The following is a 141,659-nucleotide window of genomic DNA, read 5'->3' on the forward strand; positions in this document are numbered from 1 at the left end:
TCACACTGCTGTCAGCAAAGAAATGTCACAGGCAGCTGAGAAGGGCTGAGGTCGCAGGTATTTCTTGCCTTGGGGTTTAGATTTGAAATTACTGCCTTGACCTTGATCTCAGCTCTCCTGGTGTCCCCTCTCCTTAGTTCTTTGTTTAGCTTTAGTTTAATCCCCCAAAGATCACACATTTCAATCATACAATTAGAAATAATACTATTAGTGATAGGAGACAAAGATTTAACTTGGGAGCTTTCTTTCCTCTGGATTTTGAGTCTGTTTCTGCAGTTTTTCTCTGCAGTTTCCTGAGCTAGAAATGTGTTTTCATGGAGAGTCTTGCATAATCACGTGATTCTGGGAGCTGGACACCAACCTCTGGGAGCCCTGCTGTGGAACTGGAGATCAAATGCATAATAAATAAATGTAATTTTGGTAGTTCTTGTTATTACAGCTTAGTTTAAGAAAATCACATGGGTTTTCAACATATATATACATACACTTGCCTATGTATGCATACATCCTGACCACACATCTCTCTGCCAAATACTATGTAAAATGTCACAAGCTCAGCACACATTGCTCAGCCCATGTCCTTAGAGAACAGAGCAGCCCTGGGATGGGGATTGATCCCATCTGTACAGAGCTGTGCCCCACTCCTGGGACATGGCCAGCCAGGAGCCCCACACACACACTGCCACAGGGAACTGGTATTATTGCACATTTTGGAAAGCCTCAAAAGTTGGTATCAAACAGGTGGCCAAATAAGAGAAGGGAAGCTCATGCTGACATGCTGGGAGGTCGCTTTCCTGAGAGAGGGGCCAGGGTGAGGAGGCTTGCAGGTCTCATGGGGAAAGCAGAAATCACCAGCAAGTCAGAGTGATAGAGAGGCTGTGGAGGTCTGTGAGACCCACATGAGTTCATCAGATGTGTTTCTACATCCATTTTCTGCTTAAGATTGCCTTTGCCACAGAAGTATCAACCTCAGTCCCCTTCCCCGGTATCATCCCCGCATCATCCCACACCACCATGTGTGTGAATCTTATTAAAACTGGATGCCTGATGAGAGCTCAGCCCCCAGCCAGTGCCAGGCACAAGGCACAGCCTGGGCAAACGCCAGCCCAGCCCCAGGATAAATTGTGTCTCTCCAATTGTGCTGGCAGTGAGAGGGTCCCCAGGAGGGGCTGTGAGCACAAGGATCTTCCCCAGCCCCTGCAGCTCATCCTCTGCTGGTTCAGCCTGCAGCACTGGAGCTGTGCACCAAAGCCCTCTGGGGCTGGCTGCTCTGATGTGGGACATCGGGGCAACGTGCTGCTGAGCCTTGGAATTCCTGCTGGGGTGGGAAATTCCCTCAGGAGCAGAGTGCTCGGCAGCGTGTTCATCCCTTTGTCACAGAGCATAAAGCAAAACAGGCCAGTTGTTGATTTGTGTTCACTGCAGCTCTGGGCTCTCCCCGGTCCCCTTCAGATCCATGTTGTGGCTGTCATGCTTTTCTTGTTCAAACAGTAAAAGTTAATGATGCTCTTTCATCCCCACCTTGCAGGGGGCTGGCTGCAGCCTGCCTTGCACAGGGAGCAGCCGGGCTGTCTGTGCAGTGGTGGGCTCCTGCTGTCCCCTGCCGGGCATCCCCTGCACGGCTTCACTGCTGCCCCAGGTTTGGAGACTGCAGAGGGCATGATTTCCTGGTAGAGTAAAGGAAGAGGTGGCACAATTCAGATTTTCTCTTTAGCTCTGCTGGTTATGTGACTTCAGGCAGCCTCTCCCTGGCTCAGGAGCAGAGGGAGGTCTGCCAGGCTTGCCTCAGGATGCTGTCAGTACATTCAGACTGATTTGGAAAGCAGTGGACCACTGGGGATACAAGGCAGAGTGAAATTCTTGCCGACTGCAGGAAGATATTCATACCCAGTGAAGCCACAGCTGCAATTCGTTGGTGCTTCCAATCAACGGGGTCCATCTGCCATCAGCCTGCTGTTGTGACAGTCCATTCCCTTTCCATGGCAGGTGACCTGGTGGAAAGAGGGCAGGTGGCACCCAGCATCACTGCAAAGGCTCTGGGCAGCTGCTTGCTGGCTCCCCGTCCTCTGGTGGACAAGGGAGAGCACTGGTGTCTGTCTGTCTTAGCTGGACACTCTGGTGGGAGCACCTCAGCTGCTGCTGCTCAGAGAGAGGACCAAGGCTGCTGAGCCAAGGCTACCTGACATGGTGGCTATAGCTGAGGGCTGAGGAGAGAAGAGGAGATGAAATATCGGAAACAGATTTCCAGAACATTGTCCAAGGCAGTTTGGGAACTGTTTTTATACTTTGGGCAAGCTAAGTTAAGCGTGTTCCCAGAGGTTTCTTCCAGAGCATTGTTTGTGGTACCCTATGCCACGGGATAGGATCTCCACTATCTGCAGCACTCTTGCAGCATCACCATTTTGCAGAGACACACATGAGGTGAGTGTGCTGCTCCCCTACATCCTCACTGGGGCAGTCAATCTGGATGCTGCCCTATGTCCTTGGTCACAGAAGAATGGCCACCATGGTTGTGCCACAGCAAACCTGACTTGAGCAAAGTGTGAATAGGGAGAGATGAAGACAGAGACTAACACAACCGTGAAGCCATAAACCTGAGATAAAATCCTCTCAAATCAACCCATACATCATGGGAAGCAGACTCTAAATGTGAATCCTGGCTGGCAGCCAAAGTGCAAATGGTAAGTCTCTGTGCAAGAGAAGTGGTTTAATGTCTGTGGGGACCACTGCTGTTACATGTCCCAGAACAGCTTGTGCTGGCGCATAGGTTTTGCAATGTTGGTTACAGGCTATTAAACCCCTCTAAGCTCAGAAGTTGTCAGTCCTCTTCTGGCTGCATAAAGTCATTCCTAAAAATCTCACTAAAGCACACCTTTATTAAGGGTATCATCTCCCCACTTGACAGAGGCAGAAGGAGAGGGGGCCCTTCTACCAAGAAAAATCAAGTTCATGTGAGGTTGCTTTGTAGGAGCACTAGCCAAAAAAATCCTAAATGGAAGGAAGGAGTTGCCAAATGGGTGTGGATACAAATGAATCCTGAGGATACCAGCTCATTTCATGCTACCCTGCTGGGCACTAGAGTGAGAGAAACCCTTAGTGCACCCAGGGAGAGCAGGTGAAGGCCTTGTGCTGCCCCAGGCCAAGGGTCTCCCCACATGGGGGACAAGGACCCTCAAGAAGGCTAATATAGGCCCACTCAGAGGATGGAGGCTGGGCAGTAGGCAAAGGAACATGGGAGGGGAGATGGAAGGTTTAAATTGTTAACGTATTAATCTGCTTTTTCCGAATAGATTTCATTCCTCCATGATCACCACCACTGGCACCCATACATTTACATTTATTTAAAACCCTGGGGCATGTTGCTTTCCAAAAAGGAAACATTGCTGTCAAGGGCACTTAGGAAAGTCATTTACTTTCTGGGTGAGAGTTTAGTGAAGTTTATTTATGCCAGAGTAAGAGCCCAGCATGCTGCACTGGTCGTGTTGGCCTAGGGGACCCCCACCTTGGGAGGAGGCAGCAGGTTGTTGCCTTGAGCAGTGCTGGGTGCTGCTGAAGGATGGGCAGTCATAGCTCAAGGTTGCATTGTTTTTTGCATCTCTTCAAGCCTAAACTTAGGCTCTAAGTGATTCTGAAAAACTCTTATGTCTTCCTTTCCTCTATTTGCTTTTAAACTACTTTTCTCTTTACACATTTGTAACAAGACACCTTCAATACATCGATGTTAAAAAAAGAACATGACATCAAGGAAAAAAGCATCCACACTGTTTGCACAACCTTAAAGAAGCTGCACAACTTATACAGCTTGGGAATCCCTGAGATTTACTCAATTGGTTAGAGCATGGTGCTAGTAACACTAAGATTGTGGGCTCAATCCACATATGGGCCATTTACCTAAGAGTTGGACTCAATGACCCTTGTGGATCCCTTCCAGCTCAGAATATTCTGTGAATCTGTATTCCATAAACTCTGGGGCCTTTAAGCTGTTTTGGTGATTACTGAAGGCAGAGGGTGCTCCTGGAGCCTACAGCAAAGCACCATTAGGGGGCATGGGGATCACCCAGGCAATGCCCTGCCATAACAGGCAGGGCAGCAGGTACCCCAGCTGGGTTTTTCCTCAGCCTTCCTGCGACCTTCCCTGTTGGCTGCCTCTGATTTCCACTTTCTTGAAAAGGAAGGCTCACCAGTTGTGGAAAAACATTTGAAGTGGTGCAAGAGGATAAGAGGAAATGGGAATGCTCAAAGTGTGACAGTGCCACAAAGCAAAGACATGAGTTGGGATTGCACCATTCAGCATTGCCCCTCAGGATGGTCTGGAAACCCTTCTCCTGTGGGCCTTCCCATTTTTCACATGGAAAACGTGCACTGTGCCCAAACCTTGTCAGGATTGCCTGCTGCAAAATCTCTGCCACTCACAACCTTGTGAATGTTGAAAAAAACAGTATCAGCAGTTATTTACAGAATCGTGTACCCATTTCATAAGCTCAGGCATTTGGCTGCCCTGGGAAAATACCAGTTTGAAATATAGACCAAGAACCAACAGAAGATAAGTTGTCACTGTTCTTGGGACTGTCACTCTCTACCACTAGGACAAGCCAGTACAACATATACTAGCCAGAAGAGGAGGTGAAATATCAGAAACACATTTCCAGAACAAAGGAAAACTTTGTGGTGTCAGGCAGGTGAGAAGGGATCACAGGGCAACAGGTTCAGCTGGTTGCTCCCTCCCTGTGGGGCTGTCTGTGTGTGAGTTGAGTGTGATTCACCCAGTCCCTTGCCCACAGCATCTTCCCAGGCAGCACAGCAAGGGTAGGGGCTGTAGTGACTCTCCTGACGCCAGCTGCAGCACAAGGTGAGCTCAATAACTTGTGAACCCAGAGCCCTGCAGGTACCACACATCCGTGCTGCCCACTGGGACTGTGCTGTGCTCACAGGACCCTCATGCTGGGGCTGCCATGCCAGGGCTGCCATGCTGCTGCCCACACCACCTCTTCTCTGAGTGGCAGGAGGTGGGGATTGGTGGTGACCTCCAGTGAGGTGTACCCTTTTAAAGCTCAAAGGAGTGTGGGGCTGGGGTCCAGAACAGCAAGTGTTTTCTTGTCTTGTCCTTCAGACATACATAGGGCTGCCCCTCTCCTGAGGCAGTGTGTCCTGCAGGGACCAGCCAAGGACCCCCAGGCTGTCTACCAAATCCAAGGCAAAGAGGTCAGAGTAGATGTGCAGCTCATTCCATATGTTTATGACACTTGTGAGACCCTGGTGCTGTTCAAATGGCTCTGGTGGCTACAAAGCGAAAACACCTTTCACTGGGGTTCCCAGAAAAAGAAAATCAGATCTCCCTTGCTATGGCTGTCCCAAGTCTGTGGGACCCCTCTGAATACGTTTGATCTTTTGATTTTGTTCCTGTGATTGCACATCAGCACAGACACTTCCCAAGCTGTACTGGTTGGAACCTGGATGGTGAGCAGCAGCCATGGCCAGGGGCTCAGCTGCAGGAGGCAGTGGGCCTGGGGTGCCCCTCGTGACTTGCCAGAAACGTGCTGCTCTCTTGCCAAGAGCAAACGTGGTCATCCTCACAAATGGTTAACCTGCCGGGAGCTGCACAGCACTAATGACTTCACATCCATTTAATCAGCTTGGGCTTCCAGAGCCTCCACCTCAGGAGCAGGGAAGGCCGTGCACCCATGCACTTGGGGTACAAATGCTCCCAAAGCTGCACCCCTGCCTTAGCAATCATTAATCACCCCAGGCTGAGAAGGAGCAAGCGGCAAGCAGGAAAACGCCGGGTGTCCACAGCCCCCTCGGGAGCAGCAGGAAGCAGCGCTGACTGGTTCCCTGGGGTGGCAGCTCATTCTCTGACCACCCTCCCCTGGGAGGCCCTGTGGAGGTGGCCAGTCCTGCACGCACTGCCCTTTCCTTCAGGAAGGTCACTCGGTCCAGGGAACGAGAGGCTCTGCCTGTTTCTGGGAGCTGCTGGGCTACACGTCAGGTGGGGGCTCTGCAGAGGAGTTTCTGCCTGGCTGTACCTTGGTCTTCACCCCTCCACCATGCAGCACAAGGCGTTCTGGAGTGCCCTGGAGTACACCTGCCGATTGCTGGGCATCTCCACCGCAGCAGGTAAGAGCCAGTTCTCTTTGTCTTGGGCACTAAAAGGCACTGAGTGGGTGCCCGGAGCTCCAGGCTGCCTCCCTGCCTTTGGCCAGCTCCAGCCATGGCCCCATCCTCTGAGGGGGACTAGGAAACTTGCTTTTGCTTTGGGACCCAGGGTGGGAGAGTGCTGGGTGCCTGGCCAGGCTCTTTCCAAATGCTGTGGGAGGCACAGTGAGACATCAGAAAGGAAGAGCCAACATTCAGAGGGAGAGCTAAAGCATGCACATCCCCCCAAAAAAGAAGAAAACTAAACTGTGTTCTTTTAAGACAGACATAGGGCATAGGCAAGATGTGAATGAGACTGAAAAGCAAAATACTCATGGCTGTGCAAAACTGTCGGGCTACACTGTGGGATGTGAAGATGAAGGAGGAGCTCCTAGTAGTGTGCACAGTGAGATGTCCTGTGCCAGGCAGGATGAAGAGGTTCTGTCCCAGCCATCATGGCATAGTTACTACAAAAGCACTGCTCTGCCTCTCCAGCAGCCTGTCAGGGAGCAGCTCAGAGCATTTCAGGTTATAGCTACAGTACAAACACCATAAATTCACCCACCTCGTATGTGGTGAGTTGCATCCTCTCCCCTGCTGCCAGGGGCTGCTTTGGACCAGGGTGTTCTGGGTTTGGTGACACCCCCAAGTTCTTGGTTTCAGTTGAAATGCAGATGTTATGAGCCAGGTGTCAGATACAGTTCACTTGGGAGGATGGAACACCATCTCACATGGAGCATCTCTAGATGGGAATCAGCTAAAGCAGAGGGCTCAAGAGTTGACTCTGGAACTGCTGCTGACTAGCTGTTATGGGACAGGACAGGCAGCACTCTCTGCCTCAGTTTCCCCTCCAGTAAAGCAGAGATCAAAGGGTCTGATTTGTCTAAAGGCTGGAGGAGTGAACCAGAGGTTCCTGGTGAGAGGTGACTTGAGGTGGTGCCTGTGGTTCCTGTTTCAGAACCCCAGGGATTTCAGAGTCAGTGACTGCAGAGTAAGTCACTGCAGGCCCTCCTACCTTTGTATTTCCTTTATCAGTTGCAGACAGTCATGAAGAGACACTTTGCTCAAACCAGGGACAAAGTAGAAAGCACACAGGTCAGCTGAAACATGCACTGGTTCCCAAGGACACAGCTGGGATGATGGAGGCTCTGGAATGTGTTTTAAAGGACTGATACTGATAAGAGGCAGAGATTTGAGTCTCTGAGTTTGTATAAACTCCCAGTAGATAAGTGCATGTCATGATGATACTGCAACAATGGGAGATGGGACACAGCTTTAATCAGAAAATGCAGATCTCTTCATCCCCTTGGACTCCCATGAGCCTCACACTGGTCATATTCTCACTTAAAACTCCAAGGAAACTCACAGAGACCTTCCTGGGAGAAAATGTGAGCTTGTTGTCATGAGAAAACTAAAGCTAAAACAACAAAATTGAGAGTAGTTTACAATGTAGAAATGTGTTAGTGGAATATCATCTTTCTCTCCTGTGTGGGTTTTTTTTTTTTTTCATCATTTTGCAGCATCTGCACATCTTTAATTTTTCTTTAAATGAGAGCTGCAGTTATCTGTCTGCTTAGCATCACAGAGCATAGAGAGCTGCACTACAACTCGCTGTGCTTTTCCATGGCGCTGGTGCATTCCCAGTATCACCTGACTTTCCCAAAAGGCCCGTGAAGAATGGGATGTGCCAGTGTTTTATTCCTCTGTGTGTTTCAATGGGGTAAGAAATCAGCTTGATGCAGTGTTTAGTGCTTGATGAGGTGTGTGAGGCTTTTGAATGAAATGGAAACCATGCTGACGAAATCCCCACGGGTTTTGTTTGAAAAAATCCCATGAAATGGAGAGTGCATCAGCCTCACTAATTGATGCTGAGAAAGCCTGGCCAGCTCCTTATGCTGCTAGTAAATACAAGTTACCCACATTATATAAACCTCCCCTTCCCCCAGGATCTTGGAGTGTAATAGCTCTCTGTAATGGTGAGGCCACAGGGCTTCCTATGTATCACAAAAAGGCTAACTTGTCTTAATGCAAGTTAGCAAAGAGTCGTCAAACAGCCCTGTGGTTTGCTGCAGTGTTTGCAGCATCTCTAGTTCAGTGATTCTAGGCCTTGTGATTTTTTCACCTAGGAAAGAGTTCCTACTTATTTCTTAATTCTCATGCTTTCAACCATTTAATTCCTAATCATGTGCCTCTAGCCACATGGTTTGGACAAGATCCAAATCAAGGCAGTGACTAGTCCAAACAAACACCTCGGAACAGCTCTTTTCTTCTTGCAGATTCTTCATCCAAACAGCTTTGTGGATAAAGCAGAAGCTGTGCAAAAGTAGGAAATCTCCCCATCCAGAGTAGAGGCTTGAGCTAACAGCCAAGCAGTAGAATTCTGCATTCATCCACAGGCAATGAATGAATGAATGAATGAGAATGAATGAACTCCTCATTTGTAGGGAAGATTATAAAGAATGGTCCTCGGTCACAAGATAGTAAAAGACAGTACTTTGCATGTAGGATTACACAGCTCTTGCAGCTTCATGGCCCTCTGATGAGACTGATTTCAGGGCTGGAAAGGCAGTGTAGAAGGGTAGCAATTGGCCCCCTTTTGTTCCCTTGGCTGACAGGGGCCAGCAGCTGCAGGAGACACAAGGAAAACAGAGAGGGATTTCTTTCAGCCCAGATAGGAAACCTGACCCTTGGCATTGACCTACACTGCAGTCTCGATGGACACTGATCTGTGTCCTTGTTTGGGGGCCTGGTGGGTTTCTCTGGATGGGGCAAACCACAGCTCAGAGAAATGGATCCAACCTGCACCCAAGCCTTGGCCAGTGTGCATGGGACAGGACCAGTGGTGAACTTCCTGAGCATCAGTGGAAGGATGGAGACATCAGGTGCAAACAGGACACTGTCCAAGGCAGTGGTGTGGCTATGAAACCTGGGCTTCATTCAGCTCCACACTGCTGACACTTGAGCCCTGGGAACTGGCACGTACTGACCAACTTGCTGCAGCTGGTGTGAGGCATTACATTTCTGCTCCATTTTAGAAATAATCTTGAAGGGAACTGGAGGATGTTGAGAGAAACTTTCCATCCCTTGAAGCTATTGGCCAATCCATCAAAGATTTTAGCCTTTCTAATACTCTTAATCCCCCTAAAACTGACTCCCTGGTGCTCTGTACTGGCTGAGGCACTGAGAGCAAGTTCATTCCCTGTTTTTAATCTGCCTGCTCCCATTATATGTTTTTCTGTTTGGCTAGCAAAGGATCCTGATGCTATGGCTACAGCCCTCCATGAAGGCAGCTGGCACAGTTCCCCTGCTCTGCAGCCACGTGTTGGGTGCAGCAGGCCTGGGCAAGCAGGGAGGGCCAGGGAGTGGGGCTGGCAGGCACTGAGGGGATCCAGGCAGAGAAGGATGGGGCAGTGGGGCCTGTGGCAGCTGAGATGTGGCAGTATAGCAGAGGGTGGAAGGGTCACAGAAACCTGCTGCTCACCTCCCCCAGCTGTCCAAGGCCAGCTGGTATTCCCAGAGCACCTTCCCCCAGCCCACACAGTGGCAAGGCTGCTGTAATAGGGTTGTAGCTGGGATGGGTTTCAGGGCTGCGTGTCAAGGGCAGCACTCAGCTCTGACTCTTCTGGACTGGTGTGTCAGCATGAATCACTGGTGCTGGCAGTCCTAACATGCTGCCCTGCGTGAGAGAAGCTGCCTTTCTAGCCCTTGGGGAAATGGGGACATCTATCCTGGGAGCTGGGAACTAACCCAAGGGAACTGGGGATGAACCCTATAGTCAGCATCTTTCCTACCTTGTCTTTCTAGTGCTGATTGGTGTGGGCGTAGAAACTCTGCAGCGAGGACAGTTCAAAAGTCTGGCTTTCTATCTGCTGTGAGTATTTTTGCACTTGAAATCAGACTTGGCAGGGGTGACCCCTCCATCCTATGTAGCACCAAACTAGACTGCAACAGCAGCAGGGAACAGTGTCCAAGGCTTTGGATATTTCATATCTCCATATTGAAGTCAGAAAAGTAAGCCATTTCTGTTAGAAAAAGAGATGCTACTGCAGACTCAGGCAGGCCAGAGGTGGCACTGGCTGCAAGCTGAGTCTCCAGGGGCAGAAGGTCCATGAGTTTTCCTTCACAAACCAGATGAGCAGAGGATGTTCAGACCCCAGCACACAGACTGTGTTGAGAACTGGATAGTAAATTCTGGCCCCATGTGCCCTTTCTGCCCACCTGGAGAACGCAGTCAAACACAGCCCTTCTCCCCTGACAGCTCCACCTTTCAGTTTTTCAGGGGTTGCAGTTACTGTCTGTGAAGGCTTCTTCTTTATCAGTTTGTTCCTGGAGATGTGCGTCACGTGAGTAGACCCTGCCCACTACTCTCCAGCCACAGTGGGACCTCCCAAAGGCACCTTGCCCCTTACGGGCAACACCAGATATGGGGGAGCTGCAAGTGCCAGACCAAAGATCCTGCCCCTAATGCCAAGGCAAGTGCACTCAGACAGGGAGGTGGTAAATGGGTCCATGTGCACAGCCATTTAAACTTGTGTTTTAACCCAGGCTTGTGCCCCAATTTCCTGAGCATCAGCCCAACAAACCCTGGTCTTCAGCATCTGCTTAACACAGTGTGTAGGCACAAGGTACCAGGGTTGAAGGAAGAGCCAGATCCCCAGGGTGAGCTTCAGCTCTCTTGAGAGACAGCGCAGAAGTTAAAATGTAGACAATCCTATGTTCTTTTCAGAGGCTGAGCACTGCTGCTGTCTTCTAGCATAAACTCAAAAGTCCTCACAGCCTAGAGGCAACACCTTACTCCAAATAACAGGCAATTGATTAGTGAAACATTGAGATGCTGGCCTCTGGCAAATGCTCTTCTCCCAACAGGAGATGTCCAGACTTTGCTTACCTTCCCTGAAAACATACCCAGCTCCTTGCCAAACCAGAGTGAGGATCTGAACATCTAGATGGGTCATGGTTAGGACCAAATCTTCTGAGCATATGGTTAGTGCCTCATCCCACAAGGACCTCTCTTTCTCTCCCCAGACACAAGCCTGAATCCCTGGCACAGGCATTCTGGAAGCGAGCCAGATGTCCAGGGAGCTTCCAGAAATTCCTGGGGTACACACTACTCTCGGTGGCATGCTTCCTGCATCCCGTCCTTGTCTGGCATGTCACCATCCCTGGTGAGAAGCTTGGCTGGGGAGTAGTGCAGATGGAAGAGGAGTATGGTCTATCAAGGGGGGGAGGTGGGAATGTGCAGTGAGCTGGCCTGGTGGCCAATGGCACTGGGCTAGCCAAACCAAGCACTGCTTGGCAAGGTCTTCCCACTTGCCAGAGCCCTCAGCCAACAAAGTCTTGTCCCCAGGGTCCATGCTGGTGCTCACTGCCCTGGCCTACTTCCTGCTGAGCAAGAGGAGGAAGAGCCCAGGGCACAAAGACACACATCCCCAGGCAGGTCAGTACGTGGACCCTTCAGCCACCGAAGCAGCTCCAACCATCATTGGTGACACTGAGCAGACCTACACCTTCCACGGGGCCCAGAGGGAGCAGCACTGCTCCCTTCTGGGCCATATGAAGAGCATCCTGAAGGGCAGCAAGGACAGGAGCTCAGCCCTGGAAACCCCAGTCCAATCAGCAGCAGTGCCAGTCCCTCGCAAGCAGGTGCACTTTCAGGAGAAGGTGGTGCAGATCATCCCGTCCGTCAGCGAGAGCTTGGAGGATGTGGAGAGTGAGGCTGAGGAGACCACGTCGGACACAACACCCATCCTCACCCCACCTGATGCCCCCATCATCATCGCCCCTCTGAGCCCTACCAGCCTCTTTTGAGCCCTCAGCAGGAATGAGGACAGGACAGACCTGCTACCCTGGAAAAGATGCTCCAGCAGCCAAAGGAGAGATGGCCCTTTTTGCCTTTGGTACTTTTGGGGTGACAACTGTGCCACCCCCTTGTTCAGGGCCTGGCTGCACTCCCTGGTCCCAGGCATTGTGGAGGCCCAGGGCACAGGCTGTGGTTCAGCCAGGGGGGTGCTGGCACAGGGAGGTTTCTGTCCCCACAGCCTCACCCATGTCACCCCCTGCTCAGCAGGACACACCCCTGCAGTGCTCCTGCCTGACATCACAGCCATGCTGTGTGCCTCCCTGCTGGCAGCAACAGGCAGCAGGACAGGAGACTTCTGTGCCCCAGGGCAGCCTCTGCTGGGGCACTTGTGGACACAAGTGGGGCCTCTGGCCCTCACTGCACATTGCAGAGCTCAGGGCTGGGCTGCATTCAGCACAGGGCACTGCAGCCAGCAGGTTCCCTCAGAGCACCTGCACCCGCTGCAGCAGCTCAAGAGATGCAAAATGTATTTCGGAGATGGGCTGAGACCAAGCACACCCCTGGCATTAGCACCTGCTTAGTACCTCCCCAGGCACTCTCTGAGCCCAGCAGGGAAATCATCTCTGGCCTTGGGGACACCTAAGCAGGAGCAGAGGCCTTCCAGGTGTCCCCTGCTTGGAGAGCCCCCTTGAATTAGAAGAACTTTGGGATGATATGGCAGCCCAGGTCCTGAGGTTCAGCCCCACGCTGGCACAGCAGACTGTGTGTAACTCCAATGTGTGTAATTACGGCCCTCAGATGGCAAAGGCAATAATAAAATTACCATACTGTCCCATCAGTTTCTTCCATGCCAGCTCTTTCCTGAACCCCTTAACCCTGGCTTAATCCTGGCATATTTTCTGCCTTTTGAGGACCATTCAGTCATAATCAAGCATTTCCCTCCTATTCAGCTCCCACCTGAGGACATGTGGGAAGAGCTCAGGTGGGTTCTTTGGACATGGACAAGAAGCTGTTGCTGCTGTTGGGATGAAAAGCTATAACTGCACTGGGCACAGACACACAGCACTGGGGGGAAGTGATGGTAATTAGAGAAGGTTCCTGGGACTTGCTAGACTATTCATAAAGTAGAAGCCTGTTAGCTGGCTGTTTTTCTTGTAAATACATTATTTCTTCTATTTATTGCCTCTTCCAAGAGGCAACCACCATGTTCATTTAGGAAAGCACTGCAGGTCAAAGTGTAATCAGAAGGCAATTGAGATAAGAAATCAGTGCTACTTTTTAATAAACTCTTTTTAAGTGACTTCTAATTTGTGATATGGATGAGGAAGACAATGAAAGATATTGACTCACAATATTTGACTGCCTGTGTTTAATAATGAAACTGTTGACAGGAGCAGTTTATGAAGGCTTACACACATTTTTCAGTCCTACATTGAGACACAGACAAAAACGTTTTGTTGCATCACCAACATTTCAAATACTAGCTGGTATTAATCTGCTCTAAACATGATACATGAATTAGAGACCTCCTGTTCCTGGCTGCAGAAATTAACCTTCCACTCTGTCATAGTGTGCTGGAGGAAGAGTCACGTACACATGTGCCTTTAGGGTGGATTTGCACCTGTAAAAATATCTTCAGAAGATTGCACCCAGTTAACACTGCACAGCTGATAGCAGCAAGCCCAGGATCCAACCACAGCTTCACCCTCAACCTGGTGTATTCATCACATTAGGAGATAAAAAAATAAAGCTATTTTCTTCTAAAGCTGCTGACAAACACCTGCACCAACCAAGGTCCCAACCCAGCCATGCTAACAGGATATTTACCCACCCTGGCCTACTCTGCCCAAAAAGGCAGAGCTGGCTTCCCAGCTTGACCACACATCTGCTCTGCAATTAGAGCCATTTTCATTAGCAAAGTCAGCTTTCTTCATCATCCAAGGTTCTTCTTTGAACATTGCATAATTAATTGCACACAGGGAGATAAACTTCATTGAGAAGGCACTGCTCCCAATATCTCAAGCAATCTGCTGACAAGAGAAAGACTGTACTACTCTAGACTCTTTTCTAGCTTTCAGCAAAGCTCCTGGGCAGGAACAGATGTTCTGTTACAAATTTCATACTTCAGCCCTTACTCAATCAGCCAGCCCCATGATTTTTACCTGTTGGGAAGTAGGGCCAATTGGCAAGGGGCAAAACAACGTGGTGACAGCAGCTTTGGCACTTTGAAGTGTGTAGGGAGCTAATTTCACTGTTCTGTGAAGTGCTTAAAATGCATTTGCAGTTGTTAGTCTGCACAATTAGGTTCCCATTTTTAGGCTCATCTTTTAAAATTCTGTTGTAGGTTTCCCTTCAGAACCAAGACTGAAGGAAGCTACAGGTGAGGTGTGTTTTCAGGCTTCGTGGAGCCAGCACTGGACCTGGTTGCTTTTCTTGCATGCTCCCTCATGTTGGCCTGGTTCTTCCCCAACCCCACAACTAGTTGGTTAAGGAGTTAAAGGCTGGGGAAAAAAAGCTTTTTGTCTTTTCTGTGCTATTAAATTGCCCATTCAGTGAAGGTCCATGGCTGGCTCACCCTGGAGCCTGCCAAGAGCCTGCATCCATGCTGGGGAAGTGGCTGCTCCTTCAGAGGCAGACAAGCTGCACCTCAAACAGCACCTGAACTGCTTCCCTGGTTCTCCCTGCTGAGGAACCCATTTGAACATCCCCCTCTCTGCTCCTCACCACCCATCCCACCCCTGGTGCCATTTCCAGTGCCATCAGCATACAGACCTGTTAGCCCAGAGGAACAATCATTAGGAAAAAGAAAGCAGGTGCCTATCTTCTTGGGTAATCAGCCAAATAAGTTCAGGGAAGGCCAGCCACAAATGAAGGGGATGTGGGATAAAAGAACCTCTTTCAGAGTCAGCAGGCTGTTAGAGCTGCTCAACTGCTTAAAGAAACAAATCCTCAGGCTTTCTTTAAAACCCAGTGCAGAGGAAATGTTCAGCCTCAGGGGGTGTCAGATGACTTTGCAGAGGCCTCAGAGATTATTCACTCAAGTGTGCACTTCTCTGTTGGCCGACTCCCTACATCTAGTTGTGTGAGCCATTCCAGGGGCTACTGAAAACACCAGAGATGCTGTAGAGGGCTGTGGGGGGTCTGTATGAGAAAAACTCTCATATATGCATGGTAATTGCAGGCAAAGTGAAAGAGGGAGAACTTGATGCTATTAACTTTTAACTTTGCAGTGCACTGTATCTGAATATGAGCTGCCTGAACTGTAAGTCCACACACCACTACATGAACTCTGCTATGTAATTTTTGCCTGCATTGCAAAAATTCATGACTTGGCTGGTCCATTGAGATTAATCCATGGAGTTAGAGTGCATAAAGCTATAAACTCCTGTGGAGTCGCATACTGAAAGGAAATGAGATGAATCATCCAAAAGAAATACATGTGTAAGGTAAAACTCTGTGAGGTAATCCTGGCAGAAATTGTTTCCTTCAACATTTCCACCATAGATTCCTCTGCATCAGGAAAAATTTGCCTGCTTTACATGTGAATTGGAAACACTCTACAATACTACTTGACAGCCCCCATCAAAATGTAGTGAGCTGGTATGCTGCAAGCAGTTACTACATTTTAAGTTTGATATGCAGGAAAACCAGATTTTGGTGCAAGCTTCACTTACAACTCCTCTTTTCTTCCAATGCACGAGTAGTTTTTGCAGACCACTGGAGAAAGGCACATTACCTGCCCCACCACAGTGCTCCCACCTCACAGCAGTGGTAGTCTGGATAGTCACCCTCCTTACTCCCTAAATCCCCACAGGGACTCTGGTCTCCCATTTCTCTGAGTGCTGCTTCATATTTGAAACATGGAAATTAATGTTTTACCCAAACAACAGCAGTGTTAGGAAAATAAGTTGCACTTGGAGAGAAAATTTTCAGTTTCTGCAGTGTCAGTAATTAAAATCAAAAATTGCCTGCTTGAGCCTGTAACCACAACACTCACAGCAGCAAACACCAGTAACAGCATCAGTGGCATTGGTGGCTTCTGATTCAGCACTGAGTCATTTCCACATGCAGGAGAGGGCCTGTCTCCACTCAGTTCCAAATGCTGCTACTAACACAACTGCAACTCTGCCACTTCAGCCCTGCACCTTCACCCATCCCAGTCAGGAGCTTCTCCCATGTGCTGGGACAGAAATGCAGTTTCTGTTTTGGCTGGCCTCCCATTTTGTGTTGTGAGGGAAGTTACAGAAACTGAAACTGGATCCCAAACCTGCCTGGGATTGCTTGGAGCTGTCAGCTCCCTTTTTGCTTTATGTCTGCTTGGCATGATGCAAAAGCAGGAATATGGTTTCCAGCCACCATATATCAGCTGACATACCACTAGAAATTACTGCATAGGTTATATCCTAATGAATGTTTAAGGTACCTCTTGGATTCTAATTCTCAATTATTCACTCAGCATGTGACTTTATTGAGTCTTGTTTTGAGGCTCTAGGCAAACACCAGGAACCAACCCAAGTCTTTGGATCACAGACTAATGAGGGAATCCATATGTCAGACAGGGAAAAAAAAACAGTAAGTAAAAAGTTGAAAAATGGAAAGAGTAATGTTTATTAGCATATTTTCCTCATCACATCCTGGGCTTCCTACAGCTCAGGAGGAAGTTGTGAACAGCACCTTAACACTAATCCCTGTCCCACTCTCATCTCTTCCTTCTGCCCAGCCACTTCTTCACCCCAAACTTTTCCTCTCCAGAGCACTATTTAAAATGAAATATTGTCTCGATTCCATCACACTAAACAAAATTACATGCACTGTGATGTGATGGTACAGTTCCTTCGTGCCCCTCCCTCTCTGAAACTTCTCTATAAGTGTAGCTGTGTTTGATACACACCCAGCTGCTTGTCAGCCCCCAGCCCCTGCTGGCACCCAGCTCCCCCACTGCCCCCACACTGCCTGCAGAGACACACTTGCAGCTACAGTTTTGGATGAGGCTTTCAGCACTGCAGAGGGGGCTCGCATCTTCCAAACCTAGAAGGAAAGAAGGAAGCAGATCTTTGGAATGTGCCCAGAAAAGAGAGACTATATGGCAGCCCTAGCTAACTTGTTATGTTTTTCCAGGGTTTTTTTGGCAAACCTCACCTTCCAACCCTTGATGCCTGCCGGTGCAGTATGGAAAAAAAAAAAAAAAAAAAAAAAAAAAAAAAAAAAAAAAAAAAAAAGGCCCTATGCTTAAAAAATAGCATTTGTCCCGTTAAAAAATGCAATTTAGGTTTTTTTTTCAGTAATTTTTTTGCTAGACTGCATTACTTCCTTCAATAGCATGAGAAAGCAGAAGAACACCGACAGGTTTTAGTGTTTGCAGAACTGAGGAGAAGAAACTCTTCTACACTGGCTACTCTCTAAGCTACACTCAAGTAAAATTCTCTGGAGGAATTTGTTAAAATTATAGGACTTTTGAATTTGATGTAGTAGCACTCCATTTCTCCCTTTCAAGGTGGGGAGACTTGCTGTGGGATCTTTATTACTTCTTTTACTTTTGTGCCTTTTGAGAAGACAGTCGCCAGTCTTTTCTGCATATATAACTTTGCAGCAGCATGGCAAGGAAGCTTGATCTGAGAAGTTCTTGGGGAATTGGATCTGAGAAGGAAATGGTACCCTTTAGCGGCACCTTTCCCTCAAAAACCCAGGCCAAGGCAGAAAAGTGAACTCCATTTTATTAATCTCTAATTAATTATTATTCCATCTCAGCATCAATTTCTTATGCAAGCATCTGCAAATTCAGAAGAAATCATCAGCTGCAGAAATGGAAATTCAGTGTCTTCTCCAGCATAGATATGTTACATGTCTCACATTGGGGCTACAGGTTGTGACAGTGTAAAAAATATGACAGTCTTACTGTCAACATCTCTCATTGAAGTGCCCTAAGAAGGAAATTGCAAACAAGTTCTTGCTGACTGTTTTGGAAATGGAGAAGGCTCTGCTTTTGTCATTAACTTTCCTGGCTCTTATCCAGTACTAAAATACTGCATTTCTGCTATAATCATTTTATCAAGCTCGTTGTTTCATGTTTTCTTCACTTCCAACTGGTAGTCACAGACACAAACATTTCCTTATTCAAGTGGATTCCTTCTAAATCAAAATTCCATGTCTTGTTTTCTACTTACATAGCACTTTCAGCCACAGAAAAGCTGGCACAAAGTGGCTAAATATTTTTTGCTTTATGTCCCACAGCTACAATTAAGAATACCCCAAACCTATTGATTTCAGCACTGCTCATCCTGAAACGATGCCACAGATATGAATTACTCCATCAACACTGTGTATCTAGACAGGGCACCATGAGATCATGGGAGACAAACTACCAGACAAGGTAAAGTAAAAAAATACCACATGGAATATATTGCCATGGAAATGCTCATGCAGCCACTGTGCTGGTTCTGCCCTTAAGCAATGTCCTGTGTGCCATTCTGGGCAAACTCTCTTCTTTCTTGCTGCTCGCTTATACCTGTGAAAACTCTTGTGTCACGTGTGAAATACTCATGCAGCCACTCTGGACTTCACAGAGCTTCCATGCACAAGCTGAGCCTTGTTACTCAATGCTTTTATTGAGAAAGTAATTATTGAAATAACTGCTCTACAACCAGCTAACTCTGTAAAACAATTAAAAACAAAAGTGTAAGAAAAATCAAGCTGAGCAATTTCTTAAACCTTTTCTATAGGATTGTAACCCACATGTTACTGGCATTCAGATCAGCCATTCAGATAAGTGTTTTTTCTTTTCTAATAAGATTTTACATCTCAGTCAAGCACAGTCAAAATTACAAGCTGAATGGAATTCGGTCAAAGCTAACCTCAAGTAGAAAACAAGCAATGATAATATTTAATCACTTTCACTTAAAGTAATTAGAAATTACAAGTTAAATCATATTTCTGAAAACATTCATCTTTTTTACAATGATTTTAATGATGTAGTTTCTAAGATGAAAGATAATTTTATTAATAGTATTTTGCCCCTTTGTTCTATCCTTTTAAGGAAAAGCTGGACATCTATGAAAAGCTTTCTTGTGAAGATGAGTAGGTGTGTACATGGCTCCATACCTGTGCAGAACAGCTGCTAAGAAATGAAGCCAAGTAGAATTTGTGTTTTAATATACTGTGGCTTATATTTCATTTGATCTATTTAATCATGGTTTAAATCTGATTTATTCAAAGTATTTATGAGAAACTTTACAGACCTCTGGATTCACAAGTCTATAAACTTACTCTGCCCTGGATGAATCACTCATAAATGGATGTGTACGAAGAGCAGGAGAGGGAAAATGGAGATCTCTTTTTCCTTCCTCCTGACCAGAAGTATAACAACATGCAGTTGCATTTGCTGAAATTGCCACATACATTAGAAAATTGCTGTCTCTTTCCCCTTCAAAGTCTAGAAGGCAGGCTCAAAAAATGCAAATATACAGCAAACATAAGCAAACATGGATTCATGATGCCCTGTGTAACTTTTCCATCAGCTTTTTGATTCTGAGATGTCTTGACCACTGTGCAGTGCTCTGCTGTTGCAGCATTGCTGTGTGGTTTTGTGTCAGGAGCAGCAGGACAGTGTGCCTCACCTCCCTGTGCAGAGGGAGGTCAGTGCTTGGGACAATGAGCTGTGGCAGCCAGGGTGTGTGTGGGAATGGCTGGTCCTTGCAGCACCACTGCTGGAGCTAATCAGCTTTTCCTCAGCTCATCCGGGAGATACCACACCTTTCCATGCTATGATTGTATTTACCAGGTTAATCTTAAATGACCACCCCTTATCTATTACTAATAAACAAGACAATGTGTATTGCCTAATAAGAGCCTGCTCTTACATTTTGTGTCACTTTGGTAAATCCACATTGCTTTGATGGGAAATATCAAGGTGATGGTCTCCAATTACATGCAATAACACTGTTTCTGACTGTGATTTCTCAGACAACTGCATGTGTGCACACTGAGTAGCTGATGCATCGTGCATTTGATTTTTCAAAGGCAGCAAACCCTGGGGTTCACATGCTAACAGAGCTGATCTCTGCAGCATGGTTATACATACATCCTGTGTTGGACAGATCTCTGCAAGACAAAGTCTGTTGCAGGTAAGAAAATATACCATGGCTAGAAAAGTCATGATGATGTAAAGTAGCCTCACCACCAGACTAAATACTAAAACCAAATATATCAGTAATATAAAAAACAAACAAAGAAAGAAAGAAACAAACAAAAACCCTCTAATCTCCACAATATCAAAGAACTGGATAAAATACTGTGAGATTATCTATCAAGTATACTTAAGTCCAAGGATAATATCAAACCAGGTATAATCATGCTAATAATAGGCTTGTCACAGTTATGAAAAACCACAATATAAATGATAATGATGTTATAAATTAATTAATTTACTAAGATTTTATTGAAAGGTTGGTTGGCATTTCCATAAAGATTGTTATTCCTGGAGTTACGTGAGGATATCAGACACAGTTTCTATTCAAAGGGATGCCTCTGTCACAGAGAAAAATCCTGAAATCGGGGAGCACCTGCTGATCCTGGAGAGTTTGTTTGTGGCTTTGAATGCACAAAACTGACTAGTCAGCATCACCTGGGAAAGGGAAAGTGTTTAGAATTCCTCACATAAATGACCACTTCTTTTATTTTTTTTTTCCCCTATAATGTTCAGTTACATACAGTGTAAATTTTGCAGACCATTGATGTTCAGGATTTTAAACAACTTGTGCCTATCGGTCATCACAAATGGAAAATTTCTTCTACACCTGAAATTCTGGCTGTTGCTTTGCATAAACCAAGTGAAGCTTACCTGAAAATCCAGTCTTCGTATTTACTTATAGTTTTGTAAATAAAGCAATCTTTAGCAGATTAAGATAAAACACAGTCCAGATATGATCAAGCAAGAAACTGGTTCAGCCAAAATGAATACATGCAAAGTCTGAGTCAAATCCCAGAGGCAGGCAAGGCTCTCAAAGGCATCTGAAATGGTACTAAAGCCCACTGGTTACTTGCTGATGGATCCAGGATCTGATTACTGGTGTGTTGAGTAAACCTTTCTTTTGCTACTTTCCACCCTTTGTCCAGTGTCCCACAGGTAACAGTGACCAAGGATTGAAGAAAAAGAAAAAAAGCAGGGAGCTTAGTGAAATTCTGTGATTCTGCAAAAAATGTGCTCACCAAAATTCTCTCTGAGGTGAACTGCCATGTGAGGGACAAAGTAGCCCTTGTGAGCAGAGGATTGCATGAGCACACCCTGTGTGCATGTACACCCTGTATTTATGATTTTACCCACTGGTAGCTGACGGCTGGTGTACCTCGTAGAGAAGTCAGTTTGCCGTAAGCAATTATCTAGCCCTGGCTTTGATTCTCTAATAAATAAAATCCAAGGCTGTAATTCTCTGCAGTCTCAAGTGAAAATTACAGACCAGTGGTCACAGGAGCCATCTCAGAGCTGACCTGCCCCTCTCTGCTCCCCCTCCCTGGCGCCAGCGGCAGCATTGCGTGTGGAAGGCATCACGTGTGGGGAAGGCATCATTTGGAACATCTGCTGATTTTAGCAATCCTGCAGTGGGGATGGCAAGGCTGTCTCTTTCCACAGAGCATCCCAATGCCCCTCCTCAATGTCCCTTACTAGAACTTGATATGGAGATGTGGTTCACTTCTGCACCATCTGGAAGAACTTCCAGGGTGCTGAGCATGCCAGGTGAGAACTCACAGTACAAAAAATGGCAATGATACTTTCCACATACAGGCCAAGATCCTTGGAGACTGGAAACTCCGTTTTTGGGTGGATCCATTTTCTCTGAACTGGTCTAATTTCAGTTCCTCACTTGTTAGAAGTGAACCATGCACAGCCATGCAGAAAACAGAGGCACTAACTTCAGGGTGCCTCCTAATCCAATGCCCTCTGTGGAAACAAAATTTGGCACTGTACATTGCCCGTAAGTTTAGGGGTGAGTCTGATTGCAGAGGGTCCATAATATCAGAATAATTCATTTATTAAAAGTACTTGTGCATGTCTTCATTATTTGAAAATTATACTAGTCTAAAAAAAATTCTGTTTTGCAATGGCACAATCCATTTTTAAAATGTGGAGATGAGCAATCCAGCAGGAGGGTAGAAGCATACAGTGATTTTATTCAAAGGCTTAAGGGAGAATGGTTCAGGTGCCTTCCTAAAGGAATAATGTTCAGGGGATTGCTGTCTGGGTGTTTGTCTCATGTTCTCTGGTTTTCAGCATAGTCCTCCACAAAATAATTAAGGCTTTGTTGTTTGATAACAAAAAGTTGACTAACTAGAAGAGAAGGATTGCAAATGTCCTGATCAGTAAACACTCCAGCATGATTAGGAAATTAGAAGAGGAAGAAGAAGAGCAAGATAGATACCCTGAATATTTGACTGGAGCCTGCAATCAACTGTAAGGTACAAACTGACAGGAAACCAGGGTAGCTTCATCTAGTTCTTAAGGAACGATTTATTAAACAAAAAATAATTCTGAGAGGATTGAATTAAATTTTTTACAGCATTGCTAACTGTAAGAATTTACCTGCCTGTTAAAATGTTTAAATGTTTCTTTCAGATATTTTCTTTTTTCTCAAGGTAAAAAAATGGGGCATTTTTATCTCCAGTAATCCATTTTCTAAAGTCTCTTGCAGTACCATTTGTAATTAGGACATGATTAATGATTTACATGAAAAAAAATCTGGCATGCCTTAGGGCACAAAGGGGAGGATTCAGCCACAATTTTCATATTCATATTCGAATATTCATTCATATTGGCAGGATTGCAGCTTAGAAGCTGTTCAGACAAGTAGCAGAGACAGTCTGTGCACAAAATCCTCCTCATTGGAGGTTCCAACTGAAGCACAGGAAAGAAACAAAAGCCCTGGAGGTCAGAATTACTTGAGAAGATCCAATAACAGTGATGAGTGGCCCAATGTCCCAGTTGTTAGACACGGACACCACACACTTATTTCAAGATGTCAGGTTGACCTGAACAAGACTGTGGATACAACCAGTGCTGATTTGATTTTTCTGGGCACTGCTGCAGCAGGGAGATGTCAGCCCAGCCTTGCCAGCTGAGGGACAGGGCACAGTGCAAGGGGTACAGACCCTAAAAGTGATGCTGCCAGGGCCAGGTCTCAGGTGGTAGCCCTGTGTGCTGCTCTATAGGGCTGCTGCCAGCTCAGACCAGAATCAGCCTGAGGATCACTGCACCACAACTCTTTAGACAGTGAAGACCTGACTAGTTGTCCTGTTGGTTTTCAAAAGGAAAATACAAATTACCAGCTTTTCAGACCTGTTCTCCTCTAATATCGGAACCTCTCCCCTCCAGATTGACAGTCCCACTAGCAGAGGGCACACAGTGTCCTCATACCTTGGGAACTGACTATTATTTAGGTGGCCACTACTATCTGCTCCAGGGCAGAGAAACAGCAACAAAACCCCTCTGCAAAGGGATCTTCCTGCCTCAAGACCCTTCACAAAATGCTTCCCAAGCAAAGAGATCATCCTGATCATCAAAAAGACATGCTTTTATTTTGGGATGGTAAGAATTATGCCCTTTTCTGCTATTGTTTGTCTTAATGAAAGGAAACTCCCTTGTTTACTGAAAACTTTTGGTGTCTAGTGCACCATTCAGTGGAGCAGAGCCTGAAACAGGTCCATAAGTTTCATTTGTCCTCTGTGCAATGTTGTGGAACTATGTGTTGGCACTAACATTTTAGAAGTTAACTTCCTTCACGTAGCAAGAGTATGAAACATTTTGTTGACATAAGTAAAATAGAACATGTAGGTTCTTCATTTGGTTTGGAAAGTATCACTTTGGGGTCAGCAGGCAAATTTTGTCTTTATAAGGGAAAGCTTCCATTGGAAACACAGACTATATTTGATAAGCAGCTTTGCTATTTAAAGTGCGTTTCTATAGCTAAGGTTAAAATACTTTGATCATGTTCCTTTTCCCTTACAAAAGATCAAAACAGTATTCTACATCCTAAGCACAAAGTAATCATCTTAATTTTATAATTACTGCATACTTCATTTTTCATTGTTTACATTTACAATATGTACACATTATTTCATGTGGGGCAATTAATGTTGATGCTCAGAGCAAACCATTAGTTTGTATTGGTAACTGTATCTTAATTTTTTAAAGAAAAAGGATCAGATCTATGAGTCAGCAAAACCTTTGCTGTTTAAAAAGAAATTCCTACTATGTATAAAGGTACAAATGAAAAATAAGTGCTTTACAATTTGGAAAGACAGGTCTATGACTGTCTAACCTGCTGCCATAGCAGAAGTTAGGGGGAAGTTGATTTTAATGTGTGAAATGAGCAAACCATGATGGAGATGATTAGTAATGGAATTCATATTTGATGAGAGTTTTCCAGCAGAAAGAAGGCAAGCAGAAAAGTGTTCATGAGAAGAGAGACAGGGATGCCAGCCCACTCTGGGATGCTCAGCTCCCACTCAACCCAGTTACAGGTGTGCAAAAATCCCAGTTTGAATGAAGGACAAAGGTTTTGTGCTGCTGTCTCTAATCTCCCCAGCACAGTCCCTCTTTCCAGTGCAAACAATTTACCTTAATTCTTAGGATTAAGAAAAACTGAAGCCCCTCTGCCCAAAGTCCCTTTGACCCTAAAAACAGCTTGGTAGGTCCTGCTGATGGCAGCACAAAGCTGACCAGAGACGTTTTCTGTGACTTACCAGTGCTCAGTGTCCCCCGCTGAGCAGGAGAGTGCTGCACACAGGGCAAGGCCTGCACACTGCTCATACTGGTCCCAGCACTTCTGCCAGAGGATTTCAATTCACACACAGTTTCATTTAGCAACAAGTGCAAGACAAGCATATGTAATTTTCAGCTTTCCTCACATGTAGGCAGATGTGTAAATTCCTTTCTTCTCTATTTACAGTCAATATAATTAATACCTTGTCATCACGGAGGTGACAAGATACTGTTCTATACATTACTACAAAATTACCAGAATTTATTAAAATAAATTGTCTTCAGATTGCCAGGCAAAACAATTTGAACAATGTGAAGCTCATAAATTGCAACACAGACTTCTTCTTCATCCACCCTCAGAGGTGAAGAAATCCTGGCTTGGATACATGTCACAAACTTCAGCATCAGCCAGAAAGCATTGTGGGAATAATTGCTCTTTTCGCAAGTTATCCCTTGGATAACTGAATAGACAGGCTGGTGCCGATCTTTTGATGTGCAAACTTCCCCTTCTATAGGTGACTGGCACTTGAGCAGGAGGGCAATGCTGCCTGGGACATTTCCAGACAAGGCATCAGCAGTGTGAGCAGCACAGCCAGGCATGCAGCCCTCTCTGTCCCCCATGAGCCCTTCCTTTTGACACTTCTTACTTTACCTTTGTCACACGAAAGATTCATAATTATCTAAGCGCCAATGCAGAGCTACCTCACTCATGACTTACAAATACTGTGCCACTCAGCCCAGTTGCTGGTCCCCAGACAAGTCCATTGACCTTGATGATGACCACCAGAAATATTTTTGCAGGCCTGACAGAGCTGAGAAGAATCTCTCACCCAAGCAGTGCATGTTCTCGCTAGTGCTTTATGCTTCTGCACTTCTGTCTGTGTGTATGGACTCCACTGGGAGCAGTACCTTTGCTGTTTGGAGCTGTAGGGTCTTTTACTGAATAGGGAGGGTCTGCCTTCACCCTCAAAATGTGCCTGTGCTAGGAGCCAACAGCACTCCAGCTGTGGCAACAGCATGGGCTGGGTGGCTGAGGGCAGTTGCTGCATGCTGCTGGGAATCAGGTATTATCCCAGGGCCTCAGTGGAGAGCACACTATTAGACCCTGTGCTTAGTTCTCAGTGTTTTTCTCACTCTCAGGAAGCAACTGTTTACACCATTATGAGATGAAATGTTTTTTAAAGCCATATGAATGCACAAGGGGATCCTTCTGTTTTTGCTGCTGTGTGTTCCCTTGGAGACTCCTGGATGGCAACTTCCACGAAAACAAGTCTGTTCTCAATAATGCCTCCCCTTAAAGGCCCTCCTTAACATACCTAAAATAGCCAAACATTTCTGATAACTACGTTCACTAGCTGCATGAAGAAGCCAAAAGGACATATTTGATCCATGATGAACTGCTATATTCAGCTGTATAAAAATATCTTCCATTCCTAAGTAATTTCTAGAGCCAGGTCTAATTTCTGCAGCAGGAGGGAATGAGAAGAGCAAAGAGTTTACAGAAAACACGAAAATTCTGGAGATTATATTCTGTACATTGATAGGGGTTTTATCCATAAAAAGCACTGGAAAGAGTTGGGGCTTCATAAACTGAGCATGTAGTGAACAGTTTATATAAACGCACTTACATAAACAAGGGCACCTAGACTGGCCAGTTTAAGGTTCATTTATGTATGACCACACTTGTAAAGATGCAGCCACAACTCTGACAGCAACTTCTCAACCTTTAAGCATTTCCAGTGAATTCCACACGTGATTATAGTGTGAGTAACTTCCACTGAAACCTGACAATCTACAACAGAGTGTGCCTGTCTGTTTTTTTAAAGAAATCTGCTCAACACTCCTCCCAGTTCACCTTCTTTACCAATCTCAAACACTCACTTCAAACACGGACTGCCTGCAATGACTTTATACTTATGCTATTTATTGCAATATTTTTTTTATTGGAGCATTGTTTTGCACTAAAGAATGAAGCTGGCTTTGTTCACAGTGTGTTAATAGCACATCTTAATGACTTAGAATAGCATGAGACACTCAAAGGCAAGTACACATTTAAATAGTTCACTCATGAAATCCTTGTCGAGCTTCAAAAGACACTGAGACTAAGAAAGTGGAAACCTGCTTTTCTTACAGGAAAGACGAAAGAACTTGGAGTATATGAAGGAAATAGTGAGAAGGTTCAAAAAAACATCCCATCCCTTGTGTAGAATCAATATTTGAAAACACTCCATGTTCTAAACCAGATCTTTGAAAATCATTTCCTCTCCTAATTCACTGCCAGAAACTGAACTCAGATGTTTCTATTTCTCTTTGAAGGCCTGATAACAAGTCTTGTAGGAACAGGTCTTCTCATGAGATTTTCTTTCATATTTCTTTCTGATCTATAAATATTAAAGAAAATAACTTCTGAGGATATATTGAATATTTCTGATCCTAACCACAGGCAGAACTGCAAGAAGAAAGCATGCAAGCTATAATATAAATAAAACTATCAAATCCTGCTCAAAACCTTGATGAATGTTCATCTCAATGTTTAAGGTGATCTATTCTATATGGACGAATAATATTTGTTAGACAGAACATTTGAAGGAATAAAAACTGGGAACCAAACAAGAAAGAATAATTAGTTTCAAGACTCAAAAATGCCTGTAACAACATGCAGAATGAAAAACCCACCAGCTTTATACACAAGTGACAAAAATCCCAGAAGATCCTCACTGATACTTCTGCAAAGCTTGTCTTGCTGTGGTGAGGACACCACTCATGGTGGAACACGGCTGCAATGGGCTTGTCCTCCACAAAAAGAAGAGACTTAAAAAGGTGACTGTCCTGAATGCCTTGAATAGGACCTGTCTGGACTCTATTCAGGCTGACCTAATTTCTACTGCTGAACAATTCTGACCCACTCAGAGTATGTTTGACACCACTGACACGTGTGCCCATCTCAGCAATGTTTTCTTAGTCCATACAGATTCCAGAAAAGCCTTCTATTTTCATCACTATTAATTTAGGGAATATCCATTAAATTTTATGGCCATTTAAGAGGTGAAATATAAATGGAGAAAATCTCCTGAAACCACTCTGCAATAGGGTAGAATTATGGAACGGCAACAAAAAACATTAAAAAAAATAAAAGAAAAATATGTGCAGTAACATCTGTAGAGGTATCAGGGTTCCATCCTTCCTTTCCAGATAACATGAGAGGCTGGAATTGGTAGGTTGTTAGTAAAAGAGAAAATTGTTGCAGGTCTGTTGACAATTTCATTAGGTATGATAAGGTATATCTACGATTATATTTGTTTTCAAAATTCCTAATCCTGCTCTGCCACTCTACAGAGGCTGGTATTCTCCTTAAAAATCCAGCCATCTGTGATAGTAGAAGAGCTGTGGTGTTTAAGGGGCTGAAAAGCATGAGGTTTGAGAATAAAAGGAGTCACCCCTCTCTGGTGCTGCATCAGGGAAAAGCTGAAGTGAAGGAATGAGTAGGGGGAAAGAAACAGAGGCTTATTGTCAAGTTGCTGCATGATTGGGGGAAAAAACAGTGCCTGACCATCCTCTCACTGCCAGCACTGCTTCCAAACAGCCAGGAACTGAGTTTTCATTCTTCTGCAGCCACAGCTGCTCGGCCAAACACATGACTTGGGACACAAGGTCAGTAATGCTTTGATTTATTTATGATCCAAAACTGATGGAGGCTTCATGGGAGCTGCAAAAGATGGTATGAAACCTGAGCTTGAGGAGCTGCTTTATTGTTTGGGAACAAAAGTATTCGTTGTGTTGTTTTGCTTGTAAGCAGGTGAAAGAATGGCTATTTCTTGCAAGATTCTTTTTGACTAAAGAAATTCAGGCCTGGCTCATCTAGCCTGAAATTAGGCAACTCTGGGATATCTGAAGAGGTATGGGAAGATGGCAAGTAGGAGAATCAGAAAATGATGATTTTAACCAAAAAAAGGATGCTAGCTCAGTAAAACAAAAGTTTCTAAATGTCTCTTTTTCTACAAAAGGAGCTAAATATTTCCCACACACAGCTTGTACCAAAACGTAGGGCTAGGGCTAGGAAGTCAGTGTATAAATTGTTGTTCTGTGAGAAGAAAAAAAAATTCTATTCATATTACTTGAGGGGAAAATAGTTCAAAAGTTTTTGTGGTTAGGGAAACAATAAATGCAATAGATTTTTTGGCTGAATCAATCTGACTGAAAGATCAATCACTGGGACAAGTTTAGGTGTGGCCTCTGGGGAGTTATAAAGTGTAGAGACGATGCTAATACATACACTGCATTTTCTTTGAGCCAAGAGTATGTAGGTCTTCACAGACAGTGGAGCTGCTATGTGTGCATCTAAGCAGGACAGCTACCTCCCAGGTTTTAATTGTTCCTTTTCTTGCTTAACAAAACTGGATGTGCCTGCACTCAGTCCCTACCTAGCATTAAATTTAGCAAAGTGTTCTTTTCCTTTATTCATCCTCATCCCATGGAGTGGATAAATTTTTTCCTTAGGCAGGTTTGTATAAATTTTGCAACTATAAAGAACTGCTTTATTTAGGTTCCAAAGTTTTTAATTAAATTATAAATATTCAAAATTTTTTTTACTTGCAATTGTTTTTACTTTTTCCCACTAACTATCCATCCCACAATTTGGTTATCTCAACTTTGGAAGCTTCACTGTGACGGTGATTAATTTACTTACAAGTTACCCAATAACTCTGTGTTTGACAGAGTTGGCCAGAAATGTTTCCAAATTCACCTACAGATCAAATGCATGGTGTGGGAATGCAAGTGACCTACTTCTTAGACAAATGGGTGAAATTCATTTCTCCAGAAGCTTGGCTCCTTTTCTTGGATTCATTGATACTTCTGCCTTGATCAAGAGGAACATCCTAGCCCAAACCTTAGCAGAGAGCCCAGGTTGCTGCCCAACACCCTCAGAGAGGTGTCTGAAGTTAGTTTTGTTCCACTTAATTAACAAGTAGGGAGTAGCAGGCTGGCCCTGTACATTATTAAACAGCACTTGCCTCATCAGAAAAGTACAGAACCTGTCTGAATTGCAAGGGCAGAAAAGAACTAGTGACAGATTATTATATTGGATTTTGCAGGGAGAAGATATGGCTGTTTGTTGCTGTGACATATTTGTTTCAGGGAGTTACTTATTCCGAAGAACTGAGAAGAATGAAGAGAGCTGTGGATCCTGAAGCCTTTATGAGTATTGTAAGTTGGTTGATGGAGTGACCTGAGGGTGGATACTGTGCATGACTTAGAGCAGAGGGGTTTCTAAGAGTTAGAAATAACAGGATAGATAGGCTGCCTTTATTTAACCTGTCCTCTCGAGTCATTGCACATACTACTGTTTTCTCTTCTATTCTCTTCTACCTGCATGTGTAACAGTCCATCATCTCTCTGACAGAAATTAAAGCAAATAGTAAATATCTCCAGACTTAATTTCCTTTTAAATATCAGTTACCAGCTTGCTATTGGTGGCACTATCTGCCTGTCTGAAAGAATGACTATCTGGAATGTCAGCATTTCATCAGCAATGAAGCCTATAAACAACTAGTGGTGACCAGCAGAGACCAGAAATGTCCAGCTTTCCAGAAAAACACCTCTTTCCAAGCAAGCTTGCTCAGGTCTTTTCTCGTTTTTTTAAATCTTGGAAGTTCCATCCTTCATGTCAAAATACATTGAGTAATTTTCTGAGTACAAGTTATAAAACCCAATCCTCTTTTGTAACAAAACAGATGGAATGTTACAGGTCAAAAGTAATATTTACTTCTGAGCTTAAGATGGGCTATGCTAGTGATTTTCCTTGCCACTATGCAAATGACTGATTTTTTTTTTCCACAATGTAGTCAGTCAGTGCTTGCTGCATCTATGCTGTTCACCAAAGCATAGTTGTGAAGCTGTCTGGATTTCTCTGAAGGTAGTTTAAATAAGCTGGTTCCAGGCTGTATCAAAGCAAATCAGAAGCGTTGATTCCAGACAGCTCCTTGTGTCAGCCACATGCCTCATCTCAGCTCATAAAGTCCTGCTATGAGCTTATAGGGATTCTTATATCACCAGAATGCAAGGGCTTGTGATGATTGTGTGGCAGGAGTGTAATACAGGTTTTTATATGACATATTTTAACTGGGTAGTAAACTTGTAGATATAATATAAAGAAAAAAGAATATTTGTTATTGCTTTAGGGTTACATACATTCAGATGCTTAATGTATGTAGGTTAAATCCCCAGCTGTACCTGCTTTCTAACATATCTTCATTGTGACTACCTTATAATATAAGCACTGGACTTGTGCAAACAAAGGCCTTTGTACCTTCTCTCCTAGAATGAGCTCATCACTTACAAAGGGTACCCCAGCGAGGAGTATGAAGTGATGACAGAAGATGGTTATACCATTACCCTTAACAGAATCCCTTATGGTATTCAGAATCAAGGAAGCTCAGGTACAGTTATTTAATATGACAAAACACCAGCCTAGATAGGGCATAGTCTCAAAAGAGATAACTTGTATTTTTGAAGTATTCACCAAAGCTTGTATATATGAGTGAAATTTTAGTGGAGAGTTCTGGCTGCCCTGAACAACCTGCAAGATCTATGGAATTAATGTCAAGCACACCTATTTATAATAAAAATCCACCATAATATGAAGCTTATGCTTCCTAGTAAGAGTTGATGAGTAGAACTTTAAAAAAATTAAATAAAGCATAAAGGTTGCCTAATCAGCCTGATTTGCAGAAGCTCTCTCAGCTTCTAATTTTTCTTTGCTTTTGCTTACACCTGGTTAGTATAAAAGTCCGATTCATATTTTGGGTAAAGGAAACCTCTGAAAACAATCCCACACCTTCATCTCTGCATCAGCATTGAGAGTCTCAAGATGATGTGTCTGAGCTGTACAAATAATGACCAGAGAGTGCCAAGTTAGTTTGCTCTGATATCCGACAGGTCTTTCCATAAATTCTTTCAGAACCTTAGCAGCTGTCTCTAACAGAAAGAGGGGTTTTGTTGGTTTGGTATTTTTTGTATTTTTTAATTTGTTGATTCAGGAAAAAATCCCAGTATTGAACATGAGACAATAAGAGTCTCTGAACAACCAGGAAATTAAAAGATAAAAACAATTATAAACTATTTCGGTTTTGCTTTATTTTTCAGCTTCAAGACCTGTTGTGTTTCTCCAGCATGGATTATTGGGAGATGCTAGTAACTGGGTCACAAACCTGCCCAACAACAGCTTGGGCTTCCTATTAGCTGATGCTGGATTTGACGTTTGGATGGGAAATAGCAGAGGAAATCGCTGGTCAAGAAAACATCAAAAATATTCCATTGACCAAGATGAATTCTGGGCTTTTAGGTAGACAGAATCACTGAAGGGGATATCCATTTCCCATCCTTGCATATTTATTTCAGCTGGCTAAATCAGGGTTTACATATGTTACTTTTTAATAAGCAATCTTTACATTTGCTTTTGTTGAGGTGCCCCTATAAAGCATGTGAACTGTAATAGTAATGGAGACAACCTGAATTACTGCTTGAACAGGTTCTTCAAACTAGAGGCAATGAAGCAGAACCACTCACAGGAACCTGCACAGGCCATCTCCAAGCCATTCCTCAACCCAGGAGCCAGTTTTGGAACCTACTTAGAAACACTAGTCTGTGTAATACAATAACCCAAAATATCTTGAGTAGTATCTTCCATATCCAGTGCCAGAAAAACAAAGAACTTAGAACAATTGAATGGTTCACTAAATCAGGCAGACTGTTTCTTTGCTGACAAGCTATTAATAAAAATGTGAATTCAATTTAAAGTCTGGTTTTTAATTTATGCATGTCTCTCTTTCAATCTCCTGCCTGCAGTTTTGATGAGATGGCAAAGTTTGATCTTCCAGCAGCGATAAATTTCATTTTGGAGAAAACAGGACAGGAAAAGTTGTACTATATTGGCTATTCACAAGGTACTACTATTGGTAAGTTACACACAAGAGAGGAATTCTTCCAGAAAACAGGAGTAAAATGTGATTTAAATACTGAGTAAGTGAATGTACCTGAAGTTTTCATCAACTCTTTGTAGTTATAAAATACTGTGTTAGGATAAGGAATTTTCAACATGTAGGCATTTAAAATTTATTATAAAAGTAATTAAGCATAATGGATCAAATGCACTGCTGCTGGAAATGTGTAAACTAAAAATTTTACTGGAAATTGTTGTGTGTGGGCCATGTTTCTATCCAAGATGCAAGTGTGTGCCCAACAGCAGCTGGTCAATTCACCATAATAAAAACAGGAAAATGAGAATACGGAGAGAGAAGTTGGCCAGTTTGGACCAGATGTACACAGGAAAAAAGAAAATAAAAAATTGGACTGACCAGAAGAAAAATGACTTTTCCTCCCAATAGTATAAGAAATACATGAATGTACATCAGAAGTGTGCATCTATGTTTAATCACGTCTGGAAGAAAGCTGCAAAATATAGAAAGAAGTTTCTCTGAATAGGGAAAAATCCCTACAAGCTGGTAACTTATGGAGAAGAGGGATTTCATATAAATATAGGCTGTATCATAGTCTCTGAACAAGTAACAAGGTTGCTTATAAATTGACAGTGCAGAATATCATATATTAATACTAAAAACAATCTAATGTGAAAATCACGGGGGGTTAACTCCTCTTTTTTTTTTTTTTTCAGGTTTCATTGCATTTTCAACAATGCCGGAGCTGGCTCAAAAAATCAAACTCTACTTTGCATTGGCACCTGTCACTGCTATTAAGTATGCTAAAGGGCCAGCAACAAAACTCCTCTACCTTCCTGAGAAAATGCTCAGGGTGTGTGGTATCTTGGTTTCCACTCTTTAACCATATACTTGTTTGTTCAGCTCTTAAAATGGATAAATAGAAAGTATAGGGCCTTGTGAAACTCTATTTGCTCGTGGGCAGGTTTACCTTGTGGTGAGGCCTTCGAAAGTTCAGACAGGGCAATAAGAAAAGTTTTCAGTCTGAGGCAACAGCACAGCATGGGGACAGGTCACCCAGAAGGGCACAAAGATGCAGATCCTCAAAGATTTCCAAGATTCTTCCAGGCAAAGCCACAACAGACACAAACGCTTAAACTGTGAATTGGAGTTAACATTTAACATATCTCTTCATTACAAGTGATGCAACCCAGATTGAGTAATGCCCAAGCAGGCTGATGCAATGGAAAACCAAGTAATTTCTCACTTGTTTGTGGGAACATCATCTAAGAAATAGGGAAAAGGCGAGTAATAACCACTGATATTGCTGGAGAAGTGTTTACATTGGTAATCAATGTTACCTTTGTATTTCACAGGGTATGCTTGGCAACAGAGAATTCCTTCCCCACACTGAGTGTCTAACAAAGATAATAGCCCCTGTCTGCAGCCACCGAGCTTTTGCCAAGCTTTGTAGAAGTGTCTTCTTCAATCTGGGTGGCTGTAACCTGAAAAACATTGATGCGGTACGTATAACTTTTACCAGCTGTACTGGAAGATAAAGCTTATGCTCCCCAAATTCACCTTCTATCCTTTAAAGTGAATCCTGAATTTCTATTAGTATCACACTGCAGGGAGCAGTCCCCACTACTGGACAGCAGTCTCTGCTGATTGCCCTGTCTCTAGCAGGGAGCCACTGCCTCTCCCCTCACAAGAGCACTTGGCACAGTTCTACAGCTGACAGCTGCTCAGAGCCCCCCAGAATTCTTCATTTGCCTTCTGACAGACCTCACCCAAGGCACCATATTATGGGCCATACTGTGGCTACTGGTCTCATCAGAGATACTTCACATGCCAGCACAGTGAAAAAGAAGAAATAAAAAGCCTACCTGCTTCATGTTTTCTCTTTGCAACACAGAAAGGAGCAAGCACACTCTTTGTCCTCATTTTCCAAGCTTTGGATCATCAGGGTAGGAGAGTATTAGGACATACCTGGGCGCCTCATATTGTGTCCAGCTGGAGGTCAGATCACCTGGGAGTCAAAATTTTGCTCCAGCATTTTTCAAAAAATGCCTCAGAAAGTGTTCACTGAGGAAGGATCACATAGCAGCTTCTTAAGAAATCCCTGCAGTGCTAAGGTCTGTTTTGTTTCAAATGTTTATGCATTCATCAGGAAACTGCATTTCCCTTTGCTGTTCTGTCCAACAGTGACCTCTCTCACACAGAATCTGATACAGAATTTTGAAAAACACCACACAGATTGGCATCTAAATTGCTGGCTTTCTTCATTCCTTCTCACCCGTAGATTCTTTTAGATTTGCTCTTTCAGTCCTACTCCTAATCTGACACACTATCACATGTGAAGTAAGTCTGAGGGAATCTCCAATCATGCCACTCCAAATTCTGTTGGTCTTATTGATACGTGACACTGCTGTGGCATATGTTTTGATGTACATCTGCATAGAAGGGAAGAAGAGAATGCTCACTGAATATTCTCTTTCAGAACCGAATCAATGTGTATATTGCCCAAACCTCTGCTGGAACTTCTGTGCAGAACATAATCCACTGGAGTCAGGTATGAGCAAACTACTAAAAGACAAAATGGGTACTCACCTCAAGCTGAATAGAGAGGTACAGATATAACCAGCTGTGAATCCATTGCCAACCCCTTGGAAACACATGCAACTTGTGGGTTGCAACTGAAACCTGAGTTCAGAACACTGTTTTTCATTTCTCCTTCTTTTGCCAGCAGGATAGAAATGCCCTATGATATAGGTGCATCTGAAGCCAACAATGAAGAGCTGCATTTGAGTAAAAATACATAGGCTGGAAGCCATGTGTGCAGGTGTCCAACTGTAGGTCATCACTCTTCTTATTGTGTATCCAGTACCTTTTATAAATTATGTCCACAGTCCTTTAGGGAGTTTGCCTTAAGAAATTAGTTGTGTTTCCATCGTAGTGTCAAGAAATGAGCAGGATTGAGGCTGCCACATAAATTGTCACATTTTACTATTGCAACTCTTGTAGTTTTTCTCTCACTTTCAAGGCTGTCAGTGTCTGGACAGCGATAGAACCATAAATAATAAGCATTTTATTTAGTAGAATGTTTATATCCCTTACCAACAAGGTACTGCCATAGTACCTCTTCAGCAGCAGTGTTGATGGGAGATGCCTTTCTGTCTTTGGGCTCCCACTCTGAGGATCCAAAGAGGTCCTTGCAGGAGGCTCTGCAGCCAGGCAGGTTTCCTGGCAGCACCACGGGCTCTGGAGCAGGGCAGGAAGAAGCTGCGAGCACACAGATTTTGCAGGAGTGTTTGTGCCCTTTTCAGCAAAGCAAACACACAGATATGTTTGGGTGACTTCTGCACAGACCCTAACTCAAAATAAAATTATACTTTTAGCTGTAAATTTGCATTATATAGTAGGTTAGAATAAGTTGCATTTGTAACCATTACCTAGACCTGTACAAAAAAGGATTACAAAAGCAAAGTGGAGGGAGTTCTGCAAATTGATTCAGATGTAATTCAGCATCTAAGCATGGACTACAAGCACAAACATGCAGAAGTAATACTCCTAAGTCTTTGTTGTTGTTATTATTATTACAACTAAAGGAGATAACTGAATTTCAAAACTAAGATTTTGGTGAGAGTGTCTCTTGGAGTAGTAACAATCCATGCTGTAGGTAAAGCCAAGAAGGAGAAGAACTAAAAATGGCAATTTCTGTAATCAAAATAGAGTGGGAAGAGAAAGCATAAGGTGGAGCCACTCAGAGAGATTAGTGCTGGCAACACGACTATAAGAATAGGGCAAGGCAGTAGCACTGAGATGAACTTGCTGACAGAAGTTGTTAACAGCAATTTTACAACCTTGAACCAATTGCCTGCGAGGACATTCTTGGGTCTGTCTGCAGAAGATCAGAACTTCTTTCATTAAAGCAAAAACATTTGGTTCCTTTTCACTTTTTGACACTTTTGATTAATTTACTTTTGGCTCTTCCATAGCTCTTAGAAGGACTTCTGTTGGGGCTTTAGAATGGAATCAGAGACTCATCAGGGAAAGAACACACAAACTTCCCAAATTATGGTTTATAACTACTCTTCTCTTGTTCATCCTCTTAGGAGGCCCGCTCAGGGAAGTTCCAAGCTTATGACTGGGGCAGTTCAAAGAATATGGAAAAATACCAACAGGTATGTTTTGGTGAAGCAACCTTGGACAGCACAGAAACACGCAGGAAGAGAGCAAGGATGTAGTAGGAGAGACATTTTCAGAACATAAGTAAATGAAAATATTATTGCTTTTCAGTTTGAGAGTCAACAGAGAATGCATGCAAGCACTAGTGACAGTAATAAATTCATACATTTTAAAAGAACGAGAGAGAGAGAGAGGAAGAGAAAAACTTTTCAATTAAATTATCAATAGGAATAAGAGGAAATAAGGGCAGAAAAAATAGAAAATTAATCTTGAAAAATAAGACTGCACAGAAAATAACAAAAATATCTTGCCTACTAGTGTAACTGAAACAGATGACAACATTAGGAATAGGAAAACTGGAAAACAAACCGTTACCCCTAGATCCTGGCAGCCTGAGACAAAAGGACTTTGCCCTCAAGCAGACCCTGAGGAACACCTTTTCCATTCAAGACTCTAATCCCATCCTTGACCCTCTCATCCTTTAGGTCTCTACAGCAGCATGTCATTACAAGTTACATGTTTTAATGATGACTTGCATGAAATACAGCTTCCTTTGGTTTGCCTTGAATTTACTTGCTCCTGGAAAGTCACAGAATGCCTTCTAGGTTTTGTGTTTGGGATTATTACTTCCAGTGCTCTTTCTTCATACCATTTGCAGTTGTATAAACCTGTCTCCTGCCTTTGCTCTGACGTCTATTTTCCAAACAGGAGCAGTCCTAAGCTGCTTTCCCTCTCCTCCTACAGAAGCCATTCCATAATCCTTTTCATCTTTGTCACATGTTGTTCATCTAGCCCATGTCTTCTGGGACTGAGCAGGACTTCAAAAGGACCATGATGAGGGTTTATACAGAGGCATGCTGACATCTCTATCTAGTTTCAGGCTCCTGCCTCAAGATTCCCATTTGAGAGGGCAAAGACCCAACAATAACTCTTTGCCAACTCAGGAGATGTTTTATGTTTGGCTGTGCTATCAAAGTAATTCCCATTAACTGTTATTGAGTAATCCCTGTGAGCACAAACAGAAAAGGCAAATAAAGGAACTTCATCTTTGGTTTAGATGCCTCTACTTCAATCAGTGAGAGAAGAAAGCCCCAAATGAATGTTTAAAGTTGCTGTGCTCTCCTGGACATTCATTCCTGCATTGTTTTCCAGATTATTCCTCCTCTCTACAATGTGGAAGAGATGACTGTACCAACTGCAGTATGGACTGGGGGACAAGACCTGCTCGCAGATCCCAAGGATGCAGCCATTTTATTGTCTAAAATTAAGAAGCTTATCTATCACAAGAAGATTCCTGAATGGGCACACCTGGATTTCATCTGGGGATTGGATGCACCTTTGCACGTGTACAATGAAATTATTGACCTGATGCAGAAGTATCCTTAACACACAAACCAGAAGCCTTACCTGACTCGTTCAACAACATTTAGATTCCATGGGTACAAAAACCCCCTTCTGTTGCATCTGGAGTCAGGGAAAGGGGTCCTTCTGCACACTACATGTCACTCCATTGCCTTTTGCATCCTAATAGTACACTTCATGTTTTCTGGCAACCTTATGGATCTGTAATACTTTTTCAATTGATGCATCTTCAATTCTGCAATAACTACACTCTGCTAACAGAGGACAGAGTTTGCTTCCAGCCTATTCTCTTCTCTTGACTATAACACTAATGAAAGCACTTCCTTTCTCTGGATACATTTTGTGATCTCTAAATGTTTTCCATTCTTCATATTATTGCTCAGTTTATTGGGCTGGCAGTTATTTAAAGGTATAGTATAATCAGAATCTTTTTCCAACAGTTGTGGTATTGTATAATTTTATTATTAAACAAGATTATTAAACAAGAAAGTGCATTAATACAAAAGATCACCTCAATCCTGGAAAGAAGATGTTTGTCTTTGTTTGAAACAGGAATGCTCCCTCTTTTCATGAGGAAGAGCAAGGGATACAGGGTAGACCCAGTAGAAAACAGTAACCAGTATCATGGTTCAAGCATGCACCTGGAAGCTGGGAAACTTGGCTTCAAGATCCACCCTGAGAAAGAGAAATCCTTTCTGACTTAACCTTAATCACTTTGGCAATGGCAGCACTTGCATGGGACCATTTATTTTCAAAGTTACACCCTGAACCCAGCAGAAACCTTACACCTCCTCTTTCACGTGTAAGCTACTGGCTATCACAGAGCTGAAATGATCTAACCTTTGCCAAGGCTCTGAGCAGCCTCTTTGGAGTTTAAACACTAAAATGAAAACTACTCAAACATTGCTAGAAAGAATCCATTATCTTCACCCCATGTACATTTAAGGCACTCTGACCATTACTCGAAAGAGCTGCTTTCAAGACAGTGTTAAAGAATTATTCATCCTATTAGTATCCTGAGGTAATTATGACTCTACCAATCTTGTTTCAAATAGGTAGTTACTGCACAAAACCCTTCAGTTGAAGGGTAACCTCTGTGGTTATTAGGTTACAGCATTATAGGTCACCATTCCTCCAAAACAAAGTGCTATTAGCTTCACTGTGAAAAGAAACACAGTGCATTTAGGGGTTTCCTTTCAGCCTGACACCTTCATTCTCCTTTTTAATAAAATGTTAATGTGGGCCAAGTCTGGGATGATGGCCAGCACAGTGCAGCTGTTGCACTGGGACAGTTCACTGGTGACACTGCATGACCAAAGGACCAGTGTCTCACTCTGAGTAGTGGTTCATTAGCCAAACAAATTGACCAAGGCTGTTACCACTTCTACATCTTTCCCTTCCAAGAGAAACAACAGGCCTTTTTTTGCCTCCTGAGCCCACTGCTGAAGGCTGTCCTGTTTCCTTCTGTTTCACAGATGTAACTAGAGTTTGATCCAAACAAAACAGTTCCCCTCCAGACAAGGACATTCCTTCCATCAAATACAAATTCCTGGAGACAAATACCCTTCATAGAGTCAACCTTTTAACTAACTCACTGCTTGCAGGGAAAATGTATGAGGACATGAGACCTACTTTATAATTTTTCAATGCTTTCCATGCTAAATGCAATAACATCATATCTGAGAGTAGGCAGAGCATTCCACACAGTCACCTAGAAAAGGGATTGCAATTGTGCAGCTATCTTGCAACTTGGGACACCATAGAGGAGGCAGAGAGTTGAATTTTCTGGAAAATCAGGAAAAGTAGGTTGAGCAAATAGCATTGGACACATCATGGGGACTGTTGGTCCCACCTTAGGACATGAGAAGGGATGAGATGTTGCTAAAGTCCTTCTGAGTGATCAATTTATGGTTTGATGATAGTTATCATCACTTACAGATATCAGAGAAGTCAAATTATAATGCTTTTCACTGAGAAATTATCAAACTATCTTTCTCACTATTCCAAGCAATGTTCTTTACTTTGTATGTAAAGCAGAACTGTAACTGTGCCTGTCACCAACATCCTGTTGTTTCACTCCTTTCCCTCCCCCAGTAGTCGAAGGCATCATACTATTTGCCATGGTGTTCCCAAGAGAACATCCCTCTTATTTGGTGTTCTAAATGCTCATCAGTCCATGATGAAACTCAAGTTCTTCTGGAGACACTTGTAAGTTATTTGGCTGAGCAGGCTGATCTTCATGTAGGACGATTCTACTTAGTTTATAGCCCAAGGACACAGAACAAGTCCTTCTGCCCATGGTCATCCAGCCAATCTCAGTGAGGACTGATCCCTCAGGCTGACTACAGCTAATTCAGCTGCTAAGCAAAGATCTCCAGATACTGTGTTTTCAGAGGTGGTGAAAATGGCTTAGGATAAACAAGAACCTATGCTTGTTCCCTCACTGGAAAAAAGGTTACATGGGGTGTGCAAGCCTCCTTTGGCACTGGAATGTGATTAATGCAGAATAAGGTGGGTTTCATGAGTTGTGCTGCTCACTGGAAAACAGATTTAGGTCAGTCTGCAACGTTAAAGTTGACATACACCAAAAGAAAAGCAATAGCAGAGACAGTGTTCTTGAGACACTGTGTTGAGAAAAGTTGGACACTTCCTCCTTTTCATCTTAAAAGAATTACTTTTGAAGCCACCCCTCAGTTGGGCAACAGATCGAGGTCAGCCACAATCCCAGTTAACTGCAACACCCAGGTCCCAGCTAAACCTACTAACCACTGTTTTATAGGTAGTCTCTACACTGTCCTGCTCCATGCTGCATTTTGGGGTGGTGAATTAAACCTGATCATCTTTTTCATCACAAAGATTTCCTCATTCCTGAAATATTTCCAAATCAGCACTTAAACACGCTCTGCAATACGTGCTGCCAACTCATGTCACTCACAGCTGCTTCCCTGAAGTGCTCACTCTGTTTTGACTTCCTTTTATCGGCGCAGGTTCCTGCCAGTGAATCAGTCTGCTGCTGGAGACGAACCAGTGCCCGTGGCAGAGGACAGAAGGAAGGCAAAGCAGAGGTAAGTTACTTGTACATACATGCTCATGGTCTCTTTCTCTGTTTCCTGTCTCCATAAAGATGTGCTGCCTTGCTTTTGTGCAGTTGGTTGTAAAAATAAGCAGTGTTTTTCCTCTTTCATCTGTAAGCCTATTGCTATGCACAGAAGTGCTTCTCTGCTTAAACTAGAAGACAAAGAAGTTTGACCTGCACAAAAGGGAGAAAAAGAGCAACTATTTGATTTTTTCCTACTTGTTTTCTTCCCACCGTGAACAAGGGAATGAATGTGCAAGTATTGCAATGATGTATAATCTGGACCTCCTGTTCCTTCCACACAATGCACATGTATGTTTCGTTAGTGAGTAAAGCAGTAAATTCTCATGCACGCTTAGTCACAGTTGCTCTTCTGGTTGGTGTGCCTATGCCTTACAGCTTCTATGAAGTAAATGTTAGACTGCTTAAGGCATAAGGATAGAAAGACAAATTTCAGAATGGCTTGGGTCTCAACTTCTCTAAATCTTAGAAGTGCTTAGAGGAACTTTCAAGGGCGTTTCTCTCTCTGATCTTTTTTCCATTTAAGCATATTTTTTATGATAGTTTACCATGCCCAATAGTTATTTATGACTTCATCTCACTAGATGAGAACAGTTGTTTTCATCTCCTGTCTCTATTCCTAGAGTTTAAAGGAGCAGTGTCCTGCCAAGATTAATGGTACTTGGCCCCCTGCATCTGAGCAAAAGGTGAATAACTGGAAGTCCGTAAGCTGTGCCAGCTAAGCCAGGTGATCACAGAGTGCACTGAGAAAAGTTTACCTCAACAAAAGAAATAATTAAGCCTCTGCATTGCCTCAACTAATCTTAATAGTGATTTGAAAACAAGCTGAGATATTAGCAGAACTTTTTTTTGGTCAAATTGAGATTCCCAGTGAAGGGAGAGGCAGGCATATACATACTCCAGAGCAGACTAAAACAGCAGAAAGCAAAACAGTGTTGCACTGCCTGAGTATATAGTTGTGAGGCTTCCTGTGTTGACCCAAAAAAAAAAAAAAAAAAAAAAAAAAAAAGGTATTTGATATACAAGGGGAATCTAATGAAGTGTGTTTTGATGCCAAATTTAAAGTTTTGGATGTTTCCAAATGCTGCCTCATTTCAACTGTTTGATGACTCACGAAGTTTGACTTCTTTAAATTTATTCAGTCAAATTTAAAGGTTAAATTGAAGGTCACTAAAAGTCAAAACATATTTTCCTTGCTTATCTCTCTCTCATCCCACAAATTCTGTTCTTCTTCCCCATTACTTCATGGGAAATACTTCCTTATTTTCTCTCGATCTTCGTATTGAATATTCCTGAGTACAAATAAACTTCATAGAGCACCATATCTCATCATAGCAGATGTCTTATGCTAGAAGCAGACTCAAGAAACATGTGGCTACATATGAACCTCTGTTCATCATTGAAAATTGCATTCTCCATGTCTAATGCCTTGTTCCCAAAAGACATGTCTCCTGAGCCTGCTTAACTTCCTAACAAAACCTGTAAGACAGGAAGGTCTCCCATGAAATTCCCTCACAAACCCTATGACTACTGTGAAGTTACATGGACTCTGAAATGCTGACAATCTCTCTCCTGCTGGCTGCTGCTGAACATAACAGCAGCTACCTTTTCCTGCCTTCCCCCAGCAAGAGCAGCCTCTTCCCCCCTCTGGAGCAGCCCTGCCCTGACACACAGTCCTCAGGAACTTCCGTAACTCCATCACTGTACAGGCTTGTATCTAATGCTGGATTTGGCAGATGTTAAACAATTATATCAAAAGTCAGTTACAGGATGGACAGGAGGGTGGAACTAGTACAATCACACCACAGTCACAGAAAAGTGTCCTCTTCTTCTGAGGAAGCCCAGCCTGCAGGAGCAGTGGTGTCCCCAGCCATTACTGGCGAGACATTCTCACAGAACTCTGTGATGAGCTGAAGCCTTACACTGCATTAAGTCCCATGGGTCCTACTGTTGAACATTTGGGTCTCCTGCCTGATCTTTATGGTCTTTATACACATGCAGAACGAATACTACTCTTCACAGGCATCATTCTCTCCTCGCACATTAAAGTACAGCATAAAACAAAAATTTGATGTATGATGTGGCTTTTCCTGAATATGTAAGCACAGTACTGAGCTTTATGGATCAATCTTCTTTGTGCATTTCTTCAGAAAGAAGAAGAAAGGAGCACTGAATTTGTGAGCTCTTGCCCTCCACACAGTTTTAACCTATAATCCCACAGTAACTATCTGGGTCACAGAATCTGTTTTTTTTTCTAAGGGATGTTTGTGTCAAAATTTTCTTGTTGAAAAAAAAGTCTGGGAAGCCCAGAGAGAGTAGTGTTCCTGCTCTCATTGACCTGGGTTCTAGAAAATAAAGACTAAAACCTGGAAGCGTATCTATTTTAAATGGAGTTGATACAGACTGGTACTAGATCTACTGCACTCTGCAATTTCTGTTCAGAAATGTTAATCTGGAAATTATCCCAGGAAATCATCCTGGGAAAGGGCAAGGTCTCACTTCCCCATGACAAATACAAGATTTGCAATAGTGGACAACCATTTCTAATCGGTAATGGAGACAGGCCCTTGGCAGCACAAAGGCAGCCTCAGAATCTATAGCTCACTCCCCATGGCTGCTTGCCTGGTGGCCCAAAGGCAAGGCTGACTAGGAACTGACTCATGGGGATTTTGAGGAACCCCATATGATCACCTGGTTTGCTCCATAGTCTCTGATTTCAAACAGAACTCGATCATGTTCTGGGGCACTTCTGCCTATGGAGAAAGCACAAACTGCACTGAATATGCAAGCATGTTGCCTGAGGTCCATTCAATCTCCTCACAGAGTGCCTGAATTACTTCTGGCCCCTCCATGAGCCTCATTATCTGGTCCCTCACCCCAGCACACCACTGACAGACACAAGAATAGCATTCAGTCCCAGAAGAAGAGAAGGTAGGTTTAAAGAGAGCTCATCCTGAACCACTTTCACCTCATTCCTGAGGAGACAGGAAACAAACAGTGTTTTCTTTTCCCTTCACCTCTCCTGCTGGTAGAAGGGTAGAGACAGATAAAGGCAGACAAGCTGGGTGATGGTCGTATCAAGTGCTCATGCTTCTTTGTTAAGCTTCTGCTAGGCTCGTGCCAAGACCTGGCCCTGTCTACCAACCCCAGTTCCCTTGTAATCTGCAGAGAACACAGACATATTCTTGCATGGTATCCCCAGGTGCTTTCCTCTCCTGTTCTGCAATGCTACCTGTTAAACAGGGTGAGCTGTAGACAGCCTGTCCTCACACAGGAGTTTTTTCTGGCAGCCCTTGGGGAATAGACCTTGGGAAACCTTCAGGACACTCTCCTCTTGGCTCTTCCTGTGGAATTCCACACCACTCTTTTCCTAATACAAACTGCATGTGCTCTTCCACACAGCCCCAAGATGTGGTGCCTCCTCGTGCTGCTCTGCTCCCAAGGAATTGCCTTTTCAGCAGGATTCACAGCAGCCTTCACTCCAGGTGCTGACACAAACCGCTGCAAGAAGAGCCGCGACCCCGAATGCTTCATGAATGTTGTAAGTTGGGTCACCTTCTTCCCCTTTGTGAGGCTTCTCTTCCAGTTGCATAACTAACAGTCCTTATCAGAAAAGCTAAGAACAGCCCTTTCTGCATCTCCTGTTTTCCCAGCCTGCTGTTTCCAAAACCACTGTCTTAGTGTCTCTCCCACAATGAGGGTTGGCTCTGAACATGCCAGGGACAGATGTGCCCCTTGCACATTGCATGAGGACAGACACGTAGTACTGCAGTGGGCACTGCAGACTGCTACCTTTGCTTCCAAGGCTAGGCAACTCTCCAGAACCTCCCAAGGGGCACTGGAGATCCAGACTATGTAATTTTGATCCTCGTGGCCATAGTCAGCCTTGGATTGTGGACAGAGCACAGACTACATGCTCCAGACCATACCAAAGTGAACAACAGACTTTTCTGCCCACATTTAGGGTGAAGCCCAGTAGACATATGATAAATGTGGAGCTGTGTCATGGCTCATGATACCTGTTTGCAGTCAGCTTTCTCAACACATGTTGGTATTTCAGGCTACTGCATAAGGAGAGGAGTGCAAACCTGGCTAGAGAACAAAGAATCTTTCAGCACTAGATTGGAAAAACCTTGATTCTCCTACACAAACAATCTGGGCTGCCACAGAGAATTCTTTTACAGTGGAGGCAAAGGCTGGTTTCTAAACTCAAGTGAAGCAAATCACTGCCCTTCCATAGCAAACTACTCGGAACAGTGGCTCAGATTCCCACAATGCAAACTAATCAAAGATGCCTTACCCTGAGTCGCCAAAGATTTCCTCAGAGTACATGCAAAAGTAGGTAGTCCCTTTAGCTCCTTTGACAAGATCTCCACCCTTGTTTGCTTTGCCTGCATGGCTTGCCTAACAACATTTTGGCAAGAAAGGATTATTTACGGATCATCCCCACAGCTATTGGGACTCTCTTATACAGATACGGTTACGTATTTAATCTGCAGGAAGGTACAATCTGCATAAGCCTTGCATAACGTGACAAGCTACCTCTCAGAAGAGTGTCGGTCCCATATTAGGGGCTAAATACCAACCACCATCTAAGCAGGTCTGAAGAGGACTTTGCTTCATCTTTTTACAAGACTTGCAATGTTTATTCTCAGCCATGGTCTCTGTGGCCAGGACCTTGCACATCCCATATCTGCCCTGCTCATCTTGGTTAGGCTCCAGAACAGGACAACTGGCACATTTACAAACTCTCCTTTGGCTTCCCACAGAGTGAAATTATCAGATATCATGGATTCCCCAGCGAGGAATATGAAGTTACAACGGAGGACGGATACATTCTGGCTGTTTACAGAATTCCTGCTGGGAGGAATGACCAAAATACAGGTGGGACACAGTTGCAGGACACAAGGAAGGTCTGAGAACCAACTCTTACTCTAGATGAGGAAAGATTCCTCATCTTTCCCCTTTTCACCTGCAATGGCATGTTCCATACCTTTCCATCTCCACCAGAGCACCCAGTCAGAAGTATGACTTGAATACTGAACCCATCTAAGTCCACACATCCAGTATCTCTCTCCTTTTTTTAGACTTTCCTAATAATTTTGTTACATCCAAGGGTTGGAGGGTTTTTTTCCTCAAGTGGCAGGTAGTCTGGTAAACAGGATTTGGGAAGGTTTTCCCTTAACAACCTAAATAATATATATATAAAATATATATTGCCTGACACCAAAGCCTCTGAGGTTAGGCACATTAATGATTCCCAGGCCCTTGAAGGACAGAGATATCCTTTAAGAAGGAGGAAAGAAATCAGGTTGCCAGTGAAAAGCAAATGTATTTTATCAGTTTCAGCACATTTTCTGAATTGAATAAAAATTTCTAGCTGGAATTGGAGGTACCCTGGGTACTGCTACTTTGATTATTGGTCCTTGTTTATACTATAGAATGATTTATTTGGATGCCTTCCCCTAACTGGATCTCCTTTGGAGATCAGTGGGACCAGGCTGACTCTCAAAGTAAGGCTAGCCATGTTAGATCAGGGGCCTCGCAGCCCTGCTCAGTGGTTACCAAAGCATGGATTTCCTTCTTTGGATTACTTTTTTTTTCCTCTTCCATACACTGTTACACCTTCAGCAGTTTTCAGCTTTGGGTAGATGGTTTCAGCATAGGGGCTGTAAGCTGGCTGTTCAGTGCAAGAGGAGGCAGGACAGGCCTCCTCAGTAAATTTTTACTTGCCAGACTTGTCATAAAATGGTTATGAAATGTCATTAAATGGTTCCTGCTTGCATAGAAAAAATCCTTCTGGTTTCTCAAACCAATATCTATGTATAGTTCTCCTGGGAGCTTCTAGAAGAAGGAAATCTCTCACAAACTGAACTCTGCACTCCAATATTAAATATATATTAATAGCTGTTCCAATAAAAGAATATTTTAATCTTTTTCAGGGCAAAAGCCTGCAGTGTTCCTACAACATGCTTTTCTTGGAGATGCTACTCACTGGATTTCCAACCTGCCCAACAACAGCTTGGGCTTCCTCCTTGCAGATGCTGGCTACGATGTCTGGCTGGGAAACAGCAGGGGGAACACCTGGTCCTTAAAACACAAGACCCTTAAGCCATGCCAGAAGGAGTTCTGGCAGTTCAGGTACTCAGTAGAGAGAGAAAGACTCAACATAGAACTTCAAGGGGACTAGATAGCTTCATGCTCATGGCTTTTACCTAAATCAGCATCAGATCAGGATGATCACCAACCCAGGAGAGCAAAGAACCAGACAAAGATGGATATTCAATACTACTGAGTTGGGAGCATTGGCTGGGGAAGAAATTTCAGAGACTGGGAAATGAAACAGGATGCTGAGGAAAAGGGAGTGTGTACTGTGAGAGGGAGAGCAAGAACCTCAGCTGGAACATGCTGTGCAGCCTTGTCTAGAAATCTGATCTCTCACAGTTGAATTCAACCAAGAAAAAATGTGGTTTGTAACCCATGCAGGTGAAAGCTCTGATTAAATCCAGTTCCCCAAGGGCTGCTGAAACTGCACCATCCACACAGAGCCCAAGGCACCAGGCAGCCAGGCTGCACAGCTGCACCCTCTGCCCACTTCCCCAGCTCAAGCAAGGATGCAGCAAATGTGCAACCTCCTCCTTCAATGGGTCCTGCTTGGTGCAGTGATCAAAACTGACAGTCAGTGACTCACACTGTGATAGTCAAATTGTCTTCCAGCTTTTTGTGTTTCTCCCCTCAGCTTTGATGAAATGGGCAAATATGATATTCCAGCAGAGCTGAACTTCATAATGAATAAAACCGGACAGAAGAATGTTTACTATATTGGTCACTCCGAAGGGTCAGCTGCAGGTAAAGTCAGGAGAATTATTAACAATGATTCATGTTGCTATTTGATCAGTAGGTGACTCTCCCCACTGATTCTGTTGTTTTTCTTGTTTGTAGAGAGTTAGAAAAACATAGAGATTTTTCTACATAGAGATTTGGTAAATATGCAAAACTTTTTAAAAATCATCTTTAGTTACCCTTAGGAAGGAAATAAACTTAATGGAAGATACAGTGATAGTTCAACTTTTTAAATAATTACAGACATACTACTGGTCATTTACTGGGTACTTTTGGCACTGCTATAGGGGTTTGTGTTTTTTTCCTCAGTAATGGGAATTTACATGAAGTTCTTTTGTGTTAAGACAGACAATCAGAATCATAGAATATCCTGAGCTGGAAGGGACATAGGATCATTGGAGACCAACTCCTGGCCCTACCCAGGCCAGCCCCAATATTCACCATGTGCCTGAGAGGATTGTTCAAACACTTCTTGAACTCTGGCAGAATTGGTGCTGTGACCACTGCCCTGGGAACCCTGCTTTTGTGAACAGGATGGAAATACTAAAAAGATAAAACAGCCCACATAATACATAAGTTAAACAAATACAATTATTTAAATTAAATTTCTTGAAGGCAAGGGAAAATAACCTCAACATTACTAACATAACATATGTTATAACATAACATATGTCAATCTTATGATTTAAATGGTAGTTCTTGAACTGGCTATAACTGGCCACATGGCAATTTAAAAACATAATCAGGAAAGCAAAAATATTAATAGTTTGTTTTCTCTTAGGTCCAGCCTTTGCTGTTAGTCATTCCATGGCCTCTAAATGCAGCTGACTTTCTTTTAGCATCAGTTGAAAGTTCTTGATCATTGTGGTTTGTGTGTAAGATCCATGAATGAAAATTGATTAGAAAGGAGCCACTGCCAGTTATTAGTGTAAACAACCCAGAAAAAAGAAGGAAGTGTGGAAAAATCATATATTGTCACAAATTCTGACCTTTTCATTCTTTGCCTCTCAGAAATGTATTTAAAGATCCTCATGGCAAAACAAACTAAGCATCCAGGCTTTCTTCATCTGCCTGTGATGCAAGCAATCACTTGAAAACACTCAAAGCTCCCAGTATTTAGCTAATTATTCTATAATCTCATGAAAGCATAAACATGCATAGATCTTTAGAGACTCTAATTTGAAAAACTCATTTTTAATGAGAATTTCATGATGTTCCCTCAAAACCTCACTGACATGTTGCCTACAAAAATGGTTCTGATAAAGATGATACCCAGACATGCTTTAATCCTTGAAATGAATTTTGCCTCCCAAATAAAATTAGTTTCAGGACTTCGCTTCAACACTTTCCTTAAGTAAAACATGCAGCACAAACACAAACAACTGACAATGGGCTGCAAATCTACTGTGGTGTCTTGTTTGCTACCTGCTGTTTATGTATTTAATTTGACTGTGGAGGAGATCTTCTCCAACTCAGGCTGTCTCTTCTGTGTTTGCAGGCTTTATAGCATTTTATACATACCCTGAGCTGGCTAAAAAGGTGAAAGCGTTCTTTGCTCTGGGCCCAGTAACTGTATGCCCACATGCTACAAGCCCTCTGATTCAGATCTTGAAACTTCCTTTACCAGTGCTCAAGGTATGTCATTTTTCCTTCTAAGAAGTCCAGTGCCTGACTAATCCTCCCAGGGTTCCCTCAGCCTGGGATCAAGTGTTCCCAAACAAGTGACATGCTAACACTGAGCTTGGGATGAACTGAGTGCTCTCGACAAAACCCTTCCCAAACCCTGTGGTGAAAATAATTAGGATATAGAGCCTGTAGGAGCAGCTCCCAGTGAAGTAGGAGACTTGTGAAACTCTGTCCTGTTTTAGGATTTCTGCTGTTTAACTAAAATTTTGCTGGTCTCATGAAGGAAGAGCTAAACCAGAACTGCAATAACAGACAGGACAATCTCTAGGACTTTAAAAATGAGTAGGCATTAAGGTCAGCACGCTAGAAATGGAAGGATAGCTTCCTCAAGGACTACTGATAGTAATATGAAGGAGGAAGAATAAATGATGTGCTGTGGGGAAGAGGGTGTTTTAAGGGGTACCTTGAGGGTAAGCTCCTCCAGCACTCCTTGAATACTGCATTATGAAGGCTGGGCTATTAGCAACAATTTTCTGCATAAAATTCTTCTGTAACAAGAAAAAAAAGGTGTTGCACTTTTCTTTCCCTCAGTTAATATTTGGCTGCAAAGGAGTTGCACACCAGATCGAGTTTCTGAAAGGACCCGTGACACAGTTCTGCACAAGCCTGGATAAGTTTTGTACCCATGTTCTCTGTTACATAGCTGGAGGCAGTGTGAAAAATATCAACATGGTAAGTATGTTCAAGAACTCCTCCTCAGAGCAGAACTAAAGGGATTTTGGGAGTTGCACTCATGCACTAAATCCTTCCCAGTTATCATCATGCGTGTCAGCGTCCATGAACCACAGTGTGGCTCTCAGAAGACTGAGGGAGTGCCAGGACACTGTGTACTGCCTACAGTGGCAACATGGCTGGGGCTAGTGATGGGTGGCACCAACAGCCAGGCACATTCTAATGCCAGAAAGAAAGAACTGAGCTCAAACTGGAGCTGTATTGCATGTCAGGAGGTACTCTCCCTTGGGGCTAAGCCAACAAGAATTTTGTCACACACAAATGTTCTTTAAAAAGACACAATGAGTGATGGAGTCAGACTTTTTGGTAATACAGTTGCCAGTTTCCTTCCTTAATATACAGACACTGAGGTCCTCTGAACACTGAAACAGCTAAAAGACAGGAATAAAGCCTCTTCTTCTTCCCAATTTTCAGACTATTTGCACCAAAACTTGGTCCCAAAGAACTACTATAAGAGGCATTTTCCTGCATTTGTTGACATTAGAACTGAGCCCAACAGCTCAATCCACAATGTGTAGAGATACAGAAAGCCCTTCCACTGTGCTGAGGAGTGCAGCACACCTGCAGTGGGATTCATAAACGCTTGTGCATCAGTCAGAGGGGACAGGAGAGACAGCAGTTTTTCCTCTGCTTGCAAATATGTGGATGCTGTGGTGCCAACCCCCTTCAGAGTGGCCAAAGTATGCAGAAGCTGGCCTGTATAATGTTTATTACTGCAGTGTCTGTAACAACTGGGCCCATTTTTTCATCTATAATCCTTTTTAAAAGCACATATAGGAAAGCAGTTAGACCCAGAGGCTCAATGCAAAATCAATTGCAGCTTTTGAATTGCAGAGCTAAACCATTAAGGATATCTCCTGCCTTGCTTGAGTCACTAATGTGGTTCTCAGAGCAAGATATCAGCTGAGGAAGAATCCAGGGCAATAGAATTGGGACATCTCCTTAACAGAACTATAAAAAATATTTTGTAAGCTGGCTTCTTTAATATTAGAAACTCATTTTCTTCACAGTTTTATTCTGTCACAGCACTGGATTTCTGTCTTTATAAAATTTCTGCTTTCTCTCCAGAGTCGAGTAGATGTGTACGTAGGACATTCCCCAGCTGGAACATCGGCACAGAACGTTTTTCACTGGCGACAGGTATAACTGTGCACTGACATGTAAATCATCCCTCACTACTGCTTTTTATGTAACTGGCAGCCTACAGGGAAATCCAGAGGCTTTGGATTTGGGAAACTGACCATCATACCTTCTCACCTACTGCTGTGAGCACATGCACATTTAATATAGCCTAGAATATAGATGTGCTCCTGAAGACAGAGTCCTACAGTCAGTCCCACAGGATGCAACGAGCCAGGAAATGGACACGAACCAGGAACAGCTGGTGACTCTATGGTCTATTTTGCCACCCTCTAACAAAATCAAGTGGATGCAAAGCAAACACAGATACAGGAAGGCAGAACAGCAAAGACAATGGACCAGGCAGATTTTTAGCTCATACTTAGCTGCTTAAATCATAGAGGAAGCAAAGGTTTTCTAAACTGACAGATACTGGGTTTCTCTCACCCTTTATTTCACACTCCTCACAAGTTGTCGTGTCGCAATATCGGATACACAAAGGACAAGGCAGACAGCAGAAGGTCAGGCAGGAAAGTTCTATTTTAATATTTCTGACTCTATTTATATACACGTTTTACAGAAGGCAAAATACTGGCTACACAGGTTGCCACTTCTTCAACCTCTTAAGTGAACATCACCATTAATCATATTTCTCCTCCTAGAGGAGACAATATGTAAACAAAGTAAATAATTTTAAATATATACATAGTTTACATGAAGCTGTGTGAGAATCTCCACTACAAAATTGCAAACACTCACAAGGCAAGAAAACTTAGGGCTACAGACATGTTTGTGTAAAAAATTAAATTACCATATCAAATAACTCCAGGTATTCACTCACCAGTCCTGCAAGGCATATTTCACAAGATTTGTTACATGACCAGACCTGACACATTATAGACATTCAGGTTCTCTTTCCATGTGGCAGCTGAACCCAACTCTGCATGACAAACAGAGACCCTGAGTTCAGTTACCTAAGGTAATAAAACAAAATTTTAAGTAACAAAACACACTGAGGGTAGAAGATATGGGTCAGGACAGAAAGTTAGCAAGAGAAAAGGCAAGGATGCCACTTACCCTGTGATCTATCCTGAGTACCCTGGAAGTCTGCAACCAGAGGAAGGTGTGGGAGGTGTGGGAGAAACTACAGTCCACTACCTGGGCCTTGGGTTAGCTCACAGGCAGGAATATGCCTCCTGGACTCTACTCCTTCATCTCTCATCTCTTTAGTTTTTCTCTTCTTTTAACAGCTAACACATACAGATCAATTTCAAGCTTATGACTTTGGCTCTAAGGAAAACCTGAAGAAATATAACCAGGTGAGGCAATATGCTTCCTTCAGAAGTTATCACTGGGTCTTGGTAAAACTAGTAATAGAAAAATTCGAATTTTAGCACCTGTGGGTACTAACAAGGGAGAGAGTGCTCTCAGATAATGTTTCAGCTGAATCACATGCAAGTGTAAAAGTCTATTCACAAACAAGGCAGAGATAGACCCTTACAGACAATCAACAAAAGTTAATTTTGCCTCCCCTACTGATGCTGGGATGTGCTCAATGATATGTCAACTTACATGTCATTCCAAAAAAGAATAAGAACCACACCTGCGTCCTAGGGCTGTGTGGGTACAGAGCTCTTCACTTGCCTAAAAATCCTCAAAGCCTACCTGTTGTTTAAGAGGGTACGCGGATCTCACAGCTACAGTGACCTCTCCAGTGGACTGGCAACCACCTCACTTTTAACCAGCTCTTTTGACTTGCAGTGTCCTGTGCTGTACCAAAATGCTGTTTTTCACAAACAGAAAGGCTCCAGAGCAACAATCAGTCACTTCTATCTCACACACTCAGAAATTTTCTAGGGTGAAAGCATCAATCACCAAATATTTCCTTTCTACTTTCATTCCAAGCGTGAAAACTAAGAAAAAAAGCTATACTGTGTGCACCCCAAAAAACTTACAGATCTCCTCCCCCCGAATACACACAGGAAAAATCTCCACATTTCTTGACTGATGAATACTGACATTGTTCTTTCCATGCCCACACCTCTGAAGGGCACAAGCAGGCCCCAAACTGCAAAACAACCCTTAGCCATGCTTTATAGAAAGAACAGGTATAGGACAGGTCACTCATAGACAGGGAATGGGGTTAGGGAAATGAACAATAAGAGGGTTTACTGGAGGCAGTGCAGAAGCAAAAGACAAAGGTGTTTGCACAGAAATCTTGCTCTAAATACATTCTGATCCAGCAGCGTTCACTCAGGTCTCCTCCCTGTCTTACAGACTGCTCCTCCTGTGTACAAGATAGAGGAGATAAAGACACCAGTTGCTGTTTGGAGTGGTGGACAGGACACATTTGCAGATCCAAAGGACATGGCAAAGCTACTTTCTCGGATCACCAATCTCATTTATCATGAACATTTTCCTACATGGGGACATCTTGATTTCATCTGGGGTCTTGATGCAACTGAGAAAATGTACATGAAAATCATTGAACTACTAAAAAAATATTTTTGAAACCACAAGCAGAGTGTTGATTGTAAAAACCTTCAAAATCTCTATTTGGCAATAAGGGTGGTATCTGAGGAAGGGGTAAACATGCAGGCACACATAATGGATACTTCTAGAGGTATTTACTTGTTCTTATTTATTTCTTGCTTTCCTTATAATTTGAGTTTTTCCATGGTGTTACAGTGACGGCTGTCTTCCTGAGAATTCTGGGTTATATAAGAATGAAAGCTGAAAACATATATTTTAATACATACTGCAGGGATCACTGAATTTCAACAGTTTTAATTTCTACAAGACTAACTTTCCTAAGCCAAATTTCTGTTTTCCTCATATCTTATTTACCCAATTTAGGCATTCTCATGCCCATTTTTTTCTCTTCCTATGGAGACCCAAAAGTGTTATTTGATCATTTCTCTATTGAAATTAACAAAATTTTCAATTAATTTATTGATCCCCTTGACAGAGAATCTTTTTTTTTCCCTCCTCAAATTACCCTTTAATGTCAACACAAGCAAGAGGTCTTCAAGAACAAGAAACTGAGCAGACAATAGATGACTAAAAAACATCAAGGAATCCAACCTCAGAAAAAATCGTAGAAGTATTTGTCTGCCCTCCATGCCTACCAATCACCCAAATGTTTGTTCACACACCCTGAACCCCTCAAAGTTCCAAAGACCACAGGTGGCAACTGTGGAATAGGCAAATGTAGACCCATCCAGCAAGGTGCACTCCAGGCAATACAGCTTCCACCTGATGAATTATTCTTCACACTGCCAATGAAGCTGTTGCAAACACTCTTGAGCTGTCAGCATTCACATTTACACAGCTCTGTGTCTGGGCCATTCATCATTCAAGCAGTTCCTAAAACATGGGAAAGCAGTTGGATGTTTTCCCTTTGTGGCCATTAGCCCTAAGAGAGGGTGTCTTCAAAATCCATGCAAGTGCCTCCCTTCTTCTCACCTACAAGCTGATCTGGAATGTCTGTCTCCCCAGATTGCTCACAAAATGTTCATTATTACAGGCTCCAACAAGGAGCTTTGTTTCATTGGCTTGCAGCCTCAAGTTCATCTTTTCCAGCCAAGACCTTTTGTAGCCAGAGTTGACATCCAATGCAATAGTACACTGAAAAATATATCTGTCTTTGCAACACAGGAAAAGTACACTAACTTGTCCATGCACCTGCTGTAGCACCCATTAGCAACGCTGTACTGCACTTCTCATAGCTTACAGAAAAAGGCCAGAATTGTCAACAAAAATAAAGACCCATTAGACCAAGGAGGCACAACACAGCAGCGTATGAAAGGAGTTTCCCTTTTATTGCTGCATTATTAAATCACAAAGCACTGGGCCACTGCTTATTACTGCAGGTTCACTTCTGCCTTCACCTATGCAAGAGAAGACTCATGGATATATTATTATTATGATTGGTTTTATCCCCTGCTCTATGCAGCACTCTGTACAGCATTCTATCCTGTCCAGTCCCATGGGAATGATACATCTGGTTTCCATCAACAGCATTTCATTTATTGACTCTTTTTTTCCCCTTTAGTACACTGTTTATATTGGAAAGGTAGTCAGGAGACCTGTTTCTCTACTGAGCCAAACATATTTTCTTTACTATTTCTTAATGCATTAAAATGATCTGGGAATTGATTTTCTTTATAGTCTCCAGCAAGACATTGAATCTCTTTTCACTGTTTCTTAGATGAAAAAATAGAAGATAGTCCTACCCTTGTAGCAACACAGTGAGAATTAGGGTGTGTGAAAATTGTAGGAAGGATGGAAGCAGGAAGAGCTCAACTGAGATGTTTTCCTAGCCCATCCCATTGTAGGAAGAGAAATACTAAGAAGAAGGATACCAGACCTTTTATAACTGCTGTAGCATATTGTTTAGCTCCCCTATGGAACAAGTAACCCACACTTTAAAAGGATATTTTATTTTTGCACTGGCTGCCAACCATCATATACAATGCTTAGGCTTCCAGATATTTTACAGCTAGCTGCTTTCAAAATCCATAGTCTGCAGAACTCAAGTAATAAAACTGATGAACCAGATGGGAAGGGCAATATTTTGAACACTATTGTAGTAATTCATGTCTTATTAAAATAAAATGAACTTCTTTCAGCCCACTCACGGCCTTGAGGTACTGACAAATCTCACACAAAATTGTCCAAGTCTGCAGCAAGGAATGGGTGGATTGGGCTGAGATTTTTATCAAGTATCACCCCCATCCTCTGCTGGAATTCTGCTGTTGTGAAAGGTGGACTGCCAGATGAGGTAATTTTCTGCATGTTTGAGAGTCCTTGATGGCTAAGAATCTCTTCTTATCATGCTTTCAATGTTGTGGAACTGTAATCTTCTTGCTATATCCAAAGGAGTCTCCCCATCCTGAAAGAAACACACGAAATACATTGCAATATGATAGATCTGGGTAAAGTACAAAAAGATTTCCTAACTTTGCCACCTGTGTAAAGTCTCCCATCCTTACACAGAATATTTTAGATCTGCTCTAAAATAAATGTTTCAGGACATGCTGGGCCTAATACTGCTCTGGCTGAGGAAAGGAACGGAGACCTCCCCTGCACTAGGGAAAGCCTTTCCTGGGAGTAATATCCAAATGTATGGAGCTCAGCTAAGATTTGATTTCAAGAGCAACATAGGTAATACACTGCCCATCTCAACTCACTAATGTGGATACTCCCAGGTCAATATTGATTTGGGCAACACTTGAGCTGTTCTGGTGACAGAAGCAGCTTGACTTGGCCTCTCAGAAGAGGGGTGCTCAACAGCACAAAAACCACCTAGGAAGATTTTTATCCCTGCCCTGCAGACTGCACCTTAGGAGCAACTATAGAGTAGCTCTGAGCTAAGAAGAGCAACATAAGCCTGAACTAAGAGATGTGCTAAGCCAGGGGACATGCAGGCAGAGTTTATCAGTAGAAATCCAGCAGTGAAGGATTCATACTTTAAAGTTGCTCTTGCCAACAAAGGCAATGGAGCAAATGTTTCATCCCAAACAGAAAACAAATTGGCTGCCAGGAAACTGTGCACCCTTTTCCAGCTAACGCCTACAATGTGCTCACTGGTTGACTATCATGATAAGCAAATTCATTTATCAACTTCACCTTCTTACCTGATTCTTTACAGAAGTGTCTGCCTGAGCTTCAAGCAGTAGAGGAATGACTGCCTGGTTTCTCATTTCACAAGCATAGTGAAGGGCTGTGCTGCCAGACTGAAGGGAAACAGAAGCAGATTAATTTTATTTCTATGACTTCTTTAGTAGACCTTAGGTAAGTAGGACTGCCTGTAGTCTTATCAGCTTCCCCCTAACAGCTGGATGCAAAACACACATACCATTTCCTGTCACAATACACTACACAGTAAAACAAATACATTACCATGAGAAAAACAGGAACAAAAAATTTTAATTCCTTCCCTGGGATGCAACTTCTAAAACAGGTTTGATACATCAGCAGGAAGACAATAATTCCAGAGGATCACATAAGCTTGATCTCAGAAACTGCATCTTAAACAATATTGTTTGCTTACATTTCAGTGTTTTAGAATTTCATTGCTGATAAAATTGGTGTTTCTCCTTTTCTGCCTTAGAGGAGAGGAACTCTTTACCTCACCCAAGTAGGCTAGTGGATACATAATTCTGTATATGGCAGATCAGCACACTCTGAAGACCAAGAGAAGACTAGAGGGTCTTGTCCTGTAACCCACAAATCTGTTCCAGTTAAAAATCTTATAAATGCTGATAAATTCAGATGCTTCTATCACTAGAATCTTTACAGGATTGGGTATTTAATACATAAGTACCTCAAGCCCAGCTTGCCTGGATTCTCTTACGAGGGCTTTGCTCAGAAAGGGAGGATTAGTTGATCAGTGAGGAATTATTTCTGTATACCCTATAAATCTATTGCCTAAGTGTCAAGCAGAAACACTGAGTCCTCCTGGTACCTCAGTCAGTTCAGTCCCTGATGTTCCTACTCCAATGATGTTTCTAGAAGGTTCTGTAGCCTGTTTTTAGTGTTGTTTCCTGCATGTGAGCCACATTTGCTTTTGTATAAACCCACTTACAGAGTCTGTAGCATTCACATCGACTCCAGCTCTAAGCAACATCTTGACCAGGTGCTCATTCTGTTTTGTCTTTGAGACCTGTTTGGTGCAAGGGAAAGAGCAACACAGTAAAACAGTTCATCTGCATACAGTCTTAGGTATATTTGTGCTAAATACTGTGGTTTTTTTCAAAAGGATGCATGGTTTCTGGAAATATCAGACTGATGCAGTAAAGCAAATCTGTCCTTTCACCAGCTACAGTCACAGCAAAATCCCTGCTCCTTCTGTTGTACACATTCAGGCTTGCTTTAAGAAAGCAGCCCATATTCTGTAGAGGTTCCTGGCCTGAAACACTGCCATGAAAAATGTGTTCAAGGGGAAGACACAGAGTCATTCTTCTTCCATCCAGACTCACCATGAGAAGGTAACCAATGAGCATAACTGGCATGAGGATTATGATGAGCACATAGTCAAGGAAGGTAAACCGTTTTCTCACAGCGTAATGGAGGCAGGTGCGGTCCTTCTAAACACAAAGTAACTGGCATTAGTTCCAGAGTCAGTGGTCTCACTTTGTTTAATATTGACAAGAGTAAATTCCACAAGCTTTCTTTTAGACTATCTCATAGAAAATCTCCTGTGATTTTCAAGCAGAAATAGACACACGCATCAAGTAGAAGCACATTTAACACATAGAGGGTCATGGAAATCAGACTACACAATGCAAGGAGGAGGTGGGATCCAAAGGATTCAATATATGTGTTGGCAAACTTGGACGTGGCTGCAGAAATTAAAAAGAAGGAGTGGGTATCTCGTGTGGCTATTGCTGCCACACAGCAAGGTAAGTCAGCAGGAGGAATCACCACAGCCTCCCTTCTTATGGAGATGCTGGCTATTGAAGCAAGGACATGTGAGACTTTAGGACATCACTTTTGGGACATCAGAGAAAAACAGGAAAGTAGCAATGACCACCACTCACTCCTATTGAGAACAGAGTTTAAAAAAATCTTTGACTACTGAATATACCAAACAACTAAAAGGCAGGTCTGTAAAGTTTTGTGCTACAGTGTTAAACTTGTTACAGGTTGCCAAAATAGAGGTGAGCACAGGGCCCAAAAATAAGAAAAGAAGCCTTTTTTCCACCTGTTTCTCCACATATCCTCAGTAGGAAACAAACTTGAGGTTTGTCTGTGCTTGCCAATGTCCCCACTGACACTCCAAGAATCTGAAAGAACAGCCCCAAAAAAGAAGAGTCAGTGGCCGCTTACCTTATTTCTGAGGTTGACATCAGCATGTTTTCTAAGAAGGTAGTTAACTATCCTGTTGTTTCCTTGTCTACATGCACAAATTAAGGGGGTGTCTCCACTGAAGATGTCCTGGACATTCAGATAGTTGCTGTTCTGCTCCAGAAGGAGATGGACTTTATTGAAATCGTTGTTATAAGCTGCCTGACAGATGGGCTGAAGTGAGAAGACAACATTCATCAGCACGTGTTTCACTGAGATATCCATACTTCCCATTCTGGCTTATGAATCACACACCCTAAAATATTGACAGAGCCTGTAGTTCTTGGTGCCTTCCAGAAGATGGTGGTAGGAGACACTCCTGTAGCTGCTACACAGCTCTCAGCCCCAGAGTCACACCCTTTGCACAGTGGAGTGCATTTTCTGTTCCTTTTGGATGCTTTATCTATAACCCAGGAAATAAATCCTGTTTCTTTACAGCCATTAGGAGAAAAAAACCCACAAAACCGGCTTCCATTCTCACAGGAGTTGGTCACTGCATTAAGCTGCAAGCAGGGACAAGCCCAGGTGCCCGAGTTCACATCAGTCAGGATGAGCAGTGCTGAACAGAAGGAACGACTCCTGACTCATCCCTTCCCAGTAAAGAACCACACTTCAGGCAAAAGGTGAAAAACCAAGCCCTCACCAATTTTTTTCTTTTTCTAGACCCTGAAATACCTAAAAAAAAGCATGCCAGTGTGCCCACAGGTCAGATCCTACTTGGCTTTTGAGAACTGCTTGCTGGTCAGCTTTTCAGTCAGTATTTCTACACATCCTTGACCTAAACTGCAATTTCTTCCCTCTCCAGTGGCAAGACTTCAGACAAAGGAGAAGCTGAGAATGGCAGGAGTACTACCAGTTTCTAACAGCCTAATACAGGCAGAAACTAACATTTAGAGGTGGGGCAGACTGGTAGCATTTGAGTTCTCCAGTCAAAAACAGAATAAGTCTTTCTTTTCTTTGATACTGAGGGTTTTACCCAACATTTTCCAAAATAGAAATTTTCTTTAAATATTGTCTGCAGTTTTTCCTCTCTGTTCTCCTTTTTTTCCACGTCCTAAATACTCTACATGAAAAATATCTAGTCCTGAGCTCTGAGCTCTTTCCTCACTCCTCCAGTTAGCTCCCTCTCATCTGTCTTCCCCTCTTTCCCCATGCCCTCCTGCCTAAAAATATTCATCTTATTTACACTTTTTCAGCCTTTGATCTACAACAAAACTTTTCAAACTTTGATCTACAACACAGGTTTATCTCCAGCATAATTACTGCTTAGTTTTCTGGACATCTGCATAAGAGAAGTGATTTTTTTCTAAAGAAAGCATTTACATGCTCACCAGACCTTGCACCACTTCTTGTTTTGTTTTTATGTCAGACAAAAATCTACGAAGAACACAGGCCACATTTTAAATTTGCACATCTGTCTGTATTTGTATAGAAGTCTACATTTGGTGTTTTGCACCAGAAGCAGAACCGTTTTAATGATTTTGAGGAGAAAAGCCTCTTTTAAAACCTCTTGCTGTGATTTGCACACAAATGCCATCTAAAAGATCAGTTTTCTCTAGAACCTTGCTCTCTGTCATGTTGGTGTCTAGTACTATATCTTCATGTCCAGGAAAGTGAAGATCATGTGGAGTCTGTCTGCACCTATGATTTCCCTACTTGTTTTTAGGTATTGCTTTGCTTATTCAAAGATGCAGGAGATTTGCTCTTTGGTTGAATATCTGTTCAAATCCCAGTAATTTACCAGAAAAATTTGCTCCTTTTTAGGCTGGTTTTGCTCATTTAGCAGCTCAAGGTTATGCTTTTTTGCTTTTCTTTCTGTACTGCCTCCAAGACTTTTACTTGCCAGGCAGTAAAACCCAAGGCATTTCTGACTGATACTCTCATTGATCCATGGGATGTTTTTCTAAACCTTAAACTACTGCTGGACTCAGTTCTAGAGCCATGAACAATGTTGGCACACAGACCACTCCCTAAGAGACCACATCATTTGGGGCTGAAGTCATGCACAGAGACACAAGTCACACGTGCTCTCTCACCTACTGAAACCAGCTGTCCTCAGAAAACATCCAGGGTACAGAGAACGTAAGAAGGAGTTCTCATCCATTCCAACAGCTAATACCTGGGTAACTGATGTATTTAAAGTATCTTTTGAGTCAGTATTATTCCCCTGGAATGGGGGTTCTTTGAAGAATTTATACCCTCTGCATTAACAGGTTCCATTCATGTTTAAAGAAACAAACAACAAAGTAACACAATTTTTTTCCCCATGTATGGGATTTTTCTGAGGCCCACTCTGCTGGTTTGTATTCTTGAAAATAACTTTTAGTCAAAGAAAGGTGAAAAGTCCCACAGGCCAAACTTGTAATATACCTCCCAAGTTGGCAAACATGACTCCATGGCTAGAAGAGCAAACATACTAGAAAAATATTTAATTAAAGGAACAAAGCAGTACCAACATCTATAAGTTCATGATATTAATATCAATAGCAATAAGGATTCAGAAAAAATGTGTTAGGAAAGTATAAAGATAAGAAAAATTACAAGTAGGTGCCAGTCACTCATTTGTCCAAGAAAGGCAAATGCTGTATTTGTGTCTCTCAGAGAAAGAGATTTTATAGAAGACAGTTTACTGGGATTGTGTATAGAGTTCTTGTCATTTGAGTCCTAAAATGAGTTCAGATCATGGCAGGAGCATGAAACATCTCTACAACAGAGGAATATGAAGAACCTGAAGAAAGGTTGATTTGCTTAACTGGGCTAGGGAGAGACAGCACTGTCAGTGTTCCAAAATAAATAAAAGGGTCAGTGTTAAAGAAGAGTAATTAATTTCAAGGAACACAGTGAAAAAGGTGATACAAGAAATTTAGCATGGAAATTAGAAAGAGATTTATATTCATAAGCAGAGTAAAGTAACAAAACAGGCTTCCAGTAGCAACAGATTGGACACAAACCTGCCTGGCCCCAGGCTGGGGTTTGAGCATGTGCCAGCATTTCTGTGGTTGTGAAGCCTCAGCCACAAATCTCTTTTCCACCTCTCATTTTTTGGGGGGTTTGGCACTCTGGCAACCCTATCTAAAGGAGGAGTAACTGTGCTTAAGACTGTTTTAAACTATTCCCCAAAGTTTACTGATGAGACAATAATAGAAATTCTTACAGATAGAGAGAACCTATCTGGAGGATCAGCAGGAAGGCCAAGTAAGGAGTTAGAGCAGTGTTACCTACAAACAGTAGGTCCCATGCAAAACCCAAGAAAATATATTTCCTTTAAGTCTATAGAAAAGCCTGGAGGATAAGAGACTGGAAAATCTCACTCAGTTTTCTACAGTGTTAGAAGATTGCCTCAGTAGTGATACAGCTGAACAATCATTTCATATTTGTGTTATGGTTATTACTGTTGACTGTGTTATTTTTATCCACCCATCATGCACAAGAGAGAAATAAATGTACGGGATAGTACTCAGAATACCTGAGCATCACATGCACGGTACAAGCCATACCCAAAGAATCCAAAGTTCATGTCCTGGGCTCATGCTCAGTGTGATGAGGAGCAGGACTATGAGAGCAGAAGTCTGATGGCAGTGGAGGACAGCCAGGAGAGGCCCTGCAGCTTCCCTTTTTCCCAGAGATGCATTGGCAACTGGAGCACAGACATGTCTATGGAGTCTCCTTCAGGGATGTGTGAGAAGAAAAGTGCTCCCACAACAACAAATTCTGAAGCAAGCACCAGTGGGAACTGAGTTGTCAGCTTCTGGAGGAGTAGTTTGTGTCCAAGACACAGAGTGGCTACTCTTGCCCACACCACAGCATTTATAAATCCCAGTGTCCTGACCACCCCAGAGAACTCACAACAGACCTGGCTCACCTCCATAAAGCAGCAGGGCAGAGCCAGCACTGCCACAACAAACACTGCACCCAGTACAGACACGGGCTCAGGTCTGAAGGGAGGGGGGCAGGATCCACAATTCCAGCTTAGGCAGAGAGGAGGAGAGGGTCTCTCTGAAGGATCTGGCAGCAAAGCCCCTCACTCATGCTCTCATTCACACTTCTGCAGCACTGCCCAGCATCTAGACAAGGTGCAGGGATGAACTTGGCACTGCGACTTTGCACAAAATGTACAATGGAAGGGAAGGAAAAAACCAGAATCACAACACCAAACACTCCTTTAATCATCACCAGAGGTGCCTTTTCCCACCCATAGTGTCAGGGCTAATCATGAACTAGAGCATAGTCTGCCCAGCTGAAAAAAAAAAAAAAAAAAGCAGTGGGCAGACACTGGAAAATAGAAAGTAGAGTTTGAAGATTAGATATGCCAATGATTGATTGTTTAAAATCTATCTTTCTACAATACTTCTTCTTCGGCAAGCCTATCAGGCCAGGATTTAATTGTTCAGTATATAAGGCTTCAGGAAAGGTGAGAAGTACTCACAGGACATGCAAGGGTTTCCATGGCTGAGACCATTCAGTACAAAATCTCCAAATAAGGGGTGCAAGAAAACCAGTAACATTTTCACTATCAGGAAGGACAATTAGAGAACCAAGTTTTTGATTTTTTAAAATCAATTGTGGATCATGATTGATGTCAGGTCCTAGTAGTTTACTCATATCCAGATGAACCACCACATCTGAAGCTGTCTGATGTTTTCAGAGTTTCTTGCATAACTCCCTGCTTAGCTTTGATGAGCTAGTGATAAACCTCCAGCTATTTAGCAAGTTCAACCACACATGAAGTAGAGGTTAAAGGCACAGTATGAAGGACAAAGCATTCAACCAATAGAGACGAGGTGAAGGTAAAGCCTGTCTTGCAACTTGGAGAGCAATTTCAATTTATAATTACTTCCTCCTTTAGAACTCCAGGGCATTGCCTAAATTACATTGAGTCTTTGCAACAGTTTAGAAAAAAGGAAGATATTTTGTAATATCGAAATATTCTGAGCCAATCCATAGCCTCTTCCTTTGCAATGAAATTATTCCAAAAGCATGCTATGAACTTAACAGGAGTCTAAATTATGTTTAGGGTGCAACATCCAATACATACTTTTCAGAAAAGGCAATTTACAATTCTCTACTTTTACTTCCCTAGCTTTCTATCCCATATTAATGAACCATAACTTACCCAGAAAACTCCATCTCAAAATGCGTAAAGAGACAAAATGAATATATATGAAAATATTAACTAATAAGCATGAAAAATGTGGACAGCATTTGGACATTCTTGAAACATCTGTGTAATAAAGGTAGTTGACACTGGTTTCCACTGCAATACTGTCTCAGAGTAGTAGGTCTGGAGAGAGGCAAGAAACCCTGTCAGAATAAGCTACAGTCCATTCAGCTGAACACCTTATGAATGCACAGATTCAAGCTCCTTGTAATACTGAAAGAGGAGAAGATACTTGATTTCATTGAATAGCCTTTTAAAAATAAAAGGGTGGCTTTCACCATAGAAATGTAACCTTTAAAAGCAACAGCTATTTAATGCTGTTATTAAATTATCTCCAGAAAAAGAAACACAGTGGAACGCACTCTTTTCACAGTCACAAAGAGCCAAAATCCTCATTTGTTCCCACACATACAAATGGGAAATTTATAAGAGAATACATTTAGGTAGAATTTATGCTAAAGTACAGAAAAATGTCGAACAAACCATAGTTTGGGGACAAACCCATAAGGATAAGATTTTAAAAATTGCCTTCCTAAAACAATATGGAGGACCAGGAGGTTTTCTTAAGCATTAGCTTTATTATCTGTATTCGGTGTAAACCAAGGAGTTGTCTGCTTTTTTGCAAAGTTGTTGGTTGCTTGCACCATGTACAGAATCATTCTGATCTTGACACAGAATAGAAAATGTTGAACGCATACTTTGTGGAGCCACAATAATTATGCCGGTTATTGCATTTTCTTTCCTTCTATAAACAATACTACTGATAGTTTGTAACAGACAGATGAAAACATTTCCAAAGAGGAAAAGCCTTCCAGATACAAGCCTGTGTATGGGAGGCTGCAAAGAGAACAAACCAAGCCCAGGGAATACCCACACCTCCAGTAGTGTCAGTAACTGCAGAAATTGGTCACGTACCTCTGAATAGAGTATCCCCATCCCTGTTCTTCACTCTGCAGTTCCTTCTTGTTCAACAGCCCAACAAGCTACTCTGACTTGAAGTGCGCTCCAGCTTGTTTGAATCTGGTTAATAGTTAACTTAAAACTATCACTTTTTCTAAAGCTACCTTTCCTCCCAGTGCTTTCTACTCAGTAGCATGAAACAATTGTCTTCACAAACCCAGCCCACGGAGGTAAACGTGAGAACAGCAGTTCATGGCAGACTGACGGAACAAGTTACAACACAGAAGAATTTTCCTTTGTCATTTTTGCAATAACATCCTCCAGTTGCCTAAAAAGGAAAGTAGCAAAACAGGTCGAGGAGAGGAGGGAGAGAGAAGGGAAGAAAGTGTCACAATTAAAGAAATGGAGGAGCGAAAAGAATAAACAGCATGAAATCTAAAACTTAAAACAATGAAGACTTGTACCTAGTTTGCCATCCAAATTACTGTTGACTAAGAGATGTTCCAAACCTTCTGCAAGAGCACCTCAAATGCCTGTCAGGAAAACAGAAGCAACTAAATCCCACGCCTTTAATGAAGGCTCTCAGTATAATTAGCCTCTCACTCTTTAATTACAACGGCTGGCGGATTTCATCACTTTGGCTCAGTCTTCTCTTTCTTGCCCAGCCCAATCAATGAATACGATTCATTTCTAACCTGATAATTTTATATGCTAATTGGGAAGGGAATTATTGCTGATAGCCCTGAGGATAAGATGCTTTTCTGTACTACACTCAGTCTCTTTCCAAACAAGTCGTGTGTATTCCAAATGCATGCATTCACCTCAAAAATATCTTTTCCTTTTATAGTTTAAATCACGTTTCATGTATTTCAAGCAAATTTTAAAAAAAGTTTTAAAACATATGCATGTAAGCATGTATCTTAAATCCAAGCCCTCTGCCTTACATTTGAGAAATTCTATTTCCAAGTAATTTTCATGTTTATTCTCAGCGAGGTGGAAGACCATAAAAAATTATTTATTCTATTTCCAGCCTTCTCTAATTAAAGCAGTACAACATCACTGGCTGTAGTGTTCGTTTGCTGGCATCAATTCACCAATTCTAATTTTCTTCAGATAAACAGTGTCTGTTTACCTGAAGAAAATTAGGCTGGCATGTAACAGACAGAGACATAACACCTCCCTGTGACAGACTGGTGGGATCCTCACAATAGTCTGATCTTTCAGCATGTGGTGAATATGCTCTTGGACTAAGGATATGGAAGAGTGAGTAACACCTAAAAGGTCAAAAAGTCTTCCTCGCATCAAGATCCTAAGATATTCACATCCTCCTGCATTTACTGACCAACTTGTTGGAATTTACAAACTCCAACTCATTGAAAGAAACATTGAATCACTAAGATGCTATAAAACAACTTAGTAGTTTATTTAATCCTTTCCTAACAAAAATAAATGAATGTATGAAAATATGGAAAAAAAAAAAAAAAAAAAAAAAAAAAAAAAGGCAGCCCATCCCCTCCAAAGCAGAGCAATAAGTTAATAACTTCAGGCAACACGTTTCCCAAAACAGTGTAAATTATCATTTAATCCAGCACCATATCCCAGGTCCTCTGGAAAAGCACTGAAGTGACTACTTTGGTCAGAGCTTCAACTGAAGAACAGTTAAGCAGCTAAACCATGATGAGTATGAGACTCATGCAAATGCATATAGTCATAGGTCCACTTCTGCTTAACTTATTGCTTCAGTGCTCTTTTCCATGCTTACAAATGAAGATTAGAATCCTGAAAAAAATTAATTTGTTTTTATAAATAAGGGGGTTTTTTTCTCCAAAGAGTGCCAAGGCTCAGTGCAGGGACAAACAGTCACCTACCCAGCCTGTGTAGGAAACATGATTCTTCCTGACAGAATTCAACAACACTTCAAAAGTTTCATGTGAGCCAGAAGGAACTAAATATTTTTCAGACGGGCCTTCACCAGGGCAATAATAAGGTAAACAATTTTTTTTAAACTATATGCCAATAGCTTAAGAACAGCATATTCAGTGAAAGTCGCAGAAGATCATTTGTCTCTTTAAATTCCAAGCACTAGAGTTTGTATTGCTACAAGTCACGAGTTACACTACTCTCAGGAAAGCATTCTGTGGCTTGTTGGAGTTGATTTATTAAAAAACTATGGATATTGATCTAATACCAATATCCAACTACGACGGACAAAGACTCTCTAACAGTTTAAAGTTAGAAAGTGTATGTTTATTACGACGCCGGGCAGCGTGCGGGATAGCTCCCAGAAACACATGCGCAATTTACAGATCATCACAGGGTCTTTTATCTACAGGAGTATTGAATACTCAAAACACAAATGCATATTCATAACTCTGGTACATCCCATTCCCCACTTCGTATGATAATTAGCCCAAAAAGCCATTAAGCATGCGTAGTTTGCTCTTTGAAATAGGTCAGTGGTCTTTTATATGGGGTAGGGTCCTAAAATGATGAAGTAAGATGGGTCTTCCTCTCTTTGACTTTTTAACCTTTGACAGCTGAATCCCGTTTTCCAGGACTGTTTCATTTATTATTGTATTGTATTCATGGGGTCTATTGATTATTCAGGATGCAAAAGCCTAGTTTGGCAGCTTCCATGATTTATCAGTTCCTTCAATGATTTATCAGTTCCTTCAGTCTGGCTTCTGTTAACAAAAGGGAAGTTTAGCTCTCTTACCTCAGCGATATTTATTTTAACTAAAGTCTTTAATTCTTCTAAATCAGGGCTTCAGACTCATGTGTGCAGAACAGTTCTTCAAAATGCATATTCCCAAGAAATGCAGCCTCAGAATGGCCAGTGTTTGGACAAGAGGTACACTAACACCTTACACTTTCCCTCAGAAGACTGTTAACTTCTTATACAACATCATTGTAGCAATGCAAGGGTCTCTTGCACCTCTGCTGCAGGATAGGATTAACTCAACAGACCCAACAAGCACCAAGAAACCCCTCCATGGCATGGACCAGAGCCTGTATTTTATAACACTAAAACGAGTTCAAGCTATGTCCAGACCCAGGCCAGACCATCTGGGCTTCAGTTTTGCCACAGCATTTTAAAACAGAATACTTACTACCTCAGCTGTCTTGCTTCTCTAAGTAAGGACAGCCCATCCCAGGAAGTTTCTGTTTCTAGGTTTTGTGTTTTCTATTCTCTCTTTATATGCATTACTTTCATTCTCTTTTCCCTTTTCAGATGGGCTTATGTATTTTTTGCTCTTCATTTGGTTCCCATCAATATCAGAAAATATATCATACATCCCATATGCCACCACAAGGTGATATAGATAAAATGTTGCAGATCATTCCCGGCTGGCAATTCTATAAACCAAAAATGTAGGATGGTGTTAGCTGGGAATAGGGCAGAGAAAAGTCTTCAATATTTCTCACTAAGCAGGGGTATCAGACCTGCTGAGCTGTGATGCTTTTCATTGCATAATCACCTTTTCCACAGACTGTGTGCTACTTCGTAAAGCAGAATTGTTTCTGTGGCGATTCTCAGGTTTTGTTGCCTAACAAGTACTTACTTCATTCATTTTCCCAGTCAAAGAAGCATATCATTAGCATCCACGTTTGAAAGAATTTGCTCCATTAAGAAATGAGGACAGTTTCAGTGAGGATCAAGCCCCCCAGATTGACTACAATTAATTCAGTGGTTAGCCAGGGGTATCCTGGGGTATCCAGTATATTGTTTTCAGAGTTCATGGAGATGACTTGGAAATAATAAGAATTAGTTAGCACCCTCTCTTGACTCCAAGTTTAAACAATGTTTTCAAACTTAATTCAGTTCCTGAGAATCCCTACAAAAGCAGGGTAATTCAGAGCAAACTCTTTTTTGTAAGTTGTGATATTCACATCTTTCAAATCACTTCTGGCTTTGTTCTAAGATTATCTAACAAAGAAGGATTGTCCCCCAGCAATCAGCAATTCAGAAAACAAGTAACTGGTGTGGAACCACTGACCAAAACAGCTTTTGTACTACCCACAGCAGCAGAGATCACATTCACAGCTAGAAAGTTTTGAAAAGAGCTGGATTCTTCCTTTTTATCCCAAAATAAAGTAGTTACAGCATTTACTAAGACAGGTCAGATAAAGATCAATAGTATTGATAAAGATCTGTTACAGCCTTAGGGAACAGAATAAACAAGTTCCTCATAACTATTCTAATGACAGGTTAGATGTCTCTACACCCACCCGGACCGTACTGCAATTTGGTCTTTGAGAACACCATGCAATGGTGCTATTTATCATAGAGTATTCCACTCCATAAATACTGCCAAATGAGCAGCACTTAGACATGCCCTCCTATGCATGCAGACCTCACACAGAACTCTGCTGCTGCTCCTTTCATTGGCACAAGCTGCTGGTAGTGAATCAGAAGGAGATAGACCAGAACTCCAGCAGGAGGTGCAACAAGGGAGTCGGAACAGAGGTAAGTTGCTTTTTCATGTGCATCCATGGTCTCTTCCTCCCTTGCCCATCCTTGCTCATCTCCACACAGATGTGCTGTCCTGGTTCTGTGCAGCTGGTTCTCAGAGCAGCCAGCTTGCTGTCCTTTCTGATTGCTGTGCCTCAAAGGGCAGGTTTGCCAGAGGTGGAGAGGAAAAAGCCTTTGACCCAGGCAAATGGGAAAAAGGAGTAACTGACAGTTTAATTTTGTTCTTCTTGTTTTTTTTTCCTTTAGGGATGTCATTGTAGATGCATGGCAACCTCAGCATTGAAAGCATGTATATGAATTAAATAAATACTGTTCTTATAGTTCCAAAAGCATTTGAGTTTTCCATGTAAGTTAACCTAGAGATGCTGACATCTACTAGCCTGGTGTCTTTCTGTCCTATTTATAGTGTATGTGAAAGCCATTATGACTCTCAAGAGTACACTGATGAATTTTTAGAAGGTTTAAAGTTTGTTTTCATTAAAATCAAGCCCCTCCAGAAATGGTATCTTTGAATGTCTTTCAGGCACCTTTGTCTACCTCTTTTTTTTTTTCTTTGTAAACTATTTCAGTTATTTCCAGTTTGCCATGGTAAATATCATTCTTTGGCATTGTTTTGTTGCATAAAAAGACTAGATTACTGTTCAAGGCTCCTACAGTCATGACCTGGCTATTGAAATTAATGAGAAATTTTTGTGCCAAGCCTTGGAGTTAATTGGTTCATTATGTCTGAATTACAAAACTTTCATGCTCAGTACAGTGTGGGTGTTTGCTTATGTTTTATGTATGTTATAATTCTTTGTACCCCAGTTTTGTTCTTCCCAAGATGGCTCCCCTGACCTTGTCCTTTGTACTCCATTTTGTTGTTTACCCCAAAAGTTATATAACCCTCTCCCTGCTTGCCCTGGAGACAGCCACTGATTGGCTGCTCCTTCCCGCCACCAGCCCTGTCTGTCACCCCTACCCCCCATGTCAATCTCCCTGAGGCCTGAGCCTGGGGATTGGCTGGGTCTCTTCCCGCCTTTTCCCTGATTGCCCCTAAGTGGATCACCCCATCCCTGTGCCACTCCCTGGTTCCATCCCATTGGTCCTCCCATGCTCTCTCCACCCCCTGAGAATTCTGTATTTATGCCGGTGCTTTGGTCTGCTCGGGGCTCTCTCTTCGGAGGACCCGGGCTTGGAATAAACACTTCCATTCCCAACTCCAAGAGAGTCCCTCCCTTTCTTTCGCTTTGGCTCCATTGCCGCAGAGTCTGCCGCGGGACGAGGTGGAGGACCCAAAATCGTGGCTGCTGTCACGTGCGCTTTGGGCTAGCCACTGAGGGCAAGCGCACGGCGACAGTACAGTATATAGAAAATTGCATATCATAAAACAGGTAATAATTTAACTACCACATAGCTTCATCTTTAGTACAAACTGTGACTTATGCTGAATGTTCAGGTTTTTTCCCAAACAATACTCCACATGCAGAAAAAGAGGAATGTGGTTTTTACTTTAGTTTGAACTAAATAAAATAGCAGAATATTTATTCTGAATCTGCTTCCAGAGCACACAGGTAGGAGGATTTCTGTTGTATCGACAGAAGAACTTGACTGTTCTCCTACAAAGTAGATAGACTACAGTGAGTTTGGATTTCAATATTAAAAGTAAATGGCATACTATATATTTTCTAATAATATATAATATATAACTTTTATATTCTATCTATCTATCTATCTATAACATTCTAGCTGTGGCTTAATACAAATGTTGTAGTGACTCAAGGGATATGATATATTAAATAAAAAATGAAAATAATTGACAACTCACTCCCTCCCTCCTGAAGAAATTCAGAGGAAAGAAAATAAACAAATATTTTACCTATCCTCTCTACACGCTCCAAATCTTAATGATCTTCCCCGTGGTGTTTCAGATAAGACACTCTGAGTTTATTACATGTTTCATCCATGCTAGTTACAAAGGTGGCTACAGCCAAAAAGAAGGACATTAATAACAAAGATAGCACTACCAGTTCTGTTCAGACAAGCTTTACTGTGACCACCAGACAATGTCTAAAATCTAGGAAGATTGAGGCTTTTCTGCAAGAAAGACAAATTTACAATAGAAAAGACCGTATGTAGAGAGAAAGGAAGGTACTCATCACAAACTAGCATCAATATCATATAAACACAGGCCTCCCAGGTTGGTTCCTTCCCATCCTGGAGCCTTTGACTCATTTGTGGTCCATATTAACAGGAAAAGCTGTAGACAATCCTTCCTACACAGGTACTTATTCTGGCAACCCTTGGGGAACAGACCTTGGGAAACCTTCAGGACACTCTCCTCTTGCCTCTTCCTGTGGAATTCCACACCACTCTCTTCCTAATACAAACTGCATGTGCTCTTCCACACAGCCCCAAGATGTGGTGCCTCCTCGTGCTGCTCTGCTCCCAAGGAATTGCCTTTTCAGCAGGATTCACAGCAGCCTTCACTCCAGGTGCTGACACAAACCACTGCAAGAAGAGCCGCAACCCTGAATGCTTCATGAATGTTGTAAGTTGGGTCACCTTCTTCCCCTTTTTTTTCCTAAAGCTTCTCTCCCACTACCAGATACTGATATCACTGAATAACAGTGCCTATCAGGAGGCTAAAGGAAGTTCCCCTTGAAGGGGTCCCTCCAGCATCACGAACCTAGAGGAAACGTCGCTGCTCCTGTCCAAACAGTCTGAGCTGGAGAGAAGAATTCCTTTGCAGTGGAAACAAAGGCTACATTCTAGTCTCAAGGCCTGCCCTTCTGTAACAACCTGTTTGCCTAGTACAGTGGTAAGGGTGCTTGAACCCCTTCTTCAAATAGCAGATACTCACAACAAAACCTCCTTTTTCTGAATCACCAAAGATTTCCTCACCATGGCAGCAGTGTGGTAGGTGGTGCTGTGAGTGTTGCATGTTTACCTTCTAGAAAGGCACAACCTTGTTGTGGGGGAGAGTGGGAGCTTCAGACAAGTTCATTAGAGAAGCCCTTTTATTGGGTCTTGAGGTGCTGAAAGAACCCCCTTGAATTCTAAACTCATTCTCAAAGAGGAGCTTGGGTGCAGCTCCTTCTCAATCAACCACCAGTAGCTTGCAAAATAGGATATTAATTGAGTGGCTTGACCACATTCTAAGGCAGAATATCATGCTACAGACCTGCCTTGCAAAACAGGATTATCTCTGAAAAGGTTTGTCATTCATTTTGTCCCATATTAGGGAATCAAATACCAGACAACTACCATCTAAGCAGGTCTGAAGAAGATTTTACTGCATCCTGCTACTCTCATAAGTCTGTTTGGTGCTTGAGTGCCACAGCTACAGCAACTGCTACACTTTGAGTGATACAGCATTAAGTAGAATACACAAACCACTTCACAGAAACACATCTCAATTCTTCTTGCTGCTGTTTGCATCCTCCAGCCTCCATGGCTACAGCACAGCAGCTATAGGATCATCCACAAAAGAGACCTGGGGTTTGTTTTCCTGCAGGAGTCCCTTTTGGTGTCCCTCCTTAGCAGTACAACACAGAGCAGTAGAGAAAGGCTAGCAATGTTTTCACATTTTTCTTCCTGGGATGTTCTTGTCTAGCTTCACCTTCCTGGGCAGAAGCAGGCTCCACACGGTTCCTACACCAATATCTACACTGTAAATTCATGATTAAAAACTCTCCTTTGACTTTCCACAGAGTGAAATTATCAGATATCATGGATTCCCCAGCGAGGAATATGAAATTACAACGGAGGATGGATACATTCTTGATGTTTTCAGAATTCCTGCTGGGAGGAACAGTGAAAATACAGGTATGAGATATAAGGATATAAGGAAAGTCTGAAAGTCAACTCTTACATGGATTCCTTGTCTTTCCCCTTTGCATCTGCAATTGCAAGTTCCATACCTTTCCATCTCAGCCAGGGCACCCAGTTATTCAGCCTGAATTCCGTATATTGGTTAAAACACTCTTGCAAAACCAAATTCTGCACCCCAATTTTAACTACACATTACCTATTACTATTACAGCCTAAAAAAATCTCCTCTGTTTTAGGGAAGAAGCCTGCAGTCCTGCTACATCATGGTATTTTAGGAGACTGTACTCACTGGATTTTCAACCTGCCCAACAACAGCTTGGGCTTCCTCCTTGCAGATGCTGGCTATGATGTCTGGCTGGGAAACAGCAGAGGAGTCACTTGGTCTTTAAAACACAAGACCCTTAAGCCATGCCAGAAAGAGTTCTGGCAGTTCAGGTACTCTGTGGAGAAAGAATTTCTGAAGAAAGCAACTTTCAGGGAACTAGCAAGATTAGGCAGTTGCTATTAGAATGCAGAACCTTTCCCCTTCTGGTTATACAAAGAAATTTCCCTTCTAAATTACAGGAAAACACTACATGTTTTCATATAATCTGACTTCAAATGGGACATGCAACACTTAAGAAGACTAGGCAAACTCTTTTCCACAGATGCAGCCACTCCTGGGCATATCAGGGAAGTTATAAGAAGGAATTGGGTGCATAATCTGGACAAGCTCTTCTGGCACCAGCACATACAGAAGCAAAACTGGAAGTACACAGGTCACCTTTGCCCATCCACCATGCTGGTTTCTTTAGGAAAAGGTTTCTGAAACTGGGAGGAATCTGTAACACTGAGGTCTCCCACCAGACACCATGTGTGAAGTGCAGAGAGGACAGGAGACTGCTCAGCTCAGTCTAGAAATCTGATCCACTGCAACAGATGTTATCTGAGAGAAAAATATTTCTCGTAACCCATGCAGGTGAAAGTTCTGATTAAATCCAGTTCCCCAAGGGCTCCAGCTGTCAGCTGAAACTGCACCATCCACACAGAGCCCAAGGCATCAGGCAGCCAGGCTGCACAGCTGCACCCCTCTGCCCACTTCCCCAGCTCAAGCAAGGATGCAGCAAGTGTGCAACCTTCTCCTTCAATGGGTCCTGCTTGGTGCAGTGAACAAAACTGACAGTCAGTGACTCACACTGTGATAGTCAAATTGCCTGCCAGCTTTTTGTGTTTCTCCCCTCAGCTTTGATGAAATCGGTAAATACGATATTCCAGCAGAGCTGAACTTCATCATGAATAAAACTGGACAGAAGAATGTTTACTACATTGGTCACTCTGAAGGTTCAGCTATAGGTAATGTTAGAACTTTCTGGGTACCAGTCAGTGCTAGTGTTTATGATTTATAGATAAGATCTGTGAGCAGACTCTGGGGTTTATGACATAGTGTGTCATTGTCCTTTTACAAAAAACAAGCTCAGAAACAGAGGAGAAAATGGGGGGGAGTGGCATTACTAGAAAATTATTTCCCTTTCTTCCCAAATGTGCCTTCTAAGAGTCTTTTTGCAGAATTAATAGCTTAGACCAAGCCACCGCCTTCTTTGTCTTTAGATAATTGTGTCAGTCAGTCAAATCCATCAGTGGAGAAATTTAAGCACATTCAGAAAACAGGATGGGACAAACCCTTTTTAGCTTTAATGCCTTCCTTATACTCTTCCTTTATGCATGAATTCACTTTCATGCAAGTATGTGCTTAGTTAGAAGGAAAACCTCTATTCTTAATCTTCAGATAATTATTGTTTTGCTGGATGCCAGCGTACACAGGTATAGTCTTTTAAAGACTGCAAGATCAGAAACTCTTTGGTTTGATTTTAGGGAACTTTAAAGAGAATTTAAATTTCAAAAATCTGAATAATATACCTTTTCAACCAAAACTGGCCCTAAAACAAAATTGTCAGTTCTGACAAAAGCAGTACCGGGACATGCTCTAATGAGCTTGTATCCTTAGAATTAACTTTATCTTCCAAAGAAAAGTTTTAAGCAAGAATCTAACATTCTCTTTACATCAGCAGCACACAAATGGAAAATAGCCAATGGGATGCTAACCTAGTCTCACTCTGTTGCTGCCTGCTGCTTTTTTATTTGGTCTATGGAGATCTGTTCATCAGCTTGGCTTCTTTTTCTGAGTTTGCAGGCTTCATAGCATTTTCCACTTATCCTGATTTGTCTCAGAAGATTAAAGCATTCATTGCTTTGGCACCGGTAGTCACCACCACACATGCTACCAGTCCTCTGGTTAGGTTGACACAGTTTCCCCAGTCACTGATCAGGGTAAGTCATTTCTCCTTCTAAAGAGAAAAAAAAAACTGTCTGCTTTGTCTCTACTGGACTCACTCATCCTGAACTTTTAAGGAGTGACCAGTTAGAATAGAATTCAGTGTATCAGGCTGCTGGCAGTGCCTATAGACTTCAGACTTTCCAAACTATCACATGGTATCTCTTTTCCAATTTCTTTAAGGTTGCAGGCATGCTTTCATCATTATTTATTTAAGTCAAATATTTCTGAGGAAAACCTTCAAATACCAGAACAAAAGAAATTTAATATAGTCTACTAAATATAGCCTTAAGCACTAATAAACACCACAAGGATGATATTTCACACCTTAATTTTATCAGACATGCAGATCATTTATGCTTGTAAAATATTTACTTGTAAAGTGATAAATGAAACTTAAACACCAGAAGGTGTCAATTTAATAGAATTTGCTGGGAATGTGGAAATCATGCATGTTATACTTTATGTCAAATCACAGAAGCACATCCTCTTTCTGTCCAAGCTGCATCCATGATGTGACTATAGAACATTCAGCTCTACACACTTTTCATTTGTCTCATTTGTCTGATCCCTCTTCACCTTTTATTGGTACTCACAGTATAGTCTGCACCTGCCAGGAAAAAATTCTAGGGCAAAAAGGGACTTCCTGTATTCTACAGCCATCAGTGCAGCCAACTTCCTTTCTCACTGAGATCAGTACACTAAAAACAGGTGGACAGTGACCTCCAGCACTTGTCTCAAGGAGAGTGAGGAGCATGTGGTCTCCCCTTGGGAAGAACACACTATAAAGGGTACTGGGAGGGCAAGCAGTTTCAGCAACCTTGCCTCTGGTGAAGAGGAAAGGCTATTAAAGAAGAGAGAGTAATTTATAGAAGAGGGAGGTTTCTGCATGAAATAATCTTGCAACAGCTAAGAAAAGTTTTGTACTTTTCCTCTCCTCAGTTATTTCTTGGCTGCAAAGGAACTCTTCACTACAATGAGCTGATTAAAGGACTTGTAACACGGTTCTGTGCATATCTGGGAAAAGTTTGTGCCAGTGTCTTCTGCTTCATATGTGGGGGCAGGATACAAAATATGAACGCGGTAAGCACATCCAAGAAAAGCTTAATACAAGTAAATCTGAAGTAGCTTTGAAGGGCAACTGCATAGAGAAAGATCTTTTTCTCTTTTGCACAATTTGTATCTTTTCCTTCCTAAACAGCAAGACTTCTGACTCCTCTGAACACAAGAGATGGTTTCTTTCTGTTTGCTACACATTGAAACATTTCCAGCCAAAACTCAAAGCTGTTTCTTTTCCCTGCAGAAAGATTGCATTTCTTTACTCTTGCTGCTACCTGTTTTTCTTACAGACCTTTCATATATCTGTTCTCCAGTCACCTTTCATCTCTTAGACTATTTAACAAGTGTGCCCGTAAAAATCTCTCGCACATGCAGCTTCATTAAGCTCAAGAGAATTGTGTATTAACAACCTTTCTCTACTGACCATGCACAGCACTATTTAAAAGCATCATACAAATCATAGAAATTGGGAAAACAAAGGCCATACAGGCTTCTCAAGTGATGTTTTCTCTATGGCTAAGGACTAATGTTGAAAAGATTTTCCCAAAGGTATAAAATCCTATCATCCCTACTGTAAACTAGCATATTTGTGAATATTTCCTCAACTTCTTTTTTTATATGTGAAGAATATCCTATAAAAATGAGGTTTTAACCCAGAAGCAGTTTCTCAGGGCCTTTACAGCTTTATTCTGTCACAGCACTGGGTCTCTGCCTTCATAACACTTCTGCTTTGTCTCCAGAGTCGAACGGATTCATACACAGGACATTTCCCAGCTGGAACATCAGTACAGAATGTTATTCATTGGCATCAGGTATAACTGTGCTGACAAATAAACACTCTTAGTATGGCTTTTTATGCAACTGACAGCTGATAGGGAAATCCAGAGATGACAGATTTAGAAATCTGCCCATCACATCTTCTCACCTGTTACAGAGGGAGCCCTGCTTCCCATGGCTCACCAGATAATTCCCCGAAATTCCCCTTTGGCACCAAGCTCTGAGATTTCCCCAGGGCACATCACACCTCTCCGTGTTAGGCTCCAATGGCTTCCAGTCTTCATCCTTATTGATGGAGATTTGGTTTTTGAAAGTTGCAGAACTGAACACAAGCACAGTCTTGGCACTTGGAAGGTGGAATAAGCAAGAACTTTACAGTCAGGGATGAACCAGAGAAGTGATCTGGGTTCAAGCTTCTCTCCCAGAGGGTTAATTGCAGCCTTGATTACCTCCAAAAGCTAGTTTACAGCACAAATGCTTCTGCAGCTGCAATGGCAAAATGGGGAACTGCCTCTTCTGCTGGTACCTCATGCCACTCTCAGACCTAAGTTTGTTCTGCCTAGGCTCCAAATCAGACCAGGGCAAGATGGCATTTGCTCAGAAACATATCACTCTATGTGAACTGTGAACTTTTAAGTGAACTGTGCTACTAAAACCAGCCCTTAAATACATGTGTGCTGCTATACATCCCCTGCCCAAAATTCCTGGTATCCAGACCAGAAACTCAGCACCCAGAGCCAGAAAACAGAGATGAGCTAGCAGATTTCTATCATAATCTCACTTACTTAAAGGTTGGGATAAAAAGAATAAAAATACACACACATGATCAGTAAAAGACAGGTTAACCCTTTATTATTTTGATCTTCCTTTTAGCGAAGCACAGAATACAACAGTTTAGTGTTAAGGTAATCACACCCTGCTCCCAATACTCTTGTATTCAGCAGAGAGCCTCTGATATTGCTGCCACTAGTGTGAGCAGACCAGACCTGATGAAGCAGGCACACAAAAGTCAAGGATTGAGAGGAGGTATCTCAGGCCAGTGAGAGCTCTGGCATGCTCCTGCATCACAAAGAGCCACATTGGCTAACTAAAGAGCCAATTAAGATAGGGCAGCAAGGTTTTAATAACTAAACATATCAAGGGTGGTGGTTGAATATCAAGAGAGAATGTTAGCAAGGGGAAAGGTGCTGAAACCACTTATCCAACAATCCCCCCTCAGTGTCCCTGGAATCCTGTCCACTGCCTGAGACTTGACTTCAATTGTATGCAAGAAAATTACTCCTGCACTCTGTCTCTTAACACTCATTTTATCTGCCCCCATTACAATATTAACAGATCCTACGTGCAGACCAATTTCAAGCTTTTGACTATGGCTATAAGGAAAACATGAAGAAATACAACCAGGTAAGGCAACTCCTTTTTCTGAGAACTCACCCTTGGGTCCTGGCAAAACTAAGAATAGAAAAATTCGTATATTAGCACCTTGAGTGCTACAAAAAGAGGGGGGAGAGTGCTCTTAGGTAAAGTTTCACTTGGCTCTAATACTCACAGTTGTCAAATTTATTCACAAGTTTATTCACAGCATGTATAGCTGCATACAGCCTCCCCTACTGATGCAGGGATGTGTCCAACAAGTCAGCTTACCTGCCATTCCCAAAAGGCTACACACAGGTCCTAGGACAGGATGTGTGCAGAGCTCTTTGCTTCCCCAAAAATCCTCAAGGTCTGCCTTTTGGTTAAATACTAAAATGGGGAGGGAACAAATAAAATAATAATAATAATAAAAAAAAAGTAAAAATTCATACCTTGGTTTTCAGAGGCTACTAGTTGTAAAAATTAAACTTAAACTTAAAGGATAATTCAGTATGGCACAGTGGAGACTGCTGGGGAGAATTAAAGTATCCTGTATGGAAAAAAGGAAACAGACAATATTCAGTCTGTAGGAGCTTTAGTTACTGCATAGTCAACACTCAACATGCTCTGCTCCTCTTGCAACACTTATAACTTGCCTGTTTATTTTTAAAGGTTTGATCAGATCAGTTGACTTGTAGTGTGCTTTGTGAGTCAGGGCAGGTTATTTCATGGGTGGCACATTATATTACAGGTGGATAAATCTTCCGAAGACACCCTCCTTCTCAGACACCTTTAATACACACATATGGTCTTTAAATAACTGAAGTTTAAATTTTGAAATGGGCAACATTTTATTGTGGAAGGTTAGGAAACTGCCCAAAAAGCAGTGAAGATGATAACTGAACCACTCTTTGATAATAGGGTCAGTTTAAAAACATCTTGTGTATGGTCTCTCACCACACTGACAAATAACCATCCTGCATTGAGTAATTTGGTTCAGATCTCAGATGATCTCCATTTTAATCTTCTGAGCTTCTTTAACTTCTTCTGTGATGGTAAGCAAGGCAGGGAATGGGGTTAGGAAAATGAACAGTAAGAGGGTGGCCTCCACCCTTATGGCTTTACTGGAGGCAGTGCAGAAGCAAAAGACAAAGATGTTTGCACAGAAACCTCGCTCTAAACGCAACTTCTGATCCAGCAGTATTCACTCAGGTCTCCTCCCTGTCTTACAGAGTGCTCCTCCTGTGTACAAGATAGAGGAGATAAAGATACCAACTGCTGTTTGGAGTGGTGGACAGGACACGTTTGCAGATCCAAAGGACATGGCAAAGCTGCTTCCTCGGATCACCAATCTCATTTATCACGAGCATTTTCCTACATGGGGACATCTTGATTTCTTGTGGGGTCTTGATGCAACTGAGAAAATGTATCTGAAAATCATTGAACTACTAAAAAAATATGCTTAAAGTGCCACAGAAGGATTTAATTCATGCAGTAGAAACTCCAGAGATTTCCATTTAGCAGTTGATTATTGGGATAAGGATAGGTATAGAGGTTTACAAACTACTGACAATTGGTTTGCAATGTTTTAATATTGCTTCCTATGGTGTTACACTATTTTGGTGACTGTAGCCTTTCTGAAGAAGCTGAGGTACAGGAATGACCACTGAAAATACAAATATATTCAGGAATCCCTTACTTTGGAAGATTTCAGTTTTTATATCGCCGATTTTGCTAAGATTTCATTTTCTGTTTCCCTGTTGATCTGTACTACATTTTTCACATGAGACAAAGGTGATTCCCCCTGAAAACCCAGAATGGGAAAGAATTTCTCTGTTTACTGAACTTTGCTGAAGTTGAACCATCTGTCATCCTGATAGTGTTTCCCCTGTTTTCTTCTCCTCACATTACCAACAGCAGTAAGGAAGACCCAAAAGATTTCCACTTGTAAAACTACCCTGGCATCTAAACAGACAGAAGTTGGCTATACTGGCCCAAATGTCAAGAAATCCAACACCAAAACATGTATGTCAGAGAAAAAACCTTGACTATTGGACAGATGCAGATACTCTCTTACCCTCACACCAACTAATGGTTTGTTGCCCCTCTTACTACAGAGCACAACTATCTTTGTGATCATAACCTACCTAGCAAGTGGAGATTGAGAAGATGCAGGCATAGCAGCAAATGGCACATAAGAGACAACTGCATCCATCTCAATAAATATTGCTGTCACTATCAGTAAAGAAGTTGAATTTCTTCTAGGTCCTCAGTTCATCATGTCAGTGCTCGCCTGTAAGACTATTCCTGGGGGTAAAGATCACACCAAAAAGTTCATCATCACAGGGCAGGTCAGGAGAGCTCAGGCATTGTGGGTATTTCTGGGTGGGGGCATAAGCCCAGATTACTTAGTCAAGACTTGTGGAAAGTGAAACCCATTTGGTAATAATCTGGGAGATAGCAATATAAACAAAACATGTTTGTATCTCATAATATAGATAACACATGCAAAGGACACCTTCATGCAAACATATGCAAATGACACACCTCCTCTAGCACCTGTGGTACCACTGGGAACTGAGTTGTCAGCTTCTGGAGACATTTCCAGTCCAAGACACAGAGTGGCTACTCTTGCCCACACCACAGCATTTATAAATCCCAGTGTCCTGACCACCCCAGAGAACTCACAACAGACCTGACCCACCCCCATAAAGCAGCAGGGCAGAGCCAGCACTGCCACAACAAACACTGCACCCAGCACAGACACGGGCTCAGGTCTGAAGGGAGGGGGGGCAGGATCCACAATTCCAACTTAGGCAAAGAAGAGGAGAGGGTCTGAAGGATCTGGCAACAAAGCCCTTCACGTCTGCTCTCATTCACACTTCTGCAGCACCACCCAGCATTCAGACAAGGTGCCTGGGATGAACCTGACACTGTGACTTTGCACAAAATGTACAATGGAAGGGAGGGAAGAAAAGAAATTCACAGCACTAAACTCCTTCCACCCTCACCAGTGGTGCATTTTCCCTGCTGCAGAAACAGGGCTAACCATGAACTAGGACTGATTCTCCATGAACCATAGCACATGGCTCTGCCCAATGGAATAAAGCAGTGGGCACACACTGGGGACTGCCCTTTCAGGGAGGTGAAGGAAGATGGATCTAACTGTTCCTTAAAATCTGGTTGTGTGGATACAGGTCTGAAATTAAGTTTACTCATCCTGAAGCAGCCACCGAGGGCTGCCCCAGGACATCAAGTTCAAACTTTTCTACAGCATCTTCCCATTCTGTACAAGAAGAACCAACCACAGACACACCCTGCAAGAGGTTACAGGGAAATATTCAAGTCAGTGACCAAGAGTTCTTGGGAAAGAACACCATGTGCTGTGTCTTCAATACTGAGCACCTAAATCAGCCTAACGTTCAGCCTAACTTCACCTCTGACATAAATGATTTTACAAAGGATTGCCAGATTTTCTAACAGAAGACAATTTCCAAATACCCATCTGATAGGCTCTCCGTTTACCAAAGTTTCCTGCAACCAAACTTTATCTTCTTATTGCCATCCATCAGAAATGCAGTCCTGGAATGCAGAGGGTCTGGACAACAGGAATACCCACTCTTTCCATTTTCCCTTGGAAAACTGGTAGCTACCCAGACAAAATCCTTGCAGCACTGAAAGTGCCCCTTCCATGTCTAATTCAGGATAGGAATAACCCAGCACTTCCACTGAAAACCCACCATGGCACAGAACTGGAGCCTCTATTCCATAAACCTCTCAGCAACTAAATCCAAGACAACAAGGTAAGTGTTTGAACACACTGGATTTTTGTTGCTTGCCCAAATCAGTCCCTCCTGTTCTTAAAGCCAGGACCAAAACCTGTTGTCTCATTCCACAGCCACTGGCACCAAGAGTGGCACTTCAAGGCTGGGATGTCAAGCAGCCAGAACAGCCTCACACACAATGAGAGGAAGGAAAATGACATTACTGTGTTTGTGGGTGCAGGATGAGCTAAATACAAGTATCTTTAGACCATGCCTAGACTTCCATGTCCAGGTTTGGGGTACAGGAAAGGCATCAATATGATCAATACCTGCTGAGCAAGTTCAGCAGAAAGATAAGAATGTCATCCAAATTTATGACAGAATGAGTAACTGCAGCATCGGCTGAACGTTTCCAGCAGAGATCTAGGCCAGTCCAGAGCATTGCTCCTTAGAAACCCTCTGCTTTAGAGGAGGAAGGCCCTCCTGTCCAGCGTGCCTCTTCCCAGGTACCACAGCCCCACACTGACAACCTCAGCTTCAGATTAACTTCGGTCCTTTTCCTCTTTACGCACAGCTTCCTGCACAACGGTGCTAACACTGTTTCCCCTCAGCCAGCCCTTCCCAAAGTCCAGGAGCACCCAGGTGAGCTGTGCATACCCTGCAATACCCCAGCAGACAAGGACTGACTCAACGCTATCGGGGCAGACACGGGGAGCGCGGGCAATGCGGAGGGGACACATCCCAGGTGCGCAGGGACCGCGCTGCAGCCCCGCACCCCCTGTCCCGGCCCGCGGCCCCCGGGCACGGCACTCCCGGCCCCGCTCGTCCCCGGCGGCGGCGGGGCTGAGGCCGGAGCCCGCAGCGGGAGCGGGACGCGGCCCCGCCGCTCTCCCGGCGCGGCGCAGGCTCCTCCCTTCGCCCCGCACCGCGACACGGCCCGGCTGCGGCGGCGCAGGGCGCTCTGTCCCCGCCGCCACCTGCCCGCCCGGGGCCGCTCCCGCGCACGGCGCCCGGGGCTCCGCGTCCCGGCGGGGCAGGCGAGGCGGGAGGAGGAGGAGGAGGAAGAGAAAGAGCAGCAGGAGGAGGCCCAGGCCGCCCCGGCGCTCCCCCCGCCCCGCGCTTTGTCCACGGCACGGATGCGATCCCGGTAAGCAGCATCGCCCTTCCCGCGGCGCTGCCTCCCGCCCGCCTCCATCCCCCGCTCTGCGCCAGCAGCCCCTGCGGGCACAGCGACCAGGGGCTGGAGCCCTTCCGGGGCCGGAGCCGTGTCAGCGGGGCCGGTACCGGCTCCATCCGCCCCCTGCCCGGCCCGGGGCCAGGTGCGGAGACCCGCCGAGGCCTCTCGGAATCTGCGCTCCCCCGGGCAGGGCGGGACTCCGGGCGGGAGCGGCGGGGCCGGGGAGCGGCCGGCGGGGCGGGGGAGCCGCGGGAGCGGCGTGGGGGCACCGGGGGCTGTACAGGGACACCGGGGACAGTGCAGGGGGACCGGGGCTCGCTCAGGGCTGTGAGGAGAGGAGAGGAGAGGAGCGGCGGGCAGAGAGCCCGGCCGGCCGAAGCTGCTGACTCCGCTGCGTCCTGGCAAAGAGGTGGTGGCAGAGCGGTGGGTGGGGAGTCCGGAATGTTACACTGTGCCACAGACAAAACTGGTGACAATATTCTGGTTTAAAATGATTCCCATAGACATGTGAAACGTGATCGTCGGAACAGAAAGTGAAAGAATCTAAAACGGTTGAAATTGAGCATCTGTAACTCTCTGAGGAGCTTTTTCTGTTCGTGTGCTCGGTTTTGTACCTGCCCCCTTTTGACCTGTGTAGGATCTCAGGTGTCCTTCTGAAGTGCACGGAGGAATGTGACTTGCCCTTGCACATGCTGCCCTGTTTCAGATGGATGCCAAAAAGTCTCTTCTGGGGAAATTCCTCTTGGGCTGGCATTATTTGCATTTAATATGCACATGGTTCTGAATGCTCTGACAAATCATGGGCAGGAAAGCCCCTACCTTCCACTGAGGATGGGAAGTAGTGAGATTATGAGATCTTGGAGACACTGAACGTTCATTCCCCAGGTGAAGACCAGCTTTGAGAAAGTTCTGTCTTCACCAGAGTGGGGTTTCTCCTCATTGCATGCTAAAGTGCATTACTATCCAAAACTGTAGTTAGTATAAATTGATGAATTGCCTTAGACAACCAAGTCCTAGAAAATAGGATATAGACCCAGAACTTCATTGAATATTCCCAGGAGAATGAAGCCTGGGTTTGTTGTGGGTGCTGCTCAGGCAATATACTCTGAAACAGATGAGTTTTCTCATGTACTGACCGTATTATGGCTGGTATATGTAAGTGCTGAATGTTTGGATAAGTGCTAAATGTTTGGATAACTAAACCAAAGGCCAGTGTTGACACATAGAGTTTCATAAATCACAGGATACTGTAGGAACGCATGAAGCATTTGTCCTAAATTCTGTATAATTCTGTAGATACCAGTTTCGTAGCTAGGGGTCTGCGTGTGTATGTATGTTTATAGACTTTTAAATGGCTGTAAGAACAGAGGGTATTTTGTAGCATTATGTTTAAAAATTGTCTTGATGAATCCTGCAGTCATTTGTATTACTTGGTACTGCTCTGCAGACACTGAAGGCATTTCTCATGTGGTTTTCTTTATGTGCATAAGCCGTGCTCAAGGTTAGGCCTTCAGGCTTTTCCTGGAAGTTAATCACCAAGATCAGGAAGAGTATAGCTCAAGGTGAGGGATGTTGTAAATTCTTCAGCTGCTAAGGGAATGACAAGGTGACTTGTGAATGAAGGCACTGAACAAATACTGTATCAAATTAAGTATTTGATCTCTGTTTGCTGGACATGTATGAATAATGGTTTTTTCTGGTTTTATCAGACTCCTGAAATTTTATTCCTGCACCAAAGGTTGCACTTCCAATTTACTCTGAAAATTAGTTTGCTGCCATGTAAAGGAAGTCTTTGTCTATACAATTTTAATAAAATTAGAACATTTAGATTGTCGTGCCAGGAAACATACTTTCTGATCATGCTTTCCATTAGAAATAGAAGTATCAGTCCATTAAAGAAAATTATCTTGCTTGTGCAGTTCCTGAACAATCCATGTGCAGTGCTTTAATACTGCTGCTGCAAAGAAATTCCTATTATAAAAATCCAGCCTTTTCAATCTTGCCTGGATGCTGATGCCTCTCAGTAATGCTGTGAGTCAGGCAGCTCCTCAGACACAACCCGTTGCCTACCACTTCCTACTGGCAGCTCTGGATGAGTCACAGCTCAGCACACAACATACGGAATTGCGTTATGGAAGCTGTGGGCTCTCCACATAATCAACGTAGGAAGTATCTTCCTCTTTTAGCATCTCTGAGCCACTGTCAAACAGCCTTCAGAGACATCTATTGCTCTGTGTTGGCATAAAAAGGAGCTTGTATAGGCTGCAAAGATCAATGGGCTCATCCTGAGGGGGAAAGCAAATAATTTGAAAGGCTCAAAGACAGACTGTGCTTCACTGGGATGAATAGCCTGTTGGCCTGCAAGGGTACAAAATGTTAACCAGAAATCATCGTGCTCAGCTTTGATATTCTGGATAATTCAGCTGACTGTCAAGCAGCTCTGTGAGCTGACTGTGTTACAGCCAGTGCTGCTATAAAACATGTGCTTACCATTGTCAATCTTAGAAACTTAAGTAAAAGAAATTGAATATTTTAACTGTCCAAGTAGAAGAAGCAGCCTAAAGCTCACAGAATTCTTCTCATAGAGCCAGGCATTCCTCTTGTTTTTCTTGGGTATTTGTTGTCTTTGCTGTTTTTTTTCTTTTCTCATAGCATGTTACATCCTGAATCATCTAGACTAGGGGAGGAGGTCAAAGATTGCCTGATGAAATCAATGAACTGTGTTATTTTAATGTAAACATCGTACTACAGAAACATGCCAGATTAAATGTTAGATATCCATACTGGTTGATCACACTTCATTGTGTAGGTAATCTCACTACCCATATCTTACCTGACCTTTCCTTACTTAACCATTTGTGTACAAAACAGTCAGAATCCTTTGAACTAATGTCTCAAATTATTTCTTCCAGATCTGAGGCCAAAAAACAAGCTTCATTCTTTGCAGGCACTTTAATAGTCTTCAAATAAACTGTGAATTTGTATGTCAGAAATGTCAAATAAATTTGGCTCTCCTTTATTTTGGCCCCTATATTTTGAGCTATACAAAGTAAGACAGCACAAGAATTTGATAGAATCAGATATAAACAGAAATTGATTGTTGCAATCAGTTACTCACTCTATTAACAAATGTCCTTATTAGATGCTATGGAGTCTTTAAGTGTTCTAAAATTAGGTAGGATATATTTTGCCAGAAAAAGTCATTGCATTTTATAGGAAGAAACAGAAGATTCTTAAACCCCTTTAGCCTAGTGGCACCTTGCCCCTGAGAGAAATAGGAATACAGACGGAAAAAAAAAAAGTGAAACCTAAGGCTTTGCAAGGAAACCTGCCTTCTTTGTTTCTCAGAAGTCTATGAAGTTGCAGGCCTTTGTGCTGATTTTAACCTCTCATTTGTTTCCCTTAGCAACACAGCTTCTTGTCTTCATGGTAGAAGTTAGTTTTGTCAATGATGTCATGGATTGAAAGTATCTCCTTTTTTCAGTACTTCAGTTGAATCATCAAAGAACAAATTGTATGAAAACAGCTCTTTCTTGTACTTCTGTCCTCTTCTGGGTTACTGCGACCTGGTGCAATTTTCTTGGGGGATTGTTGTGCATTTCCCAAAGGAAGGAAATGGCACTGTTTTTCTACACCATGTCTAGAACATCATTTAAGTGGGTCACTGGAAAGATGTTGTTCTGTGTTGCATAAGTATATTTCACTGACTGCCTAAGAAAGCTTTTGCTTGTAATCCAAGACATTCTACCATGGTTGATATTTATCTATTATGTTAAAAATCTTTTTTGCTGAAATTGAATGGTGTCACTGAAGAAAGGAGGGGGGAGGAGGGATTGTGTTTTGTTTTAACACAAGAATCCACAAGAGAAAGAGCTGTCAGTTTGAATGTTCAGTATTTCCAGTCCATTATTCAGGAGATTCTCTTTAAAGTCACTAATATCTTTGTGCACAGAGCATAATAATAAATCTGATAGTGAGCCATCATCTATGTGTACAGCATAGGATTCTGTTACAGCAGCACAACCATACTAGATGTTGATTTCAAAACAGCCTGCATAAAAATGAATGAGAAAATAGTTGACAGTCAGAGGTCTCCTCTGTGCTTTGGAGCAATAGGAGAGACAAACCTGTAGGTTCTGCATTCGCATACTATGTAGGGAGCAAAAGTCAGGTTCTTGCACATGCCAGGTTGGACCTTATCTGCATATTGTATTGGTTTATCAGAGTCTTAGCAGACCCAGTAGCAATCTAATTTTATTAATGTAGCTTTTTATACAGTAATGTTTGTGTCTGTGCCAAGAGGAATGCTGTCCTTAGAAAACAAGTACTCAATGATATTCAAGTAACTATGCTGACTAATTGCAGAAGTCCAAATATTTGCAGAACAACTGTAACAGTTTTCAGACAATTATTCAAACTTCGTTTTGAAGTGGTAAAACAGACGCTTGTCTCACCCATTCTTTTTTTAGATGAACACAAAGCTCAGTTTTGTGATGCATGGTACAACTCTGAGTGGCCTAAGCATGTAAGCAAGGCTTGAGTTTGGCAGACCTGTGCATGGAGGATCTTCCCTGCCCATGATTTCTCCCTCTCAGCTCCCAAGCAGGTGAAGGTGCTACTGTCTGTCCACCACTGACACAGTCTGCAGTCTAGGCAGTGCTGGGCCATGGGAGGCACTGGTCCTTCACCAGTGACAAAGAGGAAATATTCTTGACCCACTTCTAGGAGGGATGGTTGTAGAGCTCAGCAGCTGCTACTGGGAGTTAGTGGACCTTGGGAGTCGGTCTTGGAACTGCTGTTTAAATTTAACTGTGGGGCTGAGGAGCAGTGTCAAACCGTGGACTGAGATGGGCTTTTCTAGAGCTGAGCTTAGAAGTAGCTGTAAAGAGCAACTTCTCCATTGAAAGGCACAGGGTTTTCAGGAACTGGCTCCTCATGGTGATTCCTTTCACTGAAAGGCCCTTCTGTGGAGTTTTGTTTGTTGGGCATTTCCTCTGCACAAGAGAATGATCTTGCCATGACATTCAGTGCTTTGTTGTTTTTTTTTTTTTTTTTCCAGAAGAGACAACTTACTATACCAGCTGAATCTCTCACTGTGATGATGAATGCTTGTTACAAAAAGCATGTTGACAGATGAACATGCTGTTTCTCTTTGGAGAGAACCAACAGAAAGCAGTTTGCTATTTAGGCTGGTATTTAGCATATTTATATATCAAACCTAAGTCTGTGTGTATAAATGATTATGTGCTGTGCCAATACATGGCCTGGCATTTCAAAAAGAGCTGAGTGAGACAGGTGCTTGTATTTCTAACCTGTTTTTTACCAAATTCACTTGAATATTCACTTCCAAGTACAGAATTTTAAGTATCTGCTCCATGGGTGACTTACTGGCATGAAGTGGTCCTTTACCTTCATCTGGCAATCTCTGGTGTGACCTATTTAAAGTTTGCTGAGACAACTTAGTTCCATTATGGGTAATTGAAAGGTGTTACTTGCACTTGCTAATTTGGCTATTTTAATGAGGACTGACCTCCTTATGGTTTGAGATGCATCTTTATTCTTAGATTCTGTAATCATCACACCTCCTAGTATAGTAACACAGAGTATGATTGTGTTAACATCTCATGGCAATAATAAAGTAAGCTTTTTCTTGCCATGGGATGGCTGCAGAACAGTTCTCCCAAGAGTAGTTTCAAAAAGTAGAACTGTACCACATTTTAGTTTCTATATTAGCAAATATTTCTAGATACACTTTAAGAATCCTGATCCCAATGAAGTGAAGTGAATAATTATGGTGGGAACCTCACCTAGGCTTTACATTCCACAAAAATATCAAACAAAAGGATAAGTATTTCTGGAATAATCCACTATTAAAAATATTCAGAGAATAAATCATTGCATAGATTACTTTTAACCTAATCTTTGAATGAGGAAAGTGCTTTGGAAAATTTTGCCAGTGATCTCTTTAATGAAGATTTTTTTCGCGAGACCAATAGTCAAAACATTGATAAATATTGCTGACAGCATTGAAGTTAGTGTTATGAATAATTCCCTTGGAATTTAAAAATGTGTTACAAAGAGGAAACTAATGTTTCAAAGTAACTAATGTTACAAAGTGAAAACTATATATTTAACTAATATTTATTGAAGTTAATCTGTTATTTGTTTAAAAATCCAAAAAGCTTGTTCAACATGATGACAAGGAACTGAAATACGATGCTTGCACTCTGCAGTCAGTTTCTGGGAGGTCCTGACACCCTGAGCTCCTCTTGGTGTCCTCTCTGGAGAGCTGAACAGCTCCCATGGGAGTGCCACAGTCCCTGTGTGCATCCTTGGGCAGAGCGTGGTCCTGCTTGGCTGGACAATGACCTGCCAGAGCCAGGTGATCTCAGGGAAGGACATTTCAGTCTGTCCCAGCAGGGCACAGAGACACTCTCCTTGTGCCCAGGCTGTGCCCTGGCTGCCCTGGGGGCATTGCAAACACCAGCTGTGGAGCTCCAACAGCCCCTCTGTGCAGCCACCTGTGTCTCCTCTCACCATCACACGTCTGTAAGGTGGAAAGGCAGCAGGGCCAGGCCTGCTGGGCACGGAGCACAGCCAGGGTGCCTCGTTTGTCCACCTGCAGCCAGCCTGGAAAGCATCTGAAATGCCAGCCTGCAGCAAACTGTGAGGGCGTGGGAGAGTTTATGCTGAACTGTGATGTTGCAGCTCTCAGAAGGGTTTGTTTGTGCATGAATTCCCCAGATCTTCTCACACCACCTCTGTCTCATGAGCCTACTCCTGGGGTACTTGGTGTGCTTATTCTGTCTCCATGTACTGCTCTTGGCATATGCTTTCACTTAACATTGCTCTCTCTGCTTTTCATTTCCCTGGTACTTGGTACCATGCTTATTAGCCTGAACAGAAAGAATAACTTTCAGTGCCATTTAAAATGCTAATTTTCTCAGTTTGCTCTATTTCCTGTCGCTGAAGGGCTTTGATTTAATAAACCTGGATTTTTCAAGGATTAATACGTACGATAGTAAGGTGGGACATATAGAAAAACAAACACTTGTTGAGAATGAAATAGGGTTTGGTGAGAAGTGCTATTCAAGAAAAAATCAAGAAAAGAAATCAAGAAAAGTTTCTTAACCATTGAGTAGATGTTAGATTATTATGTTCTGGTAATGACTATCAGAAAACTCATAATTAGAAAAAAACTTAATTTGAATGGGTAATGTCCTGGCATTTCTCCTCAAACACAGATCACCTGAGTCCATCTAAGTTAATTGGAATGCCTGAAATAGTAAAGTAGAAAAATGCATCTTTACTCTTAGAATTTTGAGTGCTTTTGAGTCTAATAGACTAAACCAGCTCCAAGCTAGCATTGGTATTTATCCCCTGTGGTTCAGGTTGGAGCGTAGTTCGCTGTATTAGCATAAGTGTTTTGTTTATTTGAGTATAATTAGTTTCAGCTGTATTGGTATTTGAATTTAGCTTTACTCTTGTAAAATGAAACATAAGTTTATTTCCAGAAAACAGAGTCACTTGTCAGAACTGGACAATTTTTGTGGGCACTATGGAAGCTCTTAGGGTGCCCTGTCAAAACCAGCCCATGTCAGTCTAGGATGGCACTGCCTCAGGAAGTGGCAAACCTGTCTGCTTTGCTGGTTCTGCCTGCTCCTTTGCATTTTGGTTTTGAGAAGGAAGTAAAAGTCCATTTTATTTTCATTTGTCTTGAAGTAAAGTGGAGACAACAAAGCGAGAGTACAAAGAAGGATGTGAGGGTGAGGGTGAGGAGAGCCCCTTGGCAGTGTCGTGCCCTTGGAGCAGCTGAAGGTGACTGTGCAGCTGTGCCATGAGGAACATTATGCACAGAGGCATTCCAGGCAGCTGGCAGACATGCCTCTGGTGGTGTTTTTAGTAAAGCTTAACTCTCTGCATTTTAATCACTCATAATTCTGCCAGTGTGTCCACGTGTTAAGGATAATATATTGGAGTACAGTCATAAGTCAGCTCACATTCTTTATAGGATTTCTGTTTTCTTAAGTCACACTGCCACCTGTAATGGTGAATATATTTGAATCTTGTATGACATTTTTGTAAAAGGGATACAAATTCATCTTAGTATTTCTTCTTTATTTACAGTGTCTCGGTTTTAGTGTGTTCCTGAAACTAAATTTAAAAAAACAGTTTCTTCTTTTATTTCTTCTGCTAAGCTTTTGCACTGTAATGTGTCTACGTTTTTTTCAGAGCTTCTTCATCCTTTCCAGGCTCTGACACAATTTTGAGGAAGTGTGAGTTTCTGCTATTACCAGATGTCTCCTCTTTAAAATACCTGGTATTACACTTTAAAAAAATTATTAAAACTAATGCTTCTTTAGGTTAAAAGTTCACTGAATTATGTTCATAACTTTAATATTCTTAGAGCCAGTCAAGTTGAGAAATATTTGCACAAAAAGGGTTCCATGATGTCTTTCTGTGGCATTTCCAGAGAGATTTTGACTGAGGAATACCATAGGCTTCTTTAACAAAGGACTCCTTGGGAGTACTGGGCCCCCAAAAAACAAACCAAACCCCTAATTAGTGGCTCTTGTGTTTGCCATTTGCTGCACTAACATTTTTGCACTTGCCTACCAGCTAGATTGAAAGGTCTCCGAGGAGTGGTAACAGCTGAAAGAGGCATTTGATCCATATTCCATGTCTTCAGTGGGAAGCATCCCACGAGCATTGTCCTAAATGTCCATTTCCTCTCTAGGCTTTGCAGAAGGACTGTTAAGGGAGAAAGCCTTGAAAAGCAGAATGAAAAACTGCTACAGAAAAGCTTTCCTGCCAGAAGCTGCTAAATGAAATAAGAAATTGGGAAGAAATACATTTCTGCACCTTTACTTTTGAACTTTTTTTTTTTTAATATGCATGAGTGACTAGAACATTTTGCAGTCTGTTATACTTGGATGCATACTTTAGACCAAATCCTTTCTCCCATTCAAGTATTTTAGATGTCCCAGATGCCTCTAGGGGAAATAAAACAAAAAACTCACAACTGATGGATCCATTCACAAGTGAATGGATAAATATTTGTAAAATATATGCTTTTTAAGTCCCTTTTGTTTGGTTGTTTGTTTTGTTTTTTGTTTTTTTCCTGAGTTCCACAAAGCATATGAATGCAGTCTTTCATTGAAGATTTTATTTCTGCTTAGAATCTGGGCTGCAGGGCCAGGCACAAACTGTGCACTGGCCAAGCTTTTTGCTCTTTCCTTCACAGCCTTCCACATCTACAGTCCATCAGTGAAGGAGGGTTTCAGGTGGAGCAAGCCCTAAAGCAGAATGTTTCTTGTAGTAGGCTAAAGCAAAAATATTTCATTATCCTTGTCCCATGGGGCCTTTCTACAGTTTGTGAATAGGCAATGAATAGGCTCTCCTGCCAAGCTCATCATGTACACCAGAACTCCATGTACATAAAATTAAATTGTTTAGAGAACTGTTTTTATTAGCACTGCAAGCATAACTAAGTTTTTTTTTTCTCAGATATATAAGCCTTGCTCAGCTTTTTGGTTACAAATTGTGCAAGCAGTTTGAATTAATTAAGAAATACCTTAATTAGCAAAAATTCTTGAAATTGAATTCCACTAATGGTTAAAATTAAGGACTGATCTAATAGATAATATTGCTTTTTGGAAGAAAAATTAGGAAGACACAAACACAAAAATCAATACCTGAGAAATATTGCCATCTAAAAACACATTGGAGTTGTTTTCTTTAACCCAGAGTCCTCTGGCCTCTAGAGAGAGGTGTGCTGAGAAAATATCTTTGCTGAACCCACTCTATGCTTTTACAAAAGCATTAGCATGTTTATTGCAACATATGAGGGGCCTTGGACATGCAAGATCAAATCTGTTTAGATTGAGCACACCAAAGTGAAAAAACACATTAGAAACTCAAATGACATAGGAAATATGAAAATTAAGTATTTCATTCCTCTCTCAGAGTTGAGTTTTCTGGTTTTGGTTTAGTTTACTTCCCTTTTCTTTTTTTTTTTTAATTACCACAACATCTACATTTTTCTCTTTACTTGTTCTAAGCTGTGCAAAGAGGAATTTTTATCAGTTGACTCATTAGAGTTCATTGTATTTTGAGTGTTAAGGTCAGCAAGCTGTGCAGGTGGAACATATGGTGTTTGAAGTATTTTTTCTGCTTTATTTTACTAATACAATTTTGTGTGTAAAGTTTTATTTCTCATTATAGACTTAGCAGAAAATAAAAACACCAGATTCATAATTTTTTTATAAAATGTTTGTCAAAACATATGCTCAAGGAAGCACAGATTCTGTGATTAGTCCTCAAACTTCCATGTTTTTCACTTAATACTTGAAAGCTAGGGGGGTTTTTAAGTTGCTATAAAAATTCTAGAAATAATTTACTGTGCTCAAATCCACTGAAATAACCTTAGTACATTAGTCCACAACTGCACTCTAAGCCCTTTCTCAATTTAAATTCTAGAGACCTGGTAAGTTTTAAATTCTTATTAAATGTGTAAGTACTGTGCCACGAAAGTAGTGAGTGGGTGCTGGCATGCAAAGTTACGTGACATTTGAATATATTTCTAATCTGAATGACTTATTTTTTCCAGCACACAACCACAATCAACGTATCTATATTCCAGTTTCCCTTAGGCTATTAAACCCTGAGGCGTCTGGTGGCAAATATTGAGCTCAGGATTGATACTGCCCTTTTCAGTCAGATGGAGACTTTGGAGGAAAAGAGCAATCTCCTTGCTTTGCAGGCAGACAACAACATGGAGCAACCATTCACTGTCAGCTCATTGGTATGTATTGCAAAGAAATGCTTCAGTGGTTGAGCAACTTCTTTTTCAATTGGGAAAAATTCCAAGAGAGCTGTTCAGCAGTGGGTGGCTCTCAGTTCCATGGGTCTCTTCCTGCACACTGACATGTTCCTCCCATTTTCTGCTTGATAGTTTTGTTGGAATTTATTGTATTTCTGTGATTTGTGGGGTCTCAGCAGTCAGGTTTTTAAGAAGTTGAAATGTGCACTTTAGATACAGAGTAAAAAATTTCATCAAAGTAAGGGGAAACAGCTTGCAGTAGCCATTTATTTATTTTATATTTATTAACGAACAAAAAGGTAATGACCATAATAAGCAGCTATGGTTTTTCTTCAGTAATTAGTTCTAACTTTTTAGTCTTTAATTGCCTCATTTAAAACTGGAAATGAAGACTTGAAATGAACAGTTGACTGACCAGAGGAGCTTATTGCTCTTTGTTTCCTGAATTATTTCTAGCAGTTAAATGCTATGCATCATGTAATAGGAGTCTGAGTATTCATTCATCAAATTATTTCAGTAACTTAAGACAGAACCTTGTAGAATTTATGTGTGGAGGCTTTTAAAAGGACACACTTTATGTTGCCTTTGGTAACTTCTACACCAATTTATTTAATTTTCTTTCCTACAGGTATTTCCTAATTTTATCCTTGTTTTGTTGTTTTCAGAGGGAATAAGATCACTTTTCTTTTTGATCACAATTTACTTGCAATTGAGAAATATGCTGTAATGTTTCAACTGTGGCTAGAGGTGGGGAAACCAATGTCTATTTTCAGAAAAAAAAATTAGCTGAAGATTTCCCTCGAGCTGCTTGACTGAGATCACTTACTGAAAGTGAAACAGAATATCCTCTTTGCTAATCAACCTGTTCTTCTTCAGAAAAAGCTGGTGGCTATTCCTGACCACACAGACATCTCTGTGAGCCCAGAGGAGAGAGTCCGTGCCTTAAGCAGGCTTGGCAGCGACATCACCATCAATGAGGACATCACCCCACGGCGCTACTTCAGATCCGGGGTGGAGATGGAGAGAATGGCCTCGGTGTACATGGAGGAGGGGAACCTGGAGAATGCTTTTGTGTTTTATAACAAGTTCATAACGTAAGAAACCAGTCGTAGCCATTACAGGTTACAATGCAGAGTGAACTGAAATGGAGACCTGCACTGAGAACCCCTTGAGTTAAGGAGAAATTTGTTTAATGCATTCTTACAGAACAGCTTTGCTCTCTGGAGATCTTTTACACTGAGTGTGGGTCTGTGAAAACTTCCTCTCACCTTTTTCATATGGTTGTTTTTATCCATGTGTGAACTGCCAGGCATGAATTCACCTGACATACAGAGGTTTGAGTTCACTCTGCCAGGCCATACCATGAGCACTGTTGCCCCCAGACTATTCTTTGTATGTCAGCATGTTGGTTAAATATATTTTTTTACTTTAAAAGCAATGTTTAAATAAGATTTTTGAGCCTTTAGTAGTTACGTCCTATGAGCATCGGCTGATCTTAAGAATGGAAGTATTTCACAACACTTAAAAAAGCAGGAGAAAAATTTTTTCTTGCTTTTTTTACTTTTTTTTTTTTCCCAAGAGGATTAAGTATAATTTATTGTTTCTTACAGAAATAAATGCAAATTCACAATGTATGTTCATTGTATGATTATTCTCCTCACTACAAAAGAATAAATCTGGCCAACTTTCATTACAACTCTCAAAATAGAAAGCTGAAAAATATATCACTGGCAGATTTAAACTTTTAACCTAGCTAGTTTTGCTGTAGGATTGATTGCTTTGTTTTATTTCTTCTGGAAGGTTGGGTTTTTTTAATGTTCATATTTTAAAATTTTTATAAAGGAAATATAATTCCTCCCTTCTTATTTCCATCATTATCTGAAAATTAGACAAAACCTTTCTTAGCCCACCTGTTTTTTAAATGTATCTATCTCTATAAAACAAGGGTCTGGAGGTGAATATTGTTCAAATTGCTGAAAGAATGATAGCAGCTGTGCATTACAAACTCTTTGCAGCTGAGTGTTGCCATGATTTATTTGTTGGGTAGGTTAATAATTCTGCAGTTAGCTGTGCAGCTTGGTCTGGTAAAAATACCTGCTTTAATGATAGTCAGTGCTGCATTCTTGTCTTCCATTGAGGAGTCAGCATTTTGGCTAAGAACAGACAGAGAGTAGAAATAAGATTTATTACCACTGACTACAGTGGAGAGTGCTTTTGAGAGATATTTTTAGATGCTGGCTGCTAGTTAGCCCTTTTTTTAAACCTAACCCAGTGCTAATGGAAACCAAAATTTATCAGATGTGGAAAATAATCTCCTGTCCTTATTCTGTGTGTCCCATACAGGTCCATACCATAATGTGTTAGTTTAAACATGTGTATAGAACCCTGGTCCAAGTCATCTGGAATTCAGTGTCTAACAGTTATGTGAAACTGATTTTTCTGCCAACATGAAAGCTATTTTGGATATTCCTCTGACTACTAAGGCAAACACATGCGTGTTTAATTTTCTAGGTTGTTTGTAGAAAAGCTGCCCAGTCACCGAGACTATCACCAATGTGCAGTACCAGAAAAACAAGATATTATTAAGGTAGGGTTATGGTTTCCTGGTCTTTATGAAATATTTTGCTCAGAAGCTCTTCATTTTTCCCCAGCACATGTAGGCCATGCCTTCCTTTTCCCCAGAGCACCCCCAGCCCATAGCAGCTATCACAGTTTCAATTTCTGATACTTTTCTCTGCTACTCATACATGTTTTATTTTGGAAATTACATTATTGATCTAAAATGTGAATGAGAATGGTCTCTGAGTTATTTGGTAGGCTGTTGGGAGCTCAGGTGCATCTATTTCTGAAAGTTTACATATTAAAAGTGCATATAAACAGTACTTAGTTTGATTCTGGTCCCAGTGAATGGATAATGGTCCAAACTAGCTATTGCAAACAGAAGGAGAAACATGTGGCATTACTGATGTCTGTGTAGTATTTGCTTACTCTGCTAAATAAAGTATATTTTTTTCTTTCTTTTTCACCAAATATATATTTACTTAGTTTTTACCAGATTTTTTTTTCCCTCCACTTCTATACAAAATAGTTTAACTTTTGGTTTTTTCCCCCTCTGGAAAATAAATCCTAAATAAATTTAAATATAACCTTATACTGAACTTAAAACAGCTGGAATTGCCCAGTGAAAATTGCTAGTAGGACCATGAGTGTCTCTTGCTCCATGTTCCTATATTCCCTTGCTTTCTCTACTGTTAAACTGAATGTTTTACTCAAAACCAAAACACTTCATGCCAAAGTTCTGACTGGGAACAACATCCCTACTGAGAAAGGGCATCTTACATTGCTTTCTCCTATGGCACTCAGTGGGACTGAGCACATGATCTCTTTCCCTCCCTTGCCTAAAACCTCTGAATTATTTTGTAGTAGCCTTCAAATGTGTAGAAAGCATTGAGTATTGATTTTGTTTTATAAGAAATGTTGTTTTGCCAGGTCTGTGACAGAAAGCTACAGGTATAACTATTTCTTCAAAATTTTTTTTTTTCCCAGCTTGGAAATGGGCATATTCAGACATGTTTCTGATTCGGAAGTTCTAGAGAAAAATGTAATGATCCTATGTGAAACTCCCTAAGTTGGCCTTAGCATTTTTTTATGAATTACACCTACAGTAAAAACGTTAGTGATCACACACCAAGATCATTGTTTGATCATTGTTGATCAAACAAGACAGAGATAACAGACTCCTAGTAAAAGGACTAATCTTTCCTTGAGGTAAGAGGTAACCACCTCACGTGTTTCACTAATATAAATCAATATCTTTATTGAAACCAATGTACTACAGAAGTTTCATAAACTGATGATTTCATGTGTATTTCCTCTTGCTTTTTTTTTTCCCTGTGAGAAGAGCAGGTTGCTTTTCTGTTTTGTATTTTTTATAAATCTGTATTACAGCTGAGTTTGTTTTCCAGGTGGCTCTTTTTAAAAGTGAAAAGTAAACTTACCTATCTTTTTCCCCCATCCTATCTCAAAGAAATTGAAGGAGGTTGCATTTCCACGGACAGATGAACTGAAAAGAGATCTTTTAAAAAAATATAACTTAGAATATCAAGAATACATGCAACACAAAGTAAGTTTTATATGATTATCTAATGTTGATATTAATATTTTTCTGTCATATAAAACTTAAAAATTAAGCAGTAAAATGCCAGTTTTACAGGAACCTAATGATTTCCTGAGCTGCTTAAGTATGAGTTTTCATTTCTTCTTTTGAATCAGCTCTTCATTTAAAAATAAGTAATGCAAGTGTGTGCTAGGAAATACATTTGCTGCCATATTAACTTGATAATTGTCTACAAAGATCCAAATGGGTTTTTGGTATGGTCTGATTCTGTCATATACAGAAAATTAAATTGATGTTTATGTCAATAAGTGGAAAGGTCCCTTGTCTCCAAATGTGCTCCAATTTGAATTGAGATTGAAGTCACTGAAAACAGGATTTATAGCTTAAAAACTTGTCTTGGAAAAAGCATCTGAGAAACATCTTTTTTCCCTCCATCAATACTATATTTTCCATCCTACCTTTGGGGGTATAGTTATATTTTCCAATTCAGTAACCAGGTTCCAAAAGACTTCATTTTTAATGACACGATTTTGTGATTTTATTGAACTGTTAGATTGCTCCTTTCCTTCCATTTTTGTAGCAATTTTGGTGTCCTGAGAATGTCCCTGTGTTGTGTATGTTTCAGAACAAATGTAAAACTGAATTTCTGAAGAAATTGGAGCACCAAAAGCTGATAGAGGCAGAGAAGAAACGCATCGCGCACATGCGGCAGCAGCAGCTCGAATCGGAGCAGTTTCAATTCTTTGAGGATCAGCTTAAGAAGCAAGAACTAGCTCGAGATCAGAAAATCAAAGAGAGTGTGGTTATGTCAGAACAGATAGATGGAAGTATGCTCTCTTGTATTTCTGTACCAGAGAACAGTTCCTTATCTGCGGCGCTGCTGGAGAAAAAAGAGAGGAGCGGCACCTCCGGCTGTGCTGGACATTCGCCGCCAGTAGAACGGGTCTTAAAGCCAGCAGCTACTCTAAGTGCTGTTCAGAGTAAGTGCAGACATTTCTTCTCTCCCCTATTTTATTTTATCTACCTGCATATGCCTTTATTCGCTGTGAGGATGTCCATACTGAAATAACTATGCACAGGTTTGTGCAAACACAGCAGTTCCTTATAGTTTCTCAGTTTTAAGAGGGAGAGTTGAGGTTTCACATTTTCTGGTTGAGTACCAATAGATGGATATAGAGATTGAGATTTAGTGTTCCTGTGAAATGAAGTCTGAATCTTGGCATGGACTTCAAAGGAACAGATACAGAGCCTGCAGTGGTTCCCTTTGCAAAGCCCTGGCCCTAGGAGATGGAACCAGCTCACTGTCACCTCAGGGGCAGGCTAGTGAGCGCATCTTGTGGGCTGGTGACATCATTTTAAATGAAGGGCTTGTGCTGTAGATTTATTCTCATTAGAAGTCTATGATGTGGTAAGTATAATTCTTCAATTTGTAATATAATATACTGTGTATATTTCCTTATTCTGGGGATCTTCATTGTGTTGGCTGTGTTAGCTGTAAATGCTTTTTTTTCTCTCTCTCTTTTTTTTTTTTTTTTTTTTTTTATTCTTGGTCAGCTCAATTGGCCGAAGCACTCAGAGGTGTCATTTTGCCCAGGGATCTCTGTCACAAATTTCTGCTGCTGGCAGAGGCAAATACAGTAAGAGGAATAGAGACATGTGGAATTCTCTGTGGAAAACTGGTACAGTTTAACCCTCACATTTGTATGGGGAAGACATTTCATAGTGCTGTATTATCCTGTGATGTATTGATCTCAGAGCAAAAGCAGATATAAATGGTTAGCCTTCCATGTAATGAACTTCATATTATAACCTGAGTGGTCACTTCAGCACTGTGGGCTTGCTTTGTTGGGGAAACATCTGCTCAAAGTACACTGCTATTGTTATAAAGCCTAGCAAGTTTTTCAGCACTCTGTACAATAGAGGCATTTTCGAGTGCTTTCTCTGGCTTTCATCTAAGGTAAGTGAGGTTTAGTTACAGGACAATGAAATATAAAGACTGCCAGAATCCACTGGAGTCATCAAATTAATAATGGCACAACGAAACAGAAATCCCCCCGTCAAGCTGTAGAACATCTGATTTTCAGGCTGTTTTTTTTTTCTTTGGCCTAGATAATTTAATGTCCTTTGAGAGCAGGGAAAGATGTCATGGCTGATGCTGACACAAAGAATTTAAAAGATGATCCCAAGTGTATTTGAATTGCATGAAGAGAAAGAATAGCAGTATTAGTCTTGTTCCAAGTTTCACAGAAAATCATGATAGTTTTCTCAAAGCTCTTTTATGTGTTTTTAATTATTTTAAAGGACAGTCTTTTCACACTGATCTCTGAGAACATTTCAATACAACAATGTTATGTTGTGACTAATACTACCCTGTATGTTATCATGATAAAATGCTAAGGCATATTTTTAGGTGCAGTATGTTGGTAGAGCTGCACTGGAATCAGTGGAGCTGAAATCATTGGAGCTGTACTATTTTGTTTTAGCTGATAGGCTGACATCTTTCTTTTGATTTTGATTCAGCATTTAGTCCTTAGTTTGTCTGCTCCACCCTAAGTCAATGTTTGTTTTGCAGACTCATAATGAATTTACTATTACACATGTAATAGTGCCAAAGCAAACTGCAGGACCAGACTACTGTGACATGGAGAATGTGGAAGAATTATTTGGTATTCAGGATCAGTATGATCTCCTCACTTTGGGTTGGATCCATGTATGTATGACTCATAGATTTTCGTTTTCCTATATTGGCTCTACATACTATGTGGGGAGAAAAAAAAAAAGGAAATAGAGAAACAACTGGAGTAACACGAATTTGCTTAATTAATTCAAATTGTAGTGATGTAAATAAACACTCACGTTCCCCACAGAGAACTCCTTAATGCAATTGAGGCATTCTGTTGACAGAATAGGGCTGCTTTTGCTGGTGCAACCTTTTTTTATGCTGATTTAGGGGTATTTTGTTACTTTCTAAGGCCATATTCAAAAGTCAGGCAGGGGAGTACTGTGTTGTTTAAACTTTATATTAATTTTTCTCTCAGGGATTTTGGACAATTAAGTAATTTCTGTTTGTCTTGTGCTTCTTCATTCCACCTTTTCCCCCCATGATCAGAGAATTGCTTGTATATCTGGTTGTGAACATGCCTCCATGAATGTCATCCTCAGAAGCCTTCTTTTCTCCAGATTGAACAATATAGAACAAAATAGAATCTGGGCTAAGAAGAACTTTAGAAACCAGCCTGTGGAAGTTCTGATGCTTTCAGAACTTGTAATGAATTATTTTTCCTTCTTGAATGTATGTTGACCTTGATCTGTAAGAAGTATTTCATGTTGATGTTGTGTTTTCCCTTTCTTTTTGTAGACACATCCAACACAAACTGCATTCTTATCCAGTGTTGATCTTCATACTCATTGTTCTTATCAGCTAATGTTGCCAGAGGCCATTGCAATTGTTTGTTCACCAAAGCATAATGAGTAAGTTCTGATTTTTTATGTAATATTTTGGTATTTGTCCCTGCTTCTTGTCATAAAATTTGATCAAATGCAAAGGCTACATGTCAACTCAGATGAAGGGCATGAACATTGTGTTGTGACTTTGTTTTCTGTGAGTTGCCTAGACTTGCATTTCAGTCAGTCTCTATGCACAGGATTGTTTCTGGCTTCTCTCTCCTCCTCCCTTCACAGACCCAGGTTTTAAATTTTATTATTTTATATATTCTGCTCAACAAAGTAATAATTACAGGAGCTATTCTTCTGAAGTACTCCTTGCCAATGCCCTACCACAGATCTGTCTTCATTTTGTCTGCTTAAGTATGTGGAGGAAGGTTAGGCTTATTTCTCTAGAATGATATGAAAATGGCAGTTTGCAAAGTGGAAGGGTAAAAATTGCTTTTTTTTGATAATAAGGATCTATTTTTGTGTTTCATAAATTACAAACTCTATGCCTGGAAAAAAACTAGAATAGTGCAAATATTAATGTGCAGGTTTGTAATGGAACAGGTTTCCTAGAGATGTGATGACATCCTTGGAGATATGCAAAACCTGCCTGGACATGGTCCTGGCAAGCTGATCAAGGTGATACTGCCAGAGCAGGGGGATTGGACCAGACAGTCATCAGAAGTTCTTTCCAACCTCAACAAATTTGTGGTTCTCCTTTGGTGGGCCTGGCATTTCAGGATGCCAAGGCTAACTCCACTGTTTAGAGTGTGCAGTTCTTCAGCCTTTCCTTCTGGCTTTCTGCCTCACAGATGTGAATCCTGTGCTGGTTGCCTAAATGTGCCCTTCAGGTAGCAGAGCTGTGAACAGAGACTGAGAGGCAAGGGCACAAGCACTGGGCTCTCTTAACTCTGAGCATGCCTGCATCCCTTTGAAAATTCCTGCTATTACAAACCTCTCTCAGCCCAATGCTGATACCCTGTAACCAACTCTAACCTGTAACATTTATGTTGCCAGGTGCTGCCCTGTAGTTAATAGGTATCAATCTTCTTTACAGAAGGATGGCTTTGTAACGTTTTATTCAATACCTAAAGAGCTGCAGCAGTGCATTTTCTAATGCTTTGTGGTACGTGATTACCTAAAAGAGAGGGGAGGATGTACTCCTACTAGTCATTTACATAGCTGCTTTAAAGGCTGATCTCTTTTAAGTTGCCCTGGGTGAAATGCAATCCAGAATACTTAAGTTTATAGTTTGCATCTGTTCCTGTGTGAATCAGCCTTATCCCTCAGTGGCCTGACTTGCCTAACAGGAACAGCACCAGTGCTGTAATCCTTTTTCTCCCCTTCCCCTCATCATCTCTTCCTTTACAGGAACACAACTCCCCTTGATTTAAAATGCCTTTAAAATCCAGCTCAGTCAGGGCTCCTGTGCATTGAAGGTCACCAGGCACCTTTCTGTTATTCATTTTTAGCTAAGCAATTTGTATGTGAAACCTTGGCTGTGTACTATGGGAGCAGCGTGTAACAGGAGTTTCATGTTGTGCTTTTCAGCACGGGCATCTTCAGACTTACTAATGCTGGCATGCTAGAAGTTTCTGCTTGTAGAAAGAAGGGATTCCATCCACATACAAAGGACCCTAGGTTATTTAATGTAAGTATATAATTCAACACAGTTTCTACTATTCAAACTCCTGACCATGGTTCTACTGCAAACAGAAACTTGGGATTAGATTTCTTAATAATTTTCCCCATTTTACTAATTCATTACCCTTAGTTCACTGACCAAGGTAGACGTCAGAAGACTACTTAAGCAGTCATTAGCAGTCCTAAGGTGAGTGTTACAAGCTGCCATTCAAATGGTGGTTAACCACAGGTAGCTACTCTCAGTCACCACTTTTACCTGCTTTCAGAAGGAGCAAACCTCACATTTTCAAATAAGAGTTAACTCTTGAGCTCTTTAGTTTTAAGGAATGAATCAGTTCATCTCTCCAATTTTAGTGTCCCAACAAAACAGCCCAAAACTGCTTAAAAGTGTAGCTGTAAGTAGGTTAAACTCTATGTCCTTCATTGCCCTGGCTTCTCTAAACACTTCCCTGTAAGTGCTGTGTCTTTTGATGTTTTAATAGTGTAATGGTGTGTGTATGGCTGAGCAGTACAGCCAGTTAAGCCAGTTAGAACTGTCTTCCAGCTAACACTGACATTTCTGATAAGAGTCTTCTTCACCTTTGAATAATTAAGGGTTTGGGTTTTTTCAATGGAGTTCCCTTCAAATACAGAAGCATCTCCTATAGCTTAAAATAAAATGATCCAACCAAGAGAAGTCATGCTGAGAGACATTGGAAATTATTGTGTTGTCAGGCTCTCTGAATGTCAGCATTAGTCCTCAAAAGAAGGAGTGGTCAGAGTTTTTTGTCTTGTTCTGTTCTTTCACCATTGAGTGTAGGGATAATGAGAAGGTAGTCCAGCTCTGAAAAAGTTAAGATATTTTGTTCCAAGTAGGCTCATTTCAGTGCTCTTTTACAAACGTAGTTAATAGATGAAGTTACTGGGGATTTTACTGAGATTTCTGAGAGTAATGGCTTGACTTCTTTTGCAGCCATGTACCCACGTGGTGGGGAAAGACATAAAGATAATTGTGCTGGATCTGAGGTGATACGGATGCACCACATCAATGTTACTCTACAAAAGGCCAAAACAGAAAAATGGATTCCTGTTTTTTCCTACATTTTCAGAAATTACTTTTATATTTATACATTTTAGATTGAATGGTTTGATATTTATTGCTCTAGCCTGTTTTGGAGTTATTTTGTTGCTCTGTCAAGATGGAGTTCAGTGGCATTAACCCTGAATCTGTAAACAAATCTCACCCATAAAACACAACAATAAAATGAACTTCAAACTACAGTAACTGTGTTGAAATAAGTAATGTTTCTTTTGTCACCTGTTTGCATTAATTGCCTTCTGAGAATTAGATGTTTTTTAACGGTGGTTGGCTTTTTATGACTTCCAGCTATGTACATCTCTTACAGCTGCAGTAAATTTAAGTTATATGTAGTGGAGGCACATCAATCAGTTGCTGTGGGTTTTTTTTTTTTTTTATCCTTTTCTCCAGTCCAACTTCTATAGCTCAAGTTTCAGCTGTTAAGCAGAAAATAATTAGAAATACCCAAATCCTTTACCTGAGAGCTGATCCTCACCCTTTTGGGATAGCAGGGATGCATCAGAGTCCCTTGGAGAAATGTGTCTCCTTCAGCAACCTGCCAGTAGAGACTTTAAATTGAAAGACACTTCTTATCCAGAAAATTATTCCCTGGACCTATCTAGAGTTAGATAAAAAGATCTAGACAGAGTTAGAAGGAAGAACCATACAAAGTTATTTGCTTTTACAAGAGTTTATTTAGTAACTGTTCCAAGAACCTCGATGACCTATACTTTAAATAATAAGGTTAGTACAAAGAGGTTTGCAACATGTGCTAACAGTCAGAAGCTGGACAAGATCTGGAACCCCGAGGTTATGAAGACATGGTAAATAACAGGTGCTGTTGCAAAGAGCTTACAGTTTGAAAGGTAACAAGTAACAGGCAAGTGAGGTAAACTATTGAGTTGAGAGAAGAAAATAGGTTATGAAAATAAATAGCATTCCTTATCCTGAACTCTAATGAATACAGATTACAGCAAGTTCCTTAGAAGTGGCTTTTTCCTGGTCTGTCTCAGTGAATTCTTTATTCATATATATATATTTCTAAGACAGTATTACTGGCTTCAGCTTCTATGAATATATTTCTAGCTGATGTGTTTAAGATTATAAATGCAATCAGAAAAATCACAGAAAAAGAAAATTGTCTAAATTATTTTAGCTGCTTTGAACATATTACTCCCCCGCTCTTTAAAAAAAAAAAAAAACTTCTGAAGAGAAAGTATATTAAGCCAGCTTAATTACCCTTTAGGTATTGCTAGAAATCACAAAATAAAAATAATAGGCTGCACTCATCCTGAGGGCATTCAATAGGAAAGTCATATGTTTGACCTACTATTAGTGTTTCAATATGCTCCCAAAGGAACAGGTTTTATTTCTTTAAAGAAAACAAAGAATTGTTGCGGTACACATAATACACCCGTGGGCCATGCACTGTAAGGAATTATCTTTTCCAGCATGACAGCTGTGAAGAAAGAAGTGATGTGGGTAGATAATATTTCTGGATAGGGCAGATGCAAAGAGCATGCCCATGCTCATCCTGATATTGAACAGAGGCCGTGCTCCTCTGGTACTGCCTAGAACTTTGTAAGAACCACGACTGGTTCTGTCTGCAGATTGAAATGTTTTCTGAGGCTAAACTTTGAGAACATGCAGCCTGACAGATGAGCATCTTCTGGCATAGGTACATCGAGCTTAAAGTACCACCATTTCTGTTAAACCCAGTGCAGTGTAATAATAAATTCTTGTCACAAGATGGAGCTTCAAGCCAGCTGTAATGGCATCTCCACACACGCACGGCTTCGCTTCTGCTTTTGTTTTAAATAGGAGCAGCAATTTCATAGCATATTTAAAATTTATTTTAAGAAATACACAGTATCCAATTAATTAGATTAATTACGATGAAGGATTTATGGAATGAAATTATAAGAATGTATTTCCCTGAATACATTCACACTAAGGAGACATATAAAGAAAAGGCAATTTAAAAGCATTTGCGGTGAACAATGGATGGGCCAGCTTCATCATATTCCTGTTTGCTGATCCACATCTGCTGGAAAGTAGAGAGGGAAGCAAGAATAGAACCTCCAATCCAGACCGAGTACTTGCGTTCAGGAGGAGCAATGATCTGTTTATTAAGAAACAAAAGCATTAAGTACAACTGTCTGTGGTGAAAAAAAAATGTATTTTTATACAAAAATACTAAAGCAGTGATATGTGATAGTAACAAAAAAACTGCATCTATGTGCTAGTGCTATACATTGCTGCAAGCAGGAAAGTTTAAAATTTGTTAAATAAATCTATACTCTCAAATTCTCTGCCTGACTCAGCCTTCTCAGTGACCCCAATCCCTGGTGCCTTCGTGTACTCCTGGGCACATATGAGAAAAGGGGAGATAATTGCTCTGGAAATACATAATGGTGGGCTTGAAAAAATCAATGACCTATGGAGCACTCCTTGATAAAATAATTGTAAAGCAAAGATTTGAAACAACAGAATGAAGATTAGTTTGTCAGTGTCTCTTTCTCTTTCAAACTTGTAAGCCAAAGACAAAACCAGCATTTCCTCCCTCCCATGTCCATCAGACTAGAAGGGCTGAAGAAGCTCATATACAGCCTCAAAGGAAAACTTATGCCTCTGGGTTCATGCTGTTCTTTGGCTACATTAGGACATTTGAAATCAACATGAACAAGGAAATGAGAGAAGGCTCTCTTCTTCCAGCACCAAAATTAGCAGTTGGTGATTACTTGCTAGATAATCCAGATGTGATTCAAAATATGTTAAAAGCCCTTACTTTGTAAAGTCTTGCATGCTTCACTAGACCTTTGAGGATTTTGTAAATGCCAATTCATATGGTCTACAAATAATTGCTCCATACATACCTTGATCTTCATGGTGCTAGGAGCCAGAGCAGTTATTTCCTTCTGCATCCTGTCTGCAATACCCGGGTACATTGTGGTGCCTCCAGACAGCACATTGTTGGCATAAAGGTCCTTTCTGATGTCTATGTCACATTTCATGATGCTGTTGTAAGTGGTTTCATGAATGCCAGCAGACTCCATGCCTGGGGAAGGTACAGAAGAACACTGAGGAAGCAACTCCATACAGAGATTTAAAATTGTTAATGTGGAACTGACATGCTGTTTAGTGACTCTTTGGAAGACATCAGTCTCAGAGCTTTGGAAATCTGGAAAGTCATTCTGCAGTTGCCTAAATTATTTGTGTAAGAGTTCCTTGGTATAAAGCCCTCCTCTCCCCCTCACACAACTCCTCCTTAAAAACAAACTTGGGGGTGTGGAATAGTAAAGTTTCCACTAGGATTTTGCAGGCAATCTCAATTGTCCTAAGAATTCCTTATATGGTCTTGGAATAATTTGTTTTCTTTTTTTTTCTTTTTTTTTCTTTTCAAATTAAGTCAACTCAGAGACAGAACAGTCAAAATATGTCCTAATACCTTTAGGTATGCAACTACTTTATCTCCGAGTTGAAATTCTGCCTATTGGCAGAACTGACACTGGATTTCTGTGTGACCTAGTTGCAAATCTGCCTTCATGGATGTTGATTAGCATGGCATCATCTTGGCTTTGCTCCGAAAAGGCGATGAACCGTGGATTTAGGATTTGGAGCAGTCTTTTGGAAAAATAAAAGTAGGCCTTGCTGCCTGCCTGCCCCTCCCACCTCTTTCCACTCCTGGCAAGCACATTCAAACATACAAAATGGCATAGGCCCAATGCCAGAAGGCAGGAATAAACATTGCGGGTTTATTTTGGGAAAGCATTTTGGCTAATTGTTTAACATGAAGTTCTTCCCACCACATTAATAGCCCTGTTCTAAAAGATTGTTTTATAATGGGTGCTATGACACACTCGTGTATAGGTCTGGGTGAGTTAGTAATGGAGCACAAGCAGAAGGAAATAGGGACTTGGTATTTCTGTGCAGTTTACCAAGGCAGAAGAGTCACTGAACCTACCAATGAAAGATGGCTGGAAGAGGGTCTCCGGGCACCGAAAGCGTTCATTTCCAATGGTGATCACCTGACCATCAGGAAGCTCATAGCTTTTTTCCAGAGAGGAGGAAGATGCAGCAGTGGCCATCTCATTTTCAAAGTCCAGGGCCACATAACAGAGCTTTTCCTTGATGTCACGGACAATTTCACGCTCCGCTGCAAAGAGGATTCAATCTTTAAAATGGCATTCAGGAAGGAACCAGACATGTTAACTGGTTGTTCCCTTTCATCCTCCAACACCCTCCCCATATTTTAAACAAATCCTCTGCTAGTCTTTCAAGATACTTGCATCTTGAAGACCTGCTCATGCCTATTCTGCTGCAGAACCACTGACAGTCCCTCTGAAGCCAACACTGCACGTGTACAAGGCTCCTTTCCAGCCAGCAGCGTGTCCTTACCAGTGGTGACGAAGGAGTACCCACGCTCCGTCAGGATTTTCATGAGGTAGTCTGTCAGGTCCCTGCCAGCCAGGTCCAGACGCATGATGGCATGTGGCAGGGCGTAGCCTTCATAGATGGGCACGTTGTGGGTGACACCATCTCCAGAGTCAAGCACAATCCCTTTGAGAAGATAACACACCGTTCATTCCCATCATACCCACAGAACTGTTTCAAATATCTGTGCCATGTTCCCCTCAGGCTTACCTGTGGTACGGCCAGAGGCATAGAGGGACAGAACGGCTTGAATAGCTACATACATGGCTGGAACATTGAACGTCTCAAACATAATCTGAAATGCAATAAAATAATTGTCTTAACACTAGGGGTTTAGCTTAGTTGAAGCAATTTACTGAAAAAGAGGTAGAATACAAGATTTTCATACTTCTCTATGGTTGGTAAAAATGAGAAAGGAAAATGCAAAATCTAAATCCAAAATTATTTGTCCTGTAAGATATCTCCCTGTATTTGGCCTATATCTTTATCATATTAATAAAGCCACATGCACACATTAAAGATAATTTTGTAATAGGCCTGAGCATAAAAACAGATTAAGATGATATGAAGTTTGGACAGACTGGAGTGCTCACATTCAAAGCGGATACAATGATTTTCTAAACTATATGTAATAAAATGTAAATATGACAGGTGGTCACTATGTACTTTCCATCTTCCATAACTGAGAGAGACAGACTGCTGAACAGCATGACTAACTGGAATGATGACATTCACATGCTGTTGAATGAAAAGCCTGGATTATTCCATAGCTTTAGTGAGATCTTACCTGTGTCATTTTCTCGCGGTTGGCTTTGGGATTCAGCGGCGCTTCCGTCAGCAGAGTCGGGTGTTCTTCAGGTGCAACACGGAGCTCATTATAGAAAGAGTGATGCCAGATCTGAGGATAATGAGAGAAGCCAAGGGAAAGAAACACCATCAGTCAGCAGCTCAACATCACTTCCAGACAGGTACTGAGCTCCAGCACCCTGCTTACAGTTCCAGATATAGGCTGGTGATGTTTCTCATGCAGCTGTTCTTACTGCCTCCATAGAGACTACCAGAATAACTGTTGAAAGAAAAGCACTATCCTCAGGCTTTACTACCAGTAATAAATATATGTCTTACTTTAGTGACACATAAGCTAAGGAAAATGATCATGGTACTCTTACAGTAGAAAAGACAGACCAGGACACACTTGGTTCCAGAAATGCTGTTTCCATAATGACTAAAAGGCAAACAGTTCCGGAAAAACTAGAGAACATGCACAGAGTTTAATAGATAATGGATCTCTTGACAGTTTCATCTTGTGGTTTGTACAGCCCAAAAATTCATGAAAAGAAGTGAAGATAAATGGTTTATGAGGTTGAAAGTCAATTTGTGTTTAACACCTCCACACAACTTCCTACAAGTTATAAAAATCTGAGGCCAAGTGGACTGCAGGGAGGAGGTTAATACACTGAGGCCAAGTGGACTGCAATGAGGAGGTTAATACACTGAGAAGAAGTAAAACAATCAGAGATTTTAGTCTGAAGGCCAAGAAGTTTTTGCTAAGCATGTTTTCAAGATGGTGGTGATTAGGGACTGGTTGATATGTTTGGCATCCAAAAGATTTTGATTTCAAGCAAATTCTACAGTACTGAAACTCATTAAGTGCTGGTTGACTCCACACGCAGTGTGTTGGGATGCCCAGACTGCTCCAAATAGCCCTATTTTCACAAAACAACATTAAATGGAGATACCATTTTAGAATCTTAGCAATTATATTATCTGTACAGACTATGACTATAAACACGATTCTGGGAGCCTTTCAGTCAAATACTGGCTCTGAAATGGATGCATCACACTGCAGTATTGCTAATCTTCCAAGCATTAAAAAGTATGTGTATAACCACTGCCCTTTACATCAGAATCACATACACGCTTTGCATTTTTGCAGAAACAGATGCCTTCTTATATTCTATGTTTTGCTAGCAAATTGATCTATTCCTTTTCTTTCTTCCCTTCTCTCTCCCCCTGCCCCCTTCTCAGTACCTAGCAAAGATCAGGCTGCAAGTAATAGAATTCCTAATTACAATTTTGATGTACTCCTACTGATACTCAAGCTTTAGATGCATGTTAACCTTGGCTGTTAACAAGCTTCTCCTTGAACCATACTGGATAGCATGACACTTTCATCTAAAATTTAGTGGATATTCTGTAAATATTTGGTTCAAGTAGTTCTGTTTACCAGCAGTACACATCAACTTTTCAAAGCTGAAATACCTTCTCCATGTCGTCCCAGTTTGTAATGATGCCGTGCTCTATGGGGTATTTCAGGGTCAGGATTCCTCTCTTGCTTTGAGCCTCATCACCCACATAGCTGTCTTTTTGACCCATACCAACCATCACACCCTATAAAATAATACAGATTGTGTTAGTGTCTCAGGGAAAATTGTCATAAAGTAGACAGAATATTAGCTGTGAATAAATACAGTTGCCAGTTATACTAGTTATGACAGTTTACTAATACCAACAAATGGAGAATTATGTGTTACTCTTAAATTGCCAGTATTAAATGCTTAGTTATTAAATCTCTGGAGTTCATATTTCCACTGCAGTTAAGTAAACAGAATAAGTACAATATCAAATGCATCAAGATAAAGTGGAAAAATTGAGTTGTTTTAATGTTTGTTATTATTTAGGGACGAACAATCTGCTAAATGACAATAAAGTGGAGTAAAAGCAGAAAGTGATATTGTGCCACCTAAGGGTCAAGATGGAGTGATACACCCTTTACATTTCCCAAAGCTTGTTTCAACATTTTCTAATCCTCTATTTGAATGCCAAAATACTGTAATTAGGGATGGACAATTTAAATCTACTTCTTTACAGATATTTTCACGGATCCTGTAGAAATGATTAAAAGACCAGAAGCTGGAAAGTACTCTGGACATACACCAGTTTCCATGTTAAAGTAAGAAATAATGGAAAAAAAAATAGAATATGGTAGGATCCTTTAAGTGCACAATAAATACTCCTATCAGAAATTAGTCATTACAGATTCCAAACCTTGGCATCTCTAAATCTATGTCTTAAAAACAGACATCCCAGATTTCCAATTTTTAATGGGATAGTTCATCCTACATGATCAGGAAAGAAAGGTTCTAGAAATCTGTATCTGCTTCCACAATAGCTATATGGCTTGGTTTTGAGAAATTAATACCATTTACACTAGCTACAGATTTGAATACACTTTTTAAATTATGGTAGTTTCCAGAGGCCTCAATTAGCCCTCCAGTCCTAGTTTCTATACTGAAAGGCAGATGTTTCTCCAATCCGGGAGAACTTAAAATGCATTTTCTGGGCTTATAAAGTCCTGCATCTTACAAAGAGCTTGCTTCTTTCCACCAAGGCCTTGGGTGATAGAAGCAATTAGGTGGATCTGCTAATTACTTGGATTAGTTTGTTGTGACCTAGACAAACCCCTCTAATTCATTCTAATTGTGATGTCTCATAAACTCTCTATATTTAACAGCTCAGATATTAAATGAATTTTGCAAACTATTATTAAAATATAGTGGAATGCATCATACATTCAAAAGTAAACCTTGAAGCTAAAGAAACTCAACCCTAGATGGCAATTTCTGATACAGCTAAATGAATAAATGAATGAAGTCAGAAAGGTTCAGAGGAAGCCAACTGAAAACTTCTGCTTCCTCCTTTAGTCTTCCACACATTACCTATTATCAGCTTTAAGGGCAGTCAGAATTTCCAGACATTCCTGTGTGGGGCTTATTTGGATTTTGTGTTGGGTTTCTTTAAACTAGTTTTGCTCACCAAGTTCTCTGGGTGATTCAAAATTAAGGGGCAGGGAAAAGATGGCAGAGAAGGGAGTGAAAAATTTTATAAGGATTCCTTTTGCGAGGCAAGAGACCTCCTTCGATTCAGGTGAGTGCTCTGCTGGACTCGTTTTGCCTGGAAATTCTACACAAATCACCCTAGGCAGGGCTATCCCCAGACACAGATGGCCCTGGCTGAAGAGATGGGGACAGGGCAGCAAAGCCATCTACAAGCCCAGTAAGGAACAGCCAAAGTAGTTCATCACCTGGTGCCTGGGACGACCCACAATGGATGGGAAAACTGCTCTTGGAGCATCATCTCCAGCGAAGCCAGCTTTACACAGCCCCGACCCATTGTCACACACAAGGGCAGTGCTGTCCTCCTCCTCACACATCTTCTACAGCAGTGTCTGCTGGCCTTCCAGACAGAAAACAGACCTATGAAAACAGCAGGGAAGAATTAAATCAAAACCAAAAATCACACTGAGGTAGCAGAGCCACCTTGGCTCCATGAAAGCCATGAGAACCCGTAAGGAGGGTATGGCCCCTGTCTGGGAATCACCAGGACTGTGGGGCTGTGGGAGGGAACAGGCTTCCTTCTGAAAGCATGAGAGGCTTCAGCCATGTCTGCCAAAGGGCTGTGTGCACTAGAGATTATCCAGGGAATTCCAGAGGAGACTTGCAGCCCTGCGGCACGGGCAGAGAGATCAGGGAGCAGCAAATGTTTATCTAAATTTGGTCACAGAAATCCATGGCTGGGGGAGGGAGATAAAAGAGAACACTGGACTGACAGCTGCAAAAACAAAGATTCATTTGCATTGTACTCAGCACAACTTCTCCTGCTTTTCTATCATCCTGACAAAATCCTGCCACATGTGGATAGCTGTTAAAGGTAAGAGCACTTCAACTTCCCCTTCTAGTCTTGGGCTTCCCAAAAACTAACTTGATTAAATGCTATGCATGGACAAGGGGTGTTTTCCTGATGCAGATATTAATTCACTGGTGAAGATGGCCAATTAAGTTCACATTTAAACTTTTAAAAAGGTAGAAATTTTCCAAATAAAAAAAAATAATAAAAAGGAGCAAGTCTTTTCCAGTTCTCCCCTAATAACTGAGAAAAATAAACCCACCTTTAAAATTAACCCAGAGAGAGTATGAGTTTTAAAAACCGGCCATAGCGCCTGCTCTATCATCATTTCAAAGCAGCTAATAAATTACATTTGTAGAGTGACAGAACAATTTATGTTGGCTCCTTGGCTCAGTAAAAAGAAACTGTTTTCTTCCTCTGGCAACAGGAAGATAATATGGGTAATAAAAATGCTTTGAAGGCTTTGTATTAAAGTCAATTACAGAAACAATCACTGAATACCAGGACTCAAGAAGAACTATTTGCTTACAATTTATAGTGTGGCAGAGAATCCCTTGGCCCACTCCAAGCCTGGGCTTCCACGCAGAGTTCAACAAATTGCCATGTGTTAACAGCTAAGGGAGACAGCTGTCATCCACGGACCAGCTGGCTCCACATGCAGTCTCCAAAACCTTCTGCTGCAGGAATACTGGAAATGCAGGCAGAAATGAGAATGGGGTCCGCAAGAGCCATGGCCAATGGGCAAGGGAGGCCACAATCTGTTTAGCCTCCACAATAGATGGAACAAGCACAGACAATTCTCCCAAATGCTTCATTTGAAATCCTCCGTCTCTCCCCAGCCAGGCAGCCACGAGACATGGATGCAGCCCTGCTCCTGCAGGCTGCGTGGGCAGAGCTCCCAGGAGAAGACAAGGATAGGGAAATCCTAACTTTGTATTCCAGATATTTTATCATTATAACTGTGGAAGGAAAGTAAGTTACAATTTTTTCATTTATTAAACTCCTGGGGAAAACAGGCTCTTTATATTAAACTATTTATTGAATGGAGTACAACTGTTATCTAACATGAATGAACAGACTGGTTTGGACAAACCATTTCCTAATTAGGAAATATGCTTTTCAGCCGTCTGTTTTTGGAACAGCGTTTGAGGTCAGGGGGGTTGCTCAAACCAATGCAGCTAATGCAATGCCAAAAATCACTTGGGGGAGGGGAAGAAGGGGGCAGGAAAGGCTACATTTCTGAGCTTAGTGGACTCTAAATGAAAACCATATTTAGTAATAAAGCACAAAAAGTTGAAAAATCAGACAGAGGGCTCTGCTACCAACCAATGAGTTACAGCTCAGAACTGCCATGGCAGGCAGTAGCAAGATCTTAGAACAGCAAATGTCACTGAGTACTGTGGAAGAAAGGAAATTTTTTTTCCCAAGTAAACAGCACAGTCTTTAGCCCCTTTCTTCTCCCTGTTTTACATGCAAAAATAATCAATCACTTCACCAGTCTCCATAATAAATTATAAAGAGAGCTCCAGCTCCACAAGTGCTGCATGCAGCCTGTTTGTTAATGAATGTTTGGCATTTTACAGAACATTAGTTTCATATACATAGAGACAAGGATGAATACACATGCATCCTCATTTTATCCTATTAGACACTGCAGATTTGCATACTTCCAGCTCTTCTGCAGTCACATTCCATGAAACACTCTTTCACCTCACACTTGATTGAAAGCACTGAAGCAAATCTGCTAAGAAACACCACTACATACCCCATCAGGAACTCTGTCCCAGACTAACACCCCAATGTCCCACAGGTTCATTTAAACCAGAATATATCTGCAATTCCAGTGGTGGCATTACACACAAACCATTTCTTTATACAGTTGCTGAAGTGCTCGTAGAATCAGCAAAGTTATTAGGGCAGAATTTATCCTTCCCTTTCAGAATATAGAATAAAGACAACTCAGTATATATACTACAAGCATTTTATCAACTCAATTCTATTAAGTCTCTTAAGCAAATTACAGCACAGCAGTACATCCTCCTGAATAGCTTCCACTTGACATTATTTAATTGAAATCCTCCAGCAACCTGTAAATCATTCCATTGGTTCCGTGCCACTTACCCTGACAGCGTTTGGCTGGGGTGACTGCTCTAGGGTGGTACACTCTGTATCTGAAACCTCAGAGGTTATATAGCCCCTTCAGCTCTTCTCCTCCCACTAGCCTCCCAAACAAGGAGCAGAGACAGAGAGAGACAGAGCTGAAGTTTCTAACAAAACCATATAGGGACCTTAATACAAAAAACTCTAATCTGGGTGGCCACAGGCCCTGGGTCTCTTCCACTGCATTCCAGGGTAGAGCTCATGAAACAGGAGGAGACTTTCAGCTGTGTAAGATAAACACTTTAAAACTTCAGGAGAGTTGCTAAAACACAGAGAGAGTGTGCCCACAATAGACATCCTCTGGCAGGAGGATCATGTGTTCAAACGAGAGAGGTCCAAGACTTCACAGTAAGATCCAAGAAGCAGAATGAGAAATTGGAAGAGCAGTCATTTATAACAGGGAACGTCTTTTTAAACAAACACCTTGCTGTAATTAAAGATTTTGATAAAAAGCAATGAATAAAAATTTTTGGCCAGCTAAACAGCTGCTCAATTTTTCTACAAAATCTCTTTAAAAGCTTTTTAAAATTATACATTTTGCTTGAATAATAAATATTCCCCACAGGCTTAAGGGTAATAAAAAAGTACCAGCTGTTGTACAAGATTCACAGAGAAGTCTTTGAAGGTTGTGAAAATGTTCAGTTAAAAGATTGTAATGATCCCCTCTGGTCTGTGATGGGTTAGAATCCATTCTGTTTCTCTGAAAGCCCATTTTCCAACTCTAGGACCCGTGAGCCAAATTTGCCCTAGAGCTGCTCCCCTGATGGCCACAAGTCTGGACTGTCATAAACTCACATCCCAATTTGTTCATAATAAAGTTGTTGAATTCTGTAACTCCAGCTTATCTTTTTCACTGAACACATTTTTAGCAAATAAAGGAACAGTTCTTACTGTAGAAGTTATTTTCAGCACAGGCCTGGATTTCTACAGCTGTAGCCAACTGTTCTCTGCACATATTAATTCTAGTGAAGCAGCCCTTCCACAGCCAACAATGTTTTGTCATTAAGTTTGTACAACAGATGAGAAACAGCATCTCTTAACTCCAATACTAAACCTTACAAAATCAAAAGTTCTCCAAGAACACAAACCAAGAGAGCTGTGATAATCCAAGTGAGATCCTTGCTTTGTAAGCCTCGTTACAACAGGGAGAGGCACTGTGCATTTTTTTTATGGAGTACTTGCTGCCTGACTAGCTTTCATGCAAGAAAACCTCCCAGAAATCCACAGTGAAAGTTTTTCTGATGTGAAAATTTAAAGAATAAGCTACTTGCAGAGATAGCAAACAGGCAGAATTATGGATTGAACACCAAAAGGAATTTAACTTTTAAGGAAAGGAACTTTTAAGGAATGTAACTGCCTTGGAGAGTCAGAAACAGAAGCTAACAAGTGTTGGAACGTGAGCCATGCAAAAGCTATTTATTATTTCACTTCCATCATCAGGGCAGAAGACAGAGATAAAGAAAAAAAAAAAAAAAAAAAAAAGGAAAAAGAAAAAGAAAATATCCACCAAGGTAAGAAACCCAAAACTGAGGATCTAAACAGGCCCTTTTTTGTATACTTCCAACTGACATTCAAAGGACAGCCAAAACAAAATTCTTTGTTTCAAACAACACTCAACAACATAGCTGAGAAAACTTACATACCTCATATAGAACATATGGTATTAGATCAGGGAACCTTGGTCAAGAAAGGGAATTTCACACTGCAGAACCCTTCAATGCAGGATCATGTCTGATTTCAATACAAACATCAATTACCTTCTAGATCAGAAGAAACACACTCCAAGGTTTTTAGAAACATCATCCTTGAAATACCTCGAAAATACCTAGATTGGGACAAAGATTCAAAAGAATCCAAACTTTCTGCCTTACTGAGCAGAAGTTCACACTCCCAAAATAACTCAATGGTGACTGCCCAGTGGTGGACACAGCACATTGCAGAGCTAAGTTAACAACCCTTCAGCAGAGCTGGTACATCATCCACACTGCTCCTTGGCATAGCTAGAAATATAGGCAACAGTTTTCTACAAGAGGCCTTTGCGAACATAAAGGGGACAGTGGCCACACAGATACCAGAGACTGGACCTCTGCTAAGCTTCTTCATGATCCCTGTAACCTTGTCCTGGTGCATACCAATTACTGCTGGTGGAAATGATGGCAGCAGCAGCCCCTTGGCTGCTTTGAGGAATGGTTATTTGGGTGGGGATCACACATCACCTTCCCTGTCATGGGCACCGAAGATTTCAGGGTGCTCATGAAAAAGACACAGCTGACACAGAGTCTCACCCAGAGCGGGGAGTTGATGGTGTGGTGATACAGAGTGAACACCAGTTCTTTGGAAGGAGCTGCCATACGAGGGATATTTGTTAGAGATAGGCAGAGGCAGAGTAGAAGGAAGAAGAAAGCCCAGAGGCTGACTGAGCAGTAGGGAATGGATACACAGCAGCATCACAGGGAAAATGCAAAGGTTCTGCCCAACCACAGCTCCAGAGCACAGTGAAGAGCAGTGCACAGCAGGCAGCTTGTCTCTGCAGTGGGACATTATGGAAAATGCCAGGGCAGGAAGGAAGGAAGGCAAACAGGTGAACTATACAAGGAAATTAGGTCAGTCCAGCTCCAGGGACATTATAGAATAAAACAATTTCTTTTCTTTTTAGTGACTGCATGCTGAAGTTATAATCACACAAATATTTCTATACATAAAAGCTCATGTGAAAAAATTACACTAGTAGCTTACACCTTTCTTCTCAGTAACTTAGGTCATTGCCAGAGGGGCAAGGGGAGAGGGAAGAATGAATTTGGCATGAGACATGAATGAGAACCTAAAGAGAACTCCATAGAAAAAGTCTGAGAATCAAGCCTAGGTGCTGGGGATCAAACCTCTGAACTGTCCTCTGCAGCTATGGACAAATAAGAGCTCATATTTAAAAAAAATAAAATTAAATAAATAAATAAATAAATGAATATACGGTGTGGGGCTTTGGGTTTTTTGTTTGCTTTTGTTTGTTTGTTTTTCAAGGAAAAGAACAAAACACCATTCCTGAAAGTAGTTTAGCTTTCCCTCTGGAGGCCACTTCCAACACCAGCTCCTGCTGCCCATCTTTCAGTCCTAATCCCACTCATTTGTAGAGAAACTACACAGCACAACTCGCCTGGTGTGTCTATACCCCAAGGTTCTTGTCCTTTTTTTGTATCCATAGACAAAACCTGTGGTTTTTATTTAACTCCTCCTGAGAACTTTTTCAGTTTTCCATGCTAAACCTTTTTGCAGTCTTTATCTCAGGAGTATGTCTGGAGTACAAATCACAGAAAGAAAAAGAAGAGGAAAAACTAATTTTGCCTCTCTCTTCAGTAGCTTTTCCCCTGATTTCTTAATAGAATTACCAGCAAAGCTCCAATGCACATTGAGGACTCTCCTATGGACTTCAAGCATCTTTCAATATATCAGTGGAAATTTAGCTACACCTTCCTTAAGTTCTTTCTTTTCAGTAACTTGTGTGGGTTGCCATATGGATGCAAAGTGTGCCTGGGACTCCACAGCAGCAGGGGCTGTAGAGCCACCCATGCCTAGGAAATGGGCTCCAGCTGGCCTGAAGAATGCCAGCTCAGAGGCCCAGCACCGGTGGGTAGATGCCAGACTTTTTTGGTAAAGGAGGACAGAAGCTGCAGGCTTATCCCAGTCTATAGAAGACTGTGAATAAAGTAATCCCTTTGCTTTACTTTATAAGGGAAAACAACTTCTGAGATGTGCGTGGAGACCTTCCTGCCTCCATCCAATTGGCTCTTTAGGAATGAGGCTCTGCTAAATATGTCTCTGGCTCCTTTTTATTTGGGGATTCCTTTCATCTTCGTAACATTAGCAGAATCTCTAAATGTTTTGGTTTGTCTGGCTTCAGGCCCTCTCCTCTATCTCATTGATAGGCTTTACACATCCCCACCCCCTATTTTGAGAAAGACAGGAATAAATAAGCTTTAGGGAGCAGAAAGTCGCTCTAATAACCTGATTCATTGCAGCTGTCACACAGTAAGCATCTGTAAAGTGTCAGATTAACCATAAACTGTCAGACCCATAGATTAGCTTTCTCTGTGATTGTCAGGCTCCTGCACTGCTCTCTCTCTAACAACTAAGACAAAATTGTTCTAATTATTTTCAAATATGGCAGTTTTCAACCTACAAAGTTTTGCAAAATAGTTTTGCCCTATTAGTTTTGCTCTCTTCAAGAGCTGGAGGAGACAGTGTTTGCCATCTGGACCTCTTAAGTAGGCTGATGAAGAATAATAATTCACCACCTTCCTTCATCTTCTTAACAAGGTATCTTCCTCTATGGTAATGTGGTAAAATTATCCTTCATTCAAAATCAAAGGAACATGTTCAAAGTAAAATTGAGATAATGTCTCCCCCATCATCCTTCTTGGATAAATAAACAGCACATAAGCACAAGTCCTGCTGGGTCAGGCTGATATCCATATAGCTCAGTATCCTGTGTCTGAAATTTCCTGATAGTAGATTCTTGGAAAGAAATGGGATGCCTACAGAGGTAATTTTCTTCCTGTATCCTTTCTACTTCCTTATGTACAGCAGAAGGATTTCTTGAGACAGGAGCATGTACCCATATCCTCATGCATAATAGATGCAGATATATTTCATTTTTTCCTCCATAAATTTGACTAGTTTAAATGCATAGTTTTGAATGCCCTTCATGATCTTTTTTTTTTTTTTGTCTGCAAGGCATCTCCCATAGCTCACACTCCAACTGATGCAGACATGCCTAATGTTGCAAGGAAAACAACGAATACATCAGAAAGATAGTCAAAGGAACATTGTCTATACCAAGAGCCACAAATCCAGCAGAGATCCTGGATAAGCCCTCAGGCCACTGGCCAGGGCAGGGCTCTGACCCACTGTGTGCAAACTATCAGCAGTACCTCAGTAGCTTGGTCACAGTTCATACTGACATATCTGTCCAAAATTACACTGTAGATAGGCCTCACAATAACGTTACATTGAAAGGTCTCTCAGGAGCCAGATTCCCCATGACAATTAGAACCTCTGCAGCAACAAGATATCCAAACTTGCCAAAATGTAAATGACACTCTCCCACCACATCACTGTGGAAGACAAGTGCTGCACTTCTAGGGAAGTCAGACCTACACAGCTTGTGTGTGGGACAGGGAGAGCATAGGGGTCCTTCCTCCACAAAACTTCCCAGCTCCACAACCAACACATTCTCAGACTGACAGCAACAACCCCCACACTTTTACAAGTGGTTGTCCTGTTATTATCTCACCAGGAGCAAGATTTCAAGGGGAGCTTGCACATTGTAAAGAAATCAGACACTTCCCATGAGAGAAACTCTGAAAGTGAGTTTCATGGAGCTATTACAGACCAAACCTGTGAGCTCTGAATGCTTGGTTATATCACAGCTCAGCTCCTCCAATATAGCTGGCTCTCCAGCAAACCATGAGGAAAAGGATCCCTACAAGGTAATTTCTTTCACCAGCAAATTTAATAAATTGCTGTAGTGCCAGACTTTCACTTTTTGGCTCTAGATGATGGCAAACTGTGGAGTCACTCTCACCACAAATGTAACTCGGCTGGTACCCAACTCTCCCAAAGGCCCAGCCCTGGTCTCCATTCCTTTCTCCTGGCACTGGGTTTAGAGCACTCAGAGGTTAAATGTCACTGCTGGGCAGGACAAGGAGATGTGGCCACACTGCAACTTCCTTGTCTTCTGTATGAGTCACTCAGAACAACCTATAAACAGCCGAGAGCACAGATGATTTTTTTTTTTTTTTTTTTTTTGTAAACCTACACAAGAACCACTAAATAACAGTGAAGGAATGAGCTTTATGTGGCAATAAAGCAAAGAATGTACAAAATATACGAGGGGAAATCTACCACCTTTGTGACTAAAGCAAGCACATACTTTTAGAAATACTTTTGGAACTGGCATGCCATTATATGAAAGTGTATGGTGTTATATGCAAAAGTAAAAAAATAATGTGACAAATGCAAACCCGTTTAATACATGTGCATTTTCTGTACCAGAAAAAAGAAGTCAGAAGTCAATTTGAAAGTTTGCAAAACTGTTTGGGGCTTTTTTGATTTCAACTCCAGTGCAAGAGGATGTTAAAAGAGCCATCAATAAAGTTGGGCATGGACACTGCAGCAGGCATGAATAGCCTGCACCCACACAGGTGTTACTAATAGGCCAAAATGCCTCCAGAAAAATCAACACTTACTATCATTAGCCCTTAAAAATGTTTGTGGGGTTTTCCCCAGGAAGAAAGGCAGTTTAGCAAAAATTTCAAGCATGTAATGACAAGAAGTGGCTAATTACAAACATGCCAGTTGAACACACCACTCGAAGTCAACCTATCACAGCTGTCAATATAGAATTCAGATAATAAAAAATAAAAGGAGATAATATAATAAGCATTGAGAATAAGACTGTATAAAAATGACTTCTTGTAAATTTTTTGAGGAATATTATAAACATAGGTGTAAAAGCCCTCTAAACCCCTTTACATTCTAAAAAAAATTTTAAAAACCCAACTCCAGATCCAACATATGGAGAGTAACATGAGAACTGCCTCTGAAGCTGAAGGCTGACAGCACTACAGTGCAGGGAAATCACTGCTGAGTGGAATTCTGTGGGAATTGGCTATACACCTTAATGCCTTTATCAGTGATCTGAATGACAATGTCAATTACAGAAAAAGGTCACTGATAAAATGTGTGTGAGCATGTATGTATTTTTATAACTTGCTACAACCTACCTTACAGCTCTAAGATAAAACAGAGTCCCCTCCAACAGAATCCTGTTTATAATAGGAAGCCTTGAGAAGGCTCTTTGCATGTGTCACCTGTGCAGGATTCCTACCCCATGCCCTCAAGGCACTTTTGCTGAATGTCATTTTGGTTTGGCACCCAGGAACGTGGCGCCTAACTCACTGCAGCCTGCAGGAAGGACAGCACTTCACTGGTTCTCTCCTGTGCCCATGTGCAGCACCAACCTGCTCTGTCACACCTCCTTACACTCATCCTGGCTGCTGCTTGGGATGGAAGATCCTCCTGTTACAAAGTGTGGTGCCCCAGGAGACAGACAGCTGATGATGGTTGGTCACTGAGCACACAGCTGTGTCTCGTGCTCTAGCATACTCAGTTTATAAACTGCTCCCCAAACAGTGATAAAGCCTCACATGAAAACTGAAGCAAGCAGGCTTTTGGTCCTTGCTTTGCAGATGCATCTTAGTTACATAAGGTTGTTTCTTCTTCCTCTTTCTTACAGGCAGCGACAAGAACTATGGAAAAGTACAGATAACATGATATTTTTGTTCAATAATTTGGTTGGCTTTCTGAAAGTGTAAAAGCATTTTCCAATCAAAACTTAGGGTTTTATTTTCCTGTTCCACTAAATGTGTTTTACACGCCTAGTTTTAACTGCTTGTTCTTTCAGGCCAAAGAACAAAATTTTGTTCCATTCCTTTTATGCCTGGAAGGGAGACTTAGATATGTAATTCTGAAACAAACATAACAATCCTCCTGAAACATGGAAAAACTCAGAATTCTCTAAAGCTTTGCCTCGTTCCAGCCCATTCCAGGACAATTATTGTACCATTGGTCTCAAGGGAGATGAAAACTCCCAGGACTCAGATCTAACCTGCCAGTGGGAGATTTCTGCAAACTCAACTGCTTTTTGATCCATTTCTGGTTTTCTTGCAAGCCAATAACATCACTAAAAAAAAGAGAAAAGGTTTCAGAATTATAGTTTCTACTCTGCCAGTCCTGCAAGTACTTCCTGAGTTTCCCTTTCTTTCAGCTCCTTGCTACTAACTTATTGAAAGCATAGTAAATCCTGTAACTGCAGCAAAACACTGCTGTACAAGGATCCTGAAAATGCCTGGATAGTTTCCACATCAGGATACCAGAACTATGTACAACTCTTCCTGCTTCCTAATTAGAGCCTGTTACTTAGTGCATTGTATTTAGCTGTCTCTGGGAATTCATTTACAAGGTCAAGTGCTCAGATCTCTTCAGTATGATATAAATCATTTTCCTGCACGTTGATTACTCTGCAGTACACAGCATGAACACATTGCTTAATACGAGGAGAAAATTATGCAATTAGCAGATCTTCAGCACAAATATGTCCCCCTTTCTGAATCGCATTTAAATAAAACAGTGTTGCTATAGCATTTCATTGCATTAGAAACTGAACACCACTCACACTGTAAATGGCCAGGCCTTCTCAGGAAAAGGGGCTGGAGGGAACAGGGGACAACCACACTAGGGAAAAGGGACTAACATCTGTATTCTTTTAGTCCGCATACAATACAAGCTACTGTTTTCATGAGGGCTAAACCTTCCCTATCACCCTGCTTTTAATAACTTATAGTTATTCTTTTGTAACTTTTTTTTTTTTTTGTCAGATCCTGTTTTTCAGGTGGGCCCCCTGAAATGAAAACGTGGGGTTTGTACCAGATCACTCAGGAATAGTGGGGCAGGAGCTGTGAGGGCAAGGAATAAGCTCCATGTACCACCAGCCTTTCACTGCACCAAGTGACACTCCAGGCTCTGCCATGTGCCCAGCACAGGGCAGACCACAGTGCCCCTCCAGGGAGCTGGTGGAGAAGGGTTTGGTGGCCAGCTCTGCCTCCCAGAGAGCAGGAAATCCCCAGATATTGACATAACATATCCTTATATATGCTTTCTGCATAGGTAGTGAAATCTTAGCTTCAATCAAGGCAATATGAAAATTACCACTGATCTCAAAAAACCCACAAAAAAACAAACAAACAAAAAAACAACAACAACAACAACAAAAAAAAACCCAAACAAGAAAAAAAATCATGGCTCTCCGAGGTGAAAAAATTAAAGTGAGAATTCAGTCCAAAACCTCTACTTCCAGAAGGTAAGACCATTTCCCCACACTTACAGCAAAGGCATGTGAGTTCCTCTTCATTTGTCATATGAAACTGAGAGAAATGTTTGGGAAACCTGTGGCTTTAAGAGCCATGGCCTGCACTACCATTAGACTCTGCTGCCCAGCCCAGGGAACCAGAAATGCTTGTTCTGCTGTCCATCCCTCTGCAGACCCTCATCCAGCCTCACATCCCTGCATCTGAGCTGGCTGACAGCAGGAGAGGCAGCTACTGTGCAGTGTGGAAAGGATGCCTCTTTCAAAATATCACCTTCCAAGAAGTATTTGAGAAATTATTCAGCTGAAAAATAACACTGATGTCTTATCTGGGAATTGAACAGCCTGCTTCAGACTGCTAACATCACTGCATTCCTTCTTGTTATGACCACCCTTAGAGATGCACAGCTATCTAAGCACAGCATTTAATTGCTGAGGAGAACCACCAACAGAAAACGACCCACTGCATTTGGAAAGAAATATAAATCAGTCTGTACTACATACTCAATTCATTTGCTACAGCTCATAAAACCTCACTATACAGTGGGCTGTGCAGCTGAACAGAGAAGATATGACTCACTCCTGTAGCTTCAGCAGCCTCTCTTCTGTTGGTGCAAATGTGTGGTACAAGTGGGGGAGTAGGTGAAGGTAGAGAACAGTGATAACTCCCTGACCTCCAAACTTTGTTCCTACCACAACAGCCCCTCTCTACCAGGATTTAGCTGCTGAACATCTACCTGAAGCACAAGTCCTGCTTACAAGCACACAGCCATGCCCAGGACACAGATGTTCAGAGTAAGATCACTGCATCCTGTCTGCCTCTGAGGAACGTTTGATGTCAAACTGCATCTGAGATGTTAGTGGGAGGGATAATGCTTTCAACATCACTGCAGTGTCTTCCCCGCCCCCAAAGAATTTCGAAGGTTAAGTGATATCAAAAGAAACCAAAACAAGAGCGTTTAGAGTCTCAGCCACAAGGCACTGCTTTTATCTAAGCCTGTGAGTCTCACTTGTCAGATGATATCCCAGAAAGAGAAGCATGACAGAGCAAAGCAAAACAGTGCAACTGAATTCCAAAGACGTAGTATTTCTTACAATATTGGAAACTGCAGCATGCTAAGACCCTTTAAAATGTTTCCTTTAGCTTCTTCTCCTCACTATCACATTTGATAAAATGTGTCTTCTTTAAAATTATAATGAAAACTTCCTTGAAGGGTGGCTCTCTGAGCATCACTTACTGAACATGGGAAATGAAGCCATCTGGTGCACCTGTTAAGGTCATCTTCAGATTAAAGGTCAAAAGCAGAACTAAAGATCTCCTTTTATTCACATTTACCCTTTAACTCCAAACATTTCTCTACAGATCTTTCCTCTTTCATCCTTAGCACAAGGATTCAGCCTTGGATTTATCTCACAAATGCAAGAAACCCACAAATTAAATCAGCAGTGCTTTGTCCAGGCAAGGAAAAGTTTTGAACACTTTCTCACCTCAGAAGAACATCTAGCATCCCTAGCACATTATCTCAAAAGCTTTTACAGCTGATCTGTTACACATTTGACATTTAGCATTTGCTGTACACCAAGCTTTGAAAGTATAAAGCATAATCTTATTAATAGCACCTTCAAAAATAACTAAGACAAATTTGCTTGAAAAAAGAGAAAAGATCACCAGCCAGCCTCTGAAGCAAAGCTGTCTGCTGCAAGACTTGGATGGATACAGAGTTCTGCAAAACAATTAAAACAGATGCATTTACAATCTATGAAGTCACAAAGTCAAATTTTATGTCAGCCCATGTAATGCACAAAATATTTGGTAAATAATGCAGCATTTAGAATCTCAGCACTCCCTTGTACAGTGCACACACAGAGGGCTGGGACAGGATGGTCCCATGTCTAAAATAAAGTCAATAATCCACCCTCAGACAGAAACACATCTACATTTATGGTAAGGTTATAGTGATTGGCTGTAGGAGCCACCAGGCATCCAGCCAATTTGCTTTTCCAGTCTAAGGAAATGCTCAGTTTGTTTGAAAAATGGTGGATTTTTTTTTCTCCTGCTGTGAAGAATGCATTGACGTCATCAAACTGGGTCTGTTGAACAAAAGCATGGATCCAGGGTTGTGTCAGGAAGTTGAATTATGAGAAAAAGGACACACGTCTGTTTCAATTTTCTTTTAGAATGACAGGGTCTATGCCTAGTTCTCCTTTATCACCTTCTCCAGAGGAGAACTGCTAGAGGAGACAAGTGACTTGCCATGAATTTCACTTTCCACTGTTTTGTTCCAGGCTGGCTTTTTGTTTCCATTCTGTTTTCTTGCTACTGTGGGGGTTTTTCAGATAAACAGTAGCATCTATGGCTCCACAGGCAAGTATATCAGATCACTGTTACTTCTAAAAGAAATACACTGCATGCCGCAACACCCTGATCCGTGATTTGATGCAACACCAGGCAGCACCCTTATGAAAAAAACCCACAAGGTCTTCATAAACCTCTCTGGTCACACCCTATTTTCCCTTTTCTGTGGTATCATATCAGCTTCTCCACACACAGAACAGGGTGTTAGGGCCAACAAAGAGCTTGGCTACCACATCATCTGACAAAGAACTTTTCACCACACCACAAACCCAGGTGATGGTGAGTAGCACATAGTGGTATATGAAAAAAGGGAGAAGGGCAACCCTCAGTTGTCAGAATCTGGCCATACCACACTGCAAGAAACAGACAATAGTTACAGTGGTTACAGATTTCTCTGGTCTACGAGACCATAATGCAAAAGGTGGAGCAAGGCCACTGTTGTAATGTTTCACAGGAGATCTGGAAAATAAAACAACCATCATAAAACTGTATTGAGTAAGAGCTGATTATTTAAAAACTGAAGCTCTTCTGATCATTTCCCAATAGCGCTGGCTGATGCTTGTGACATGAGTCACAGCACCGAAGAGGTTTGAATTAAAGATGAAAGAGATACAATCGAGCTGCATGAGTAATGGATCACTCCCTCCAGCACTTGAACAAAAAAGTCAAAAGTAGGTTTGTTGTTCTCGAACATACATGAGGAAGGGGAGAGGCAAAACAGGAAAGCAAAAGAAAACAAAAGACAGAAACCGAAACAAACCAACCAAAAAACAAATCAACAACGGTCTTCTAATTTGTATTTTAGGTCAAAGGAGAATTTAAGTTTGATGCAACTACTTTGGTTAAGTTATACTACACGATTAATCTAATTGCCCAGTCTTAATACAAAAGAACTGCTAAAGACTATCAATATGCCAAAACAAATCTAAATCAAATATTAAAAAATTAAAAATTAAAAATATCTAATAACTTAACAGAGAAAAATGTAGTAGAAAGCAAGTCAGATCCTATGCTTCCTCTCCCATTATTTTCCTTCTGGAATATAAATGTGCATTCAATACTCTGAGGTGAGACCAATCCAGTGCACAGTGCTCTGGGCCCTAAGTTACATTTTATTGCACCCTGACAAATTTTTCTTCACCCTGACAAATTTTGAGAAGTTAACCTTCTCAAAAAATTAGCAATCCATAATGCCATAATACACCAACAGAGTCAGCTTCTAGGTGCAAGCAGCTTTCTGGAGAGGGGAGAAAAGGTTTGTTGCCAGTTAAGCGTGAATAATGAATCCAACCCAGAAACACTAAATGCAAGAACACTGTGACCATGTGTATCCAAATTTATTCCTTGGGTGGTTTTGCACAGAACAGAATTTCCTATGATAAAAATACATGTGTAGATACAGGACAACAATTACAAGGGGAAAAAAGAAATGAAACATACACACACACAAATCAAATCATCACAGTAAAAAGACAGAAATTCAAAATTTTCAATTTAATTCCAGAACCTTACATTTTTAAAGGTGGAATTGCAAAGGAGCCGCAAAGTGTGTGTGTTAACAGTTCCCTGAGTTGCATCCTGCCCCAAGTCTGATCCCTGTTCCCACATTAGGCGAGGCACAAGGCCATCTGCTGGCAGAGACACACTGCAGAGCCTGGACTGCTCAGCAGGCCGCTGTTGACACATGAATTAAGCTTTAAATGAAGGGTGAGTAAAGAAAAGAGTCAATGCTGCCACTTTTACCAGCCAGAAAGAAGCTGCTGCAACACAAGGAACAGAGCAAAGATGAAAACATTGACCTTATAGTCCTCACTGATACCAACTCAGGATAGTCAAACAACAAAAAGTCCTCCAAACGCACTTCTCCTTCTTCAAGATATACACAAAACCCCCACGCAACTACAATTATTAACTACATAAGGTACGACTTCGAGTCACTGTTGTTTTGACATGTATCTAGTGGCTTCTCAAACGCCTCTCAGAGCTCCCTACCCAAGACAAAAACACTCCACCGCAAAGCAGCTACATGCCCACAGTCATCACAGCCGGGGGGGCAGGGAGCACTGCAAACCACATGCACCTAATAGACTCGAGTGAAGGTATCAGATAAATAGTGCCAGACGCACCCTGAGGTGTCACTGAACCCCGAGCAATGCCTGCTGAGGGCCCAGCCCACATCAGGTTTTGATTTTAGGACAAAACGCAATCCCTCTGAGTGCTGGATTTTGGAAACAGTTCTGCCAAGCTTTCAGCTGCAGCAGCGATCCAGATCCGGACATCATTGCTTGCAGTCCTTACTCCACGCCTACCCGCACGCAAATTTCCGCTAAAATTAGCAGCCCCACAGACATTCTGATTTGGGTTTGCACAGTAGGAGCTGGAGACGTGTAAGCCAGGCACTGCACCTAAGATAAATGCCTCTCATTGGTTATATGCCATACTGCCACTGGGAAGGTAAAAAAGTTGATTGTTCAAGGGTACCCCAAAGGCAGCATCTCTAAAAATGTGTCAGCGGTACCTTTTGGTTTATCCGGAAGTGGTTAAAAAGCCTGAAGTATTAGAACAGTAGCTATTTTTTGTTGATGTTATGTACTGCAGCTAAGAGCCACACCAGCAGAAAAGCTGAAGGGTTTTTTGAAAATCTGAGTCATAACCCACTGAAAAATGGTGTTTAAAATGAAAATGCCAGCTCGATTGCAACCGTGGTCCTCCCGAGGCAATGGAATCATGTCAAAACCTGAAAGCTCAAAACACCTATCGGTAACTAACGCCATCACGTCATTTCCAACTCTGCAAAGGAGGCCAGACTACCAGCACTTCAAACCACTGAAAGCTTGCAGGAGAAACACAAGATGTGACTGGAAACAGCTAGAAAACAGAAGTCACAGGCTTGAGCAACCCTTTCAAAAAGACAGCAATGGGCAGCACTGCTTGCTGCAGTGGGTTTAGCCTGTTCTGAGTGCCTGCTCCATCCTCCCCATTGGGGAGTGCCTGCCCCAAGCCCATCCTCGGCAGTGCTACCAAAGCAGAGCTTCTGCCCTCGATGGGGAGGCGATTGCTCCGCCCAGCACCCGAAGCACAGGACTCAAATGCCTCATGCCTCATTCCCAGCACTAAAGCTGTTGGCTCGGTGACCTCGGGGCCGTGCCTGCAGAGCCCGGGTGTCCCTGACCCAGCCCCGCGACCCCCGGGACACCCGAGCCCGGGGAAGCTCCGTGCCCTCGCTGCTGTCACCGCGGGCTCTGAGCACGGGGCTGTCCCGCCGCTGTCTGCGGCTCTCCCGGCGCCCGGAGCCGCAGCCCAGGGCCGGATCCCCGCGGGACAGCTCCAGCCCAGCACCACAGCCAGCCCCAGGCCTGTCCCGGGCCCTGCCGAGTGCGCTGTGCCGGGGGCGGGCCCGGCGGGCCGCGCCGTGTTTGCCAACAGGGAGGAGCCGCCCGGCGGGCTGAGGGCAGCTCGGGCGTCCCGCCGGAAGGTGCGGGCGAACCCCGGGCAGCGGCGGCATGGCGAAGGTGCGGGACAGCGGCGGCGCGGCCTGGGGGCTCCTCGCCCTGCTCCTGGTAAGTGTGGGAGTGCCCGAGGGCGGGAGGGCGGCGGGGCCGGGCGGGACGGGGAGCTCTGCCCGGCCGGTGCTCGTGGCAGGCTTGTCACCGACATTTCAGGCAATTCGTCTTTAAGTGGGGAAAACTCGCCTTCAAGTTGAGGCATTTCTAAAGGGCGCTAAGTGAAAGAGGACAGGAGAAAAGGGGATGGATGCAGGTGGCGGTCGGACCGGGAGGGGGAGGTGGGTCCGCAGCCACAGACAGCGGGCAGGGCTGGGGGAGAGGCCCCTGCGGGACCTGCCCGGGATAACACCGGGCTCGGTCAGAGCCCACCTGCCCCGCACTCAGCGGGTCACTGACTGACAGCAGGGAGAGCAAATACCTGCGGGGGAGGAGTTTTACCACTATGACAGTGACCCACGAGAAGCTAGAGAAAGTCACAGCCTGGCGTCAGGGAGCAGCTTTACTGGAAGCCACAGGGCAGGGCCTTTCCTTCTTGCCCGCGCCATGCCCTGTGCCTGTCCCTGCAGCTTCTGAGAGCTTCCGTCCCGTCACTCCCTCTCACAGTCAAGTTACTTCACGAAGATCCATTTTAAACCCCTGCTGTCAACAGGAAATGTAAGGAAGTGTCAGTGTCCAGCACTGGGACCTCCAGGTGCTGAAGGGCTGCAGTAGCAGGAGGCTCCAGGGCAGGACACCTGGGCAGATCTGGGGACCTGTGGATTATCTGGCTCACCTTGCTCTGATTGAACACCATGAGGCAGGCAGGTGGCAGTGAGCCCTGCAGAGCCACAGCCTGCCCGGCAGTGTGGCTGCAGCACACATTGCCTCCCCAGCCCCAATCTCCCGTGTCAGAGACACCTCACTGGAGATGGCCTTCCAAGGCTCATCACAGTGTGGTTTTATTGCTAACAAACACAGTTTGTTCTGCGGTTTGTCAGGTTAAAATCGAGTCTTAATGTATAAACCACTCAATTTGTGATCTGATTAGCTGTATAACAAGTAGGAAATTATTTAAAGATTTTCAGAGAGCTCTGTCCATGCCTCTACACAAATTTTCAAAGCATAATTAAATACAAAGAAGGATTTTCATCTGCTGGCAGAAGTGTGTATTACCTGTTCCTGTATAGGAGCAGCCAACTAGAAATGTCAGTGTAGCTCAGTATGTTGGAACTATCCAGAATATATATGAAGATTAAAAATACTTTCTTTTATAACACTGGTTCAGAGAATATATAATTTCTGTTCTTATTTTCCAATTGTTTCCAAATTTCAGTATACCTTAGAAAGATTCTGGCATTCCTACATAATTTCCGTTTTTAAAAAGTTATTTGTTTTAATTAGCATGTTGTTTCACTACTTATAAAATAGTAAACCTGGTCAGAGTTTGGCATTTTATTTGGTTAAACCAGAACATGAAAACAGTTCGTTGATTGAAACCTGAATTGTGCAAGGAACTCCATGCTGCACTCAAGTAAAAGAAGATTTAGGCACAGTCATGCAAAAATAGCAGTGGTCTGTGAAGTTAGAAAACATCTGAGTTCTCCATGTAGAAAAAGCTACAGAACTCTGTACCAGTGAGAGACACACTTGTCTCAGTTTAGAGACAAATTTTAGGAGAAAACGCTCTGGAATGAACTTTTCCTCTTAAGAGAAGGGCTCCAATAATCCCTTTTTGCCAATGAGAGAAATGAATACTAGGGGGTGAAAGTGAAAAAAAGCCCTCTGTTTATTAACAAAACAAGATACCCAGAAGGCACAAAAAAGAAAAAAAATTAACTTTATACTGCACACCCCCCCCACCCAGCCGCACAGCGATGAGGAGAGGATAGTGGCTGCTCCCTTTGTCTCAGGGAAGGGAAGAAAAAAATCCATGCAGCAGCTCAGGCAAAAAGTAGATAGGAGCCTGCTGAGCTTCTGGTGTTGGTGTGCTCCTCGCAGCAGGAGAAACTGGTGGGTTTTAGTGTCCTTTCTTTTGCTGGTCCAGGTCTTTCCCTCCGCCCCTGTAGGCTCCTTGGAATGCAAGCCAAAACAGTTCAAGTGGAAAAAAAACCAAAAAAACCACCAAAAATAAACAACTGAAGGGTCTCTGCTGGAGTCCAGGAAAAAAGATGGGGAAAGAGAAAGTAAAGCTTTTTGTCTAAGCAAACAAGCAAGAATACAAATTGAAAGGCAATGAACTAACAATGCCAGCCGCAGCCCGAAACACGCCAGAGTTTGAACCGAGCCCATGCCGGGGGTTTCCAGGCTCCAGCCTCACCTCCTAGTTCATCTTAAACCATTCCTGGACATACAGCAGGCAATTAGGGAATAAATACCATCATAAAATCACCTCTAGACAGCATTCTAAAGGAGTAGGCCAGTGAGTGAACTGTTATGTAAGTATTTTGTAATTGTGATATGACTACAGAGCAGGCAGTTTTCTGCAAGTTCAGAAGACATACCTTTGAAAACAGGGCTCCTAAATTACTGCATTGATCTTTCTTCCTCATATCATGGAAAACTAATACACACATTTGCATGTGCACGCATAAACAGCCATAAAGTGATGGGATGATGCAAGACTCAAGTGGAAAGTATAAGGGCCCCAGTTCTGGAAACATGTCTGAGCATGTTCCCACATTAACCACTTTATCTTTGCAGTAACCCACTGAACAAAGAGAAAGTAATAAGAAAACCATTTTGTGTTACAGAAGGAAAAGGGGGAGAGTACCTAGATTTCTATCTGTCAAGCTCTAGTTCATGCTTAGCCTCAACAAAGTGAGGTGAGAGCTGTTAATATCACTCCCAACTCTCCAAATAGTGTTTACTAAGTGCTCAGTAGTACAGTACTTCTAAAAATCTAAACCCAACGAAATAACCAATCATACAACTCCCAGCCCCAATATGTTGTTGCAATTTGCATGTGAGTCAGCTGAGATTTGAAAGGGTAGTGGATTGAATTTGGACAGTGTGTGTTTTAAGGTGCTGGACAGAATGAAGCTATTTGCTCCACAGGCACTAAACACACGCATTTCTCTTGGAATTAAAGAAGCTCAGGATGCTTCTAGTTGTAGGGAAATACCAAGCCCATTGTTGGGCTTTAAAAAAATGGATCTCGATTATTTTTTTCTTTTTATAAAAGATTTTAGAATGTAAAATACTATTTTTAGAGGTTATTTTGGCGCTAACTATGAGATTCAGCCCTGGTGGGTGGGAGAAGAAAAAAAAAAGAGTTGGAGGAAAAATTATACTGGAGGTTTTGGAAGCAGAAATTTCTTGTCATAGTGAAAGAATTGGAGTAGAGAATCCTCTTGAGATTACTTTTTGAGTGAAATTATTCTTTGAGCCATCCTGACAGAGTTAATACAAGAGAGATTAATTACAGAGAAAAGCGTAGTAAAATGAAGCTAGTTCTAGCAACCCAACCTTCATGAGGCAAAAGAAAGCAAGAAAAATCCCCCTCCTCCTTTTTTAACTCTTAGAAAGCCCCCGATGAGCTCATGCACCTTGGTCCATGTAACAGATGTGGAGTGGAAAAAAAAAAGTCACATTCTGTGGCCATCAGTCTTCTCATTCATCAGCATTTATAGATCAGAAATGGGAGAATTGGCTTACTAAAAATAAAATGTATTATAAAGATAACAGGAGAAAACAGAGACTTTTTTTTTTCTCAGAGTTAACATTGTAAAGGTTTTAAAATTCCTGTATGCAAATTACATGTTCACACACTTCCAAAGCTGACATTACATACCTATAAGATGTGTCTTCCAGAAGCTTTTTGGCTGAAATAGATTGACATGTTATGAAGAACACTTAGAGGAAGAACTGGAGGCCTGAGAATCCCAAAATGACACAAGCATTCAAAGAAATCGAAGTTCTTGTCACCGTGCCCTGGAGATGCAGATGAAAACAGGTTTCATAAAAGTGTCCTTAGCAAGCAGCTGTTGGTGAAAGCATTTTGGAGGATTCTGTTGGAATGAAGGAGAGGGAGCAGGTAGAAAACTCTTTTTATTGTCTGGCCAATGCAAATGCAGAGAAACCAGAAAATTTGGGTTCGTACGATAATTTTTATGGATTATCTAAGGATAGATGTCCCCAGCTGATTGATCTCATTCCCATTGACTGCTTAGTGCAATCTAAGTCCTCAGTTTAGATATGAAAACTATTTTTTTTTAGATTGAGAAAGTTAAACGAGAGCCTCTGTGAGTCATTTTAGGCTGAAAACATACCACCACTGCTTGAGTGTACACGTCATAAAAAAGCACCTATCATCCCTGCCTGTGTAAAAGCCCCAAAACTGCTTCCTTTCTGATATTAGTGTTTACTGCTCTGTGACAACAGAAAAGCAACTAAGGTGTGCACAGGAAGCTAAATGACTATTGACTCTTTTCTGGTTTTTGTTGGGTTTTTTTTGTTTTTGTTTTTTTGTTGTTGTTTTTTTTTTTCCTATAAGACACACCAACATTTGTAAATATCAAATGGTTTGCTTTTAAGAGGGTGCAAACCCAGTTGGAAAAAAATAGTTTGAAAAAAATTAAGGTGTTGCTTTAAAAAAAAGTCTTCATTGTTTTATCATTATTCCTTCTACAGGAAGACGTTGTAAGACATCCCTGCAAGCAGAACCAATGTAGGTATTTGGTGCTGCTTGAGTGTCAAATTCTGAGAAGTGACCCCCACTTCTTGTAAGTGTACCAGGAAGTTCATCTCTGTGAGCAGGAGCAGAGGGCATCCATCTAAAAATGTTATGTTTCTGTACCCCCTCACACAGCATAGCTCATTTTTATAAAAGCATAACCAAGAGGCAGAGGGCTTTGTTCGTATGAGGGAACACATCTCTGCACACACTGTGTTTGCAGGCGTTTGGTAAAATCAGCAAAGTTTCACTGGTATTAGTAATTTAGAAATCTGTTTCCTTCTTTGATTATATCCTATTTCCTGCATGACTCTCTGGACATTTTCTTCATACTGCTTTAGGAAAAAAACCAGACTGGTTGTACATCCCTGACTATATTTTAGTAATTATTTTTAATCTGGACTTTCTTATCCAATGTTTAGTGAGACAGTTCTCCTAGGGAAAGGGAAAACAAATCACACTAATTTGACACATCCATTTGAAAGCTTCTGTGGAGACTTTAATTTTTTAACATCATTACACTGGGATTCAGAGGAGAGCACCCTGAAATCTTTGGCAGCAAAAGAAGAGAGAGACCAAACAGGGGAAGTGATGGGCTGAGCATCCATACCCAGAATTCCTCCAGTGCTCATTATGCTTTTTCAGCTGCTGGAACTTCACCTCCAGGTGCAAAGAAAGGCCTTCTTAATTTTAGTCCAGTAACTAATATTTTATACAATTTAAACAAATGCTAAGGAAATATAATTTTTTCCACCTTCTCACCTGTGAATAGACTAGAGGATCAAAAGAAGTGGCTACCTGTGGAAGGCAAATGTCTTATTGGTTACATCAGCTGGTTTGCAACAGATAACACTTCCTTCACTTGAGAACCCAGTTTAATATCCAAAGTGATTTTTCAGTAATTTAACATAAAGGGGTTTCTGCATCTAACTGAAATTATGGTCAGCATCCATAACTCCATTGTATAGATATCTGATATTTAGTGCATGCAGAGTAAATATAGAATTCCCCAGAAAGTGTTGCTGAGAAGAAGGCAAACTATACCAGATTTATCATTCTTCCTTCTTCTTCCAAATTAATAAAAAATCCCTATAGTTTGGCCTCTGGCCCACAGTGCTTTATTATCATCCTGAAAAGAAACAGGGCAGGGACCACTAGTAAAGCTGTACTGCCTAATGACAGAAATAAAACCAAACAAAACCCCCAAGCACTATGCACTTTTACTTGACAGTGCAAAAAATTCAAAGAAATTGATCTCTTGTAAATTAATTTGGAAGGAGAATGTCTTTAGTGGTAGGGTTCATGGCTTTTATATGGGCCCTCCTTGTCCATTAAATCTAAAGTAATGAACAGTTTTAGTAAGGGAGTGAATATCAATATTTTTAGTTATAGAATAACACTTATTAATGTGACTCTGCTAGTACTAAAACACAACTACAGTCCTAAACAGTTCTTTTGTCTCATTTTCTGTTCTCTCCTAGATGGCTGTCTTAATTATTGAAACACAGTGCAAAAATGATACTGAAGCCCTAAAAACATACAATAGGAGGATCATTTCCAGGAGGGAAGTTAACTGCAATGAGGATGAATATGAGTTAAATACTCAGTGTTGTAAGAAATGTAGAAGTGGTGAGTATGATTGTAAAACTGTGTTGAGAAGTCATTAACAGGGGACACTACAGCATGCACAGCTTTGTGCTGGGATACTGAAGTGGCATGTGGTGGTTTCCTGGATGCAGTGCTTCATTCCAGCTGTATTTTTTTTTGTCACAAGACAAAAGCCACTTCAAAGATATTTCTTGAGCTCAGTGCACCAATAACTTCTCACTACAGAGAGCAGTCCTCTCATAATGTGCTCGTTACAAAAGAGCCAAGAATTAACATACACATATTTGAAGGAGGTTCAAAAAGTGAAAACACATGCTTTTGCCTCCAACATTCCATACATTCATGCGTTTTCCAGTTTTTCATGTACAGTTTTGTTTGGAGTGTTCTCGTTCAGTACTAAATTGGAGGAAGAGTGGGGATAATCAGATGTTATGTATACTACATTTCTGAAGTGTATCTACACATGCACAAAGAATATTCATTCCATATTTGGAATCAAAAGTATTAGGGATTTAAAATGAAATTCTGATGTTAGTCTGGTGGCTGGTGGCTTCTTCTAAATTGTTGGTTTTCTGTCTCTACAGGTTCTGTTAAAAATGTCAGCTGCCCAACAGATATTATCAAACACTGTGTTCCATGTGAGAAAGGAAAGGAATTCACGAATCACCCCAACGACTTGGAGAAGTGTAGGAGATGCAAATTGTGTGACAGCGAATTGGGTATGTCTGTAGAAATAACAACTGTGGCAATGACTCTCTTCTTTTGTACAGGATTTCACTGAACAGTCTCCACAATACCTTAATCATCGTTAGCATGTAGATTCAGAACTTTTAGTGGTAGAATCTGAATGAATTTGTAAGAAAGTAATACGTTTATCCTCTAGTTCCCTTTCATCAGGCACAAAGTAGGAAGAAAAATAGTTGGTCCATTATTTCTCCTTGTATCTGCCTTTGCTTAGCCAAAGTCTTTGCAAAGCAGACACTGTACAAACTGGTTAGAGCCAAGGAAGGCAAGTTCTCCCACTTCTTCACACTCTGTTTAAAAGAAGAGTGTAAGAAGTAATGATGGTTTCTTTTGTAGTCTTTCACATAATTGAGAATATTATTTAAAATTGGTTGCTGTCTTTAGAAACACTCAGGATGCTGTGTGGGATACATGTGTAGGACTGTAAGGCAATCCCTCCAGGGGCAGACCAGTGGCCCACCTACCCCAGTATTCTGCATTCAGCAGTGGAGGCAAGAGGTGCTGTTTAGAGATAACACAAACAAACCTGTCTGCTTTCTGTGGTCTGTTCACTGCAGTCTATCAGCATCCACAGCTGAGGGAAAGGACATTAGAAGATCTTTCCCTATCTAGTAAATTCAGTGTCTATTTATGAGCCCTTTGTTCATGAAACTGCTGGGTGATAGCAGAAATTCACTACCTGTTGCATAAATTCCCATCATAGACTTTTTTTTAATCCATTAATCTTTTCTCCTACCGGTTCCATCAGGTGTCCTGAAAATGTTAGTTCTTCATTCCTCATACCCAAAATCAAGTGTAGTGAATGGAGAGACAGTTCTCAACTTCAGTATCTTTGTACTCAGATCACCTGTTGGAATATCAATCTCTAGTGCTCTCTCCTGCCTTTAGGACCTCAATATAGACAGAAAATTTCCCTCTCATTTGCTACTATAGTAAGCATTTTTGCATGGGTGATGAAATCGATAAGAGCGAAAAAGTTCAATATTTTATATATTAGTGTCACAATTATTTAAACTGAAGGGAGGAAAAGAGTAATGGGATGGCTAGTCACAATGTTCCATGGACAAAAATGTAGTTGAAGAGAAGTCAGTAGACCGACAATAGATAAGAGGAAAATTACCACTGAAGTTCCATACGAACCATTCTTATGATCATTCATGTTCGCTGTTTCCATGAGTTACTTCAGCACTGGTTTCACAGAGCTTCATCAAATTCTGAAACATAAAGTAGTTACAAATTATAGCAGGGCACTCACTGAATGTAGTAACTCAAAAATTTGTTCTATTTTTATATGCCTATGAAAATAGCTCCCATAGTGGGTAGATACAGCAATTTTTAATGCAGAAGTTTTTTTTTCATAGATGGAGATAGTATCATCGTATAAACTGAGAATAGGAGAAAATTAATAATTTGTTTTGATCCTTAAGAAGCATACATGACATGGATATGTTAGCCAAAAAAGAGAGAATGGAATTCCTCATCATTGGAGGTCTTCAAGAAAAGGTAAAACTTGCTGTCTGTCAGGGAGTGCAAAGAACCCATCTCCATTATCAAGTGGGGAGATTGGCTGTGTGATCTTCTGAGTTTCCTTCTGGCTTTACACTTCTAAAGGGGAAAAAGTAATTTTCTTGGGATTTGGCTGTGCTGAATGAGTCCTCTTCTGGCAAGAACCGTATTGTGTGAGGAGTTTTCTGAGCTCTCCTCCAGCAGAGGTCTCTCTGACAGCATTCCCAGCTCTCTGTCAGCCCGGCTCCTTAGAAAAGCCCTGTGTGTGTATTACAAAGTGCCAGCAGAGGTGGAGCTAGCAGCAAGTCTGAGGAGAAGACTTTGTGGGCAGAAGCCTGCTTTTTCAAACTAATACACTTTAAGAAATCTATTTTTAGGTTGGGAGGTTGTAAAGAACTGTACCCCAGAGGAGAACACGCAATGTGCCTGTGCCAAGAACTATTTTTGCAGTCCTGAAGGATGTGACAATTGCATTCCATGTACCATGTAAGTTTATGCCTTCACCACTACATATGAAATTGTTAATATGTAATCACATTTTTTTTCCAGCTGGTTTCAAGACAGAGGGTAAGGTAATCTATAACCTCAGGGAAAGCATAATAATTTTCCTTTGTACCTGAGCTGACTGAGTGCAGTCAACTCAATTTGCAGCCATGAAGACTTTCCAAAGGCATGCAGAAAAACCTATAGATCCACTGAGTCTGTATATGCTTTTCAAAAAGTGTAATAAAGTATCTGAGCTTTCCTGTTGTCTTTGTGTGATCCACTGTTACATTGAAAAATAGTTTCATATGTTTTCCCACTGCCACAAAGTTCCATGCCATTTTTATATCTATTAAATTCCAAACCCCAAGATCAGGGGTTTGGAATATGAAAACAGCATATTTATCAGTAAAATATTTCATATTTTGCTGATAAAATATCTTAGAAGACTTTGATTTGCTCTCTTAACAGCTTTAGAGAGAAACAATCCCCTAATAATTTCGTGTTCATATTTTCTGCAGATGTGAAAGTGGTGTAATTGAAAAACAATGTACTTCAGCTTCAGACACTGTATGCGGAACAAAAGGTACCATTTTAAAATGTAGCAAGATCCATCACATGCTGTATTTTGAGAGGCAATTGCAATTGTCCTGTTCTATGCACTGGCCTTAGTGATTCCTGACAGCTCAGGGCATTAGTCCTACTGGGCCCTGTAGTGACCTGCAGAGTATGATTTTCCTCTGATCATTGTGCTCCTTTTTAGGGGCAGCTCATGATAGGTATGTCTTTAATGAATTTGGCTTTTGTCATTAGGAAACAACAGGAGGGTTTTAAAATCTGACAGTCTTGTTTAAAATTCGGTGTGCTGCTGTATTGCATTTCTTGAGTTAACTTTTGTGTAAATTTTCCCATGTTCCAACAGAACCAGCATGGTGGGCCATTGGTTTGGTAGTTCCGGTAGTAATACTAGCAATAGCTGGAGCATTAATCTGGTGTAAGTAATTCCCTTACTTATTCCTATTATACTCTGAATGACATATTCAGATGCTTATTCAAATACAATGTTACATTCTTGGAGTCTAAAGGAGACATATCCTGACCTGGATTTAAAATATTCTTTTTTTGTTTCAGGCAAGAAAAAACAGAAGGGTTTTACATTCAATGAGTACCCAAGTAACACAGTTTACAAACCAAAGCCTTATGTAAGTATTTAAAAATCTCAGCTTTATGCAAAGAACCTTTTTCCATTTAA

The 141,659-nt window shown here is 41.8% G+C and overlaps 8 protein-coding genes across 15 annotated transcripts in view; 6 read left to right on the forward strand and 2 right to left on the reverse strand.

The window, feature by feature from the left end:
• Positions 1-5,627: 5,627 nt before the first annotated feature.
• Positions 5,628-13,263, forward strand: TMEM72 (transmembrane protein 72). 2 transcript variants are annotated; one of them, XM_083866952.1, is made up of 5 exons: positions 5,866-6,114; positions 9,937-10,003; positions 10,404-10,475; positions 11,158-11,297; positions 11,480-13,263. In XM_083866952.1, the coding sequence occupies exons 1-5, from the start codon at positions 6,045-6,047 to the stop codon at positions 11,938-11,940; spliced, it is 810 nt and encodes a 269-aa protein (XP_083723078.1). In that variant the 5' UTR covers positions 5,866-6,044; the 3' UTR covers positions 11,941-13,263. The 2 variants fall into 2 exon arrangements, with proteins under 2 accessions (XP_083723077.1, XP_083723078.1); XM_083866951.1 differs by lacking the exon at positions 10,404-10,475 and having other exon boundaries at positions 5,628-6,114; positions 11,480-13,260.
• Positions 13,264-21,805: 8,542 nt separating this feature from the next.
• On the forward strand, positions 21,806-38,191 carry LOC310912421 (lipase member M-like; the record flags this gene model as incomplete). The annotated part of the gene is made up of 10 exons (XM_083867004.1): positions 21,806-21,900; positions 29,777-29,888; positions 31,003-31,120; positions 31,827-32,025; positions 32,529-32,638; positions 33,355-33,491; positions 33,994-34,140; positions 35,118-35,189; positions 36,733-36,801; positions 37,958-38,191. 10 exons carry the CDS (start codon positions 21,806-21,808, stop codon positions 38,189-38,191), a joined length of 1,293 nt encoding a protein of 430 aa, XP_083723130.1.
• Positions 38,192-41,186: 2,995 nt separating this feature from the next.
• LOC310912121 (lysosomal acid lipase/cholesteryl ester hydrolase-like) lies at positions 41,187-56,008 on the forward strand. Its single transcript, XM_083866377.1, has 10 exons — positions 41,187-41,232; positions 44,667-44,805; positions 46,034-46,148; positions 47,207-47,405; positions 48,004-48,113; positions 49,606-49,742; positions 50,325-50,465; positions 51,594-51,665; positions 52,895-52,963; positions 53,922-56,008. Exons 2-10 carry the CDS (start codon positions 44,674-44,676, stop codon positions 54,153-54,155), a joined length of 1,209 nt encoding a protein of 402 aa, XP_083722503.1. The 5' UTR covers positions 41,187-41,232; positions 44,667-44,673; the 3' UTR covers positions 54,156-56,008.
• Positions 56,009-56,070: 62 nt separating this feature from the next.
• On the reverse strand, positions 56,071-65,732 carry ANKRD22 (ankyrin repeat domain 22). Of its 4 annotated transcripts, none has more exons than XM_083866382.1 (6): positions 65,569-65,732; positions 59,478-59,669; positions 58,628-58,735; positions 58,234-58,311; positions 57,284-57,382; positions 56,071-56,538 (listed from the first exon to the last, which is right to left on the reverse strand). In XM_083866382.1, the coding sequence occupies exons 1-6, from the start codon at positions 65,587-65,589 to the stop codon at positions 56,461-56,463; spliced, it is 576 nt and encodes a 191-aa protein (XP_083722508.1). In that variant the 5' UTR covers positions 65,590-65,732; the 3' UTR covers positions 56,071-56,460. The 4 variants fall into 4 exon arrangements, with proteins under 4 accessions (XP_083722508.1, XP_083722507.1, XP_083722506.1 ...); XM_083866381.1 differs by lacking the exon at positions 65,569-65,732 and adding an exon at positions 62,993-63,270 and having other exon boundaries at positions 58,628-58,732; XM_083866380.1 differs by lacking the exon at positions 65,569-65,732 and adding an exon at positions 62,993-63,270.
• A 4,181-nt stretch (positions 65,733-69,913) lies between these two features.
• LOC310912122 (lysosomal acid lipase/cholesteryl ester hydrolase-like) lies at positions 69,914-80,903 on the forward strand. The gene is made up of 10 exons (XM_083866378.1): positions 69,914-70,021; positions 72,419-72,557; positions 73,720-73,834; positions 74,077-74,275; positions 75,063-75,172; positions 76,011-76,147; positions 77,094-77,234; positions 77,951-78,022; positions 79,323-79,391; positions 80,573-80,903. Exons 2-10 carry the CDS (start codon positions 72,426-72,428, stop codon positions 80,804-80,806), a joined length of 1,209 nt encoding a protein of 402 aa, XP_083722504.1. The 5' UTR covers positions 69,914-70,021; positions 72,419-72,425; the 3' UTR covers positions 80,807-80,903.
• Positions 80,904-84,102: 3,199 nt separating this feature from the next.
• On the forward strand, positions 84,103-105,616 carry STAMBPL1 (STAM binding protein like 1). 3 transcript variants are annotated; one of them, XM_083866578.1, is made up of 11 exons: positions 84,103-84,251; positions 94,891-95,085; positions 95,980-96,197; positions 97,615-97,690; positions 99,131-99,226; positions 99,846-100,200; positions 100,775-100,857; positions 101,793-101,930; positions 102,579-102,691; positions 104,204-104,303; positions 105,249-105,616. In XM_083866578.1, the coding sequence occupies exons 2-11, from the start codon at positions 95,002-95,004 to the stop codon at positions 105,303-105,305; spliced, it is 1,320 nt and encodes a 439-aa protein (XP_083722704.1). In that variant the 5' UTR covers positions 84,103-84,251; positions 94,891-95,001; the 3' UTR covers positions 105,306-105,616. The 3 variants fall into 3 exon arrangements, with proteins under 3 accessions (XP_083722704.1, XP_083722702.1, XP_083722703.1); XM_083866576.1 differs by having other exon boundaries at positions 84,104-84,251; positions 100,775-100,899; positions 105,249-105,612; XM_083866577.1 differs by having other exon boundaries at positions 84,104-84,251; positions 94,924-95,085; positions 100,775-100,899; positions 105,249-105,612.
• Positions 105,617-107,234: 1,618 nt separating this feature from the next.
• ACTA2 (actin alpha 2, smooth muscle) lies at positions 107,235-116,710 on the reverse strand. Its single transcript, XM_083866579.1, has 9 exons — positions 116,595-116,710; positions 113,872-114,043; positions 112,050-112,178; positions 110,575-110,685; positions 109,998-110,082; positions 109,752-109,913; positions 109,318-109,509; positions 108,230-108,411; positions 107,235-107,475 (listed from the first exon to the last, which is right to left on the reverse strand). Exons 2-9 carry the CDS (start codon positions 113,998-114,000, stop codon positions 107,332-107,334), a joined length of 1,134 nt encoding a protein of 377 aa, XP_083722705.1. The 5' UTR covers positions 114,001-114,043; positions 116,595-116,710; the 3' UTR covers positions 107,235-107,331.
• Positions 116,711-131,381: 14,671 nt separating this feature from the next.
• Positions 131,382-141,659, forward strand: part of FAS (Fas cell surface death receptor) — a 12,800-nt gene continuing 2,522 nt past the window's right edge. The window contains exons 1-7 of one of the 2 annotated variants that reach the window (XM_083866937.1): positions 131,382-131,469; positions 137,548-137,695; positions 138,259-138,393; positions 140,302-140,410; positions 140,929-140,993; positions 141,330-141,401; positions 141,539-141,609. In XM_083866937.1, coding sequence (XP_083723063.1) covers positions 131,413-131,469; positions 137,548-137,695; positions 138,259-138,393; positions 140,302-140,410; positions 140,929-140,993; positions 141,330-141,401; positions 141,539-141,609 — 657 coding nt within the window. In that variant the 5' untranslated portion in view covers positions 131,382-131,412. Of the gene's footprint in view, positions 131,470-135,515; positions 136,061-137,547; positions 137,696-138,258; positions 138,394-140,301; positions 140,411-140,928; positions 140,994-141,329; positions 141,402-141,538; positions 141,610-141,659 lie in introns of those variants that run through there. The other variant, XM_083866938.1, reaches the window with a different exon arrangement.

The sequence above is a fragment of the Zosterops lateralis genome (genome assembly GCF_965231275.1).
Source record: "Zosterops lateralis genome assembly, chromosome: 8".
In the NCBI taxonomy this organism is placed as follows: domain Eukaryota; kingdom Metazoa; phylum Chordata; class Aves; order Passeriformes; family Zosteropidae; genus Zosterops; species Zosterops lateralis.

What these genes read in the sequence shown, in the direction of transcription:
- TMEM72 (XM_083866951.1), top strand. Translation starts at nt 5,682, where the DNA reads ATGCACTTGGGGTACAAATGCTCCCAAAGCTGCACCCCTGCCTTAGCA. An exon ending in GGGCATCTCCACCGCAGCAG is followed by an intron (nt 6,115 to 9,936) that starts GTAAGAGCCAGT and finishes TTGTCTTTCTAG; the next exon opens with TGCTGATTGGTGTGGGCGTA. An exon ending in AGTCTGGCTTTCTATCTGCT is followed by an intron (nt 10,004 to 11,157) that starts GTGAGTATTTTT and finishes TTCTCTCCCCAG; the next exon opens with ACACAAGCCTGAATCCCTGG.
- LOC310912121 (XM_083866377.1), top strand. Translation starts at nt 44,674, where the DNA reads ATGTGGTGCCTCCTCGTGCTGCTCTGCTCCCAAGGAATTGCCTTTTCA. An exon ending in CCGAATGCTTCATGAATGTT is followed by an intron (nt 44,806 to 46,033) that starts GTAAGTTGGGTC and finishes GGCTTCCCACAG; the next exon opens with AGTGAAATTATCAGATATCA. An exon ending in ACGTTTTTCACTGGCGACAG is followed by an intron (nt 51,666 to 52,894) that starts GTATAACTGTGC and finishes TTCTTTTAACAG; the next exon opens with CTAACACATACAGATCAATT.
- ANKRD22 (XM_083866379.1), bottom strand. Translation starts at nt 59,729, where the DNA reads ATGGGAAGTATGGATATCTCAGTGAAACACGTGCTGATGAATGTTGTC. An exon ending in ATGTCAACCTCAGAAATAAG is followed by an intron (nt 58,736 to 59,477) that starts GTAAGCGGCCAC and finishes CTTTGTGTTTAG; the next exon opens with AAGGACCGCACCTGCCTCCA. An exon ending in ATGTGAATGCTACAGACTCT is followed by an intron (nt 57,383 to 58,233) that starts GTAAGTGGGTTT and finishes GTTTCCCTTCAG; the next exon opens with TCTGGCAGCACAGCCCTTCA.
- LOC310912122 (XM_083866378.1), top strand. Translation starts at nt 72,426, where the DNA reads ATGTGGTGCCTCCTCGTGCTGCTCTGCTCCCAAGGAATTGCCTTTTCA. An exon ending in TTCCCCAGTCACTGATCAGG is followed by an intron (nt 76,148 to 77,093) that starts GTAAGTCATTTC and finishes TCCTCTCCTCAG; the next exon opens with TTATTTCTTGGCTGCAAAGG. An exon ending in ATGTTATTCATTGGCATCAG is followed by an intron (nt 78,023 to 79,322) that starts GTATAACTGTGC and finishes CAATATTAACAG; the next exon opens with ATCCTACGTGCAGACCAATT.
- STAMBPL1 (XM_083866576.1), top strand. Translation starts at nt 95,002, where the DNA reads ATGGAGACTTTGGAGGAAAAGAGCAATCTCCTTGCTTTGCAGGCAGAC. An exon ending in CATTCACTGTCAGCTCATTG is followed by an intron (nt 95,086 to 95,979) that starts GTATGTATTGCA and finishes GTTCTTCTTCAG; the next exon opens with AAAAAGCTGGTGGCTATTCC. An exon ending in GAATTCTCTGTGGAAAACTG is followed by an intron (nt 100,900 to 101,792) that starts GTACAGTTTAAC and finishes TTTGTTTTGCAG; the next exon opens with ACTCATAATGAATTTACTAT.
- ACTA2 (XM_083866579.1), bottom strand. Translation starts at nt 114,000, where the DNA reads ATGTGTGAGGAGGAGGACAGCACTGCCCTTGTGTGTGACAATGGGTCG. An exon ending in TGGGTCGTCCCAGGCACCAG is followed by an intron (nt 112,179 to 113,871) that starts GTGATGAACTAC and finishes ATTATTTTATAG; the next exon opens with GGTGTGATGGTTGGTATGGG. An exon ending in ACTGGGACGACATGGAGAAG is followed by an intron (nt 110,686 to 112,049) that starts GTATTTCAGCTT and finishes CATTATCCTCAG; the next exon opens with ATCTGGCATCACTCTTTCTA.